The sequence below is a fragment of the Oncorhynchus mykiss genome, chromosome 29 (genome assembly GCF_057628025.1).
Source record: "Oncorhynchus mykiss isolate SJ-2025 chromosome 29, ASM5762802v1, whole genome shotgun sequence".
NCBI classification, from domain to species: Eukaryota; Metazoa; Chordata; class Actinopteri; order Salmoniformes; family Salmonidae; genus Oncorhynchus; species Oncorhynchus mykiss.
The window spans coordinates 41,008,938-41,144,624 of record NC_143050.1 but is presented as its reverse complement, the minus strand read 5'-3'; the positions used below and the strand labels follow the sequence as shown (position 1 = coordinate 41,144,624).

The following is a 135,687-nucleotide window of genomic DNA, read 5'->3' as shown; positions in this document are numbered from 1 at the left end:
AGAAGAGGAAGACTCAAAAGTCCAAAGAGATAGATGTGCTCACTTCTGAATGAGAGCACTGCTTTGAAGATCTGTACATAGCAACGACCGAGAAGAGAGACATGGACTGACTGTTGTCGCTCCGCACGCTTTGGCACAAATAAATCCAATAACAAGCACAAGATGCGCAGTATTGCAGGGCGGGTAGGTAAAGTGCGTGCCGCTGTTATGATGCTAATGGTTTTTTGAGACTGATGGTTTGTTTATACGGTTGAGGCTACCAACACTGCTCTTTGGAAAATAGGAAATACCAGCACTGCTCTACTGTAAAATATGAAATGTCCCCCTCATAGAATTAACTCAAAATAATGTTTACGATCACAAATAACAATAACTGTAGGACCCTGTTTATAAATGTGGATGTCGACGTTGGCACGTTCATGCTTTTCTGGCACAGTAAATGCCGCACAAGGCTACGGGCCAGAAGGTTAAGGGTTCGCTGACCACCACAGACAAATCTACCTGACTGTTTTATTATGCCTAAACCAAAAATCAAATCAAATCAAATGTATTTGTCACATACACATGGTTAGCAGATGTTAATGCGAGTGTAGCGAAATGCTTGTGCTTCTCAATACTTTGTTATATACCCTTTGTTGGCAATGACAGAGGTCAAACTTTTTCTGTAAGTCTTCACACACTGTTGCTGGTATTTTGGCCCATTCCTCCATGCAGATCTCCTCTAGAGCAGTGATGTTTTGGGGCTGTTGCTGGGCAAAACGGACTTTCAACTCCCTCCAAAGGTTTTCTATGGGGTTGAGATCTGGAGACTGGCTAGGCCACTCCAGGACCTTGAAATGCTTCTTACGAAGCCACTCCTTCGTTGCCCGGGCGGTGTGTTTGAGATCATTGTCATGCTGAAAGACCCAGCCACGTTTCATCTTCAATGCCCTTGCTGATGGAAGGAGGTTTTTTCACTCAAAATCTCACAATACATGGCCCCATTCATTCTTTCCTTTACACGGATCAGTCGTCCTGGTCCCTTTGCAGAAAAACAGCCCCAAAGCATGATGTTTCCACCCCCATGCTTCACAGTAGGTATGGTGTTCTTTGGATGCAACTCAGCATTCTTTGTCCTCCAAACACGAGTTGAGTTTTTACCAAAAAGTAATATTTTGCTTTCATCTGACCATATGACATTCTCCCAATCTTCTTCTGGATCATCCAAATGCTCTCTAGCAAACTTCAGACGGGCCTGGACATGTACTGGCTTAAGCAGGGGGACACGTCTGGCAGTACAGGATTTGAGTCCCTGGCGGCGTAGTGTGTTACTGATGGTAGGCTTTGTTACTTTGGTCCCAGCTCTCGGCAAGTCATTCACTAGGTCCCCCCGTGTGGTTCTGGGATTTTTGCTCACTGTTCTTGTGATCATTTTGACCCCACGGGGTGAGATCTTGCATGGAGCCCCAGATCGAGGGAGATTATCAGTGGTCTTGTATGTCTTCCATTTCCTAATAATTGCTACCACAGTTGATTTCTACAAACCAAGCTGCTTACCTATTGCAGATTCAGTCTTCCCAGCCTGGTGCAGGTCTACAATTTTGTTTCTGGTGTCCTTTGACAGCTCTTTGGTCTTGGCCATAGTGGAGTTTGGAGTGTGACTGTTTGAGGTTATGGACAGGTGTCTTTTATACGGATAACACGTTCAAACAGGTGCCATTAATACAGGTAACGAGTGGAGGACAGAGGAGCCTCTTAAAGAAGAAGTTACTAGTCTGTGAGAGCCAGAAATCTTGCTTGTTTGTAGGTGACCCAATACTTATTTTCCACCATAATTAGCAAATAAATGTGATGTGATTTTCAGGATTTTTTTTCTCATTTTGTCTGTTATAGTTGAAGTGTACCTATGATGAAAATTACAGGCCTCTATCATATTTTTAAGTGGGAGAACTTGCACAATTGGTGGCTGACTAAATACTTTTTTGCCCCACTGTATATGAATGAGTGATGGTACAGAACGGCATAGGCAAGATGCAGTAGATGGTATCGAGAACAGTATATACATATGAGATGAGTAATGTAGGGGTTGTAAACAAAGTGGCATAGTTTAAAGTGGCTAGTGATACATGTATTACATAAAGATGCAGTAGATGATATAGAGTACAGTATATACATATACATATGAGATGAGTAATGTAAGGTATGTAAACTTTATATTAAGTAGCATTGTTTAAAAGTGGCTAGTGATATATTTTACATACATTTCCATCAATTCCCATTATTAAAGTGGCTGGAGTTGAGTCAGTGTGTTGGCAGCAGCCACTCAATGTTAGTGGTGTCTGTTTAACAGTCTGATGGCCTTGAGATTGAAAAACAGCTTCTGTCTCTAGGTCCCTGCTTTGATGCACCTATACTGACCTCGCCTTCTGGATGATAGCGGGGTGAACAGGCAGTGGCTCGGGTGGTTGTTGTCCTTGATGATCTTTATGGCCTTCCTGTGACATAGGGTTGTGTAGGTGTCCGGGAGGGCAGGTAGTTTCCCCCCGGTGATGCGTTGTGCAGACCTCACTACCCTCTGGTGAGCCTTACGGTTGTGGGCGGAGCAGTTGCCGTACCAGGTGGTGATACAGCCCGACAGGATGCTCTCGATTGTGCATCTGTAGAAGTTTGTGAGTACGATCAAAGCCGGCTACAGACAATGATCAGTTAGAGGGAAATCAGATTTTCAACATTTTGATGCCATATTTATAATTATATAATATATATGCAACAAATTTTCCACCAACAGGTTTCTGTGCCAACCCTCCACACAACCAATAATCAAAGCATACCGACTTCTGGTGTTTCAATATCATGGTTTGCCTTTTTCAACACCTCAATACACAGACTTTCAAGAATGTCTAAAATGTCAGACCCCTCTATTGTTTTTATAAAATTATTGACAAATAAAAATCAATCAATCCAAACTGTTGCAAAAAATTGCTAATATATGCATATAATAATTATTATTGGATAGAAAACACTCTAAAGCTTCTAAAACCGTTGGAATTATGTCTGTAAGTATAGCAGAACTCACAGGGCAGGCATTCTTCCAAACTAGTTTTTGGGGTCATGAAAGTTGGGGCAACTTTGACGTCATCGCCCCCACCCTTCCCAACCAGTTATGGATCTGGGGAGACTTTTTATGTCTTCCACTAGATGTCCTCATTCAGTAGAGCTTTTAATCGTTCAAATCCCGCGAGAATTGGCCCTATGGGAGTGAAATTAGTGTGTGCCAGGAGAAAATACCTTGTGCGTTGGGGCGCGAATTGGTCCCGGCCATTCCTTTGTTCCAGCACTCCTGGGAAGAGCTAACGATGATCGGTTGAATAGAAATTTGTTTTGTATGTTTAAAACATCATAAAGCTTGATTCTGCACTTAGTTTGACCTGTTTAGTCGACATATAATATGTAATTTTGAAGTTTTGATGCGCAACTTTTCCGGACCAGAGGACATTTTGGGTGCATTTCAGCTGATGTTATTAGCAGTAGCTAATACAAAGACGCAAGAATTTAAACCAAACGATTATTTGGGTAAGTATGAACCCTTCCAGAACATTCTGAACGAAGACCATCGAAGGTAAGGGAATAGTTATGCTGAAATCTGTGTTTCTGTTGACTCCAACATTACGGAGAAATTTAGCTTATATCTGAGCGCCGTCTCAGAATATTGAATAGTGTGCGATTTCTGTAACGTTAAAAATTAATGTAACAAAGCGATTGCATAAAGAAGCAGTGTATCTTTCTAACTATATGTAGAACATGTATATTTAGTCAAAGTTTATGATGTCTATTTACGTTATCTTGCCGCGCTACCTAGATTTCCTGCGGACATTTTTGAGTATTTTCTGAACATGAATTCAATGTAAATGGACATTTATGGATATAAATGGCATATTATTGAAAAAAAAATGTACTGTGTAACATGTCCTATTACTGTCATCTGATGAAGATTTTCAAAAGGTTAGTGAATTATTTATTTTTTAATCCTGCGTTTGTTGATTACATGTTTTGGCTATTCAAATGAGCTATGTCTGGTGGTGGTTTGACATATATATGTGCTATGTTTTCGCCGTAAAACATTTTAGAAATCTGACTTGCTGGCTAGATGAACAAGGTGTTTATCTTTCATTTGAGCTATTGGACTTGTTAATGTGTGGAGGTTAAATATTTCTAAGAATATTTTTGCGTTCCATGCGCCACCGTTCCAGCTGAACGTGGGAGGGTAGGTTCCCAGCTGGGAACCATGATCTCTAACAGGTTTGACATTCGGAGATTTTCAAATCAGGCCTTCAACACTTGGTAAGCCTAGAAGGTAGGAAGGGATGTATTTTCTGTTTGTCGAGATTGACTTAAAGATGAGCAATAATGACTGTATAAAATAAACAATTAAAATACTGAGCTATATTGTATACACCTTTTTTGGGGGGAGGGGGGTTATATTATTTTACAATTGCTCAGAGAAAGATATGTTTTTTCCTCAAGAAGGTAGGTGTCAAAAGTATTTACACCCCTAAAGATTCTTATAAATAAGGTAGTCAAAAGTTTAGTACTGGTCCCACATTCCTAGAACGCAATGACTACATCAAGCTTGTGAATCTCCACATTTGATGGATGCATTTGCAGTTCGTTTTGGTTGTGTTTCAGATTATTTTGTGAATGGTAAATGATGTATTGTGTCATTTTGTTTCACTCACTCAGAGTCAATCGTCTCAGGGCATAAATCTCGCCTTCTCCAAGCATCCTGTATGAATCCGTAGCTAATTGTTGTTCAATCTAGTTATTTTCTGTAGACTTTGCTGATGCCGTATGGTTGTTTTTGTCTGTCTACTTGGCATTGTTTAGTAGGCCTACTACGTCTGTCCGTATAATTACTCCATTGCTGATGACGTCTGTCGTTATGTCGTGAGCCAAGCCCATGCGTCTTGCTATTATTATTTATTCTAGGCCAAGAATGTTTAACGAGCAACAGATCATTATAACATCTAATTATAAATGCAGATAGTTTATTTTGATTGTACAAATGTTGTGACATAAGAGTCGGGAGGAAAAGGCAAGCGAATTAGCCTACCTTCATCTAATGTCTGTAATAAATTCAGGCCGTAGTAGCCAGCCATGCATTAGGGTATTTATTAGCCTATTTCTTTGATAATTGAATAGGACCAAGTAAGTAAATTGTCCTAAATTGCATTTTCATCTGTCGGGGTTCGTTTAACTTTGAGCAATGTTTGTAAATGAGTGAAGGAACATAATGATTCGCACTGCGATGCACTCTGAGCGTAGTAATGCAGATTTAAGGTTTAGGCTTTCCGACATTTAAAGCACACTTCCGGGTTTGCCGTTCACCAGTAAATCCAAGTATCAAGTGTGATTAAACGGATATTATTATGAGATCGGCACACCCCTATAGCATCCGCATTAATGTAGAGGTGTTTAGAAACATATTCTATTCTTATTCACAATAAACGTGACTACAAAATTACACAATACATTATTTACCATTCAATTCGTTTGGGCCCAAAATCATCTGAAACAACCAAAACGAACAGCAAATGCATCCAATAAGTTTGTAGAGTCACAAACTCGATGTACTCATTGTGTGCTAGGAATATGGGCTGAAATACTAATCTTTTGGCAAAGCAAACGCTCAAAGTATTTCAAAGATGTTACTAATATTTGAACCCAGGTGCTGTGTTCTCTAACCAAGATGCCTGCACATGGAAGTGCAAGCCATTACATGGTCAGCTCATGAATGCAGGAGGTCTTTACTGAACATTACAGAGGAAGATGGCACCATGTGGTTCATGGAACACAAATCCATGTCAAATGCTTCATCCTCAGTCCCTAACCGAAGGGGGCAGTATTGAGTAGCTTGGATGAATAAGGTGCCCAGAGTAAACTGCCTGCTACTAAGGCTCAGTTGCAAATATATGCATATTATTAGTAGATTTGGATAGAAAACACCCTGAAGTTTCTAAAACTGTTTGATGATGTCTGTGAGTACAACAGACCTCATATGGCAGACAAAAACATGAGAAAAAATCCAACCAGGACGTGGGAAATCTGAGGTTTGTAGTTTTTCAACTCTTTGCCTATCGAATATACAGTGTCTATGGGGTCATATTGCACTTCCTATGGCTTCCACTAGATGTCAACAGTCTTTAGAACCTTGTTTGATGCTTCTACTGTGGAGGAGGGGGGAATGGGAGCAGAATGAGTCAGAGGTCTGCCAGAGAGAGTGGCATGAGCTGATCACGCGCGCTCATGTGAGAGTTAGCTTGCGTTCCATTGCATTTCTACAGACAAAGCAATTCTCGGGTTGGAACATTATTGAAGATTTACAGTGCCTTGCGAAAGTATTCGGCCCCCTTGAACTTTGCGACCTTTTGCCACATTTCAGGCTTCAAACATAAAGATATAAAACTGTATTTTTTTGTGAAGAATCAACAACAAGTGGGACACAATCATGAAGTGGAACGACATTTATTGGATATTTCAAACTTTTTTAACAAATCAAAAACTGAAAAATTGGGCGTGCAAAATTATTCAGCCCCCTTAAGTTAATACTTTGTAGCACCACCTTTTGCTGCGATTACAGCTGTAAGTCGCTTGGGGTATGTCTCTATCAGTTTTGCACATCGAGAGACTGACATTTTTTCCCATTCCTCCTTGCAAAACAGCTCGAGCTCAGTGAGGTTGGATGGAGAGTATTTGTGAACAGCAGTTTTCAGTTCTTTCCACAGATTCTCGATTGGATTCAGGTCTGGACTTTGACTTGGCCATTCTAACACCTGGATATGTTTATTTTTGAACCATTCCATTGTAGATTTTGCTTTATGTTTTGGATCATTGTCTTGTTGGAAGACAAATCTCCGTCCCAGTCTCAGGTCTTTTGCAGACTCCATCAGGTTTTGTTCCAGAATGGTCCTGTATTTGGCTCCATCCATCTTCCCATCAATTTTATCCATCTTCCCTGTCCCTGCTGAAGAAAAGCAGGCCCAAACCATGATGCTGCCACCACCATGTTTGACAGTGGGGATGGTGTGTTCAGAGTGATGAAATGTGTTGCTTTTACGCCAAACATAACGTTTTGCATTGTTGCCAAAAAGTTCAATTTTGGTTTCATCTGACCAGAGCACCTTCTTCCACATGTTTAGTGTGTCTCCCAGGTGGCTTGTGGCAAACTTTAAACAACACTTTTTATGGATATCTTTAAGAAATGGCTTTCTTCTTGCCACTCTTCCATAAAGGCCAGATTTGTGCAATATACGACTGATTGTTGTCCTATGGACAGAGTCTCCCACCTCAGCTGTAGATCTCTGCAGTTCATCCAGAGTGATCATGGGCCTCTTGGCTGCATCTCTGATCAGTCTTCTCCTTGTATGAGCTGAAAGTTTAGAGGGACTGCCAGGTCTTGGTAGATTTGCAGTGGTCTGATACTCCTTCCATTTCAATATTATCGCTTGCACAGTGCTCCTTGGGATGTTTAAACCTTGGGAAATCTTTTTGTATCCAAATCCGGCTTTAAACTTCTTCACAACAGTATCTCGGACCTGCCTGGTGTGTTCCTTGTTCTTCATGATGCTCTCTGCGCTTTTGACGGACCTCTGAGACTATCACAGTGCAGGTGCATTTATACGGAGACTTGATTACACACAGGTGGATTGTATTTATCATCATTAGTCATTTAGGTCAACATTGGATCATTTAGAGATCCTCACTGAACTTCTGGAGAGAGTTTGCTGCACTGAAAGTAAAGGGGCTGAATAACTTTGCACGCCCAATTTTTCAGTTTTTGATTTGTTAAAAAGTTTGAAATATCCAATAAATGTCGTTCCACTTCATGATGGTGTCCCACTTGTTGTTGATTCTTCACAAAAAAATACAGTTTTATATCTTTATGTTTGAAGCCTGAAATGTGGCAAAAGGTCGCAAAGTTCAAGGGGAACGAATACTTTCGCAAGGCACTGTATGATAAAAACATCATAAAGATGGATTCTATACTTTTTTGACATGTTTCTACAAACTGTAATATGACTTTTCGTTTGAACTTTCACCTGGACTTGCCCGCGTGTCGTGCGTTTGGATTCTGTACTAAACGCGCAAACAAAAAGGAGGTATTTGGACATAAATTATGGACTTTATCGAACAAACCAAACATTTATTGTGGAACTGGGATTCCTTGGAGTGCATTCTGATGAAGATCATCAAATGTAAGTGAATATTTATAATGCTATTTCTGACTTTGTTGACTCCACAACATGTCAGACATCTGTATGGCTTGTTTTGTTGTCTGAGCGCTGTACTCAGATTATTGCATGGTGTGCTTTTTTGGTAAGGTTTTTTGAAATCTGACACAGCTGACACAGCGGTTGCATTAAGGAGAACTTCTATGCATGACAGTTCCATGCATAACAGTTGTATCTTTTATCAATGTTTATTATGAGTATTTCTGTAAATTGATGTTTTGGAAGCAAAACATTACTGAACGTAACGCGCCAATGTAAACTGAGATTTTGGGATATAAATATGAACTTTATTGAACAAAACACACATGTATTGTGTAACATGAAGTCCTATGAGTGTAATCTGATGAAGATCATCAAAGGTTAGTGATTAATTTTCTCTCTATTTCTGCTTTTTGTGACTCCTCTCTTTGGCTGTAAAAATGGCTGTGTGTTTCTGTGACTAGGTGCAGACCTAACATAATCGTTTGGTGTGCTTTCGTCATAAAGCCTTTCTGAAATCGGACACTGTGGTGGTGTAAAATACTTCTATGTTTGAGGAATATTGATTATGAGATTTCTGTTGTTTTCTGCGCTTTCACTGGCTGTCATATCGATCCCGTTAGCAGGATCTAAGCCACAATAAGTTTTTAATAGACTACCATTATTAACTAGTCAATCACTGCCCTGCTGTGTGTTTGATCATAGAGAGAGGATGAAAGGCATGCTCAAACATACTGAACTTGTATGACAAGGCCGGCTCCAAGCAGAAGCAACATAAGTGGTCACTTACGGCCCCCAGCGATTAAGGGGCCTGTCATCTCAAATAATGTCCCCCGACCAAAAAGTGTCCACCTCTGCATTACAATGGGATTCAATTAACTATTAGCGTCCATTGCTATATCAATGGTATGATGACCTAACGATTAGACATTTGGAGATCATTACAGCCTAAATTATGTTATTTTCATCATCGCTATGCAAACAAGCGTGATTTCAGTGACAATTTCGCTGTTTAAACAAGTTATGTTTAGTTAATCAAATGAAAACATTACTTCAAACTACTTTTGGGTACCTTGTTAACATTACAACATGAAATCCATGTCTTAAACGTTACTATTTTTCAGAAATGGCAATGACAACGTATAATCTGCTTGACACATTAAAGTTACTAATTTCCATCCCATTCATATGTAAATCCATTTGATTCATATACTGGCTTGTCTGGCTGTCAAGGAGGAATACAAATCTGACTCAGTTACACCATCTCTGTCAGGAGGAATGGACCAAAATTATTGTGCGAAGCTTGTGCATGGTTTGACCCAAGTTAAACAATTTAAAGGCAATGCTTCCAAGTATTAATTGAGTGTATGTTAACTTCTGACCAACTGGGACTGTGATGAAAGAAATATAAACTGAAATAAATCATTCTCTCTACTATTATTCTGATATTTCACGTTCTTAAATTAAAGTGAAGACAGGGAATTTGTACTTGGATTAAATATCAGGAATTGTGAAAAACTGAGTTTAAATGTATTTGGCTAAGGTGTATGTAATCTTCCGACTTCAACTGTAGGTATGTGTAGGATGACACTTTTTCAATGGATAAGCCACCAGATGTGACAATGCTAACCTTCTCTGGCTGAGTGCATGCTCTGGTAAAAATCATGATTTTTGTACATTCAAGACCAGTTTGAGGCCATAAAGGGAGGCCTGCAGTGACTGAAAAGCAGTCTGGAGCTCTTCAACCGCCTGAACCAGAGAAGGAGCACATTAATATATGACTGTAGCATCTGCATATAGGTGCAATTTTGCTGGCTGCATCCCATTTCCCAGATCTTTAATACAAATGGAGAACAACACAGGAGCTAAAATAGAACCTTGGGGCACACCTCTATTAATCTCAAGAGAGCTAGTCCGACCGAGGGCGTTTCCCCTTCCCGGGCGGGTGGCGCTCGGCGGTCGTCGTCACCGGCCTATTAGCTGCCACTGATTGTCTTTCCTCCCCCTCCTTGTATGTTTAGTGGTAGCACCTGTTTATGTTTAATTAGTTTGTCTTGATTAGACAGCCGGCCCGCCTGGTTGTTGTGCGGGATTATTTCAATGTAACCTTCGGCTCTGTTGTAAGAGGTACGTGTTAGTGCCTGGTCGTGAGTTTTTCCATTGTACATTTTGATTCCCTGTGTTTGGGAATGTAACTTTTGTGAGCACCCTGTGGTGCGTTGGTGCTATTAAAAGACGCACAGCATTGAACTCTCTGTCTCCTGCATTTGACTCCACACCCACGACACCCGGAGCCTTACAGAATCCCGCACCTATCAAATTGAATGGAGTCAGCAGGAGCAGCAGCCAACCCTCTCCCATCGATGGAGGAACGGGTTCTCCACCACACCACCGTCCTCCATCGGATCGATCCGCGATGGATCAAGTGATGGAGAGAATGGACAGATGGGAGAGGAGTGGTCTCCTCTCTCCACCTTCAACACCCACGGTTCCGGACTCCCCATCTCCCGACTCCAGCACCCTCCGTCTGACGCTACCGAGGGCTTATGATGGAGCGGCGGCGGGTTGCCAGGGGTTTCTGCTTCAGCTGGAGCTATATCTGGCCACCATCAGACCCACTCCCTCAGGAGCAGAGAGGGTGAGTGTCCTCATCTCCTGCCTCACGGGTCGTGCTCTGGAGTGGGCGAACGCAGTCTGGAATGGCCCAGACTCAGCGCGGGAGCACTACCCAGAGTTTTCCCGCCGCTTCCGTGCCGTGTTTGATCACCCTCTAGACGGCCGAGCGGTGGGAGAACGACTATTTCATCTCAGGCAGGAGAGGAGGAGCGCCCAGGATTACGCGCTGGAGTTCCGGACCTTGGCAGCCGGATCTGGGTGGAACGACAGGGCCCTTATGGACCACTACAGGTGTAGTCTCCGAGAGGACGTCCGCAGGGAGTTAGCGTGTCGGGACACCACTCTGTCACTGGATCAGCTGATTGACATGTCCATTCGACTGAATAATCTGCTGGCTGCCCGCGGGCGTTCAGAGAGGGTCCTGTGCGTTCCACCAACCAGCCCCTCCGCTCCCATTCCGATGGAGTTGGGAGGGGCTGCGCCGAGGGGTACCGGAGGAGGAGGCCTTCCCTGCACCAACTGTGGTCGGAGAGGACACACGTCTGATCGGTGCTGGGGGGGTCCGTCTGGGAGTAGAGATGGCAGGCGGAACGCTTCTCGGTCACCCCAGGTGTGTCAGCATCAAACTCACCCTGTTGGCCACATGTTTGTCTTAACCTTTTTCCTTCACTTTTTTCCCTCTTCCCAGCATAGGGCGCTAGTCGATTCAGGCGCAGCTGGGAACTTTATGGATCGCGGACACGCCCTTAAGTTGGGGGTTCCGCTGGTGCCGATAGATTCTCCTTTCCCCGTGCACTCCCTAGATAGCCGGCCATTAGGGTCAGGGATGGTCAGGGAGACCACGGTCCCACTGGACATGGTGACGCAGGGGAATCATAGGGAGCATCAGTTTCTTTATTATTGATTCGCCTGCGTTTCCAGTGGTGCTGGGGACTCCCTGGCTGGCCCGGCACAATCCTAAAATTTCGTGGAGACAGGGGGTTCTTCAGGGGTGGTCAGAGGAGTGTTCTGGAAGGTGTTTGGGAGTTTCCATCCGTGCCACGTCGGTGGAGAGTCCAGACCAGGGTTCCACGGTGTGCATTCCCCCCGAGTATGCCGATTTGGCAATCGCTTTCAGTAAAGTGAAAGCGACTAAATTACCACCTTATCGACCGGGAAGGGATTGTACGATAGTTCTCCAGGTAGACGCTGCGCTTCCCAAGAGTCACGTGTACCCGCTGTCCCAGGAGGAGACGTTGGCAATGGAGACATATGTCACGGAGTCGCTGGGACAGGGGTACATTCGGCCCTCCATTTCACCCGTCTCCTCGAGTTTCTTTTTTGTGAGGAAAAAGGAGGGAGGTTTGCGTCCGTGTATCGATTATAGAGGTCTAAAAGCCATCACAGTGGGGTATAGTTACCCTCCACCTCTCATTGCTACGGTGGTGGAATCGTTCCACGGAGCGCAGTTCTTCACAAAACTGGATCTCAGGAGCGCGTATAGTCTGGTGCGTATTCGGAAGGGAGACGAGTGGAAAACCGCATTTAGTACTACATCTGGCCACTATGAGTACCTCGTCATGCCGTATGGGTTAAAGAATGCTCCAGCTGTTTTTCAATCCTTTGTAGACGAGATTCTCAGGGACCTGTGCGGGCAGGGAGTGGTTGTTTATATCGATGACATTCTGATCTACTCGGCCACTCACACCGCGCATGTGTCTCTGGTGCGCAAGGTGCTTGGTAGACTGCTGGAGCATGACCTATACGTCAAGGCTGAGAAATTCGTGTTCTCTAAACGAGCCGTCTCTTTCCTCGGGGGTAGTGATGGAGGGGGACCGCATTAGGGCCGTGCGTAATTGGCCGACTCCGATCACGGTAAAGGAGGTGCAGCGGTTTTGGGGTTTTGCCAACTACTACCGGAGGTTTATCCGGGATTTTGGCCAGATAGCGGCTCCCATCACCTCACTGCTGAAGGGGGGCCCGGTGCGGTTGCAGTGGTCAGCAGAGGCGGACGGAGCATTCAACAAGTTGAAGGCACTGTTCACTGATGCGCCCGTGTTGGCGCATCCGGACCCCTCTCTAGCATTCATAGTGGAGGTGGACGCGTCCGAGGCTGGGGTGGGTGCCGTGCTATCACAGCACTCGGGTACGCCACCAAAACTCCGCCCCTGCGCTATCTTCTCAAGGAAGCTCAGCCCAGCGGAGCGTAACTATGATGTGGGGGACCGGGAGTTGCTAGCGGTGGTTAGAGCTCTGAAGGTGTGGAGACACTGGCTTGAGGGGGCTAAACACCCCTTTCTCATCTGGACCGACCACCAGAATCTGGAGTATATTCGGGCAGCTAGGAGACTTAACCCACGTCAGGCAAGGTGGGCCATATTCTTCACCCGGTTCCGGTTTACTTTGTCTTATAGACCGGGCTCCCAGAACGTAAAGGCTGACGCACTGTCCCACCTTTACGACCCGGAGGATGGGTCCACCGAACCTACTCCCATCCTTCCCGCCTCAAAGCTGGTAGCCCCAGTGGTATGGGAGGTGGACTCGGACATCGAGCGGGCGTTACGGGCTGAACCCGCGCCTCCTCAGTGTCCAGCGGGGCGAAGGTACGTGCCGCTTGGTGTTCGGGACAAACTGATTCGGTGGGCTCACGTCCTACCCTCCTCGGGTCACCCTGGGGTGACGAGGACAGTGGGGAGCCTTCAGGGGAGATATTGGTGGCCTACGTTGGCTAAGGACATTAAGGGTTATGTCTCCTCCTGTTCAGTGTGCGCTCAGAGTAAGGCTCCTAGGCACCTTCCTAGAGGGAAGCTACAACCCCTCCCCGTTCCACAGCGGCCATGGTCACATCTGTCCATAGATTTCCTGACCGATCTTCCGCCGTCTCAGGGGTTCTAGTGATTGTGGATCGGTTCTCTAAGTCCTGCCGTCTCCTCCCGTTGCCCGGTATCCCTACAGCCCTACAGACTGTGGAGGCGTTATTCACCCATGTCTTTCGGCACTTCAGGGTGCCAGAGGACATCGTTTCTGATCGGGGCCCCCAATTCACGTCTCGGGTATGGAGAGTGTTCATGGAACGCTTGGGGGTCTCTGTCAGCCTGACCTCCGGTTATCACCCCGAGAGTAATGGGCAGGTGGAGAGAGTGAACCAGGAGGTGGGTAGGTTTCTGCGGTCGTATTGCCAGGATCGGCCAGGGGAGTGGGCACGATACATTCCATGGGCTGAAATGGCTCAGAACTCCCTATGCCACTCCTCTACTAACGTGTCCCCTTTTCAGTGTGTGTTGGGGTACCAGCCGGTCCTGGCACCATGGCATCCGAGCCAGACCAAGGCTCCTGCGGTGGAGGAATGGGTACAGCGCTCCAAGGAGACCTGGAGGGCCATCCAGGAATCTCTACAACAAGCGAGTGGACGGCAGAAGAGGAGTGCTGACCGCCACCGCAGTGAGGCCCCCGTGTTTGTACCGGGGGACAGGGTCTGGCTCTCGACCCGAAACCTACCTCTCCGCTTGCCCTGCCGGAAGCTGGGTCCGCAGTGTGTAGGGCCCTTTAAAGTCCTGAGGAGAATAAACGAGGTGTGTTATTGATTACAACTCCCTTCCTATTATCGTATTAACCCCTCGTTTCATGTGTCTCTCCTCAGGCCGGTGGTAGCTGGTCCCCTGCAGGACAGTGAGGTGCCGGAGGTCCCTCCCCCCCCTCTGGACATCGAGGGGTCCCCGGCGTACACGATCCGGGCCATTCTGGACTCAAGACGCTGGGTGAGGGGCCTGCAGTACCTCGTGGACTGGGAGGGGTACGGTCCGGAGGAGAGGTGCTGGGTACCGGTGGGGGACATCTTGGATCCATCCATGTTGAGGGATTTCCATCGCCTCCATCCGGATCGCCCTGCACCTCGTCCTCCGGGGCGACCTCTATATTCTTTCAGGAAGATAGTCCCTAAACCAATTTACTGCCCCTTCACTGAGACCAATGCTACTGAGTCTAGCTAGCAACAATTCATGGTCAACTGAATCAAAAGCCTTTGATAAATCAACGAACAGAGCAGCAAAATGTTGCTTTTTATCAAGTGCATTTATGATGTAATTTGCCACTGCCATAGTTGCAGTTGTGGTGCTGTGCTCCGATCTAAAGCCAGACTGAACCCAGCTGAGTATGTTCTTTTCAATTAAGACGTTTTTTACCTGTGAGTTCACTAGGGATTCATAGACTTTGGCCAGGATAGTGAGTTTGGAGATAGGACGATAGTTATTAGCATCTGAGGGATCTCCACCCTTTAGCATTGGAGAACATAAGGAAGTGGATGGCTGCAAAATTTCTACTTTTAAACTCGGAAAAAACAGAGATGCTTGTTCTAGGCCCCAAGACACAAAGAGATCTCCTGTTGAATCTGACAATTAATCTTGATGGTTGTACAGTTGTCTCAAATAAAACTGTGAAGGACCTCGGCGTTACTCTGGACCCTGAACTCTCCTTTGACGAACATATCAACACTGTTTCAAGGACAGCTTTTTTCCATTTACGTAACATTGCAAAAACAGAACATTTTCTGTTAAAAATGATGCAGAAAAATGTATCCATGCTTTTGTTACTTCTAGGTTAGACTACTGCAATGCTCTACTTTCCGGCTATAAAGCATTAAATAAACTACAGTTAGTGCTAAATACGGCTGCTAGAAACCTGACTAGAACCAAAATAAATTATCATTTTACTCCAGTGCTAGCCTCCCTACACTGGCTTCCTGTTAAGGCAAGGGCTGATTTCAAGGTTTTACTGCTAACCTACAAAGCATTACATGGGATTGCTCCTACCTATCTTTCCGATTTGGTCTTGCCGTACATGTACGGTCACAAGACGCAGGCCTCCTAATTGTCCCTAGAATTTCTACGCAAACAGCTGGAGGCAGGGCTTTCTCCTATAGAGCTCAATTTTTATGGAATGGTCTGCCTACCCATGTGAGAGACGCAGACATTGTCTCAACCTTTAAGTCTTTACTGAAGACTCCAGTAGGACCATAGGACCTACTTCAGTAGGTCCTATGATTGAGTGTAGTCTGGCCCGGGAGTGTGAAGGTGAACGGAAAGGCGCTGGAGCAACGAACCGCCCTTGCTGTCTCTGCCTGGCCGGTTCCCCTCTCTCTACTGGGATTCTCTGCCTCTAACCCTACAGGGCTGAGTCACTGGCTTACTGGTGCTCTTCCATGCCGTCCCTATGAGGGGTGCATCACTTGAGTGGTCTTCCTGTCTGGTTTGGCGCCCCCCCTCCTTGGGTTGTGCCGTGGCGGAGATCTTTGTGGTCTATACTCGGCCTTGTCTCAGGATGGTAAGTTGGTGGTTGAAGGTATCCCTCTAGTCGTGTGGGGGCTGTGCTTTGGCAAAGTGGGTGGGGGTATAGCCTGCCTGTTTGGCCCTTTCCGGGGGTATCATCGGATGGGGCCAAAGTGTCTCCTGACCCTTCCTGTCTCAGCCTCCAGTATTTATGCTGCAGTAGTTTGTGTCGGGGGCTAGGGTCAGTCTGTTATATCTGGAGTATTTCTCCTGTCTTATCCGGTGTCCTGTGTGAATTTAAGTATGCTCTCTCTAATTCTCTCATTCTCTCTTTGTTCCTTTCTCTCTCTCGGAGGACCTGAGCCCTAGGACCATGTATTAGGACTACCTGACATGATGACTTCTTGCTGTCCCCAGTCCACCTGGCCGTGCTGCTGCTCCAGTTTCAACTCTTCTGCCTGCGGCTATGGAACACTGACCTGTTCACCGGACGTGCTACCTGTCCCAGACCTGCTGTTTTCAACTCTCTAGAGACATCAGGAGCGGTAGAGATACTCTCAATGATCGGCCATGAAAAGCCAACTGACATTTACTTCTGAGGTGCACCCTCGACAACTACTGTCATTATTATTATTTGACCCTGCTGGTCATTTATGAACATTTGAAGATCTTGGCCATGTTCTGTTATAATCTCCACTCGTCACAGCCAGAAGAGGACTGGCCACCCCTCATAGCCTGGTTCCTCTCTAGGTTTCTTCCTAGGTTTTAGCCTTTCTAGGGAGTTTTTCCTAGCCACCGTGCTTCTACACCTGCATTGCTTGCTGTTTGGGGTTTTAGGCTGGGTTTCTGTACAGCACTTTGAGATATCAGCTGATCTAAGAAGGGCTATATAAATACATCTAATTTGATTTGAACATCAGCTGATTTGCTGCTGATTTGCTGCTGATTTGCTGCTGATTTGCTGCTGATTTACTGCTGTTGTGTGCAAAGAGAATTACCTTTCAATTTGTTCTCCCACCATTCCTGGTACCAGTCAAGGGATTTGCCCATGGCAGTCTTGTTGGTCCATCCACCAAACCTGGAGGAGGGGGTAGGAAAGCAATATCTATTTACAATGTAATATATTTTAAAATATGTCTGATGTGTACCATGGAAAAACAAAAACAAATTGTAAAAATAAATTAAACAAACCATTGGTGACAGAATATAACCTATAACATCAGTACATTGTTCCAGCGTTCATGACTTCGGTCATTTAATATGACCTCAGGAGAACCGTGGGTGTTGAAGATGTCCGCTATCGCCTTGGAAGTGGCCTCGCCAGTCTTGTCCTTGATGGGCATCATACAAAACAAAAATCATTTTTTGGTTCCAAGCACGCATTTTAATGGGTTACAGAAGGTAATTTAGAGTTTAACACTTCCTTTACTGACCTTAATGGGTATTGCCTCCACCCAGTGATTGGTCTCTGTCAGACACCAGCTGTTGCCATTCCTGGATTTCGTGAAGGGTCCGATGAGGTCCATCCCTAACATTTAAAGTGTTAGAGAGAAGATGACTTTATTCTTACCTATATCTGTGTCATACAGTATGCATATTTTCATATTTGTAAGGATACTGAAACACACACTCACATACCTCCTTGAACTCTGCTGTGGTCAAATAAAGTAACCATTACAAAACAACTTATCAGTGCAAAATTTGAATTGGGACACTTACTGATCATGTGCCATGGTGAAACAACTTTGATAGGCTTCAACTCCTGCGCCAGTCTTCACCGTCTCAAACTTCTGGCAGGCTTGACAGGTTACTGACCTTAAAGCAAAAAGTGACAAATGGAAACATTGTGTGCTCTCTGATATGACATTCACTGAAACCATAATCATTTCAGATATAAAAGAACATGATTGATAAACAAAAGGTTATTTAATTTGCCCAGTTGTCCACCTCCTAGACAATTCCCTGTCAGAAGAAGTGTAGGTTGATTTTGGCAATCATGCCAAAACTTGTCTGTATCATAGCCTAAGAGTGTATTGACACACCTGTGTGTCAGTCTAAGTAATATAATAGCATAATCTGCCAGTTTAAGATAGAGATATCAGGTTTTTTGCTCTACGACCCCCACAAGTGTCACGAGACTAATCAGAAGGTAACCCATACAAACTATTAGAAGTATGGAGGTAGTTTTGTGCCAGCAAGAATAAGGGGGTAAATATGTGTCCAAAGAAGGAAAAATATTTAAGTGTTCTCATATCACCTAGATATAGGACAGACACTTTAAAACCTTATTCCTTATGATTTATTTTTTGACTGTCTTTTTTGCCACTTATGAATGTGTTAGTATAGGCCAAATTCAATATTCTGTCAGTTTCTAAATGTAAAATGTAAAATCAAGTAGCTAAATGATCCATGGTATGACCATCTTAAAACAATTCCATATGTTAGCTTAGTACCCCCACAACGGCTTTGACTTTTAGAGGCTAAAGCACATCACACCTTGCACACAGTGTTGGAGTGGGGCCTGGAGAAGTGGGTATACTCTAATACTGCTCAAAATTTCCCAAACGGCCCGCCCAGCGAAAGAAAGGCGCCCTGTCTGAAAAATGATATGTAAAAAAGTTGCTAACAAATACAACTTTTATATTACTGTGTAGTTTACCAATAAAATGATCTGACGGTGAAGTGGACATGCTAGATATTCATATCCTGGCAGAAAGAAATTCTCATTACAATACATTTGAATAGAAAGTTAGCAAAACAGGTAAGCTCTTATTTTTGGTCACAGGTTGAAGAATTACAACATTTACCTGGAGCTAACTCTGTAACATGGAAAGGAAAATACCCGTCTATTTGTGAAAAATCACACTGATTAACTCTTTAGGCATTTTCCAGTTTACCTATTTGCTTATGGCCCTGCCCACACCTAATGACTTATGGCCCTGCCTACACCTAATTACTTTTTAAAATTATATGAAGAAAATATATGCCATTTTATTTAGAACGTTAAGCCAGACAAAAGGAAACGGGCCTATTTATATAAGGAATATGAATTCGGAGGGCAGAAATGATTAAAAAAATTAAAAAATATACTTAAATTCAAACGGGTTCTCTACCAGATTAGTAAGAATGGCTCACCCCGTGTTCAAGAACGGCCTTTTCCCCTTTATTCTTATTATAACCTCTCACTTTAGGTTATTTGAAAATGAAATCATTTCCAAAATATTGTTATTTTTAAAAGAAGCCATAGAAAGTTGGTTGCTATTTCAGTTTAATCGACCAGAAAAAAAGAACAAATATTACAACAAATATTTTGGTTAAACTCAAATACACTGCTCAAAAAAATAAAGGGAACACTTAAACAACACAATGTAACTCCAAGTCAATCACACTTCTGTGAAATCAAACTGTCCACTAAGAAAGCAACACTGATTGACAATAAATTTCACATGCTGTTGTGCAAATGGAATAGATAACAGGTGGAAATTATAGCCAATTAGTAAGACACCCCCAATAAAGGAGTGGTTCTGCAGGTGGTGACCACAGACCACTTCTCAGTTCCTATGCTTGCTGGCTGATGTTTTGGTCACTTTTGAATGCTGGCGGTGCTTTCACTCTAGTGGTAGCATGAGACGGAGTCTACAACCCACACAAGTGGCTCAGGTAGTGCAGCTCATCCAGGAGGGCACATCAATGCGAGCTGTGGCAAGAAGGTTTGCTGTGTCTGTCAGCGTAGTGTCCAGAGCATGGAGGCGCTACCAGGAGACAGGCCAGTACATCAGGAGACGTGGAGGAGGCCGTAGGAGGGCAACAACCCAGCAGCAGGACCGCTACCTCCGCCTTTGTGCAAGGAGGAGCAGGAGGAGCACTGCCAGAGCCCTGCAAAATGACCTCCAACAGGCCACAAATGTGCATGTGTCTGCTCAAACGGTCAGAAACAGACTCCATGAGGGTGTTATGAGGGAACGACGTCCACAGGTGGGGGTTGTGCTTACAGCCCAACACCGTGCAGGACGTTTGGCATTTGCCAGAGAACACCAAGATTGGCAAATTCGCCACTGGCGCCCTGTGCTCTTCACAGATGAAAGCAGGTTCACACTGAGCACATGTGACAGAGTCTGGAGACGCCATGGAGAACGTTCTGCTGCCTGCAACATCCTCCAGCATGACCGGTTTGGCGGTGGGTCAGTCATGGTGTGGGGTGGCATTTCTTTGGGTGGCCGCACAGCTCTCCATGTGCTCGCCAGAGGTAACCTGACTGCCATTAGGTACCGAGATGAGATCCTCAGACCCCTTGTGAGACCATACGCATAATGCTAGACCTCATGTGGCTGGAGTGTGTCAGCAGTTCCTGCAAGAGGAAGGCATTGACGCTATGGACTGGCCCGCCCGTTCCCCAGACCTGAATCCAATTGAGCACATCTGGGACATCCTGTCTCGCTCCATCCACCAAGTCTGTTGCACCACAGACTGTCCAGGAGTTGGCGGATGCTTTAGTCCAGGTCTGTGAGGAGATCCCTCAGGAGACCATCCGCCACCTCATCAGGAGCATGCCCAGGCATTGTGGGGAGGTCATACAGGCACGTGGAGGCCACACACACTACTGAGCCTAATTTTGACTTGTTTTAAGGACATTACATCAAAGTTGGATCAGCTTGTAGTTTGGTTTTCCACTTTAATTTTGAGTGTGACTCCAAATCCAGACCTCCATGGGTTGATAAATTTGATTTCCATTGATAATTTTTGTGTGATTTTGTTGTCAGCACATTCAACTATATAAAGAAAAAAGTATTTAATAAGAATATTTCATTCATTCAGATCTAGGATGTGTTATTTTAGTGTTCCCTTTATTTTTTTGAGCAGTGTATATTATATATTATTTTACGGTATAACCTTTGTAAATTATATTTTTATGGCTGCAGGGGCAGTATTGAGTAGTTTGGATGAAAGGTGCCCATATCAAAGGCCTGCTCCTCAGTCATAGTTGTTAATATTTGCATATTATTATTAGTATTGGATGGAAAACACTCTAAAGTTTCTAAAACTGTTTGAATTATGTCTGTGAGTATAACAGAACTAGCAGGCAAAAAGCTGAGAAATTCCACTTCCTGTTTTTTTTTCTGGAGGTGGCAGATTTTCAACCAAGGTCTCATTGAGATTACAGTGAGAAATTTATGAGTTTTCACTTCCTACGTCTTCCACTAGATGTCAGCAGTCAATAGAACTTTGTCTGTGAAGGGAGGTCAATTGACACAGGAAATAGTCTCCACAGCCATGAGTGGACCATGCTTTCACCAGGCACGTTCACAGATGAAGGACCTGCGTTCCATCGCTCATCTGAAGTCATTCCAATTCTCCGGTTGGAACGTTATTCAAGATATATGTAAACAACATTCTAAAGATTGATTCAGGACATCGTTTGACATGTTTCTACTGACTGTTACGGAACTTTTGGACATTTCGTCACGTTATAGTGGACATTTGGAATTGTTTACCAAACGCGCTAACCAAAGCCAACTCAGATTATTGCATGGGTTGCTTTTTCGGGAAACTTTAAAAAAAATCTGACACGGCAGTTGCATTAAGGAGAGGTATATCTATAATTCCATGTGTATAACTTGTATTATCATCTACATTTATGATGAGTATTTCTGTTGAAACAATGTGGAAAATCACTTGATGTTTTTGGAACTAGTGAATCTAACGCGCCAATGTAAACTCAGATTTTCTGAAATAAATATGAACTTGATCAAACAAAACATGCTATGAGTGTCACCTGATGAAGATAAGTCTAGGTTAGTGATTAATTTTATCTTTATTTCTGGTTTTTGTGAATGCTATATTTTGCTGGAAAATGGCTGTGCTTATTGTGGTTTGGTGGAGACCTAACATAATCGTTTGTAGTGCTTTCGCTGAAAAGCCTATTTGAAATCGGACACTTTGGTGGGATTAACAATGAGAATAGCTTTAAAATGATATAAGACACATGTATGTTTTAGGAATTGTAATTATGAGATTTCTGTGGTTTGAATTTGGCACCCTCTATTTTCGCTGGTAGTTGTCATATCGATCCCGATATCGGGATTGCAGCCATAATAGGTTATATCATAAATAGGACTGGTGGAGTTGTCACACATGCAGCTAACAAAAATATTTAGAAATGTCTGCTCTATTCAAAACTAACTAATGTTAGGGAAGATTCAGAATTTGTTGGTAACATATGTAAGATGTTTTTATATTCATCAAATGTGTGTAAGTTACTTCTCATCAAGAATGTTATTTTTGTATAATACTGTGGCAGGGTTGCAGTATCTGTTCTATGTCAAGACTAAGTTGCATGGGCCGCTGAGAGGGGAGAGGTCAAAGTATCATCATGTGTAAACATATCTTTTGCTCCACTGTGTGTGTGCCAGTTCACTCCCTAGTTTTCCCATCGGAGATGGCAGAGTCTGGAATCATTCTCATGCTCCCTTTTATCTTAACCTATAGCCTCACTCTCCTCTCCGTGAGTTTGTATTTAGAGTTGGTTGTATCTAAATGACAATTTGATATATGCCTGTTGATATGGAGGATTGGTTTATGGTTCTGGGGTTTGGGAAAGGAGACAAAGCTGAACGATGAATTATGTCTATGCTGTCTGACTATGTGTGATCTATGCTATAAAGGATCCCATTTTGCCATTGTGTGGGAACTCTCAACTTTTCATTAGAGATACTGAACTGTTGAAAGTCAAAATGCTATAGAGCTTATATAATTGAAGATGAACTCTGACTTGTGTGTGTGGTTTGCTCCCATGATTTGGTAAATAGAGGAAATTTCCACGACATTAATTAAAGCATTACCGCAAAAAATGGAAGAGGCAAGTTGAAGGTGGAGAAGGTAAGGAACTTGTCTGTCAGCCCTGCATTAAAGACCAAAATTGGTTAAAAACAAATGTGATAAATACACAATTATAAACTGGGTGGTTCGAGCCCTGAATGCTAATTGGCTGACAGTCGTGGTATATCAGAGCTGGGTATACCACGGTACGGCAAAACATTCATTTTTACTGCTCTAATTACGTTGGTAACCAGTTTATAATAGCAATTAGGCACCTCAGGAATTTGTGGTAAATGGCCAATATACCATGGCTAAGGGCTGTGTCCAGGCACTCTGTGATGCGTCGTGCCTAAGAACAGCCCTTAGCTGTGGTATATTGGCCATATACCACACCCTCTCGTGCCTTATTGCTTAAGTATACCAGTTTCATTTAAGGACCAAAAAAATGACAGCTGTGCCATACAGATTGTAAAATAGTTGGGAAGATATTTTTGATGTACCGATTCCATGGCACATTTTTTATGAACTGATGCACAAAACAACGCCGGAATCAAAACTTAGAGTTTTTCAATTTAAATGATTATACAAAATTCTTGCAACCAATAGAATGTTATATATATATAGGGGAGACAACCATCCCAGCTCTGCGTATTTTGCTGCGGCGAGAAAGAATCATTAGATTACTTGTTTTGGTACTGCACATACGTAGATTGTTTTTGGTCACAGGTTGAAGAATTACAACATTTACCTGGAGCTAACTCTGTAAATAGCACTGCTGGGTGATTTGAAAAGTCATAATCAATCAATCAATAATATAATAATACTCTTAGAAAAACATTTATCTTTAAATTCTTAGGGCTAGGCCCCCTTTTTCTCCACTTCCTGTCTGAATGACGTGCCCAAAGTAAACTGCCAGTAGCTCATTTATATATGCATATAATTGGTAAGAAAACACTTTGAAGTTGGTAGAAAAAAATGTAATGTAGGAGAATATAACACAATAGATATGATAGCAGAACATCCAAAGAAAACCAACCAGAATAAATTATTTTGAGGGACCATCCTCTTAGAATTGCAAGAGAAAGAAAACATTTGCTCCCTGGATGCAATTCCTGTGGCTTCCACAGGGTGTCAACAGACTATGTTCAAGGTTTCAGGCTTGTAACTTCAAAAACAAATAAGAAATATCCGTTTTAGTAGAGGGACACAGTCTTGGAAATTCGTGTTTGCCCGCACCATGAAGACATTTACGCACCTGCTAAAATCGCTTTCCTATTGAACATACATCTTTCCGAACAAAATATTATAGTTTGATTGAGTAAATAGTAACATATTTTGACTTGTTGAAACAAAGTTTAGGGGTAGATTTTTGGATTCCTTTCTCTGCATGTTGAACGAGTGGATTACTCAAATCGATGGTGCCAACTATTTGGGATATAAAGACTGATTTTATCTAACAAAACGACACTACATGTTATAGCTGGGACCCTTTGGATGACAAACCAGAGGAAGATTTTCAAAAAGTAAGTGAATATTTAATCGTAATTTGTGAATGTATGAAACCTGTGCCGGTGGAAAAATATTTTGATGTGGTGCACCATCCTCAAACGATCGCATGGCATGTTTTCGCTGTAATAGCTACTGCAAATTGGACGAAATATCTAATGTAAAATATACTGTGTCCATAAAATGTAAATAGTAGGTATAAACTGGAAATGGAAGCCTTAGTATTGTTGTCCATTAGTTTACTCCAATTAGGGGAGGGATGATAGGCTTAGGGGAAATTAATAAAGAAGGAAAATATATATAAAAAATATATATACTGAACAAAAATATAAACTCAACATGTAAAGTGTTGGTCCCATTTTTTATGAGCTGAAATATAAGATCCCAGAAATGTTCCATACGCACAAAAAGTGTATTTCTCTCAAATTTTGTCCACAAATTTGTTTACATCCCTGTTAGTGAACATTTATCCTTTGCCAAGATAATCTATCCACCTGAAATGTGTGGCATATCAAGACGCTGATTAAACAGCATGAACATTAAACAGGTGCACCTTGTGCTGGGGACAATAAAAGGCCACTCTAAAATGTGTAGATTTGACACACAACACGATGCCTCAGATGTCTGAAGTTTTGAGGGAGCGTGCAATTGGCATGCTGACTGCAAGAATGTCCAACAGAGCTTTTACCATAGAATTGAATGTTAATTTATCTACCATAAGCCGGATCCAACGTAGTTTAGAGTATTTGGCAGTACATCCAACCGGCCTCACAACCACAGACCATCCATAGCTGCGCCCCTGATTTCATGCGATGTCCATAGATTAAGGCCTGATTAATTTATTTCAATTGACTGATTTCCTTCTAAAAACTGTAACTAAGTAAAATTGTTGCATGTTGCATTTCTATTTTTGTTCAGTATATTTACCAAATAATATATATTGAAAATGACACAGACAATTACATTGATAGAAGCCACAATCTGCAATATTAAAGCTGATCTACCCCTTAAATTAATAAAATAAAATAATAATAATACAATAATAATACAAAAAAAAATACTTGGTACTATACACTGCGTGCACAATTATTAGGCAAATTGTATTCTTTAGGATTCCTTTTATTATTAAACAATGCTCTCTGTCAATCCAAAATGTTATTGAACCTCAAACCTGAATGTTTAACAAAGGACAAGTGAGTTTTGTGTTTCTCAGGGAAATATATAAGTGTGCACAATTATTAGGCAACTATTAGTGTGCAGAATTATTAGGCAACTAAATTACAAAAATAATTAAAATTTTTAGAGTAAGTGTAACAAATAAGTAATACAAAATGACAATTATTTAGCATTTTTGGCCTTTCAAAAATATTCAGTGACCAATATAGCAGTGACCCTTATTTTCAATAACTGCCATGAGCCTTCCATCCAGGGAGTCTGTCAGTTTCTTGATCTGTTCACGATCAACTTTCGCTGAAGCAGCAACCACAGCCTCCCAAATGCTGTTCAAAGAGGTGTATTGTCTTCCCTCACTGTAAATCTCACGTTTGAGAAGGGCCCACAAGTTCTCAATAGGATTTAAGTCAGGTGAGGAAGGGGGCCAGGGCAGTATTCAAGCATCTTTGAGGCCCTTGCTGGCTAGTCAAGCAGTGGAGTACTTGGATGCATGTGATGGAGCATTGTCCTGCATAAAGATCATTGCCTTCTAGAATGCTGAGGACTTCTTCCTGTAACACTGCTTGACGAAAGAATCTTCCAGAAACTGGCAGTAGGTTTGAGAGTTGAGTCTCAGTCCATCTTCAACCCGAAAAGGTCCAACTACCTCATCCTCAATGATAGCGGCCCATACCAGTAACCCTCCTTCGTCTTGCTGGCGCCTGACTCAAAGTGGTGCCCTGTGTCCATTACTGATCCAGCCACGGGCCCTTCCATTTGGTCCATCAAGAGTCACTTTCATTTCATCTGTCCATAAAACCTTTGAAAAAATCTGTCTTCAGGTATTTCTTTGCCCAATCTTGACGCTTCAACTTGTGAATCTTATTCAGTGTTCGTCTTGTTTCAGTCTTCTTGACCATGGCCATGTCTCTGAGCACTTGACACCTTGTACTTCTGAACACTCCAGGTAGGTTGCAGTTCTGGAATATGGTGGCACTGGAGGATAATGGGATCCTGGTAGTTTGACGTTTAATTCTTCTAAAGTCTTTTGCAGTTAATTTGCGCCTTCCCCATGTGTTTTTTGCGCCCCAATTGACTATTGGCAACAAAACGTTTGACTGTCCGGTGGTCACGCCTCAATAATTTAGCTATTTAAAGAGTGTCGCATCCTTCTGAAAGGCATTTTACATTTTGGGCTTTTCAGTGTCAGTTAAAACTCTTTTGTGGCCCATTTTACCTGAGGTAATGAGGCTGCTTAATAATTATGGACACCTTGATATAGGGTGTATTAACTTTTGCCACACCCTTCCTCATTACACAAATACATATCACCTGAAAATGATTAAATCCAATAAGCATTCAAGTTTATATGGTTTGGAGTTTGAAAATGTGAATAGAAATAATGATAAGAACAGAATACTCACTTGCCTAATAATTGTGCACGCAGTGTATTAATTTAACAACAAATCTCCTCAAAATATGATGTCCAATACATTTATTATTGGGGCGGCAGGTAGCCTAGTGGTTCGAGCGTTGGGTCAGTAACCGGAAGGTTGCAAGATCGAATCCCTGAGCTGACTAGGTAAAAATCTGTCGTTCTGCTCCTGAACAAGGCAATTAACCCACTGTTCCTAGGCTGTCATTGTAAACAAGAATTTGCTCATAACTGACTTGCCTAGTTAAAAAATACACTATCCACAAGTCAGTAGGCACATCAAATTAATTGATTACTGTAGCCCCAACTACTGTCCTTAGTTCATCCTCTTTCATAGCATCTTAAATATGTTATTTTCCTGTTATCATTGATATGCCCTGAATTGCCCCCCCCCCCCCGGAGTGCACATCGATGGAATTGATCAAAAGGGGATTTTTGAAGTATTTATAAGAATCTGAAAGATTCATAAGGATATGATGTTACGGTGCGTGAATGAGGACCCAAAAGCGAATCAACTTAAACAGAGCTTCTTTAATTACCAAACATAGGTAGGCTCAGATGGACCGGCAGATTCCGACAGGACAGGACAAGGTTACAGCAAACATGACGACAGTCTGGTTCAGGCATGAATGACACAAACAAACAAGAATCCGACAAGGACAGGAGCAGAAACAGAGAGAGATATTGGGACCTAATCAGAGGGAAAAAAGGGAACAGGTGGGGAACGGGGTGAATGGGTAGTTAGAGGAGACAAGGGACAGCTGGGGGAAAGCGGGGGAGAAAAGGTAACCTAACACGACCAGCAGAGGGAGACAGGGTGAAGGGAAAGGACAGAGACAAGACAACATGACAGTACATGACAGTACCCCCCCACTCACCGAGCGCCTCCTGGCGCACTCGAGGAGGAAACCTGGCGGCAACGGAGGAAATCATCAATCAGCGCACGGTCCAGCACGTCCCGAGAGGGAACCCAACTCCTCTCCTCAGGACCGTACCCCTCCCAGTCAACTAGGTACTGATGACCACGGCCCCGAGGACGCATGTCCAAGATTTTACGGACCCTGTAGATAGGTGCGCCCTCGACAAGGTTGGGGGGGGGGGGGGGAAGACGAGCGGGGGCGCGAAGAACGGGCTTAACACAGGAGACATGGAAGACCGGGTGGACGCGACGAAGATATCGCGGAAGAAGAAGTCGCACTGCGACAGGATTAATGACCTGAGAGATACGGAATGGACCAATGAACCGCGGGGTCAACTTGCGAGAAGCCGTCTTAAGGGGAAGGTTCTGAGTGGAGAGCCAAACTCTCTGACCGCGACAATATCTAGGGCTCTTAGTTCTACGCTTATTAGCAGCTCTCACAGTCTGCGCCCTATAACGGCAAAGTGCAGACCTGACCCTCTTCCAGGTGCGCTCGCAACGTTGGACAAAAGCCTGAGCGGAGGGGACGCTGGACTCGGCGAACTGAGATGAGAACAACGGAGGCTGGTACCCGAGGCTACTCTGAAAAGGAGATAGCCCGGTCGCAGACGAAGGAAGCGAGTTGTGGGCGTATTCTGCCCAGGGGAGCTGTTCTGACCAAGACGCAGGGTTGCGAAAAGAAAGACTGCGTAAGATGCGACCAATAGTCTGATTGGCCCGTTCTGCTTGACCGTTAGACTGGGGGTGAAAGCCGGAAGAGAGACTGACGGAAGCCCCAATCAAACGGCAAAACTCCCTCCAAAATTGAGACGTGAATTGCGGACCTCTGTCCGAAACGACGTCTGACGGAAGGCCATGAATTCTGAAAACATTCTCGATGATGATTTGTGCCGTCTCTTTAGCAGAAGGAAGCTTAGCAAGGGGAATGAAATGAGCCGCCTTAGAGAACCTATCGACAACCGTAAGAATAACAGTCTTCCCCGCTGACGAAGGCAGTCCGGTGACAAAATCTAAGGCGATGTGAGACCACGGTCGAGAGGGAATAGGAAGCGGCCTGAGACGGCCGGCAGGAGGAGAGTTACCGGACTTAGTCTGCGCGCAGACCGAACAAGCAGCCACGAAACGACGCGTGTCATGCTCCCGGGTGGGCCACCAGAAACGCTGGCGAATGGAAGCAAGCGTACCCCGAACGCCAGGGTGGCCGGCTAACTTGGCAGAGTGAGCCCACTGAAGAACGGCCAGACGAGTAGGAACGGGAACGAAAAGAAGGTTCCTAGGACAAGCGCGCGGCGACGGAGTTTGAGTGCGTGCTTGCTTTACCTGCCTCTCAATTCCCCAGACAGTCAACCCGACAACACGCCCCTCAGGGAGAATCCCCTCGGGGTCAGTGGAGGCTACTGAAGAACTGAAGAGACGAGACAAAGCATCAGGCTTGGTGTTCTTAGAGCCCGGACGATAAGAAATCACGAACTCGAAACGAGCGAAAAACAGCGCCCAACGCGCCTGACGCGCATTAAGTCGTTTGGCAGAACGGATGTACTCAAGGTTCCTATGGTCAGTCCAAACGACAAAAGGAACGGTCGCCCCCTCCAACCACTGTCGCCATTCGCCTAGGGCTAACCGGATGGCGAGCAGTTCGCGGTTACCCACATCATAGTTACGTTCCGACGGCGACAGGCGATGAGAAAAATACGCGCATGGGTGGACCTTGTCGTCAGAGAGGGAGCGCTGAGAAAGGATGGCTCCCACTCCCACCTCTGACGCGTCAACCTCGACAACGAACTGTCTAGAGACGTCAGGTGTAACAAGGATAGGAGCGGATGTAAAACGATTCTTGAGGAGATCAAAAGCTCCCTGGGCGGAAACGGACCACTTAAAGCACGTCTTGACAGAAGTAAGGGCTGTGAGAGGAGCTGCCACCTGACCGAAATTACGGATGAAACGACGATAGAAGTTCGCGAAGCCGAGAAAGCGCTGCAGCTCGACGCGTGACTTAGGGACGGGCCAATCAATGACAGCTTGGACCTTAGCGGGATCCATCTTAAAGCCTTCAGCGGAAATAACAGGACCGAGAAATGTGACGGAGGAGGCATGAAAAGTGCACTTCTCAGCCTTCACAAAAAGACAATTCTCTAAAAGGCGCTGGAGGACACGTCGAACGTGCTGAACATGAATCTGGAGTGACGGTGAAAAAATCAGGATATCGTCAAGGTAAACGAAAACAAAGATGTTCAGCATGTCTCTCAGGACATCATTGACTAATGCCTGAAAGACAGCTGGAGCGTTAGCGAGGCCGAAAGGAAGAACCCGGTATTCAAAGTGCCCTAACGGAGTGTTAAACGCCGTCTTCCACTCGTCCCCCTCCCTGATGCGCACGAGATGGTAAGCGTTACGAAGGTCCAACTTAGTGAAAAACCTGGCTCCCTGCAGGATCTCGAAGGCTGAAGACATAAGAGGAAGCGGATAACGATTCTTCACTGTTATGTCATTCAGCCCTCGATAATCTATGCAGGGGCGCAGAGACCCGTCCTTCTTCTTGACAAAAAAACCCCCCGCTCCGGCGGGAGAGGAGGAGGGGACTATGGTACCGGCGTCAAGAGCTACAGACAAATAATCTTCGAGAGCCTTACGTTCGGGAGCCGACAGAGAGTATAGTCTACCCCGGGGGGGGGTGGTTCCCGGAAGGAGATCAATACTACAATCATACGACCGGTGTGGAGGAAGAGAGGTGGCCCTGGACCGACTGAACACCGTGCGCAGATCGTGATATTCCTCCGGCACCCCTGTCAAATCACCAGGCTCCTCCTGTGAAGAAGAGACAGAGGAAACAGGAGGGATAGCAGACATTAAACATTTCACATGACAAGAGACGTTCCAGGAGAGGATAGAATTACTAGACCAATTAATGGAAGGATTATGACAAACTAGCCAGGGATGGCCCAAAACAACAGGTGTAAAAGGTGAACGAAAAATTAAAAAAGAAATGGTTTCACTATGATTACCAGAAACAGTGAGGGTTAAAGGTAGCGTCTCACGCTGAATCCTGGGGAGAGGACTACCATCCAGGGCGAACAAGGCCGTGGGCTCCTTTAACTGTCTGAGAGGAATGTCATGTTCCCGAGCCCAGGTCTCGTCCATAAAACAGCCCTCCGCCCCAGAGTCTATTAAGGCACTGCAGGAAGCTGACGAACCGGTCCAGCGTAGATGGACCGACAAGGTAGTGCAGGATCTTGAAGGAGAGACAGGAGTAGTAGCGCTCACCAGTAGCCCTCCGCTTACTGACGAGCTCTGGCCTTTTACTGGACATGAAGTGACAAAATGACCAGCGGAACCGCAATAGAGACAGAGGCGGTTGGTGATTCTCCGTTCCCTCTCCTCAGTCGAGATGCGGATACCTCCCAGCTGCATGGGCTCAGCACCCGAGCCGGCAGAGGAAGATGGTAGTGATGCGGAGAGGGAGGCGACGGAGAGCGCAAGCTCCTTTCCACGAGCTCGGTGACGAAGATCAACCCGTCGCTCAATGCGAATAGCGAGTTCAATCAAGGAATCCACGCTGGAAGGAACCTCCCGGGAGAGAATCTCATCCTTTACCTCTGCGCGGAAACCCTCCAGAAGACGAGCGAGCAAGGCCGGCTCGTTCCAGCCACTGGAGACAGCAAGAGTGCGAAACTCAATAGAGTAGTCTGTTATGGATCGATTGCCTTGACATAGGGAAGACAGGGCCCTGGAAGCCTCCTCCCCAAAAACAGATCGATCAAAAACCCGTATCATCTCCTCCTTAAAGTCTTGATACTGGTTAGTACACTCAGCCCTTGCCTCCCAGATTGCCGTGCCCCACTCACGAGCCCGTCCAATAAGGAGAGATATGACGTAGGCGACACGAGCAGTGCTCCTGGAGTAAGTGTTGGGCTGGAGAGAAAACACAATATCACACTGGGTGAGGAACGAGCGGCATTCAGTGGGCTCCCCAGAGTAACACGGCGGGTTATTGATTCTGGGCTCCGGAGATTCGAAAGCCCTGGAAGTGGCCGGTGGATCGAGGCGGAGATGGTGAACCTGTTCTGTGAGGTTGGAGACTTGGGTGGCCAGGGTCTCAACGGCATGTCGAGCAGCAGACAATTCCTGCTTGTGTCTGCCGAGCATCGCTCCCTGGATCTCGACGGCTGAGTGGAGAGGATCCGAAGTCGCTGGGTCCATTCTTGGTCGGATTCTTCTGTTACGGTGCGTGAATGAGGACCCAAAAGCGAATCAACTTAAACAGAGCTTCTTTAATTACCAAACATAGGTAGGCTCAGATGGACCGGCAGATTCCGACAGGACAGGACAAGGTTACAGCAAACATGACGACAGTCTGGTTCAGGCATGAATGACACAAACAAACAAGAATCCGACAAGGACAGGAGCAGAAACAGAGAGAGATATTGGGACCTAATCAGAGGGAAAAAAGGGAACAGGTGGGGAACGGGGTGAATGGGTAGTTAGAGGAGACAAGGGACAGCTGGGGGAAAGCGGGGGAGAAAAGGTAACCTAACACGACCAGCAGAGGGAGACAGGGTGAAGGGAAAGGACAGAGACAAGACAACATGACAGTACATGACATATGATGATAAGGATGTATAAGGGCATGATGATAAAGAACAGTGGGGGTGAGAGTGTGTGAATACTGTGCCCCAGTTTCACAGACACACTCATACACTATGCATTATGTAATGCATAATTATAGTGGAACTGTACTGTAGCAATCAACTGTATTGTGGAATAGCTCATGTTCAGCCATTAAAACTGCTTTGAAGGCCCAGTGCAGTCAGAAATGTGATTTTCCTGTGTTTTACAGTTGAAGTCGGAAGTTTACATACACCTTAGCCAAATACATTTAAACTCAGTTTTTCACAATTCCTGACATTTAATCCAAGTAAAAATTCCCTGTTTTAGGTCAGTAAGGATCACCACTTTATTTTAAGAATGTGAAATGCCAGAATAATAGTAGAGAGAATGATTTATTGCAGCTTTTATTTCTTTCATCACATTCCCAGTGGGTCAGAAGTTTATATATACTAATTGAGTGTTTGGTAGCCTGACCTGCAATTGTTTAACTTGGGTCAAATGTTTTGGGTAGCCTTCCACAAGCTTTCCACAATAAGTTGGGTGAATTTTGGCCCATTCCTCCCAACAGAGCTGGTGTAACTGAGTCATGTTTGTAGGCCTCCTTGCTCGCACATGCTTTTTCAGTTCTGCCCACAAATGTTCTATAGGAATGAGGTCAGGGCTTTGTGATGGCCACTCCAATACCTTGACTTTGTTGTCCTTGAGCCATTTTGCCACAACTTTGGAAGTATGCTTGGGGTCATTGTCCATTTGGAAGACCCATTTGCGACCAAGCTTTAACTTCCTGACTGATGTCCTGAGATGTTGCTTCAATATATCCACGTAATTTTCAATTCCTCATGATGCCATCTATTTTGTGAAGTGCACCAGTCCCTCCTGCAGCAAAGCACTGCCACAACATGATGCTGCCACCCCGTGCTTCACGTTTGGGATGGTGTTCTTCGGCTTGCAAGCCTCCCTTTTTCCTCCAAACATAACGATGGTCATTATGGCCAAACAGTTGTTTGTTTTGTTTCATCAGACCAAAGGACATTTCTCCAAATACTACAATCTTTGTGCTCATGTGCAGTTGCAATCCGTAGTCTGGATTTTTTAGGGCGGTTTTGGAGCAGTGGCTTCTTCCTTGCTGAGTGGCCTTTCAGGTTATGTCGATATAGTGGATTTTACTGTGGATAAAGATACTTTTGTACTTGTTTCTTCCAGCATCTTCACACGGTCCTTTGCTGTTGTTCTGGGATTGATTTGCACTTTTTGTACCAAAGTACATTCATCTCTAGGAGACAGAATGCGTCTCCTTCCTGAGCGGGATGACGGCTGCGGGGTCCCATGGTGTTTATTCTTGTGTACTATTGTTTGTACAGATGAACGTGGTACCTTCATGAATTTGGAAATTTGTCCCAAGGTTGAACCATCAAAATCTTTGGATTTTCCCATGATGTCAAGTAAAGAGGCACTGAGTTTGAAGGTAGGCCTTGAAATACATCCACAGGTACACCTTCAATTTACACAATGATGTCAATTAGCCTCAGAAGCTTCTCAAGCCATGACATCATTTTCTGAAATTTTCCAAGCTGTTTAAAGGCAGTCTTCTTAGTGTATGTAAAATTCTGACCACTGGAATTGTGATACAGTGAATTATAAGTGAAATAATCTGTAAACAATTGTTGGAAATATGACTTGTGTCATCTAACTGACATGCCAAAACTATAGTTTGTTAACATGAAATATGTGGAGTGGTTGAAAAATGAGTTTTAATGACTCCAGTCTAAGTGTATGTAAACTTTAGACTTCAACTGTGTATCATATTGTACAACAGCTGATGAAACTAACATTGTAAATATGTGAGAAAATTTTATCAGTGATTTCCTGATATTTCCTGGTTGAAAATACTATCTACATACATCTTCTAATCAGCAGGTTTGCATGTGCGGGAGTTTCTTTTTTCCATGGTGACATCACCATGCGGTAAATTGGTTAATAGACCAACAACAAAGAGTTCCAAACTTCTCTGCCAATAACAGCTAGTTTTCAGTTTTCCCAGGCATAGAGCCCAAAGTGAATTATCCTTTTTATACCATGGCTATAATTTAACACATTTGCTGGTAGAAATGTGTTTATTTTCCATTAGAATTGTGTTCAACATCCACTGAAGTAGCTAGCAAGTTTACTAGATAGCTATAATAGTTGCCTTATTAACAAACATACTTGCTAGTTTATCTAACCAAACCAACAGTCCTAGTTTGCCATTATGAAAATTGAATTTGACAATGCCAATAACGTTTTCAATTTGACTTTTGCTTTCAATACCAGATCAAACATAGAACAAGTAAGAATGAACTATAGACATTGAATTTTACTGTGCGGATATACTGTGTGTTATAGAGAAATAATGCACGCTCTAGAATGCCCTTCAAGCCAGTATGAGTATTCAACACTGCAATGGTATAAAGTAAAGTATTTAATTGTACCCAGAAAGGATTTGATATTGATATCAAAATGACCTTTAACATATGGAGGAGGTCCATGAAAACACAACCATGTACACGACAAAAGTACAAGACAGTTTCTGTGTGGTAGCTCTGTGAAGTGTGTGACCCCAAAAGCCCACAAGATGTGTTCAAGTCTGTTGCATGATTTGTTTTCCTCAGCAGACTGCATGAGTTTAGAGGTCAAGTAAAAACTCCACCTTAAATAAATACATTGGATTCATGTGCAGATAGAAGCTTGAATCAGACATGGGTTACTTTCAAAGACATTTTAAAGTAAGTAGTTGAATATTGGATTCTATTTGGAAATACATCTGTAAAGTTTGCGGTTTTCTTCCGTCGAAGAAATGCAGCGTTTTTATTTCGATACATGTTTAATAAAATATAAACATGTACAATACAAAACGTGAAAACCTAAACAGCCTTATCTGGTGCAAACAAACACTGAGACAGGAACAATCCCCCACAAAACACTCAGAGAATATGGCTGCCTAAATATGGTTCCCAAGCAGAGACAACGATAAACACCTGCCTCTGATTGAGAGCCACTCCTGGAAACCATAGACTTTTCTAGACAACCCCACTAACCACAATCCCATACCTACAAAAAACCCTAGACAAAACACACCACATAAAATAACCCATGTCACACCCTGGCCTGATCAAAAATAATAAAGAAAACACAAAATACTAAGACCAGGGCGTGACAAATACACAAACAAGTGTATTTTCAAAGACAAATATTTAAATAATACATGCATTTGAACCCAGGTCTGTTTAGTCCTAGGGGTATTTGAAATAATGTATTTGAAAATCGTTTTGGCTATTTATAGGAAGTTATTTGAAAATAATTGTAAATAGTTCAAATAGAAGTAGCTGATTTGACCACATTATTTTAAAATACTCAAATACACAGAAAGCAAGTATTTAAATAACATAATGAAATACCCATGTATTTGAACCCAGTTCTGGCTTGAATACTGTCCAACTGCATGCATGCACAGGCCTATTGGGCACAGCAACATAGAGAAACAGACCAGATAGAATCTCAACTACTCACTGGTATGTGAAGATTATAGACCCGAGGCAGAGCTCTCAGTTTAAACAAAGAACAATAATTATGGGGCTCCTCTTACCCTAAAGAGAAAATAGATGCAGAACAGAACAATGTGAGATTGCTCGGCTGCATTTGTGATTCATTATTAAATAGTCTCAAGCGTCCTGCTTTTCCAACTCATTTCCATAATGCTTTACATATTGTTAGGAATGGGTTGGCTTTTGGCTGTCTATTATAGTATTTGGCCAAATGTCATCCTCAAATTCATATATCTTTCACATTCCCCAGCAATCATATGTTTTCTGTAACAGATGTATATTTCATTATTTACAGTGCCTTGCGAAAGTATTCGGCCCCCTTGAACTTTGTGACCTTTTGCCACATTTCAGGCTTCAAACATAAAGATATAAAACTGTATTTTTTTGTGAAGAATCAACAACAAGTGGGACACAATCATGAAGTGGAACGACATTTATTGGATATTTCAAACTTTTTTAACATTTCAAAAACTGAAAAATTGGGTGTGCAAAATTATTCAGCCCCCTTAAGTTAATACTTTGTAGCGCCACCTTTTGCTGCGATTACAGCTGTAAGTCGCTTGGGGTATGTCTCTATCAGTTTTGCACATCGAGAGACTGACATTTTTTCCCATTCCTCCTTGCAAAACAGCTTGAACTCAGTGAGTTTGGATGGAGAGCATTTGTGAACAGCAGTTTTCAGTTCTTTCCACAGATTCTCGATTGGATTCAGGTCTGGACTTTGACTTGGCCATTCTAACACCTGGATATGTTTATTTTTGAACCATTCCATTGTAGATTTTGCTTTATGTTTTGGATCATTGTCTTGTTGGAAGACAAATCTCCGTCCCAGTCTCAGGTCTTTTGCAGACTCCATCAGGTTTTCTTCCAGAATGGTCCTGTATTTGGCTCCACCCATCTTCCCATCAATTTTAACCATCTTCCCTGTCCCTGCTGAAGAAAAGCAGGCCCAAACCATGATGCTGCCACCACCATGTTTGACAGTGGGGATGGTGTGTTCAGCTGTGTTGCTTTTACGCCAAACGTAACGTTTTGCATTGTTGCCAAAAAGTTCAATTTTGGTTTCATCTGACCAGAGCACCTTCTTCCACATGTTTGGTGTGTCTCCCAGGTGGCTTGTGGCAAACTTTAAACGACACTTTTTATGGATATCTTTAAGAAATGGCTTTCTTCTTGCCACTCTTCCATAAAGGCCAGATTTGTGCAATATACGACTGATTGTTGTCCTATGGACAGAGTCTCCCACCTCAGCTGTAGATCTCTGCAGTTCATCCAGAGTGATCATGGGCCTCTTGGCTGCATCTCTGATCAGTCTTCTCCTTGTAGGAGCTGAAAGTCTAGAGGGACGGCCAGGTCTTGGTAGATTTGCAGTGGTCTGATACTCCTTCTATTTCAATATTATCGCTTCCACAGTGCTCCTTGGGATGTTTAAAGCTTGGGAAATCTTTTTGTATCCAAATCCGGCTTTAAACTTCTTCACAACAGTATCTCGGACCTGCCTGGTGCCTTGTTCTTCATGATGCTCTCTGCGCTTTTAACAGACCTCTGAGACTATCACAGTGCAGGTGCATTTATACGGAGACTTGATTACACACAGGTGGATTGTATTTATCATCATTAGTCATTTAGGTCAACATTGGATCATTCAGAGATCCTCACTGAACTTCTGGAGAGAGTTTGCTGCACTGAAAGTAAAGGGGCTGAATAATTTTGCACGCCCAATTTTTCAGTTTTTGATTTGTTAAAAAAGATTCAAATATCCAATAAATGTCGTTCCACTTCATGATTGTGTCCCACTTGTTGTTGATTCTTCACAAAAAAATACAGTTTTATATCTTTATGTTTGAAGCCTGAAATGTGGCAAAAGGTCGCAAAGTTCAAGGGGGCCGAATACTTTCGCAAGGCACTGTATATGAAATATACAGGTGTGCCAAGCTTATAGCGTCATACCCAAAAAGGCTCGAGGCTATAAGGCTGCCAAAGGTGATTCAACAAAGTACTGAATCAAGGGTCTGGATAAATATGTAAATGTGATATTTGACTTGCTTCCATTCAGCCACAAGAGCAAGTGAAGTCGGGCAGTGATTTGGTAAGATTAGGCCTGGCTCCCAGTTGGCGTTCCAATTCATCCCAAAGGTGTCCGATGGGGTTGAGGTCAGGGCTCTGTGTAAGCCAATCAAGTTCTTCTATGCCGAGCTCAACAAACCATTTCTGTATGGACCTCGCTTTGTGCACTGGGGAATTGTCATGCTGAAACAGAAAAAGGACCTTACCCAAACTGTTGCCACAAAGTTGGAAGCACAGAATCGTCTAGAATGTCTTGGTTTGTTGTAGCATTAAGATTTCCCTTCACTGGAACTAAGGGGCCTAGTCTGAACCATGAAAAACAGCCCCAGACTATTACTCCTCCTCCACCAAACTTTACAGTTGGCAGGCACGTTCTCCTGGCATCCGCCAAACCCAGATTAGTCCGTCAGACTTCCAGATGGTGAAGCATGATTCATCACTCCAGAGAATGCGTTTCCATTGCTCCAGATTCCAATGGGGGCGAGCTTTACACCACTCCAGTCGATGCTAGGCATTGCACATGGTGATCTTAGGCTTGTGTGCAGCTGCTCAGCCATGGAAACCCATTTCATGAAGCTCCCGACGAACAGTTATTGTGCTGACGTTGCTTCTAGAGGCAGTTTGAAACTCGGTAGTGAGTGTTGCAACCGAGGACAGACAATTTTTACACACTATGCGCTATGCACAAGCTCACAGAACGGTCCCGTTCTGTGAGCTTGTGTGGCCTACAACTTCGCGGCTGAGCTGTTGTTTCTCCTAGATGTTTCCACTTCACTATAACAACACTTACAGTTGACCGGGGCAGCTCTAGCAGGGCAGAAATATGCCGAACTGACTTATTGGAAAGGTGGCATCCTATGACGGTGCCACGTTGAAAGTCACTGAGCTCTTCAGTAAGGCCATTCTACTGCCAATGTTTGTCTATGGTGATTGCATGGCTGTCTGGTCAATTGTATGCACCTGTCAGCAACCCGTGTGGCTGAAATAGCCAAATCCACAAATTCTAGGCTGTCTCTACCTGGCCGGTTCCCCTCTTTCCACTGGGATTCTCTGCCTCTAACCCTATTACAGGGGCTGAGTCAATTGGCTAACTAGGGCTCTTTCATACCGTCCCTAGGGAGGGGTGCGTCACTTGAGTTTGTTGAGTCACTGATGTGATCTTCCTGTCTGGGTTGGCGCCCCCGCTTGGGTTGTGCCGTGGCGGAGATCTTTGTGGGCTATACTCGGCCTTGTCTCAGGATGGTAAGTTGGTGGTTGAAGATATCCCTCTAGTGGTGTGGGGGCTGTGCTTTGGCAAAGTGGGTGGGGTTATATCCTTCCTGTTTGGCCCTGTCCGGGGGTGTCATCGGATGGGGCCACAGTGTCTCCTGACCCCTCCTGTCTCAGCCTCCAGGATTTATGCTGCAGTAATTTTTGTTGTGGGGGGCTAGGGTCAGTTTGTTATATTTGGAGTACTTCTCCTGTCCTATCCGGTGTCCTGTGTGAATTTAAGTATGCTCTCTCTAATTCTCTCTTTCTCTCTTTCTTTCTTTCTCTCTCTTGGAGGACCTGAGCCCTAGGACCATGCCTCAGGACTACCTGACATGATGACTCCTTGCTGTCCCCAGTCCACCTGGCCATGCTGCTGCTCCAGTTTCAACTGTTCTGCCTGTGATTATTATTATTTGACCATGCTGGTTATTTATGAACATTTCAACATCTTGACCATGTTCTGTTATAATCTCCACCCGGCACAGCCAGAAGAGGACTGGCCACCCCACATAGCCTGGTTCCTCTCTAGGTTTCTTCCTAGGTTTTGGCCTTTCTAGGGAGTTTTTCCTAGCCACCGTGCTTCTACACCTGCATTGCTTGCTGTTTGGGGTTTTAGTCTGGGTTTCTGTACAGCACTTTGAGATGTCAGCTGATGTACGAAGAGAAAACATTTTATTAGTGTATGTAAAGTGACTTTGGGTCATGAAAAAAGTCATTTCATGAAAAGAACTTAAAATTTAATGTATTTTTATTATTATTATTATATGCAGAGCACAATAAAATGGGATATGGGATAGAACAACAACTCAACACTCCAGTGATGCAGTCAGACATTGTTTTGGCTTTGTCTTCTCTCTCTCTCTTCATCGGAACAGTACAGCCACACTGTTTTGGAATAGAGTGCCTTACAACTCACTCCCTTACTGGATGACCTCACCACTTCATCAGTGTGGATTAAGTCAATTGTCTCCACCGTAGCTCTGTTCCAAGTTCCAGGAGGAGGGAGTTCAGGAAGGCTCTCTCCCTAAGAAAATACTGGCTGTCCCCTATGGGCCCTGGTAAAAAATAGTGCACTATAAAGGGACTTGGGTGCCATTTGTGACATAGACACTGTCTACCTTCCTACATCCTCACCACTCTAGTCTGCCAGTCTAACAAGAGAACGCACTGGGCTTGGGGGGAAAGACCGTGTGTAAGTAGAATTTGGAAGTTTCCACAGAGCAAATACTGATAAGCATCTGACAGATGACCAGGCTCAATTCAAGTGGGATTGGCTAACAAGGACTCTGTGTGAAGAGAGTGAGAGTGAGAGTTTGTGTTTGCGTGTGTGTATGCCTTGTTTGCCTGCCTGCCTGCCTGTCTACAAACAGCAGTATACTTTTTTATTTATTTTATTTATTTATCTATCGTCTGCTTCAGCCCTTATTGAGGACCCATCTCACAGCCTTACAGTCTCACCCTGACCTTTCAGCCTCAGTCTCAGCCTTCCTCCCTGCCCGTTTCAGACAAGCTCCAAGGACAATAAACTTGGACAAAGGCGAGAGGGGGGAGGTGTACAAAAGGCAAGAATCACACAGCGATGGCATATTTATCCAGTAAAAAGAAGAGGAAAGAGAGAATTAGAAGTAAAAACAGAACCAGATGAAGGAGAGAGAATATCTGAGGGCGACATCTGACCTGATTATAATCTGGTTCCTCTCCATACAGTTCAACGTAAAAGAGAGAAAGAAAAGAGAATAGAAAAAAAGACAGGTCTGGAAATAGACCCTGATTTACATGCAGATAAATACTCAGTCTCTCGTTCTGAATTTCTCTCATTTCTGTTGGCAGACATGCCAGAGTGTCTATCTGTGTGTCTATCTTGCCTGAAAAAGGTGGGTGGACGAAACTATAACCATACAGTAATGCAGCAGGACAACAAAATACATTTTTCTACAGATGTAGGATCTTAATTTGAGTTTGCTAAAGCAGGAAAATAGTCCTGCCGCAACAGGAAATGTGAATTATTATGTGGATTATAATTATGGCAAATCAAGTGGAAATTAGAAACTTTAGAAGCCTTTTTAAAATTCAAATACTCTACAAGTTTGCATTTTCTACCTTGCAGGAAAATTCTCAGCAACAAAAAGAGCAGCACAACACACTGTACCGCACACACTAACCCACACACAAAAAACATAAAACACAACACTCATATATTGTGCTTACACACACACACACACACACACACACACACACACACACACACACACACACACACACACACACACACACACACACACACACACACACACACACACACACACACACACACACACACACACACACACACACACACACACACACACACACACACAATATAACACCCTGGCTTGATTAGGCCTTACAGAGCACACTGAACAGCATTCTCCTCACGACACTCTGTTATTACCACCATTCATCACAGGAAAAAAATCATTACAAATCGACCGCATGCCAAGTGTGTAAAACTTACATAAATAACTAATGGATAGTCAACTGACAATAGATAAAGAGGGAATGCGTTGTGTGTGTGTGTGTGTGTGTGTGTGTGTGTGTGTGTGTGTGTGTGTGTGTGTGTGTGTGTGTGTGTGTGTGTGTGTGTGTGTGTGTGTGTGTGTGTGTGTGTGTGTAATCAAGGCATGACTATGTATTCTGCATGTTCTACTGGACATGGCCCCCATGCCATGCCTCTTTTATGGCATGATCTTTCTTCTCTGGGCTCAGGGTGCCACCATGGTCCGCCGTAGGAGAATGACAGCATGACAGCTCAGTTCATTGATTATAGGGTAGATTGTACATTAGTTTGGGGCGGCAGGAAGCCTAGTGTTTAGAGCGTTGGGCCATTAACCGAAAGATGGCTGGATTGAATCCCCGAGCTGACAAGGTAAAAATCTGTCATTCTGCCCATGAACAAGGCAGTTAACCCACTGTTTCCCGGTAGGCCGTCATTGTAAATAAGAATTTGTTCTTAACTGACTTGCCTAGTTAAATAAGGGTTAAATAAATACATTTTTTTTATCAATTCTCCATCTAGGCTCACTCTATATCTATCTCTATCTCTTTCTCCCCATTCCCAATTTTTGGGGTTGCCATGACACCCGATAACGGGCTATATTTTAACAAACCTAATGCAATGGGAGATCTTAGTGCTGGCGGTAGCGCTATGCTGTCAAAATATTTTAGCTATTTTCATAATCGGAATTATGGGTGTAGTGGCTGGCGGTGGTGCAACAAAAATATGAAATTAACTATTGATGAGGCTTAAAAGAGAGTGAAACAATAGCTTGTTTTAAATAGGCTATACAGTTACATGCACCATCATTTCTCCCCGTGGGCATATAATATTGCAGTCTTTTGGAGCTGGAGTTGGACCCTGAAAGTGACGAATTCCACAGGTGTGAAGACTTCTTTGTTTTGCCATCAAAACAAAAGGCATACAGTACATTATGCATCTTAATTTGTTATATCATTGTTGTACTGTTTTCAATAGGTCACCAGAAGATGCAGGACCAGAACAGCCTGTTTGCATAGTGGACCAATAATGTTTGTGCTGCTACCATGTTGTGCTGCTGCCATGTTCTGTTGCTACTACCATGTTGTTGTCATGTTGTGTTGCTACCATGCTGTGTTGTCATGTGTTGCTGCCATGCTGTGTTGTTGTCTTACGTCTCTTTATATAGTGTTGTGTTGTCTCGCTTGTCATGATGTGTGTTTTGTCCTATATTTTTTTTTTTTTTTTATTAATCCCAGCCCCCGTCCCCGCAGGAGGCCTTTTACCTTTGGTAGGCCGTCATTGTAAATAAGAATTTGTTCTTAACTGACTTGCCTAGTTAAATAAAGATTAAAGATTAAATCAAATGTACAAAATAAAACCATCTTGGCCTATACCCTGTCTGCCGTCTAGTCATTGCAGAATGCCAAGATTATATACAGGGCTTCTGTGTCTCAGAGGCAAAACACATACTTAGTATTACTTTCTGTGTTATGCCTCTGAGACGCAATGGCCCATGGTATAATCTTCAGCACTATCACAAAGTCTATATTTCATAATTTTGTGAAATAGATTTTGAGATGATACTGGAGATTATAACTTATTTCAATCTATTGAGTAAACACTGTTGAAAGTAAATAAAGAAACCAGACTGCAATGAAATATTGTTGTCATTCTTCATACATTTTTGTCAGTTATTCACATAGCATAACAAACAGACGCACTGCAATTCGGTTTTCTTTATCGTTAACTGCCAAAGTGCTCCAATGTGGCACTTGCATTTGTGTAAATCGTATCAAAACGTATCAATCTCAGATCGTAAGGTTATAATCAAAGTCAAAATTATGGCATGTATTGTTACAAGTTATGGTTTTACAATGTATAACTAATTCACACTAAATGGTATATCTATTCTGATCCTTACAAAATAAGAAACACCTGTTTTAGTGACTGGTGGCACTTTATTGATAAAAAAAAATGTTATTCATCCCAACAATACAGAGAGAGAGGAAATAGAGAAATAATAGAAAAGTAATAATACGTAATAATAAAAGTTATAATAAATACACAATGAGTAACGATAACTTGGCTATATTTTCAGGGTACCAGTACTGAAATGATGTGCAGGGGTATGAGGTAATTTAGGTAGATACATATAACTAGGAATAAAGTGACTAGGCAACAGGATAGATAATCAACAGTAGCAGAAGCGTATGTGATGAGTCATAAAAGTTAGGGCAAATAGGGTCAATGCAGATAGTCCGGGTAGCTATTTAACAAACGTTTTAGCAGACTTATGGCTTGGGAGTAGAAGCTGTTCAGGGTCCTGTTGGTTCCGGACTTTCTGCATCGAAATCGCTTGCCGTGCGGTAGCAGAGGTAACAGCTTATAACTTGGGTGTCTGGAGTCTTTAAACATTTTTAGGGCCTTCCTCTGGTGTAGAGGTCCTGGATGGCAGGGAGCTCGGCCCCAGTGATGTACTGGGCCATATGCACTACCCTCTGTAGCGCCTTGCGGTTGGATGCCAAGCAGTTGCCATACCAAGCAGGGATGCAGCCAGTCAAGATGCTCTCAATGGTGCAGCTGTAGAACTTTTTGGGGATCTGAGGGCCTGTGCCAAATCTTTTCAGCCTCCTGAGAGGGAAGAGTCATTGTCGTGCCCTCTTCACAACTTTCTTTGTGAAACATGAAAGATCCTTAGTGATGTGGACACCGAGGAACTTGAAGCTCTCGTAGCGTGCGAGACGGAACGGCTCATAGGGTAGGAGCCTATCTCTTGTTTCTGTAGCATCAGGCAGCTTGATGTACAAGTACAACCCCCTGGACAGGACACTAGTCTATCGCAGGGCTTTACCCCCGATCTATCTCCTTAATGATGAGTGCCAAGCAAAGACCCATCAGGTCCCATTTTTCCAGTCTTTGGTATGACTCGGCCAGGAATGGAACTCACAACCTTCCAATCTCAGGGTGGACCCTAAACGCCACTGTAAGTAATGTGCTAAAAATATACATTTTTATAAGCGCGCAGGCATAGAAGTTGGTCGAATTTACCAGAAAGTCTACTAAACTTTGTCTTTGTCCTGTGTTTCTTGGCTATTTACATTGTTTTGTTCAACGTTAGTTTGAGCTCATTGCAACTGCTAGCGAAGAGAGACTTCTGCTACTAGACGAATATGCAAACCAACGTTCGCGTTTGACACTTGTGCCTCCTTATCGTCAGACCAGCGTCCATGGCCATCTTCCGAAAATGTCTGAAACCCCATCTCTTCAAAAAGTATCTTTGAAGAAAAAATGTAAATACATCTAACACCCTTGCCTTGTATGAACTAACACTCGCACTTGTCTTTTCTGATAGTTACTTTTATTGAGGAAAAATGTACTATGACTGTGAAATGAAGTTGTCTCACCTAACTATCTTAAGATGGATGCACTAACTGTAAGTCACTTTGGATAAATTACAAAAATGTAAATGTAAAATGTGTGAGTGGCACTAATGCCACAAAAGCCATGAGATGGACCCTTTTTCCACTACTCTCCTGCGCGAGCATGAATTTTAAGCCCGAGCCCTACTGCAACGTTTAGGTCCTACCTTACCCAAGCCCGATTGCTTCTGCCAAATTTAAGGCCCGACCCTGCCCGAAACCTGAAATCAGAAACAACTTCCTGTTAGTAAATCCATTAGCGGCTCCTCTATGTCTGTCACTTGATTGCTCTCTGAGCAGGCAGCTCGCTATGCATGCACTCTGCTCATGGCAGCTATGATTCTATGTATCCATACAAGCAAGTTATTTGCTTGGGGAGCTCTGCCAGAGATATTAGAGAAAGGAGATAGGAATCCCATTGGGCAATGAATGGAGGAACGTATAACACCCCACCCAGCAGACTATGGACCAATTGCATTCACGTTGTCATGCTGCGTCACGTGGTTTCTAAGCTAATCGTCACGCAATCCCTTCTCAAAGTCAGGGTATGAGTCGGGTCGGGTAGCAGAGCTCTAACTCTCCTTAGCCCACCTCAATGACCAGGCTCCAAACAATAGTCAATAATGTTTCTTTTCATTGTAGTACATGTTAATAGTTACGCCTCACGGAACAACATGGAGTGGCCCAGCCCTCTAACATTTAAGCACTTCGGGAATTTTATTGAAGACCACTCTTGGAGAAGACGCTTTAAAGGAGAAGACACTCCTCATCTAAACCCATCCCAGGTCAGGGATAGATTCTATAAGATCTCTGGTAGCTGATACCTACATAAATCAAATCAAATCAAATGTATTTATATAGCCCTTCGTACATCAGCTGATATCTCAAAGTGCTGTACAGAAACCCAGCCTAAAACCCCAAACAGCAAGCAATGCAGGTGTAGAAGCATGGTGGCTAGGAAAAACTCCCTAGAAAGGCCAAAACCTAGGAAGAAACCTAGAGAGGAACCAGGCTATGTGGGGTGGCCAGTCCTCTTCTGGCTGTGCCGGGTGGAGATTAAAACAGAACATGGTCAAGATGTTGAAATGTTCATAAATAACCAGCATGGTCAAATAATAATAATCACAGGCAGAACAGTTGAAACTGGAGCAGCAGCACGGCCAGGTAGACTGGGGACAGCAAGGAGTCATAATGTCAGGTAGTCCTGAGGCATGGTCCTAGGGCTCAGGTCCTCCAAGAGAGAGAAAGAAAGAAAGAGAGAAAAAGAGAATTAGAGAGAGCATACTTAAATTCACACAGGACACCGGATAGGACAGGAGAAGTACTCCAAATATAACAAACTGACCCTAGCCCCCCGACACATAAACTACTGCAGCATAAATACTGGAGGCTGAGACAGGAGGGGTCAGGAGACACTGTGGCCCCATCTGAGGACACCCCCGGACAGGGCCAAACAGGAAGGATATCTATATAACATAGAGGTTGATTTGGCGGTGTCAGAAGTGGACCTGCATTAGAGCTGTCAAATCCACAAGCGGCTCCCAGCATTATACATAAGGCGGACATTGCCATTGGCTGCACAGAGTTGCATTAAGATAAATTCCATACAGCCTTGTTTACAAGTTCAAACATTGCGGTGCGTTCATAAATTCACTCTGGCCATCTACTCCAATTTCAGAGCACTCTCGTCTGAGTGTGCCATAGCGCAGAATAACTGATGAATTTACGAACGCTCAACACCCTTTGAATATGGCCGGTGTCGGTAGACATCAGCAAAAAAAAAGTAATTAAATTGTTGCCAGCAGCACAGTTACAGTCACCAACGCTTTAGATAACATGAAAACAGCCTAACCAGCTCTGCAAGGGCGAGTAAAATGGTCAGAGTGAGATGTTCTCTCATTTGTGTCTGGAAGTAGCTAGCAAGCTAGCCAGTTAGCCAGTTAGCTTGGGTGCTTGACTGCCATTGTGAAGTCAGAATGCTTGGATCAACAGTACTCCTCAGCCAGAGGTGTGTGAGCTCTGTACGCTCCATGACAATGCTCTGAATTTAAAACACCCAGAGCGCACTCCAGATTGAATTTACGAACACCTAAATTAGGTTTAAAGAAATCCTCATTATTTTGTTTAATGATTTTCAATTTGAGTGTCATTGTTCCTATATAGCAGTGACATGCAGTCGGTGCTTACCCTGTGATCTTTTTGTTTTGTTTAAAGCTGTTATGAAAAGCACTGTAAAAAAAAATTAATCACATAAAATAAAATAAAATGTTATCTATTTTTCTGAATGTTTCTGGTGGTCTTTATGCTCCAAATCTCAAAATGTGATAAAACTGCATCCTAATGTAAGGTACCAGGGTATGCATGCCTTCCTCACCATCCATTCAAATTTTTGATGCGCACGGCCGTTCCTGACTACAGTCACTGTAAATGGACAGGATCAATAGGCTTCGCTGCTTCCTAGCTAAAATTCATTGCATTGAGCCAATTTCACATTTTGTACATGGATATTGCTTACACATGTTGTGTGGGTAAATAATTTGGCTTGTTCATCCCTTAATACATATCATGATAACCAAATGCATCCTACTAACGGCTGAATATAGAGAGAAAGCATGCAAACTCATAGGCCCTGTGTCACGTTCTGATCTTAGTTCTGTTGTTATGTCTTTGTTTTAGTATGGTCAGGGCGTGAGTTGGGTTGGTTGTCTATGTTCCCTTTTCTATGTTTTGGGATTTCTGTGTTTGGCCTGGTATGTCTCAATCAGAGGCAGCTGTCAATCGTTGTCCCTGATTGAGAACCATACTTAGGTAGCCTGGTTTTACTTTTGAGTTGTGTGTGATTGTTTCCTGTTGGATGTTTGTTTCACATTTCAGGACTGTTTTCGTTTGTATCAGTCACTTTGTTATTTTGTGTTCAGTTTTAATAAACTAAAATGGACACTTACCACGCTGCACATTGGTCCGACATCTCTTACTCCTCGTCAGAAGAAGAGGAGAACCGTTACACCCTGCGTGACCCCAATGCATTTAATAACCACACCATGTCAGGGCTAGTAGAAATTCTGTTCGGGCCAGTAGATTTTTGCCTTTGAGAATAAAAGTTAACCTTGGACCCTGGCATGTTTCACTTGCAGCCACGGGTGGTGGCGCATTGGCTATTTACTGTGCTTTGATTGACAAACAGCAAGCTTGACTAGTTTTATGAAAGGTGTCAAACTGAATGAATAAAGTCAATCTCATATAACTTGCCATTCATAAATCATACAACATATGTCCATGTTATCACATTCGAACAAGTAAACTAAGATCTCGTTTGTATTTTTGATATGAAGTCCATCAGGACTTGCCAAACAGTAATGTTATAACGTGGGTGAGTCTACCGAGTAGCCTACTGAATTGCATCGTTAAGAAAGCTGTTCATTTGGCTGCCTACTTTGCATAATTGTAGGCTTTTTGGCTATTATCTGCAGATAAATTATGAAAAATGTCACGACTTCCGCAGTCGGTTCCTCTCCTTGTTCGGGCGGCGTTCGGCGGTCGGCATCGCCGGTCTTCTAGCCATCATCGATCCACTTTTCATTTTCAAATTTTTTTGTCTTCTCACACACCTGGTTTCAATTCCCTCATTACCTGTTGTGTATTTAACCCTCTGTTCACCCCATGTCCTTGTCTGGAATTGTTTATTGTAAGTGCTTGTGCACGGTTAGCTGGTGTGCGACGGGTTTTGTATCCATTGATTGTTTGTTCTGGATGCCGGTGGTTTTATGTATTAAACTGCTCCGTTGTAAACCCAGTTTTTGCTTTCCTGCGCCTGACTTCCCTGCCGCCAGTCCGCACCCCTGACAAAAACATTTTATGAAAATTGTGAATCCTCCTCACTGCAGGAACAATAGGTAGGCTAATGGAGAGCGAGTGTCACTCTGGTCCAAAATATTACAAAAGAAAACAGATTGAATTGTTTTTAAAGCTAATCATATTCATATGGCATTATTAAAGATATTGATTTAGGTCTACTGATTTAATCAAAGTGTTGACAATGGAGTAATAAACTGCTGCTTTCTGTGTCATAAAGCCCATGTTTAACACCTGCTTCATTATACAATCATACCTGTTTTGCAGATAGCTGAGAAAATGGCTCTTAAAAAGAAGCTTAAAGCCTGTGGAAGTCAGCAGACTTACAGGACTCGTTAAAGGCCCAGTGCACTCAACATTACGTTTTCCTGTGTGCTTTATCATATTGTCACAGCTGATGAAACTAACACTGTAAAAGTGGGGGGAAAAAATGTGTCAGTGTTATTTCCTAGTAGTTGCTGGTTGAAAATACAATCTAGCATTAGAATGTACCAGAGGCCACCAAAATAGAGCTTTTGGAATAAATAAATATGATTTCCCTCCCTTCTTCCTGGGGGAGCCTGGCTGGCTACTATTTCTATTTGGCTGGCTATTCCATGTGCTTGTGGAAAACACTGAGACTTCCACCATGTTTTCAGGTACATCAAAACGAATACAGAATGATTTGATTGAAACAGTCAGTGATGTGATTCGAAAGGACAATGAGATGAATGCAGCCCCATTTGTTGCAGTAGAAGTAGATGAGACCACAGATGTTACAAATGAAGACCAGATCTCTATGAATTTGGCATTGTGTGGTTAAAAGCAAAGTCAATGTGGCAGTTTGGGGATTTAATGATTTGATGGATGACAATGAGCTGTGGCTTTGGCGGATTATGTATTGGGAGTGTTGGGGAACTACAACTGAGTTGAAAAGCTGGAGCTCTAACCTATAATGGGGCCTCAGTGGGGTTTATTGTCGGACACAAAAGACTGTAACAAAACCAGTAAATCAGCTCCAGGTGATTTAAATGTTGGAAATCTGTTCCCATGTATTCCCACTTGATTATATACAAATGTAAGCAAGGTTTGAAATTATTATGTTTTAGGAAAATATTATATCTGTTTGGGCTTCTTATAGAGAGAAAGCATGCAAACTCATAGGCCCTGTGTCACGTTCTGATCTTAGTTCTGTTGTTATGTCTTTGTTTTAGTATGGTCAGGGCGTGAGTTGGGTTGGTTGTCTATGTTCCCTTTTCTATGTTTTGGGATTTCTGTGTTTGGCCTGGTATGTCTCAATCAGAGGCAGCTGTCAATCGTTGTCCCTGATTGAGAACCATACTTAGGTAGCCTGGTTTTACTTTTGAGTTGTGTGTGATTGTTTCCTGTTGGATGTTTGTTTCACATTTCAGGACTGTTTTCGTTTGTATCAGTCACTTTGTTATTTTGTGTTCAGTTTTAATAAACTAAAATGGACACTTACCACGCTGCACATTGGTCCGACATCTCTTACTCCTCGTCAGAAGAAGAGGAGAACCGTTACACCCTGCGTGACCCCAATGCATTTAATAACCACACCATGTCAGGGCTAGTAGAAATTCTGTTCGGGCCAGTAGATTTTTGCCTTTGAGAATAAAAGTTAACCTTGGACCCTGGCATGTTTCACTTGCAGCCACGGGTGGTGGCGCATTGGCTATTTACTGTGCTTTGATTGACAAACAGCAAGCTTGACTAGTTTTATGAAAGGTGTCAAACTGAATGAATAAAGTCAATCTCATATAACTTGCCATTCATAAATCATACAACATATGTCCATGTTATCACATTCGAACAAGTAAACTAAGATCTCGTTTGTATTTTTGATATGAAGTCCATCAGGACTTGCCAAACAGTAATGTTATAACGTGGGTGAGTCTACCGAGTAGCCTACTGAATTGCATCGTTAAGAAAGCTGTTCATTTGGCTGCCTACTTTGCATAATTGTAGGCTTTTTGGCTATTATCTGCAGATAAATTATGAAAAATGTCACGACTTCCGCAGTCGGTTCCTCTCCTTGTTCGGGCGGCGTTCGGCGGTCGGCATCGCCGGTCTTCTAGCCATCATCGATCCACTTTTCATTTTCAATTTTTTTTGTCTTCTCACACACCTGGTTTCAATTCCCTCATTACCTGTTGTGTATTTAACCCTCTGTTCACCCCATGTCCTTGTCTGGAATTGTTTATTGTAAGTGCTTGTGCACGGTTAGCTGGTGTGCGACGGGTTTTGTATCCATTGATTGTTTGTTCTGGATGCCGGTGGTTTTATGTATTAAACTGCTCCGTTGTAAACCCAGTTTTTGCTTTCCTGCGCCTGACTTCCCTGCCGCCAGTCCGCACCCCTGACAAAAACATTTTATGAAAATTGTGAATCCTCCTCACTGCAGGAACAATAGGTAGGCTAATGGAGAGCGAGTGTCACTCTGGTCCAAAATATTACAAAAGAAAACAGATTGAATTGTTTTTAAAGCTAATCATATTCATATGGCATTATTAAAGATATTGATTTAGGTCTACTGATTTAATCAAAGTGTTGACAATGGAGTAATAAACTGCTGCTTTCTGTGTCATAAAGCCCATGTTTAACACCTGCTTCATTATACAATCATACCTGTTTTGCAGATAGCTGAGAAAATGGCTCTTAAAAAGAAGCTTAAAGCCTGTGGAAGTCAGCAGACTTACAGGACTCGTTAAAGGCCCAGTGCACTCAACATTACGTTTTCCTGTGTGCTTTATCATATTGTCACAGCTGATGAAACTAACACTGTAAAAGTGGGGGGAAAAAATGTGTCAGTGTTATTTCCTAGTAGTTGCTGGTTGAAAATACAATCTAGCATTAGAATGTACCAGAGGCCACCAAAATAGAGCTTTTGGAATAAATAAATATGATTTCCCTCCCTTCTTCCTGGGGGAGCCTGGCTGGCTACTATTTCTATTTGGCTGGCTATTCCATGTGCTTGTGGAAAACACTGAGACTTCCACCATGTTTTCAGGTACATCAAAACGAATACAGAATGATTTGATTGAAACAGTCAGTGATGTGATTCGAAAGGACAATGAGATGAATGCAGCCCCATTTGTTGCAGTAGAAGTAGATGAGACCACAGATGTTACAAATGAAGACCAGATCTCTATGAATTTGGCATTGTGTGGTTAAAAGCAAAGTCAATGTGGCAGTTTGGGGATTTAATGATTTGATGGATGACAATGAGCTGTGGCTTTGGCGGATTATGTATTGGGAGTGTTGGGGAACTACAACTGAGTTGAAAAGCTGGAGCTCTAACCTATAATGGGGCCTCAGTGGGGTTTATTGTCGGACACAAAAGACTGTAACAAAACCAGTAAATCAGCTCCAGGTGATTTAAATGTTGGAAATCTGTTCCCATGTATTCCCACTTGATTATATACAAATGTAAGCAAGGTTTGAAATTATTATGTTTTAGGAAAATATTATATCTGTTTGGGCTTCTTATAGAGAGAAAGCATGCAAACTCATAGGCCCTGTGTCACGTTCTGATCTTAGTTCTGTTGTTATGTCTTTGTTTTAGTATGGTCAGGGCGTGAGTTGGGTTGGTTGTCTATGTTCCCTTTTCTATGTTTTGGGATTTCTGTGTTTGGCCTGGTATGTCTCAATCAGAGGCAGCTGTCAATCGTTGTCCCTGATTGAGAACCATACTTAGGTAGCCTGGTTTTACTTTTGAGTTGTGTGTGATTGTTTCCTGTTGGATGTTTGTTTCACATTTCAGGACTGTTTTCGTTTGTATCAGTCACTTTGTTATTTTGTGTTCAGTTTTAATAAACTAAAATGGACACTTACCACGCTGCACATTGGTCCGACATCTCTTACTCCTCGTCAGAAGAAGAGGAGAACCGTTACACCCTGCGTGACCCCAATGCATTTAATAACCACACCATGTCAGGGCTAGTAGAAATTCTGTTCGGGCCAGTAGATTTTTGCCTTTGAGAATAAAAGTTAACCTTGGACCCTGGCATGTTTCACTTGCAGCCACGGGTGGTGGCGCATTGGCTATTTACTGTGCTTTGATTGACAAACAGCAAGCTTGACTAGTTTTATGAAAGGTGTCAAACTGAATGAATAAAGTCAATCTCATATAACTTGCCATTCATAAATCATACAACATATGTCCATGTTATCACATTCGAACAAGTAAACTAAGATCTCGTTTGTATTTTTGATATGAAGTCCATCAGGACTTGCCAAACAGTAATGTTATAACGTGGGTGAGTCTACCGAGTAGCCTACTGAATTGCATCGTTAAGAAAGCTGTTCATTTGGCTGCCTACTTTGCATAATTGTAGGCTTTTTGGCTATTATCTGCAGATAAATTATGAAAAATGTCACGACTTCCGCAGTCGGTTCCTCTCCTTGTTCGGGCGGCGTTCGGCGGTCGGCATCGCCGGTCTTCTAGCCATCATCGATCCACTTTTCATTTTCAAATTTTTTTGTCTTCTCACACACCTGGTTTCAATTCCCTCATTACCTGTTGTGTATTTAACCCTCTGTTCACCCCATGTCCTTGTCTGGAATTGTTTATTGTAAGTGCTTGTGCACGGTTAGCTGGTGTGCGACGGGTTTTGTATCCATTGATTGTTTGTTCTGGATGCCGGTGGTTTTATGTATTAAACTGCTCCGTTGTAAACCCAGTTTTTGCTTTCCTGCGCCTGACTTCCCTGCCGCCAGTCCGCACCCCTGACAAAAACATTTTATGAAAATTGTGAATCCTCCTCACTGCAGGAACAATAGGTAGGCTAATGGAGAGCGAGTGTCACTCTGGTCCAAAATATTACAAAAGAAAACAGATTGAATTGTTTTTAAAGCTAATCATATTCATATGGCATTATTAAAGATATTGATTTAGGTCTACTGATTTAATCAAAGTGTTGACAATGGAGTAATAAACTGCTGCTTTCTGTGTCATAAAGCCCATGTTTAACACCTGCTTCATTATACAATCATACCTGTTTTGCAGATAGCTGAGAAAATGGCTCTTAAAAAGAAGCTTAAAGCCTGTGGAAGTCAGCAGACTTACAGGACTCGTTAAAGGCCCAGTGCACTCAACATTACGTTTTCCTGTGTGCTTTATCATATTGTCACAGCTGATGAAACTAACACTGTAAAAGTGGGGGGAAAAAATGTGTCAGTGTTATTTCCTAGTAGTTGCTGGTTGAAAATACAATCTAGCATTAGAATGTACCAGAGGCCACCAAAATAGAGCTTTTGGAATAAATAAATATGATTTCCCTCCCTTCTTCCTGGGGGAGCCTGGCTGGCTACTATTTCTATTTGGCTGGCTATTCCATGTGCTTGTGGAAAACACTGAGACTTCCACCATGTTTTCAGGTACATCAAAACGAATACAGAATGATTTGATTGAAACAGTCAGTGATGTGATTCGAAAGGACAATGAGATGAATGCAGCCCCATTTGTTGCAGTAGAAGTAGATGAGACCACAGATGTTACAAATGAAGACCAGATCTCTATGAATTTGGCATTGTGTGGTTAAAAGCAAAGTCAATGTGGCAGTTTGGGGATTTAATGATTTGATGGATGACAATGAGCTGTGGCTTTGGCGGATTATGTATTGGGAGTGTTGGGGAACTACAACTGAGTTGAAAAGCTGGAGCTCTAACCTATAATGGGGCCTCAGTGGGGTTTATTGTCGGACACAAAAGACTGTAACAAAACCAGTAAATCAGCTCCAGGTGATTTAAATGTTGGAAATCTGTTCCCATGTATTCCCACTTGATTATATACAAATGTAAGCAAGGTTTGAAATTATTATGTTTTAGGAAAATATTATATCTGTTTGGGCTTCTTGCGGTCAGTTTGCAGTCTACAAATGATTTGTAATTACAGTATGTTCCGGCCCCCCGACCATCCGCTCAAGAAGAAATTGTCCCACGGCTGAATGTAGTTGATGATCCCCGCTGTAGGATATCATAGGATTTTCCTTTGTTGCTTATTTCCTCATTTTCATCATTGTCTGTACTTTAGTGGCTTTAATGTGTATTCCATTTCCTAAAGCAGTCTAGCTGTTTATGGTTTGGATTTATGAACAAGCATCACTTTGATCAGTGGTGTAAAGTACTTAAGTAAAAATACTTTAAAGTACTACTTAAGTAGTTTTTCAGGTATCTTTACCTTATTTACTATTTATAATTTTGACAACTTACTTCACTACATTCCTAAAGAAAATAATATACTTTTTACTCCATACATTTTACATGAAACCCAAAAGCACTTTAAATGCTCAGCAGGATAGGGAAATGATCCAATTCACACAATTATCAAGAGAACATCCCATGTCATCCCAACAACCTCTGATCTGGCCGATTATGTGTTGGAGTGTGCCCCTGGCAATGGTGTAAATGAAAAAATGGTGCCATCTGATTTGATTTAGACTTCTACTTTCGAGACTTAAGTATAATTTAGCAATTACATATACTTTTGATGCTTAAGTATATTTAAAAACAAATACTTTTAGTAGTAATTTTCTTTTTACTGGTTGACTTTCACTTTTACTTGAGTCATTTGTTTTGTTGATGGTGGTGGAAAACACTGTCTCAGGTGCTGCTCCAGAATCTCCCATAAGTGCTCAATTGGGTTGAGATCTGGTGACTGAGAATGCCATGGCATGTGGTTTACATCATTGTCATGCTCATCAAACCATTCAGTGACCACTTGCGCCCTATGGATGGGGGAATTGTTTGCTTATTGGGGCATAGCTGGGCGGCAGGGTAGCCTAGTGGTTAGAGCGTTGGGCTAGTTACCGAAAGGTTGCAAGTTTGAATCCCCGAGCTGACAAGGTACAAATCTGTCGTTCTGCCCCTGAACAAGGCAGTTAACCCACAGTTCCTAGGCCGTCATTAAAAATAAGAATTTGTTCTTAACTGACTTGCCTAGTTAAATGAAGGTAAAATGTTTAAAAAATGCCATGGTAGCCAAAATAATGACCTGCCCAGCATTTTATACATGATGGTATGTTAAATGCTTCATTAACAAAGAAACCACACCTGTGTGGAAGGACCTGCTTTCAATATACTTTGTATACCTCATTTACAGAATTGTTTCCATTATTTTGGCAGTTACCTGTATATGTGTATAATAATAGTATTATGCACGTGCGTGTGTACATACTAGCATGCTAGCAGATACCCATAGACTTTCAGTCATTGCGCTAATGCTAATCAGCATTAGCTCGCAAAACTAACTCTTCCTTCATACTGGACACAGAGACATAAAAATGGCATCCAAGAATTAATCTGACTCTGGGGAAGTGCCAAAATCCCAAATTATCCCTTTAATCTGTGTCCTGACAGCAAGGTTACAGTGCCCCAGGAGTGGAGAACTCAAGATTGAACAAATTACACACACAGCAGGGTGCAGGCTTTCGGGTAATGCACAGCAGTGATTCCGCTGCAATCATTTAGCTGTGGCACTGGAAATATTCTGCTGAAGCGCACTTTGAAGATTCTTGTTTGTATTGTTGGGAATTGGGCAGGGGAAAAAATACATGTCATCTATCCACTTAAATAGCGAATGGAGGGTGCTTTTCCCATGGTTCATTTTTATGCCAACCAGGTAGGCTAAACTCCTGTTGTAAAGATAAGCAATGTGCTTAATATTAGGAAAGTTGAGAAATAAATATAGTAGGCCTAGCCTATAGAAAGCTGATGGGATCCTCCTCTTTTTAATAGAGGCCATCACTGTTTTAAACGCGCAATTGCGTAGCCAGTAGAAATGTTGCGCAACATGAGCTCATGGGCCCTCGTGAAGTGTTTCATTAGATTTTCTATCACATTTGCATTGATGTCAGAGTGATTAGAGGGACAAACGCGTGCTGAGTACCAGACAGTTAGCAAGTTTGGTAGGCTACTATTGACCATCAGCAGCGTCAGAACTTTGAGGAGCCTAATTACTGTGACTAAACGGTCACGTGGAATTTGACTGCCTTCATGACTCATGACCGCCGGTGTGGTGGTTATACGGTCACGTAACAGCCCCACTCTTAATGAACAACTTTCCTATACTGATTATATCGCTTACCCGCTCCATAACAATCTACTCTATCCACACTGATTGGTGAAGTAATTTGATTGTTGAGCTAAATGTATATATTTTTTTAATGATTTCAGACTATTAAAAAGGAACAGAAAGGACCATTATAAACCATTTCGAATGGTTCAGAACTTTATTTTGATGGTCAGAATAGTAGAACGGAATGAAAAGAATAAGGGTTATGTTCAAACTGTAAGAATGATTGGAAAATAATTTAGGTTCCAACCCTGGTTTAAACTAATGTATAGAATGTATTATACAAGAGACACAATTCACAAATCCTACAACACAATGACAGAGTCATGTCGTTAAGAATAAAACTAACAATTACTAAATAATCCATACCTTCTGGGAAGTCTATTAAGTCCAAAAATGATGCACAGAGTAAGAAAGCTGGCTGTCATAAGTATTACATTTAAAATGTACTTTAAATCGGTCTGTCTGCATATTTCAAGATGTCATGTGAGGGGGCAGTGAGTTACCCCGATGGGTTGGATGATTCTCTTCTCGTCAGTTGTCTTGACGAAATGTATACCTAACTGGAAATCAACCAATCATCCAACGTTAAGACAATAGAAAAATCATATGCTTCATTTTCTGAATATTGAAAGAGTGTGGGCGATGGAGAGGAACAAAATGGCACAATTTGAGTAGTGCAGGCACTGGAGATAGGGGTGAGAACGGGTGGGTCTCTATGTTGTTTGTGTGCGTCTGTCTTTTGTATATGTACAGTATGTTTCATATAATTTATTTTAGTCATTAATATATATATTTTTAATCAAACAACCCCATGGTAGAATAGTTTATCTATTTAACTAGTCTGCTTGTTGTGTGTTCTGTGCCAGATGAATATTATTCTCGAGGTACATTCATGTTACTAGTGCCATAGGGAGGAAAACATTCTGTCAAGCAGTCAATGTTAAAAAATTATTGCCATCGTGGGGAAAACAGCAGTTTTAATGGCCTTTGTTAAAAAAAACACCCTCTGTGACCTTTTCCCTAGACATTTTTCAACAGGAAACACTGATGCAGTTTGAGTACCGGTTTGGTGGGTTTGTTCTCTACATCAAGGGTCTTCAAACATCTCTTTCCAAGGGACCCCCACCCAGGCAAACTGGCGTCCCTTCTAAAATCAGCATAAGCTAATTTCCTGCAATTCTACACATTTTGCCATGATATCTTAGTGAGAGTGACTAACAGAATCAAGGGGGCCTCACTGGAGGTCAGGGCCCTTGTGCACGTGCCCTGCATTCCTGGTCGGTAAGCTATGATTACTACCACGTTTAGATTGCTAGGTAAGTTAGTCTAGCCAGCTGTCTAAAAATGTTAGCTGACATGAGCTAATTGAGTGACTGTCAGTGGCTGACATAATAATAGGAACAAGTCATTTTTTTGTTGGTCTGTAGCCCCCTAGCAGCCGTAGGGCCCTAAGCATTATATTGCATTTTGTCTGGGCCAGTCTTGCTCTCTCTCGGGTGCTTTTTCAAAAGCCCATGTCAGATACTCCAGTGAGTGTAATTTGCATTTGGAAATAAGAAATAAAGTTGGCATCATAAGAAAGACATTCTCCTCTTTTCTATGTATTTTTGTATGTGTATTTTTGCGGACCACTTGCATTACCTCAGTGATCCCCAGATTGAATATCCATGCTCTAGCGTCTAACCACTCTGTGGGAGTTTGATTGAAGAACACTCTTGGAGAAGACGCTTAAGACATCCACATCTAAACCCATCCCAGTTTAATCTCTGTCCTCACAGTGAGGTAACAGGGCCCCAGGAGTGGAGAACTCCAGATCGAACAAATGACACACACAGCAGGGTGCAGGCCTTCGGGTAATGCACAGTTTGAGCACAGAACCAGAGAGAGACCAGAGAGACCAAAGAGCAGCCTCATTGAGGTTTGGTCGGGTTGATCTCTACAGGGCCCAATTCAGTTATGCCAATTATGCTTTTCCTATGGGTTTATATTATTTAGGATTAGGTACGCATTTAGGAATCTCCCTACATAAAACAAGTTTGGAGAGCCTTTACACACTACATATATTGTAGTGGGTGTCCCCCCTTCCTGCCATGCTACTGATAGGAAGCTAACGTAGATAGCTTTCTATCATACAAGCTTAATTGTTAATATACGGTTATTTTAACCTATTCGTTTACCAACGGTTCAGTTAATGTATAGTGCTTCTACGCCTGCATTGCTTGCTGTTTGGAGTTTTAGGCTGGGTTTCTGTACAGCACTTTGTGACATCCGCTGATGTAAGAAGGGCTTTATAAATACATTTGATTGAATGATTGATTGATTGATATTGGTGAATCAAAAATACAGTGGTTTGATTAATCCTGAAGGCCATTCAGTTGTTCAATCCGTTAAATATTGGAAGGGGAGAAAACTTTAACAATACGGGTTGACCAATAGTCCTATACATCTACCCCAATCCTCACTGATCATGAAACTGATATGTCAACGGTCCAGTTGTCATAAACCATGTGCCAGGCTCCAGGTTTAAACTTCCAGGCCTGGTCTGCGTTCCATGATGATTCCATGAAATGGGCTATGTGTTGAACAACTTAATAAGTGAAATGTTATCCACTATTGCTAAAGGATCAACTGAGGATCAACCACACGGACGTGACAGTGGAAAGAAAGGGAATGATGCCAAATATAGGCTACAAATTCAAGAGAGTTAACACTAAAGTGACAGGTAAAAATATTTGTTTGTTACTGAAGGTGGCTATCAATAGTTGCTAATATTTAACATGATACAAATTGTGAAATAAAAAACATAGTAAAGTCTAGAGCACACAAAGGTTACATTTGGCCGACTGTTACTGGGCACGGATTTAGCTTACCATCACATTGGCTTGCGTCTCCAAGATTCATCCCTGCAAAGTCATAAAGTCCATACAATTTAAATTCTGCATTTCATATCCTTCACTGTGGGAAAAGGGCCCACATACTGTACCTGTCAAGTTGATATGCTTCTGTTTGTTGCCATATGAGTGGTTTCACATTTGTCTCCAGGTAAAATAGATCTAAAACAATTGTCATTTATATTTACAATCCCCTTATCCAAACAGCTTACTCATTTACCTAGCTCTTATCAATAGCTCTTTTCAATCTTTGAATACAGTGCATGGAGAATGGTGTTATTTATATTGGGGAAAATTAATTATATGTTCACAACAAGTTGCTCAACCTTATTCGCTGTTTCCTCACATGTAAAGCTGGTTGAATTAATTCTGCATTCATAAACAAGTGGGAAGGTGGTAATTAGCAGATGTGAAGTCATAAATACCAGTTGGATGCATTCACATGCTTTGAACTCGTTGAGAAACGGCTATTGGCTAACAGCGAACAAGCTGCGTCAACCATAAACTAAAAGTACAGCTATCATGCTTGTAAACAAATTCAAAAACCATATTAATTGACTGCTTTATATATAAAATACTGTTTTGTTGTTGCATTTAACTGCCGAAAATGCTGTTATCTAGGTAATTTCCTTTGTACGGTAGGTGACGTCATAGGTCTGCATGTGGGAGAAGTCGGAGTTCAGGGATGATAAATGAGTTTCCCTCTAGTAATTACCAGTCATATGTGGTAAATGCCAACTTCCCACTTGATTATGAACACAGCATAAGCCAAGGTCAGAATACGGTGTAGACACAGCTCCGCCACACATCTCTTTGACCACCACCCCAAAAGCGTGGCTTTTCCCCATGCGTAAGTTCAAGGACAGAATAGGCATAGAGAGAAAGTTGCATAAATGTACATGTACGTAACTCAGGTCAGAATTCCCCCCTACATGAATTCCCCCCCTACATGAATTCCCCCCCTTCAAGAGTTCAATGTTATTTCAAGGAATAATGACATTGTTTTCTCTCCAAGAGCACAAGAGATCTAGAATATGCTGGACAAACATAAATACCTGTATTAGGTCTCTGAACATCAGGGCAGAGGATACAAGAAGTTAAAACCCCCACTGCTGTCTTTGGTCAATAAAACTTTAGTTTTGCCTAGTGTCCATCCTTGTCTATACTGCCACTCAGTGGTCATACCAGGGACTGGAGGCTCAAAGCCCTCTAGGTGTGTTTACACAGGCAGCTCAATTCAGATTTTCACATCAGATCTTTTCACATCAGATATTTTTAGAGCTTAACTGATTGGTCAACAAATATCAGAATTTGGCTGCCTGTGTAAACACAGCCTAGGTGGCTCTCACAGGCCAGAATCGACTTCCCACTTCTCCTCTTATCGTATCTGATCTACCTTTGATGTTTTCAGTCAATATGAAATGTTGAAACAAGTCTTCAGGGTGCAGATTAACTCTAGCCTACTTCTAGTACTGGCCACTATTTAGGTCTCTTATCTCAGTTCTTTCAAGGCAATGAGGCATTGCAAATATGGATCTGACGTGAAAATGTTCTTTGTGCTCACGTCAATAATGTATCTTCAAAACATTGTATTGTCTCTATCAATTAAAACCAACATTCAGGTAGACCTATATGTCACACCCAATGGGAAGGCGTATGGACGACATAAGTAGTAACCTAGGGAGTAATATATTGTAATCCCCGTTTTGGCATAGCATCATCCTTCACCCTCCGTGAAAGAGACACCTGTAATCTCAAATCAGGTTTACGGATGCCTGAAATCCGTGGGAACATGCTATGGAAACCCCTATGTGAACCACCATGCTTTGGGCAGCACGTAGCCTCATGGTTACAGTGTTGGGCCAGTAACTGAAAAGTTGGTATGAACACCTGAGCCAACAAGTTGAAAAATCGGTTGATGTGCCCTTGAGCACGGCGCTTAACCCTATTTTTATCCAGGGGCGCCGTACTACTATGGCTGACCCTGTAAAAACTACACTTTTTAACTGCAACTGTATGTAACAATAAAAATATTTTTTATGTCACGTGGCCCTCAAGATCAAAGTAACGGGTAACCTCAAGTGATCGTCTTTTCCCCTGGAAACCATGACAATAGTGTCCGGCACACCATACAAGATAGTTACAGATTTGAGCTCATTAGGCGTTTGTTCCGTTCCCGTGATTCAGTTCGCTACGGCAATGGAAACTATGCAGCAGCCATCACTTGTGGTTATCTTTGCTGTTAGACTCAATGCTGTGACAGGAGGTCATTTTGATAATGCTTGAGCGGACGTCTTTATATTGGCCTGTTAGGTGGACACAAAACACAGCTTATCCACCTACAACATGTGTGGACGGAGACCTTGTGTGCCCTGCTCTAGGTCTTTCTATCGGACAGGAGATTGAGCTAGGCCTAATGGTCTTTAAGTAGCTCACTTTGATCGCATCAGCTCACTTTTCTCCAGGGTTATGTTTCTCATCCCAGTTAAATTGTTGACCCTATGGTTGACCCCTATAGATTGCTCTGGCTCATTCAACTTCAACATATTATGACGTCTATGGTAACGCAGTCTATCTGATAAGGTGGTCAATCTAACATCAGTTATTTTGCAAAGAGACCAGGAAAATGGCAGTTCAGAAGACATTTCTTAAGAAGGATTTGTAAATCCGGCCCCTGAATGTTTGGCAAGGTTATATTAGATCACATATAATTTCTTACATGGAGAGACTAACACAATCATTTTCAAAGTGAGTTTATTGCTGTCAATATACGTCATTTGAAAAATGTATATGCCAAATCAATCATTTTATAAGTAACATATTCATTCATGTTAGTCTATACAGATGAAGGACATACTGATGAAGTCTTACAAGTACTGTAGGTTTAATTGATCGTAATTATAGTTTTATTGCTTGAATATTTTGTTCTACCACGTTTTACAATAAACTGCTCGACACCTGTATCTAAGTGCTTATTTAATATGAACCATGTTTGTAGATAGAAATATTGCATCAAATGTGTCAACAATATTAAAAACATACGTTTTCATTCAATTAGCCCGCTGAATCAACACATTTTACAGCAAAACATGGACTCATCCTAAAATTAGAATCCCAGAAAATGAGCATACTGTACAGACGATTAACATTTGTCCCAAGACTGATTAAGATGGGATGCTGGCATTATTTGGGATAGAAAATATGACATCAAAAGTGACCCTGATTAAGAGTGTACCATCATTTCAACATCCGCTGCAGTCCTCTCACACTTCCGATACACCTACAAAACAATCTTGTTTGATTATACCTCTCAAGATTACAACAAATACAATGTTGGTATTTTATCACTACAGTATCTTTTATCATTTATAAACCCAGTAATCACTAAGACCACAAAATCAATTTTGCTCAAGTGAATAATTTAAGCCTTAATTTGTACACTGTATCTAAAAAATAATACATTCTATAAAGGGCTGCAATGTATCCGTTTATCAGTAAAATGGCAGCTCTGAAATTTTGAACAGCCTCATCCCCAGGTTCAACTGCTACTGAGCGAATCGGCTCGTGGAAGAGATTAAATAAATGTTTTTTGAATTCATATTTTCTCTTGGTATGGAACTTCGTGAAAAGCTGCAAACTATACACAGCATTAGTTTTTGCAGAAATGCAACTGCAAGACACGTCAACATTGCATTGTCTCACAGTGATTATTCAATGATTGATCAGTTCATAATCAGTTTAATATAATAAAAAAACAACACTAAATCATCACTTTGTTAAAAAAAGGTAATAATACAAATGTCACTCCACAGACAACTGTAAAAATGCTGTCATCTCATTAACGGCTTAATAGTAAATACACTTAATTATTTTACTTATTCTCTCAGCAATATAATATACGTCACTGTTATTGCATTTTCATTTCATTTCAATATGATACAAATAAAAATCTTTGAATGAATTAGTTACAGAACAAAAGGAACTCAGAAAGTGATTAGATAGGATCTCTATGCTGTGCCCTTTCATAAAAATAATTCAGTATGATGACAGATAATTTCATATTAACAATGTGTTCATCATACTGTACTTACAAATACCTGGCGCCTACATTAATTAAGTCAGAGGTAGAGCCAAAAATACAAGTATATACATGTATTTCAATCCCTACTACAGATAAGTGTGGTTGAAGTCCTCCTGTCCCTTATAAAGCTGATAGAAACAACAGACATTCTTAGGAAAACAGTTCAATCAGAAAAGTTTCACACACAATGGGAAGGAAAATACTCAAATCAACATTTTGAATCATGAGCATTTATGTTTTTTTTTTTGCATAGATAGAGATTAAATAAATAATACAAGTGTGAAGGAATAAGATAAAAGACGGAAGAATATTAATATACATGAACAATAAAACTATAATAGGCCTATGCTGGACAGTAGGACATGAAAAAATAATGGGATTTGAAAGTTTGATCTGTTCTGGCCGGCAAAAATAGGACAGTCCAGTTTAATGTCACATCTCCATAAGATCTGTATAAGAAAGTATATTGAACTTAATGATCTAACAGGCATGTACTATGAATACATAAAGCATTGCATTAGTTTGTGAATGCTTTATAAATCATGAATACCTTACTCATGAATTAGCCATAAATGGCTAACAATGAACTTCAAAGTTTTCCTTGGTACAGAGCATTAGGGCGATTCCAAGCCAGCGGGAGCAGAAAATATTTTCAGGCTACGCTGCCGCGGAATCGGCCATTACTGTTTTCATACAGCAAATGAAGAATCACATCTCCCCTATCACAAGGTTCCCTCCTATACGTCTCACTCTCAAAACAAAGAATTCTGTCCGTTTTTTAAAATTACAAATATGTACTTATGCAGGACATTAAAAGTAGGAGTATACAACAGTGCTACAGTATAAAAGAGGCTGCTGTAGGAGTCTGTGGTTACATCCACAATGGCACCCTATTCCCTACCAGACCTGGGTTCAAATACATGTGTACTTGAGTATTTTCAAATACACAGCCCCAAACAAGTACTTTTATTTTTGTATTCAAATGGTTATGCAAAAAAAAGGAAATAGTTGACCATATTGTATTTGAAAGTATATTTTCATATAGCTGGGTTAAATGCATGGGAGTGTTTTTCAGTCCATGTATTTTAGTATTTTCAAATACTTACCAAGTGTGTTTCCAAATACATTCCAATATTTAACTGCTTGTTTTTTCAAATAAAGGTTTTCTGAATACATGTTTTGAATATTTGAACCCAGGTCTGTTCCCTATATAGTGCACTGCTTTTGACCAGGGCCCTATGGGATTTCAACACCCTGTGTTGTGCTGAGTAGTGGTGTGCAGGTAATGCTGCTGGTTCAGTTGGGTTGTTTGGACATTAGGACAGGTTGTTGTTAGACTAAAGGGACGTTTCAGAACCCGGAGCCTGTTTTTTCCAGAAGAAGCTTTTGTCCTCCTGCTCCAGTTCTATCCTAATCTGAGGCGCTGCTTTTTTTAATGGATTCAGACTGAAAGAGAAAGAGAGTGGAGGTGGAGACAGAGAGAAGTATGAGAGAGTGAACAACCAGGGACAGCAAACGTTCAACATTAATATGACAAGCTGTACTCTAGAATAGATTGTCACCACATGTGATATTGGTGTGAGTGTCTGTGGGTATAAAATAAGGCATGCAAGCAGGCACACTCACATAGTTACCTTGCAATAGTAGTGGGCTTAAAGTAGCCCTCAGCATGCTGAGTGTGGGTCAAGGAAAGACGGCGGGGGTCCTACGGGAGAAGACCAAATATGCACAACATTAACAAAATGTTTTAGCCACTTAAATATTCCCCCAAAATATTCTCCCAATTCAAGACGGGTATAGCAAAAGAGGAAAGTTAGCGCAAGCTTTGCAAAGCCAGGATGTTTCACAGTCGAAGTAGCTGTTAAAGACCGAGTGCAGTCAAAAAGTGATTTTCCTGTGTACATACACTACCGGTCAAAAGTTTTAGAACACCTACTCATTCAAGGGTTGTTCTTAATTTGTAAAATGTTCTACATTGTAAAATAATAGTGAAGACATCAAAACTATGAAATAACACATACAGAATCATGTTGTAACCAAAAAAAGTGTTAAACAAATCAAAATACCCTTTGCCTTTGACAGCTTTGCACACTCTTGGCATTCTCTCAACCAGCTTCATGAGGTAGTCACCTGGAATGCATTTCAATTAACAGGTGTGCCTTCTTAAAAGTTAATTTGTGGAATTTCCTTCCGTCTTAATGCTTTTGAGCCAATCAGCTGTATTGTGACAAGGTAGGGGTGGTATACAGAAGATAGCCCTATTTGGTAAAAGACCAAGTCCATATTATGGCAAGAACAGCTCAAATAAGCAAAGAGAAACAACAGTCCATCATTATTTTAAGACATGAAGGTCAGTCAATACGGAACATTTCTTCAAGAGCAATCGCAAAAACCATCAAGCGATGAAACTGGCTCTCATGAGGACCGCCACAGGAAAGGAAGTTCTCAGGAAAGAGTTCTCTCTGCTGCAGAGAATAAGTTCATTAGAGTTACCAGTCTCAGAAATTGCCGCCCAAATAAATGCTTCAGAGTTCAAGAAACAGACATCTCAACAGCAACTGTTCAGAGGAGACTGTGTGAATCAGGCCTTTGCGGTCAAATCGCTGCAAAGAAACCACTACTAAAGGACACCAATAAGAAGGAACAGACTTGCTTGGGCCAAGAAACACGAGCAATGGACATTAGACCGATGGAAATTTGTCCTTTGGCGTGGAGTCCAAATTGAAGATTTTTGGTTCCAACTGCCGTTTCTTTGTGAGACATGGTGTGGGTGAACGGATGATATCCACATGTGTATTTCCCACTGTTAAGCATGGAGGAAGTGTTATGGTGTGGGGGTGCTTTGCTGGTGACACTGTGATTTATTTAGAATTCAAAGGCACACTTAAACAGCATGGCTACCACAGCATTCTGCACCAATATGCGATCCCATCTGGTTTGTGCGTAGTGGGACTATCATTTGTTTTTCAACAGGACAATGACCCAACACACCTCCAGGCTGTGTTGGTTTGGGATGAGTCGAACTGCGGACTTAAGGAAAAGCAGCCAACAAGTGCTCAGCATTTGTGGGAACTCCTTCACAACAGTTGGAAAAGCATTCCAGGTGAAGCTGGTTGAGAGAATGCCAAGACTGTGCAAGTCTGATATCAAGGCAAAGGGTGGCTATTTGAAGATTACTACATGATTCCATGTGTGTTATTTCATAGTTTTGATGTCTTCACTATTATTCTACAATGTAGAAAATAGTAAAAATAAAGAAAAACCCTTTTGACCGGTAGTGTATATCACACTATGAGATTGAAATAATACTGTGAAATTGTGAACATTAAGAGCTGTTTGAAAAGATGGCCTGATTTGGTGGGATGGAGTTTTGGCCTTCCATGGTGACATCACCATGTGGTAAATTATTTAGTAGACCAATAAGAAAGAGAGTTCCAAACCTCTCTGCCAATAACAGCACATTTTCAGTTTCCCACTCAGACAGTCCTAGCAAAAATACTGCGAAATTCTTGTTTTTTTTATTTTCCTTGTTGACTTTTTTAATTGAAAACAATCACATTAAGGTGCTTAATCGTTACCCCAAAAATAATTTGATTCTGAGATTTTAAAAAATGGCTGCATTGGCCCTTTAATTAAGCATTCGAAAGCAGCTGAAAATAAAACAGTAAGAAAGAATTAGAAAAGTAAGGTCATCTGCATTAGTTTCTCAAAATGTGGATGTCTGCTAAATCAGAGAAAAGCATGGGATTTGATGAAGCCCCAAAGATGAGGTTACTGCTTTGTGGCGAGAGAGGGAGGGAGGGAAAGAGATTGATTTTCAAATGGGCATAATTCGTTAGTGTGCTGACCGGAGGAGTACGCTCCGTTACGCGATTACCTAGGTCGTTAGAGGATGCACAAGAGTATTCTCCTGGCAGCAAGTGCGGAAGTGTTTTTAAAATCCACCACATCCCCTTTGAAATCAGCTGTTCTTTTCTCAAAGAAGAAAAGCCTGCCAACATTTAAAAACCATACGCCACTTATCCTTTTTTCTATAAAATGTCTTGCACAACCAGCTAAATTTGTTTTTAGCACTTTACACATTGATGGTGGGATTTGTTGTGTTTCCATGTTTCCTCTCCTTGCCTCCACTCCCTCGATGGAAAACAGGACGCGAGGAGTCGAGCAAAACCAAATTAGATTCTCCCAGAGGAAAAGAAGGGAAGCGGGCAAGAAGGTAAGAGAGAAACAATTCCAAGGCATTCATTAGCAGCACTAAGTAGTAAGCCCAGTGCGGTTGTGGGTAAGAGACCCCACGCAATCCTGTTGTACTCACTGTCTGAGGTCTTATCCTTATTCCCCAACATGGGCTCCGTCTCCATTATATCCATGGAGATTTTAATACTGGGGATATTGTCATTGTAGGGGTACTCAGAGGGCTGGAGGGAGAGACAATAACAACGGCTATATTTTTTTGCATATTGGCAACTAATTAACTGGGTCGTATTAATTTGGGCACACAGTAGCAAAAAATCATTTTGCAATGGAAAACCAAAACGTGTGTTTCTCATTGAACAAGTTCAAGTAGTCCTTACCTGTTTCATTGCGTTTTACTTTGTTTGGTAAATAATGACTACGACACATGCGTTTACTGTAATGGTGTCTAGTGGCGCTCGTCTTAAAACAAAGTAATTCATACTGTCATTCTTGCTGTGTTATTAATGATTTTAACAATGTAGTTTCTATACAAATACCTGGTCATTTCTGTGCTCAGACAGACAGACAGTATTCATTTCAGAGAGATAGTATTGGACAGCGGGTGAACACAGGTGACAAAATTGAGGATTGGAGAAGTGAGGGACGACAGGTCATGAGTTAAGGGTGTCAGTGTTCTACAAAAAGTAACATAATTGTGCTACATGAGTACTATTACTACTTTTATCATCATCACGAGGTAGAACCTTTGGGAAAAACACATTAAATTAAACAAACTGTTCCGTTTCCAATAAAGCCTCAAAATAACGTACAAAATCGATTTCACTGTCGATGCTTCCTTTCTTCTGCTTCTTCTTCCTCTTCTCGTCCTCCTTCTTCTTCTTGTCTTTCTCCGGGATGACGTCGTCTAGGTAGCTGAGGTCGTGCTGGGAGAAGATGTAGTCCATGGCCCTTCTGACTGCCACCAGGGCCAAGATCTGGAGAGACGGACACAGACACACATCAATGGAGATAGATAATGGTTCTACTATATACTGTGTTGGTGGGTATGTGGCTGGATTCATTGTACGGTATATGTGTGTTTGTGTCAGCTAGTAATGGATTCCACACTGAGTGGATGTGTCACAACCATATTTTACCCATCTGTATGTGTAGGAATGGTTTATTATTGGTTAATTGGTACATTTCATCTTGTAGGTGTACTTACTTGTCTGACTGCTGCACACATACCTGGGAGTGCGTGTGTCTGTGCGTGCATTTGTATGTGCGTGTGTGTTGCATGCGTATGGCTCACCATGACAGGGAAGATGATGGCAGCGACAGTGGACTTAAGGACCCAGAGGAGGGCGAGACAGAGAGCCTGTATGAAGGTAAACAGGTGGATGCGACGCTGGGGAACGTGGCGCAGGTAGATCAGGTCAGGCTGGTGCTTGGCAGGCATCAGGAGAAGCTGCAGGCGATCCATGAACTGATGGACAGACAGTCGCACAGAAGTAAGGCTAGGATACATGGGCTGGGGGTGCGACTGGCATCACAGACACTATTGTTGATGGACTAATATAACTAACAGGCACAGAGTTTCAGATTCCATTTTGACTCGGTGTTCTCTGACTGACATTTGTACAGCGCTAAGGCCCAGATACATGGAAGCGACTGGTGTACCAGGTTTGGGTCAGAGCCACTCACCTGGACACCGTTGAGAGATGCCACGCCCATGTAGAGGAACACGCCATAGAGCACGGGCATAGGGATGAACTGGGGAGACAGAACAGGACTGGGTGAATGAGACAACGGTAGAGGCTGTTTTCCACAGAAATACAATCAAAAAACATATTCCTTCCTTTAAATTTTTTTTGTTTAGGGCTGATATGAAGATAACAACAGTGATAACTTTTGATTATATGTTGTTTTGTTCACTCTCAAATAAATAAATGTACTTTTTACCCCTTTTTCTCCCTAATTGGTAGTTCCAGTCTTGTCCCATCGCTGTAACTCCCATACAATCGGGAGAGGCGAAGGTCGAGAGCCATGCATCCTCCGAAACATGACTCTGCCAAGCTGCACTGCTCCTTGACACACTGCTCGCTTAACCCGGAAGCCAGCCGCACCAAAAAAACACAGTACAGCTGGTGACCGAAGTCAGCGTGCATGCCCGCCACAAGGAGTTGCTAGAGCACAATGGGACAAGCACATCTTGGCCGGCAAAACCCTCCCCTAACCCGGACGACGCTGGGCCAATTGTGTCCCGCCACATGGGCACCACACGGTCACGAACGACTGCGACACAGCCTGGGATCGAACCCGGGTCTGTAGTGACGCCTTAGACTGCTGCACCCCTCAGGAGGCCTCCACGTTAACCTTTTTTGCTGTCTTCAGCTCCTTCTTATTTAGAAGTTGTAGAACAAAACAAAACACTAATTTATTCTGAATAGAAGGAGATCAATGTGTTTAGAGTAAGACCACCCCTCCACACAAACACACTAAATGGCTCGGGGTGCTGAGGGATGTGAAGAGGCTACAGTAGACTACACTAGAAAAGACACCATCTCAGAGATGGAGATGTAACTACTCTAAACGGCCCACAAGGGGGAGGACCATTCCCACTCACAGCACTGTAAAGTCATTTATGATGGTCAGATTAACGAGAGAACAGGTAACCGGAGAAGTCATAGTCACTGAGCTGCAACCTGACCCTAAGCCCCGATGATGAACATGCTTATTTCACATCACATCACCTCAACTAGGCCCCTCACTAATTGGATGACCACAATAATTCACATTATTTACAATTGGAATGAGTGATGGGATTTCCCACTAAAAGGGGAGGACAGTAATCCAGTAATAGATTTAAATGAATGAACAGGTAGAACAGGCTCAGCTAGTGGCAGGATTGTGGGTTTGATTCCAGCTAAGGCCACTCATATGAAAAGTGTTTGCTAAATGGCATATATTATTGTAGATTTAAAGGGAATAAATTAGATGGATTTAGAGAATGGACAGGTACAGAGCCGGTAGATTTAAAGGGAATTGGGGAATGAACACGTGTATGAAGCGCTACCTTGAGGATGGGAGCCATGAAGACAGACAGTCCAGTCAGAATGAAGACAATGACACCGGTCACTCTCTGCTCCCTGCGGTAAGAAGGGACAGTTCATCCCACATCAAATCATACAAACACACACTGCACAGACACCACATCAACCACAGTCAATTTTCAAACTATTCTGTCCAAACTATTGACCACTGTTCTGATGTGACAATCAAATAACTTCATCATGTTCATGTACTGCTACGAGATTGTAAAATGTATTCTATTCAAACAAAAACAAAAATGTGACTGTGTGGGAATGGCGACAAAGTGAAACTCAAGTCCATTGTACTGTAGGCTACATGTAAAGGAGCCAGGAGTCTTTCTGCTCTGATAGCTCTCTTCGCTTCACTGACTCTTTCTCCATTCCTCCCTTCTCACCTCCCTCCCTTCCCTCCCTGCTCACCCACCTGACACCCAGGAACTTGGGCTGCTCCCCAGGAGCCGAGCACTGGGTCTCCATCTTCAGAGAGTCGATGTGGGCGATGGAGATGACAGTGGCAGCCACGTACCAGGGCAGGCCCATGAAGGAACACACAATGAGTAGTACTGCTACCCAGAACAAGTCCAAGTGGTAGCCTGCCCCTTTCTGTGTGGAGGAGGAAAGAGAGAAGAGAAGGAAATGGAGATGTGCGTGTCAGTAACCACTAACCAACCACAAGGAATCAAATGAGTTGCCATGGACTTAACATCCAATGCAAAGTGGAGCCGCCCCTCTGTTTTTTCCAGTTCATTATCCTTATCTTTAGATACACTACATCACCAAAAGTATGTGGATACACCTTCAAGTTAGTGGTTTCGGTTATTTCAGTCACACCCGTTGCTGACAGGTGTATAAAATTGAGCACACACAAATTGAGCCATGCAATCTACATAGACAAACATTGCCAGTAGAATGGCCCATAGTGAAGAGCTCAGTGAATTTTAATGTGGCACCGTCATAGGATGCCACCTTTCATACAAGTCAGTTCATCAAATTTCTGCCCTGCTCGAGCTGCCCCGGTCAACTGTAAGTGCTGTTATTGTGAAGTGGAAACATCTAGGAACATTAAGTGCCGAAGCAAATCGTCTGTCCTCGGTTGCAACACTTACTACCGAGTTCCAAACTGCCTCTGGAAGCAACGACAGCACAATAACTGTTTGTCGGGAGCTTCATGAAATGGGTTTCCATGGCCGAGCAGAAGCACACAAGCCTAAGATCACCATGCGCAATGCCAAGTGTCGGCTGGAGTGGTGTAAAGCTCGCTGCCATTGGACTCTGGAGCAGTGGAAACACGTTCTCTGGAGTGATGAATCCCGCTTCACCATCTGGCAGTCCAATGGAGGAATCTGGGTTTGGCAGATGCCAGGAGAACACTACCTGCAATGCATAGTGCCAACTGTAAAGTTTGGTACAAGAGGAATAATTGTCTGGGACTGTTTTTCACAGTTCGGACTAGGCCTCTTAGTTCCAGTGAAGGGAAATCTTAACGCTACAGCATACAATATCATTCAAGATGATTCTGTGCTTCCAACTTTGTGGCAACAGTTTGGGGAAGGCCCTTTGCTGTTTCAGCATGACAATTCCCCCGTCACAAAGCAAGGTCCATACAGAAATGTTTTGTCAAGATCGGTGTGGAAGAACTTTACTTTCCTGCACAGACCCTGACCTCAAACCCATCGAACACCTTTGGGAGGAATTGGAACGCCGACTGCGAGCCAGGCCTAATCGTTCAACATCAGTGCCCGACCTCACTAATTATCTTGTGGTTGAATGGTAGCAAGTCCCCAACGTCTAGTGGAAAGCCTTCCCAGAGGAGTGGAGGCTGTTTATAGCAGCAAAGAGGGGACCAACTCCATATTAATGATAATGATTTTGGAATGAGATGTTCGACGAGCAGGTGTCCACATACATGTGGTGTATTTGTGATAAGTCATTATCTTATCTATTCTCTTTACCCCTCTGACCGAGTGCCCCTTCATCCCTCCACATCTATTCCTCCGCCCCTCTCTCCCTTCCACCCTCCATCCCCTCCGCTCCTCACCTTGAGTTTGTGCTCCTTTCTGTTGACGATGACAGCGGTGATCTGCTGGTCCATGAACACCAGGATGGTGACCAGGAGAGCAGGGAGGGCTGCAGCCAGATACACCCACCACGGGTTCCCTCCAAACGGGGGCACGAACCAGCCACGGTTGGGGCTGGTGGGCTGGGGACCAGGAGCAGAGAGACACAGCCAGTCAGATAAATATTGTAGGCCAGGGTTGATTTAAAAAGACACAGGACAACAGACTCTCTCACACTTTATCCTTACCAAGCTAACATGGTCATGGTTTCAGGGTGTTCTTAGAAATGTAATTTTGTTGTTAGGAGTGTGTCATAACTCAATGTAAAATGTGATATGGTTGCCCTGACATTATATGAAACATTTCCTCTCATGGAAACAAAATGTCCTTATTCTGCTGTACTTTGAGTTAGAGTCTAAAAGTCCTGGAGAGGTACATCATTACACGACAAAGAAAACACTCTGAAATTAGTCTGCAGCCGCACAAAGCTGTGTCTGTACCTGCAACTATAAGGACCTCAGTGTTCTCCCCATGTCCTATAATCACCTTGCATTTCATGCACGCACCCTCCCCACACCCCCTCATACCCTTCCTCACCCAACCTCACATTTCCCCTCTTCCTTCACATCACCCTTGCCCCATTCAAACTCACCCCTCCCCAACCCCCACGCTCGATACTTCACCCTTCCTCACCCCCACCATTCGGGCCCCAGTGAGGTAAGGTAAACTGAGGTAAGCTAATAATCTTAGTGACTGGCTCTGTATCAGAGTTTCAGGTTCTATCTGCTCTCCCTCCTTGGCAGTAGTACACAACCAGGTAATGATTATACAAGACTTTAAGACAAGGATTACAAAGACCATGTCTGCCTAAGAAAATGCAGCATTGTTCAGGCGGAGATCTGATTGATACACCTGTCCCTGATAGAGTAACTCTAGAAAATGATATTGTTTCAATATATAAATCTAAATCTAGACCAGAGTGTACTATATACACCTTTGCTTATACTTGAATATAAAGCATCATCACTAAAATGAATGCAGGTGTAAACCTGCACACTATACAAAACAAGAACAGGGGATATAGTGGACAATATACAAAGCCAACGTTTCTGCACAAGGCCTTTCTCAACACCACAGACATCCGCCCTGGTACTCACCTTGAATTCAGTTGGCACGATGAGCTTGGGTGTGTCCACTCCGACCAAGGCATCCACACCACAGAAAATGACAATAGCCAGGATGATGGCGAAATCACTGATCAGTTTCCTCACCTGCGGGTACAATAGGGAGGCACAACCGTGTTGAGTTTTGCAAGGCTTTTGGCTGAGACAATACAGTAAGACCTACCATTTTTCGTCACACAATAATACGTTCACGAAGGTGGAGCAGAATTTTTCCAACTAAGCCATTATGACCAATGTAGTTTCACTGAGTGCAGTTATTTAGCCAAAGCTTTATTGGGGGGGGGGATGGTTACAATAAGGCTAACCAAAATATTCCAATTATCTCAGATTTCACATTCATCTTACTGTAGATATTGTATATTTAGATTACTGTTACTGTATTGCTCAATATACTTGAGCCATGTTTCCAAGCATTGAAACCCCTTACTGTAAATAGGCTACTGGACTCATGTTGTGAACAGTATGTAATGGAGGTGCCCCACCCTCCCTTCTCTCCCTCCGATCCCTCCCTCCTTCCCAGAGTGCGATAAATTAGTGGAAATGTTAACGTCTACAGCAGTGCTTGACTTGGTCTATAATAAGTGCCATAATAAGTGCCATTACTCATTTTGCCGGTTCTGTTTATATTTAGGTGCAGGAACTGCACAAAACTTTGGAGCTAATATTTTATGAGGTGCAGGAACTCAAGCAGTAGGAAATGAGTGGTGCAGTGGGGCGGCAGGGTAGCCTAGTGGTTAGAGCATTGGACTAGTAACCGGAAGGTACAAATCTGTCGTTCTGCCACTGAACAGGCAGTTAACCCACTGTTCCTAGGCCGTCATTGAAAATAAGAATTTGTTCTTAACTGACTTGCATAGTAAAATAAAAAATAAATAAAAACTTAGTACTGCTGAGCTCCTGCTCAAGTCAAGCACTAATCTACGGTCCTGCCTAGGGTCCGAGCCAGCAATGCAGGACAATGAGACAGATAAAACAGTTGCCAGAGAGAGTAGTGAGGAGCAGGGTAAAGTGAGCCTAGCTCTGGGCCTAATTTTAAAAAAAAAGTGCTGATCTAGGATCAGCCCCCTCCCCCCGCTCTTAATCATTATGAGCTGCCTATATAAACACTCCAACTAAGGCCCCAGAGTTTAGAGAGGACTCTTGGCTGGCTTAACACACACTACTAATGTAATGACTGTGTGTGAATGAGGACAAGAGGATGGGGCCCTCCTCCACTGGGAAATACAGAGATGAGTACTGCCCATACTGTATACCAGGCAGCTCATCCACTGGTGTTTTGTTTATATTTAAGGATACAGATACACTGAAGAGTAAGCGTAGTGTTAGTGTATGCCCACACTAACACATAGACTTACACTTTAGTACATCCCATTCCTTACAGCACAGCACCTTTCACAGTGTCAGTGGTCGACATCTGACCTTCCTGCTAAGACTCTCATTGACATCTGAGCCTATAGACTAACCTGAGAATGTCACAGAAAGGAGGGGGAGCAAGGGGGTTTATAGTGATTTGTTGTACATCATGACAAGAGTGTGTGAAGGGAGCTGGAGCGGAGCGGGCCCAATTTGACTGGAGCGAGGAGCGAGATTCCCAAAGGCTGGAGCGTCTGCCTTCTTGCCCACCCCAATTTTGCTCCAGTAGAGCTCAGGGCATGCCTGGCCCAGCATCCATTTGTAGTCTACTTGTGTGCTGCTATAGCCCCTTGCTTTAGTCTTTGAGTCTTTGAGTTTGATAAATATTTTCATAAAGAAACTGATCAAACACAGGTGCAAAATCAAGGTGACTTACAAAGATGAGGATCAAGAGCAAGAAAGGGAGTACAGTGATGTAGTGTCCACAACTTAAGAACTATTGTGGAATCTGAAAAAAAAACACATATCCCAAAAGCATGGTGGTGTACTTACTACGTGCACATGCTAAAAGAAAGGAACTAGGTGGGTAGCTATCTAAGTGTGTCATTGTAGCAAAGTATTTATAAACAAAAAATCAGATCTCTTAAAAAGTTATCTATACAATAATAGTTAGCTCAATATGCCTGGCATATTCCCACTTTAAAGAAGCTTTCCTTTTTGATTGGGTTATTTTGCCTAAAAACATTTGGGCCTACCTATAGAAAAATGTTTTAAAAAACAACTCTGCATCTCTGCAAGCACCGATAGGATATTCTCTGCTGCTGGCCTGCTCTCCAGGCACCATCGCATGAGCCTGAAGCCACAGACTCTGGCCAAACTCGTGTTTCTAAAAATGAATTCAAAGGCACTGTAGACTGAGCCTAAAAAGGAATGTTTCATTGAATTTGTATTTAAAATCTCAGTAAGTCACAGCCATTATGCACAATTGATAGATTTATAGACAACAAAATGTTGTTTAAATGCCGAGGCTTTATGTCCCTACCAGCCTAGTGTCGCACTCGCAAATGCTTCACAATGTATTTCTTTGTAGGTTATAGCCTTGAAATATTTGAAATAATATAGCCTAAATAATGCAATTCCATTCCTTATTGGGCTCCATGTCTGGCTCCTGACCTATTTCGAGTGTTTATTTATATGTTGTTTAATAATGTAACCTATTTGAAATGATGAGCACTTCTTACATTCACCTTTTCATGTTTCCCAAAAAATATTTGATTAAAATCATATGGTTTGGTTTCAATATTTCAAAACCAAATGGTAGATTCAGGTAGCTTACAAAAATTGATGGGTGTTGATTAACTTGTGATTTTAAAGAATGGAGCGAATTCGGCGCAGCCTTTATTTCTTGTGAGCGCGGAGCGGTTTATAGGCAGAGATTTTGGAACGGATGTGGAACACTGGAGTGGTGCGCCTGCACGGCTCCATGAGTGATGAGCAGGATTTCCGACTGCTCACATACTCTGATCATGACACATCGTTATGTACTCAAACCTGGAAGAACAGAAGCTCAGTGGATGCTAACTGGGTCAAAAGGGTCAGGGCTGTCGGGGGTTTGATTTGTTCAAATCAAATCAAAATCAAATTTTATTTGTCACATACACATGGTTAGCAGATGTTAATGCGAGTGTAGCGAAATGCTTGTGCTTCTAGTTCCGACAATGCAGTAATAACAAGTAATCTAACTAACAATTCCAAAACTACTGTCTTGTACACAGTGTAAGGGGATAAAGAATATGTACATAAGGATATATGAATGAGTGATGGTACAGAGCAGCATAGGCAAGATACAGTAGATGGTATCGGGTACAGTATGTACAAATGAGATGAGTATGTAAACAAAGTGGCATAGTATAGTATAAAGTGGCTAGTGATACATGTATTACATAAGGATACCGTCGATGATATAGAGTACAGTATATACGTATGCATATGAGATGAATAATGTAGGGTAAGTAACATTTATATAAGGTAGCATTGTTTAAAGTGGCTAGTGATATATTTACATCATTTCCCATCAATTCCCATTATTAAAGTGGCTGGAGTTGAGTCAGTGTCAGTGTGTTGGCAGCAGCCACTCAGTGTTAGTGGTGGCTGTTTAACAGTCTGATGGCCTTGAGATAGAAGCTGTTTTTCAGTCTCTCGGTCCCAGCTTTGATGCACCTGTACTGACCTCGCCTTCTGGATGATAGCGGGGTGAACAGGCAGTGGCTCGGGTGGTTGATGTCCTTGATGATCTTTATGGCCTTCCTGTGACATCGGGTGGTGTAGGTGTCCTGGAGGGCAGGTAGTTTGCCCCCGGTGATGCGTTGTGCAGACCTCACTACCCTCTGGAGAGCCTTACGGTTGAGGGCGGTGCAGTTGCCATACCAGGCGGTGATACAGCCCGCCAGGATGCTCTCGATTGTGCATCTGTAGAAGTTTGTGAGTGCTTTTGGTGACAAGCCGAATTTCTTCAGCCTCCTGAGGTTGAAGAGGCGCTGCTGCGCCTTCTTCACGATACTGTCTGTGTGAGTGGACCAATTCAGTTTGTCTGTGATGTGTATGCCGAGGAACTTAAAACTTGCTACCCTCGCCACTACTGTTCCATCGATGTGGATAGGGGGGTGTTCCCTCTGCTGTTTCCTGAAGTCCACAATCATCTCCTTAGTTTTGTTGACGTTGAGTGTGAGGTTGTTTTCCTGACACCACACTCCGAGGGCCCTCATCTCCTCCCTGTAGGCCGTCTCATCGTCGTTGGTAATCAAGCCTACCACTGTTGTGTCGTCCGCAAACTTGATGATTGAGTTGGAGGCGTGCGTGGCCACGCAGTCGTGGGTGAACAGGGAGTACAGGAGAGGGCTCAGAACGCACCCTTGTGGGGCCCCAGTGTTGAGGATCAGCGGGGAGGAGATGTTGTTGCCTACCCTCACCACCTGGGGGCGGCCCGTCAGGAAGTCCAGTACCCAGTTGCACAGGGCGGGGTCGAGACCCAGGGTCTCGAGCTTGATGACGAGCTTGGAGGGTACTATGGTGTTGAATGCCGAGCTGTAGTCGATGAACAGCATTCTCACATAGGTATTCCTCTTGTCCAGATGGGTTAGGGCAGTGTGCAGTGTGGTTGAGATTGCATCGTCTGTGGACCTATTTGGGCGGTAAGCAAATTGGAGTGGGTCTAGGGTGTCAGGTAGGGTGGAGGTGATATGGTCCTTGACTAGTCTCTCAAAGCACTTCATGATGACGGATGTGAGTGCTACGGGGCGGTAGTCATTTAGCTCAGTTACCTTAGCTTTCTTGGGAACAGGAACAATGGTGGCCCTCTTGAAGCATGTGGGAACAGCAGACTGGTATAGGGATTGATTGAATATGTCCGTAAACACACCGGCCAGCTGGTCTGCGCATGCTCTGAGGGCACGGCTGGGGATGCCATCTGGGCCTGCAGCCTTGCGAGGGTTAACACGTTTAAATGTCTTACTCACCTCGGCTGCAGTGAAGGAGAGACCGCATGTTTTCGTTGCAGGCCGTGTCAGTGGCACTGTATTGTCCTCAAAGCGGGCAAAAAAGTTATTTAGTCTGCCTGGGAGCAAGACATCCTGGTCCGTGACTGGGCTGGATTTCTTCCTGTAGTCCGTGATTGACTGTAGACCCTGCCACATGCCTCTTGTGTCTGAGCCGTTGAATTGAGATTCTACTTTGTCTCTGTACTGGCGCTTAGGTTGTTTGATAGCCTTGCGGAGGGAATAGCTGCACTGTTTGTATTCGGTCATGTTACCAGACACCTTGCCCTGATTAAAAGCAGTGGTTCGCGCTTTCAGTTTCACACGAATGCTGCCATCAATCCACGGTTTCTGGTTAGGGAATGTTTTAATCGTTGCTATGGGAACGACATCTTCAACGCACGTTCTAATGAACTCGCACACCGAATCAGCGTATTCGTCAATGTTGTTATCTGACGCAATACGAAACATCTCCCAGTCCACGTGATGGAAGCAGTCTTGGAGTGTGGAGTCAGCTTGGTCGGACCAGCGTTGGACAGACCTCAGCGTGGGAGCCTCTTGTTTTAGTTTCTGTCTGTAGGCAGGGATCAACAAAATGGAGTCGTGGTCAGATTTTCCGAAAGGGGGGCGGGGCAGGGCCTTATATGCGTCGCGGAAGTTAGAGTAACAATGGTCCAAGGTCTTTCCTCCCCTGGTTGCGCAATCGATATGCTGATAAAATTTGGGGAGTCTTGTTTTCAGATTAGCCTTGTTAAAATCCCCAGCTACAATGAATGCAGCCTCCGGATAAATTGTTTCCAGTTTGCAGAGAGTTAAATAAAGTTCGTTCAGAGCCATCGATGTGTCTGCTTGGGGGGGGATATATACGGCTGTGATTATAATCAAAGATAATTCTCTTGGTAGATAATGCGGTCTACATTTGATTGTGAGGAATTCTAAATCAGGTGAACAGAAGGATTTGAGTTCCTGTATGTTTCTTTCATCGCACCATGTCACGTTGGCCATGAGGCATACGCCCCCGCCCCTCTTCTTACCAGAAAGATGTTTGTTTCTGTCTGCGCGATGTGTGGAGAAACCCGTTGGCTGCACCGCTTCGGATAGCGTCTCTCCAGTGAGCCATGTTTCGGTGAAGCAAAGGACGTTACAGTCTCTGATGTCCCTCTGGAATGCTACCCTTGCTCGGATTTCATCAACCTTGTTGTCAAGAGACTGGACATTGGCAAGAAGAATGCTAGGGAGTGGTGCGCGCTGTGCCCGTCTCCGGAGTCTGACCAGAAGACCGCCTCGTTTCCCTCTCTTTCGGAGTCGTTTTTTTGGGTCGCTGCATAGGATCCACTCCGTTGTCCTGTTTGTAAGGCAGAACACAGGATCCGCGTCGCGAAAAACATATTCTTGGTCGTACTGATGGTGAGTTGATGCTGATCTTATATTCAGTAGTTCTTCTCGACTGTATGTAATGAAACCTAAGATGACCTGGGGTACTAATGTAAGAAATAACACGTAAAAAAACAAAAAACTGCATAGTTTCCTAGGAACGCGAAGCGAGGCGGCCATCTCTGTCGGCACCGAAGATTTCACCACTAAACCCAGACATGGATCATGGAAATTTGCCAAGAATACATAGAAGGTAATGAAATCCTAGGAGTCATACAGTAGGTATATAGGCCTAACTATCATATGACTGCTGTAGAATCAATTCTATCTGTAAATATATAGAAAGTAACCTGATTGTATTGCCACTACCTGTTCACACCCCGTCCATGTAATATACAATGTTTTGACGTTTCAATTACATTCGCCCCTTTCCTTTCTTAAAAATTAACCAAACTGATCCTAAAACATGATTGGCCGGCGGGGCAGTGAAACGAAGACCCTGAAACATGATTGGCCGACTGGGCTGTCACAACTTTGATCCTGAAATGTGATTGGCGGTCAGGGATGTCAGTCACTCACAGTGGTGGGGAAGAAGCGGCTGAACTTGAACTTCTTGAGACACATGGAGCAAGTGTAGGTCCCCAGGAAAAGGATGAATGACATCAGAGTGACGTCGGGGACGAAGCCGCAGGCTGGACCAATCAGCTCACCACCATACTTCACACACTGTTCCTTATCGAGAGACGCCCACGTGGCATTTACCGGCTACGGGAGAAAGACAGACACACACACATACAAAACCATTACATCATGAGTCATGACTAAAGGATTAACGTACATGCAGAATCTCCTAAATCCTAGGAAAAACATTTCACGACATAAGTGAAAGAAAGACTATTTAAATGTTGATTTAATTGAAATCAGTTAATGACAGCATTGTCCATCAACAATTCACTGCATTGTTGATGGATAACACTGTCATAAGCTAATTAACCCACACCAGCTCAGACACATTCCTGTCTGAGACACACTCAGGAATATAGACTTCCTTCAGACCTCCGTGACTGAAGATGATATGGCTGTCAGAGAAGAAACACTCAAGTGGCTGCTTACCAGATCAGTATCATTTATCCAGGAAGAGACATCGCTATAGAGACCTGTCATATTTCCTGGATGGAAACAAACCACAACAAAAACAACGACAGTGAGGTCTCCACAAAACCACTTTACTTGTCAAACTATAACATGCATTTTCCTTTGAGTTTTAAGCACTAGCCTTTTGTCTGAATTGTCAAAGGAGAGAGATGATGGTTGACAGGCTCAGGCATATGCTGTGCTACTTAACTCCGAGCCCCTGAGGAACATATCTCCCACCAACCATATACAGTAGTGCAGAGCGATTAGTGCTTTTGAGGTCGGTTCGAATATAAAAAAAGAATCACGTTTAAAAAAAAAAATGTTTTATTTAAATGTGTTATTAAATGCGTTATTAAATGCATTAGGTGTGTTGAATCCTGTAACAATACAGAACAAAAGTCCCATGCCTGTAGTGACTGACCATTACTGCTTATCACTTATTAACCATAATTTATTGACATTACTTTAATAGAACATATTATATTTTTGTGTATATTACATTTGTTTTATTTTCTGACTTTATTATTTCATTCCAAGTCTTCATCTCATCTCTATAGAGCTGCTGCCTATGCACTATTTTAGTAGTTCTTCAAAGTAAATAAGGCATACTTTTCAGTTGGAGATACTTTGCGAAGCAATTACTCTCTATCCCTCTCGATCGTGTGTCTTCTGTCTCTTTTCTCCCTCTCTGTATCTGCTCCACACAGACCGAACAAGTAGGCTCGCAATTGATTATGGTCATTGTAGTTAATTAACATGTTTTCTGCACTAAACTATGTGGAATATTGGCCTGTGGGAAACTATAATTCCCTACTACATCGTAGAGTTCGGGCTTGATCTGATTTATCTCTAGAGAAACTGCGCATTGAGCTCACAGAAAAAAAGAACTAAATTGAATTCAAATAATTGAACCAATTAATTGTTTAAAAAAAGGAAAAATAACAGACATTTTGGTTAATCGCTCAGCACTACAACCATAGAAATCTGCCAAGTCACTCACTAAAAAGGACCTGGTAAAACTGTTGAGCAAGTACACAGTGATATCTCTTGAGTAAATACATACTTGTACCATATAATTATAACCAGTTTAAATATTGTGAAAAATTGTTTTCTGAGCTATAGGGATGTCAATGGGACGTGAGATCACCGGCTCAAAGCTAGAGCAACACTGGCCAAACCACAGAACCAGAAAGGGATTATATATAAAATGGGTCAAACCCTCTTTGGTACACCCTTGTTGTCACCTGGATCATCATCATTAGCACATTCTGATCTGATTGGTTTAAACCACACAACAGCCAATGAGCTGTGAGCACAGTGCTGATCAGCATACCGTCGTCCGGTAGGGGCATGCAGCGGCAGTCGTACGTTGTGACGTAGTTAGGGTCGTAGTCAGCATTGATGGGGTTGTAGTGGGCCAGCTTCAGCATCTTCTTGAAGGCATCATAGATGAAGATGAAGGAGATGAGGGATGAAAAGCCCTCCTCCGTGAAGCGCGTGAAGTACTGGACCAGGAAGCTGGCGTCTGTGGCAACCAGCACCAGGCAAAAGAAAGCTGACCACAGGCCGATCCACAGCCGGAATTCCAGGTAGTCAAAGTCATTGTCTCTGGAGGGAGAGAGAGAGTGATGGTACAACCATGGTTAGTTAATGTAAGAGTAGGCCAATCCACAACCAGAACTCCAGGAAGTCAATGTCTCTGTAGAGGGAGGGACAGGTGGGAGAGATGGTAGCATATTAATATATTAACCTTTATCTAAAAAGGAAGTCCCTTCTAAGTCACTTGGCCATTCCTATCCCAAATCGATGCTTGCACAGCATGTACAGTATGTGTATTTTGTGTGTATCAGAGACAGACAAAGATGGACAGAGGCTGTAAGGCCTGCAAACAACACCACTCAGGAGTCAGTGAACCCAGTCGTGAAAACAGTGGAAGGGCATGGCGGCTTCAACTCAGACCCGAGCCGTGGAAACATGGTGCCGTCAGCTCAGCTTTGATAGTCTCCATTCACGTTATGACATTGAATGAATGTGAATTATTCATAATGGAACATAACCACTCCAGTGTTCTCTGTAATGTAATGCTAGAAGATGGCCTTCTCTCTGGCATGGCAAGGAGGAGGGAAAAAAGAGAGAACGAGGAGAAGAGAATTCTGGTCTGGTCTGGACCGTGTGGGAGCAGGTCTAGACCGGGATCACATGACCCCATTTAGTGGAGGAAATAGGAAGTAGCGAGCAGGACGCAGCGGGAAATGAAAGGACAATCGGCCTGGCAACGGGACCGCAGGCAGTTTGTTTGTTATTGTGAATAAATCGAAGGACTGTTTGTTCCAGAGAATCAGATAGATACAAAAACTTGAGCCCAAAACAATGTGGCCAACCTCTGACTGGAGATGAATTTCATATTGTTTATGTCTATCGTGAGTATTATTTGTATTTTAGTTTTACTTGTTTTATATTGAAGGATACACAGAACCTGTATAAATAGAAAAGCAATATGCAGCTTTTGCCAGAAGGAGAACTAAACACATTCCCATGGTGAATTAGATTGGGGTTTGGGTTTTTAGTGGGCACCACAGTACCCTTGAGCCAGGACCACATACCACTGGTAATCCTCACAACAACAGTCCAGCTCTGAAAACAAATACTGGCGCAAAGTAAGACATCCCTAGGGCCATTATTGTTGCTAATTTGTTTTACTTCTATTGAATTCTCTCAGACATATTTCCACAGTCATAGGAGGTCATTTAAATATGAGAGAGCGAAACAAACGACTGGTGGTGGGTAAAGTTGCCAACTTACTTACTGAGGTAAAATATGAGTTGAATTCATTAGTTCCCAGTCTAGTGGATTTGTTTGTGGCCGAGTTACTACATCTTAATTCCTTTAATGATTTTGACAGCTTTTTGGGGTTATTTTTGTTTTCTGCAATGTAGTCAGTATAGTACCCCCTCTTGGCTCCCACAATCTTCTGAGCCTCATTCCTGAGCCCTTTAAATAATAGGAAGGCCTTGTTCCTTCATTCAATGGCTTCAAGGATTTCATGATTAAACGAAGGGTTGGCTCTCTGCTTTACTCTACCTTGCATAATGGGAGCCACAGCGTTAACAACCTGGAGGAACCTACTCTTGAAAGCCTCCCCGACGGAGTATCAATATCTGTGGTACTCATAATGCAAGAAAAATAGAGAGGGTGACACTTACTTGCTGAAGTTGAAGAGGAGCCTTTCAAACACCAGTACAGGACCGGTGCTGCTGAGGATGGTGAGAGGCTGGCCAGCCAGCAGACAGAATATGGCCCCTGTCACTGCCGTGCCCAGGAAACTTTCCAACACACCCTGGAGGACAGGAGAGGGACACAGAGGGGCTGGTGAGTCAAAGAAACACACAAACAGACAGAGATAGAAAAAAAGAGGCAGATGGAGACGTTTGTCCCAAATCCAGAGAAAGATTAGTCTTCGGGTGGAGTTAGTTAAAGGTCCTAGGTCAAGAACACAGAGTAAACAGCGAGAGTGGCAAAATCCAAACCACTGTTAGATATGTTTAAACCGAGTGGGACTGGACAGGAGAGTGATTGGTGGAGGGCCGAAGGCAGGATTTGGTTCCAAACTACTGTTCTCGTACCCTACTCTCACAAAAAAACAAGAGAGCAAAGCTCTGGTCACACTTGGCTTGCCCGGTTACCCATCCGCATCGCTCCGGCCTAAAGCCACACTCACTGTTTCTTCTCTACAATGCGTCTGGATTTGCTTCCTCCCTGACGACTTCTCAAATGTGAACACATTCAAAACGTTCTGATTGGCTCAACCCATTTGGTTTCTGGGACCAGAGACGGCCTACACAGATCCTGGATCATGTAATTGGGACATCAGCCCAAACGACTTCTAGGATAGGAGGTTCAGACTGACGCATGGAGAGATCGATAGCAAAATTTAATTCAGGATGAGATGTACAGGGCCATAAGCAAACAAGATAATGCACATCCAGAGGTGGCGCTCCTAGTGCCTGGTGATTTTAATGCAGGGAAAAGTCTAACCTAATTTTTACCAGCATGTCACCTGTGTAACAATAAGGGAAAACAACTCTAGATCACCTTAACTCCACACAAAGAAACACATACAAAGCTCTCCCTCGTCCTCCATTTGGCAAATCTGACCATAACTCATCCTCCTGATTCCTGCTGACAAGCAAAAACTCAAAACGGGAAGTACCAGTTACATGCTCAATAGGGTAGTGGTCCAATGAAGCTACAGGACTGTTTTGCTAGCATATTCCAGTCCATATGTTCGGGATTCATCCGATAACATTTACCACATCAGTCACCAGCTTCATTAATTAGTGCATCGACAATGTCGTCCCCACAGTGACAGTACATACAGTACATTTCCAAACCAGAAGCCATGGATTACAGGCAAACATCGACACTGAGTTAAAGGCTAGAGCTGCAGCTTTCATGGAGAGGGACACTAATCTAGATGCTTATAAGAAATCCCGGTATCTCCGGCTTCGCGTTCCTAGGAAACTATGCAGTTTTTTGTTTTTTTACGTGTTATTTCTTACATTAGTACCCCAGGTCATCTTAGGTTTCATTACATACAGTCGAGAAGAACTACTGAATATAAGATCAGCGTCAACTCACCATCAGTACGACCAAGAATATGTTTTTCGCGACGCGGATCCTGTGTTCTGCCTAACAAACAGGACAACGGAGTGGATCCTATGCAGCGACCCAAAAAAACGACTCCGAAAGAAAGGGAAACGAGGCGGTCTTCTGGTCAGACTCCGGAGACGGGCACACCGTGCACCACTCCCTAGCATTCTTCTTGCCAATGTCCAGTCTCTTGACAACAAGGTTGATGAAATCCGAGCAAGGGTAGCATTCCAGAGGGACATCAGAGACTGTAACGTCCTTTGCTTCACTGAAACATGGCTCACTGGAGAGACTCTATCCGAAGCGGTGCAGCCAACGGGTTTCTCCACGCATCGCGCTGACAGAAACAAACATCTTTCTGGTAAGAAGAGGGGCGGGGGCGTATGCCTCATGGCCAACGTGACATGGTGTGATGAAAGAAACATACAGGAACTCAAATCCTTCTGTTCACCTGATTTAGAATTCCTCACAATCAAATGTAGACCGCATTATCTACCAAGAGAATTCTCTTCGATTATAATCACAGCCGTATATATCCCCCCCCAAGCAGACACATCGATGGCTCTGAACGAACTTTATTTAACTCTCTGCAAACTGGAAACGATTTATCCGGAGGCTGCATTCATTGTAGCTGGGGATTTTAACAAGGCTAATCTGAAAACAAGACTCCCTAAATTTTATCAGCATATCGATTGCGCAACCAGGGGTGGAAAGACCTTGGATCATTGTTACTCTAACTTCCGCGACGCATTTAAGGCCCTGCCCCGCCCCCCTTTCGGAAAAGCTGACCACGACTCCATTTTGTTGATCCCTGCCTACAGACAGAAACTAAAACAAGAGGCTCCCACGCTGATGTCTGTCCAACGCTGGTCCGACCAAGCTGACTCCACACTCCAAGACTGCTTCCATCACGTGGACTGGGAGATGTTTCGTATTGCGTCAGATAACAACATTGACGAATACGCTGATTCGGTGTGCGAGTTCATTAGAACGTGCGTTGAAGATGTCGTTCCCATAGCAACGATTAAAACATTCCCTAACCAGAAACCGTGGATTGATGGCAGCATTCGTGTGAAACTGAAAGCGCGAACCACTGCTTTTAATCAGGGCAAGGTGTCTGGTAACATGACCGAATACAAATAGTGCAGCTATTCCCTCCGCAAGGCTATCAAACAAGCTAAGCGCCAGTACAGAGACAAAGTAGAATCTCAATTCAACGGCTCAGACACAAGAGGCATGTGGCAGGGTCTACAGTCAATCACGGACTACAGGAAGAAATCCAGCCCAGTCACGGACCAGGATGTCTTGCTCCCAGGCAGACTAAATAACTTTTTTGCCCGCTTTGAGGACAATACAGTGCCACTGACACGGCCTGCAACGAAAACATGCGGTCTCTCCTTCACTGTAGCCGAGGTGAGTAAGACATTTAAACGTGTTAACCCTCGCAAGGCTGCAGGCCCAGACGGCATCCCCAGCCGCGCCCTCAGAGCATGCGCAGACCAGCTGGCCGGTGTGTTTACGGACATATTCAATCAATCCCTATACCAGTCTGCTGTTCCCACATGCTTCAAGAGGGCCACCATTGTTCCTGTTCCCAAGAAAGCTAAGGTAACTGAGCTAAACGACTACCGCCCCGTAGCACTCACATCCGTCATCATGAAGTGCTTTGAGAGACTAGTCAAGGACCATATCACCTCCACCCTACCTGACACCCTAGACCCACTCCAATTTGCTTACCGCCCAAATAGGTCCACAGACGATGAAATCTCAACCACACTGCACACTGCCCTAACCCATCTGGACAAGAGGAATACCTATGTGAGAATGCTGTTCATCGACTACAGCTCGGCATTCAACACCATAGTACCCTCCAAGCTCGTCATCAAGCTCGAGACCCTGGGTCTCGACCCCGCCCTGTGCAACTGGGTACTGGACTTCCTGACGGGCCGCCCCCAGGTGGTGAGGGTAGGCAACAACATCTCCTCCCCGCTGATCCTCAACACTGGGGCCCCACAAGGGTGCGTTCTGAGCCCTCTCCTGTACTCCCTGTTCACCCACGACTGCGTGGCCACGCACGCCTCCAACTCAATCATCAAGTTTGCGGACGACACAACAGTGGTAGGCTTGATTACCAACAACGACGACGAGACGGCCTACAGGGAGGAGGTGAGGGCCCTCGGAGTGTGGTGTCAGGAAAATAACCTCACACTCAACGTCAACAAAACTAAGGAGATGATTGTGGACTTCAGGAAACAGCAGAGGGAACACCCCCCCTATCCACATCGATGGAACAGTAGTGGAGAGGGTAGCAAGTTTTAAGTTCCTCGGCATACACATCACAGACAAACTGAATTGGTCCACTCACACAGACAGCATCGTGAAGAAGGCGCAGCAGCGCCTCTTCAACATCAGGAGGCTGAAGAAATTCGGCTTGTCACCAAAAGCACTCACAAACTTCTACAGATGCACAATCGAGAGCATCCTGGCGGGCTGTATCACCGCCTGGTATGGCAACTGCACCGCCCTCAACCGTAAGGCTCTCCAGAGGGTAGTGAGGTCTGCACAACGCATCACCGGGGGCAAACTACTTGCCCTCCAGGACACCTACACCACCCGATGTCACAGGAAGGCCATAAAGATCATCAAGGACATCAACCACCCGAGCCACTGCCTGTTCACCCCGCTATCATCCAGAAGGCGAGGTCAGTACAGGTGCATCAAAGCTGGGACCGAGAGACTGAAAAACAGCTTCTATCTCAAGGCCATCAGACTGTTAAACAGCCACCACTAACACTGAGTGGCTGCTGCCAACACACTGACACTGACTCAACTCCAGCCACTTTAATAATGGGAATTGATGTAAATATATCACTAGCCACTTTAAACAATGCTACCTTATATAATGTTACTTACCCTACATTATTCATCTCATATGCATACGTATATACTGTACTCTATATCATCGACTGTATCCTTATGTAATACATGTATCACTAGCCACTTTAAACTATGCCAATTTGTTTACATACTCATCTCATTTGTTCATACTGTACTCGATACCATCTACTGTATCTTGCCTATGCTGCTCTGTACCATCACTCATTCATATATCCTTATGTACATATTCTTTATCCCCTTACACTGTGTACAAGACAGTAGTTTTGGAATTGTTAGTTAGATTACTTGTTATTACTGCATTGTCGGAACTAGAAGCACAAGCATTTCGCTACACTCGCATTAACATCTGCTAACCATGTGTATGTGACAAATAAAATTCGATTTGATTTGATTTGATTTGACCTCCACTCAGGAACTTTCACTGTCTTCTTGGTAAGCAACTCCAGTGTAGATGTGGTCTTGTGTTTTAGGTTATTGTTCAGCTGAAAGGTGAATTCAACTCCCAGTCTCCCAGGGGAACGCTGTTTGAACCAGGTTTTTCTGAAGGATTTTTCCTGTGCTTAGTTCCATTCCTTTTCTTTTTTTATTGTGAAAAACTCCCCAGTCCTTAACGATTACAAGTATACCCATAACATGATGCAGCCACCACTACGCTTGAAAATATGACGAGTGGGACTCAGTAATGTATTGTATTGTATTGTATTGTATTTAGGAGAAAAAGTGAATTGCTTTGCCACATTTTTTTGCAGTATTACTTTAGTGACGTGTTGCAAACAAGATGCATGTTTGGAATATTGTTATTCTTTACTGGCTTCCAAATGTTCACTCTGCCAATTAGGTTAGTTTTGCAGAATAACCACACTTTTGATGATCTATCCATCCATATTATGTGACTTGTTAAGCACATTTTTACTCCTGAACTCATTTAGGTTTGCAATAACAAATACTTTTTGACACAAAACATTTCAGCTTTTCCTTTTTAATTAATTTGTAAACATTGCTTAAAACATAAATTCCACTTTAACATTATGGGGTACTGTGTGTAGGCCAGTGACCAAAAAAATCTCAATTTAATAAATGTTTAATTCAGCTGTAACACAACAAAATGTGGAAGAAGATCAGGGGTGTGAATAGTTTCTGAAGGCACTGTAGTCCCCTCCAAGCTCATCACTAAGCTCAGGACCCTGAGACTGAACACCTCCCTCTACATCTGAATCCTGGACTTCCTGACGGGCTGCCCACAGATGTTGAGGGTAGGCAATAACACATCCGCCACGCTAACCCCCAGGACGGGGGCCCCTCAGGGGTGCATACTTAGTTCCCTCCTGTACTCTCTGTTCACCTATGACTGCATGGCCGCATGACTTCAACACCATCATTAAGTTTGCTGACGGCACGACGGTGGTTGGCCTGATCACCAACGACAATGAAACAGCTTATAATCGCCGAAAGCGATGACAATTGAGCTGATTGTGGACTACAGGAAAAGGAGAGCTGAGCACGTCTCACTCTTTATCAAAGGGGCTGTAGTGGAACGGGTTGAGAGTTTCAAGTTCCTCCGTGACCACATCACTAAGGATTCATCATTGTCCACACACACCCACACTGTTGTGAAGAAGGCACAACAATGCCTCTTCCCCTCAGGATGCTGAAAAGATTTGGCATGGCCCTCAGACCCTCAAAAAGTTAAACAGCTACACCAATGAGAGCATCTTGACTAGCTGCATCAACTCTTGGCATGGCAACTGCTTGGCATGCGACCGCAAGACACTACAGAGGGTAGTGTGTACAGCCCAGTACATCACTAGTGCCGAGTTCCCTGCAATCTAGGACCTCTATACCAGGCAGTGTCAGAGGAAGGCCCTACAAATTGTCAAATACTCCAGCCATCCATATCATAGACTGTTACCACTCTCTGCTACCACACGGAAAGCGGTACCAATGCACCAAGTTTGGAACCAACAGGACCCTGAACATCTATCTCCAAACCATAAGACTGCTAAATAGTTAGTTAAATAGTTAACCAACAGTTACCTGGATTATCTGCATTGACCCTTTTTGCACTAACTCTTTTGACTCATCATATACAATGAGAGCCAAGATGGCCGCCATCGATAAGAGACAATACTGTGCAGCTGTATGCATCGACCTGGCCAAGGCTTTCGACTCTGCCTATAAGAATGTGGTGATTGACAGACTCAACAGCCTTGGTTTCTCAAACTGACTGCCTCGCCTGGTTCACCAACTACTTCTCAGATAGAGTTCAGTGTGTCAAATCAGAAGGCCTGTTGTCCGGACCTCTGGCAGTCTCTATATGAGGGTGCCACAGGGTTCAATTCTCAGGCCGACTCTCTTCTCTGTATACATCAATGATTTCGCTCTTGCTGCTGGTGATTCTCTGATCCACCTCTATGCAGACGGCACCATTCTGTATACTTCTGGCCCTTCTTTGGACACTGTGTTAACTAACCTCAATGCCATACAACTCTCCTTCCATGGCCTCCAACTGCTCTTAAATGCTAGTAAAACTAAATGCATGCTTTTCAAACGATCGCTGCTCACACCTGCCCGCCCGTCCAGCATCACTACTCTGGACGGTTCTGACTTAGAATATGTGGGCAACTACCTAGGTGTCTGGTTAGACTATAAATTCTACTTCCAGACTCACATTAAGCATCTGCAATGCAAAATTAAATCTAGGATCGTCTTCCTATTTCGCAACAAAGCGTCCTTCACTCATGCTACCAAACATACCCTCGTAAAACTGACCATCCTACTGATCCTCGACTTCGGCGATGTCATTTATAAAATAGCCTCCAACACTCTACCCAACTAATTGGATGCAGTCTATCACAGTGCCATCCGTTTTGTCACCAAAGCCCCATATACTACTCACCTCTGTATGCTCTCGTTGGCTGGCCCTCGCATCATATTCGGCGCCAAACCCACTGGCTCCGGGTCATCTATAAGTCTTTGCTAGGTAAAGCCTCGCCTTATCTCAGCTCACTGGTCACCATAGCAGCACCCACCCCTAGAACGCTCTTCAGCAGGTATATTTCACTGGACACCCCCAAAGCCAATTCCTCCTTTGGCCGCCGTTCCTTCCAGTTCTCTGCTGCCAATGACTGGAACGAACTGCAAAAATCACTGAAGCTGGGGACTCATATCTCACTCACTAACTTTAAGCACCAGCTGTCAGAGCAGCTCACAGATCACTGCACCTGTACATAGCCCATCCGTAAATAGCCCATCCAACTACCTCATCCCCATATTGTTATTTACTTTATTTATTTTGCTCCTTTGCAGCCCAGTATCTCTACTTGCACATTCATCTTCTGCACATCTATCACTCCAGTATTTAATTGCTATATTATAATTATTTCACCACTAGGGCCTATTTATTGCCTTACCTCTCTTATCCTACCTCATTTGCACACAGTATATAGACTTTTTCTATTGTATTATTGACTGTATGTTGTTTATTCCATGTGTAACTCTGTGTTGTTGTATGTGTCGAACTGCTTTGCTTTATCTTGGCCAGGTCGCAGTTGTAAATGAGAACTTGTTCTCAACTAGTCTACCTGGTTAAATAAAAGGTGAAATAAAAATAAAACAATGCTGCTACTACCATTTATTATCTATCCTGTTGCCTAGTCACTTTATCCCTATATCTACCGCAATGACCGTGTACCCCTGCACATCGACTCTGTACTGGTACCCTGTGTATTCAGTGCATTAGGAAAGTATTCAGACGACTTGACTTTTTCCACATTTTACAATAAGGCTATAATGTATCAAATAGTTTTTAACTCAGGAGAGGCTTCTGTCTGGCCACTATCATTAAGGCCTGATTGGTGGAATGCTGCAGAAATGGTTGTCCTTCTAGAAGGTTCTCCCATCTCCACAGAAGAACTCTAGAGCTCTGTCAGAGTGACCATCGATTTCTTGGTCATATCTCGGACCAAGGCCCTTCTCCCCCGATTGCTCAGTTTTAAAGTCACCATTGATGATGAATGGAAACAGGATGCACATGAGCTCAATTTCAAGTCTCATAGCAAAGGGTCTGAATACTTATGTAAATAAGGTATTTGTTTTTTAGGTTTAATAAATTAGCAAAAAAATCTAAAAACCTGTTTTCGCTTTGTCATTATGGGGTATTGTGTGTAGATTGCAAAATATATATATATTTTTAATCCATTTTAGAATAAGGCTGTAAAGTAACTAAATGTGGAAAGAGTCAAGGGGCCTGAAAACTTTCCAAAGGCAATGTATAGCCAAGTTATCGTTACTCATTGTGTATTTATTCCTTGTGTTATTATTTTTCATATTAATCATCTTTTTTTCTCTCTACATTTTTGGTAAGCGTTTTAGTCTTCACCTGTTGTTTATGAAGCATGTGACAAATGTAATTTCTTTTGATTTTAAGCTTTCGACATCATGATATCAATCTGCCGATTCAGCGTTTGCTTTATTTCCCCCATCACACAGCTCCAGACATACAAAGAGCTGTTATACAGGTCAATCAGGACAGACAGCCCTGTTCAAGTTCACATTGTGCCATTGTGTGTTTATACTAGCTGTATTTTACACACCCTCACCAGGCCTGGGTAGGAGCCAACGGACAGATGGGATGCAGGATCAGAGCTACGCTGCCTGGAACGCTGTGCACCAATGCTTGGATAGCTATGGCTTCTTGGAAAGGTCAGAGGTCAGGAGAGGGATTCCCTTCCCCTCCTCCCACACAGTGGAGTGAGGTTGGGGGAGGACGGAGGAGATGGGGCAGTGACGAGGCTAGCTGAGTAATCTGGATCTTTAGTTATTTCTAGTGGAGCCAAATCCCCTGAGACCAGCTCTCCTCGGCTCACACATGCCTGCCTCGACTGACGTAGCTGAGTAAACTCAACCCCATATACATCTCAATACAGTTGAGTTGTCACTTAGACTACATCAAGTCAGCATCAGTGGATACTTGCAAAAATGTGCATTCTTGAATGCATACATATGTTTGTACTATATAACTATGTTATTTTTTGGGGTTCTGCAATCCATTGTTTTTGTTAATAACTTAATTATATTGGGCCGTGTAATCCACTGTTTCCCAATGGAGTATACGATACGATAGAAGTTGGGATCCGTAGTTTATTTAAAAAAAATTGTATTCTATAAAAAAATCTGCCGTGCAATAAAGGGGCTGCTTACAAACAGCTTCCTTGGCAGAGGTTGTATAAAATGCTATTTTTATCCAAAACTACAGCACCCAAAGCAAACAACATAGCTATTACAGTCCAAACATAGGTACAAGGTACACATACATTTTTTTTTACATTTGAACAAGTTTCGACAGATACCGACTTGATATAGTCGGCGATGCACTCCGCCAAAACTCATCGCAGCTGAACTCCATTGAGATGTTGCAACTCAACTCCATTGAGATGTTCAGTATACGGAGTTACGTTTACTCAGCTACGACTGATGCAGCTTGCTGTGTGTGGTGGTAGTGGTGGGGGGGGGGGGGGGGTGTAGTTGTACTCTCCCCAACTCTCCCACTTCATACTCTAACAGTCAACAAGCCGTCTGCATATCTACAGTAAACCAGATCATCCTAGCCAGCAATATACACACACCTGTCTTGGCATATGCCCTTAACACACAGTTAGTGGCAACTGCACAAGTAGGGTGGGGCGCTGTGTCCCAGGTCAGGTTAATTATATTATAGCCTATATTACAAGATGAGCTATAAGGAGATGTAAAGCAATTTAGATTTAGAAGTTGTCATAGTACAGTCATGGCAAATGCTCAAGGAGTCCCAGTTATATGCTACAACTAGGGCCCTGTTGAGGTCACAGGTCAATATCCTGTCCCTCATTACAAATTATTAATATAGTATTTGCCAATGCTTAAATCCAGTTATGCCTATGCAAAAAATATATATAATAAATATTTCAACTGATTCTGTTTCACAAAGACATAAACAGGTGGGGCTCACCTGCATGTTTTCCGTAGCGTCTCCTAGCAACCCTCCGAAGGTGATTGCATTGGTTACGGTGCCCAGGTAGATGAATAAGATGGCGGACAGCGACTGGATGTGAATGGCGTCGTAGAAATCACTGGCGAAAAAAGGCAGCTTCCGCTTGATGTCCAGAATGAGGCCGCCGCAAAACCTTAACAATGAAAATGTGACAGTAAAATGTTCCATTTATGCCACAAACTCTTTGTTATTGGCAAATGATTTAAAGACGTAGCCTCGTAAAAGGAGACGGATCGCTACGATCCCCATTCTGTTTTGGTCAGCGTAGCTACTGAATCGGTCTGGTTTACGAGATAACTAAAGATGCTGTCTCATCACAAATCAGTGTCTGGCACAAAGCGTAACTAAAAGGCAATGGTAAATAGTGTCTTGCTTTGGCCACACACATGAGGTGTAATTTCCTGGAATTCCGTAGTAAACATGCGTGGAGTTACAGTGTAAAAGTAAATAGTTTTGCATTCTGATTTCAGTGAGAGTTGAGGCCCTTGCTGAGTGACATTATATCAATGTACTGGTATTGGTATTGGCAGTTGAAGACAGCTCTGTATTGACAGTTAAAGACTGCTCTGTTATTCAAGACTACACCATATCATATGGTTTAGGCTAGTAGTAATGAGCAGTGTCATCCTTACTTCCCAGTGTTCATGAGCTCTTCTCCGACATGTCCATGTCCCCCTCCTCCCTGACCCCCGTCATGTCCCGGTGTGTCCCCATTCATCTGGGGCCCATCCCCTCCACCCCCAGCATTATACTGGTTCTTCCTATACAGACAGACACAGTAGGTTAACCCACAGACATCACTCTCCGACACACATCTGATTGTTTGTGGTCCACCATGAGTACCAAGTTTGGAGGAAAGAGAGGGAATAGTCCGGGTCACTTTTAAAAAGAAACATGCGCAATTTAAGTAATTTCCTGGAACTAGGAACATTTACAGAATTGTTTAACCCTTCTAGGACCAGAGGTGTGTGGGACAGGGCTGTACCTCTTGTCAGACGAGGGCAGGGATTTGGGGGGTTCTATCCTGATGTCGGGGTCCCACTCCCCTGGGGGTAGGACAATGACCTCATCCAGGAACTCCTCGATGCCCGCCAGCAGGTCCTGTCTGTCCTTGGCCTTGTAGGCAATGTCATGGAACACCTGACCACAACACAACCGATGAGGAATCATATTAACATCAACAGCGGCACACAACCAAACATTTCTTGTTTCACACTTGCCTCTTCCTCATATTGTGACCTGAGTAATTGGATCCTAATCATTATCATCTATTTCTATGTAAAGACTTACCGTATCCAATCTATTTAAGCCATAATCTCTTAATAATAGTATACATATATGCCAATTAGCAGACACTTTTATCCAAAGCAACTTACAGTCATGCATGCATACATTTTACGTACAGGGTTGCGAACTTACTATTCTGCCGTTGCAAGCACCATGCTCTACCAACTGAGCTACAGAGGACCACCAGGACCTCTTATTGCACTGAGAGTATCTCTGTAAATCTCAGGCACAGAGTATTGAGCCCCTCAGGCCAGGCCAGGGCAGATCCCTACATACAGGATTTAACCAGGTGTTTAACCCAAAAGGCTCAGCCCTTATCGTTTCCATCTACATGGGCCGGCACCCGTGTCTCACTGGGCCACGGCTCCGGCGGACCAGCTCTCACTTGGGGCCAAAGCCAGGCCACTGGTACTTTCAGCTTTAACAGCTTCTCAGAAAGCAACTGTTTTGATTGTGCGGGGGTTGTCGATTCTGCTCTTCACAAGTCCTCACTGTCAGCCCTAGCTAGGTAAACACAACTCCCCTAGTATAACTTGCCTGGTACAGTATACACTAAGTGAAACACTGGTGTTACAGTCAAAAAGCAGCATCAGAGCCACAGTCAGATAAAGATCTCTATGGGAGTGAGGTTTTAGTTAAACTGTAACTTGAGGAAATCTTGGGAAAAAAGGGGGTGTGGGGAATATGAGAGTCAGGTGCAATATGGGTAATCGGAGGGAGAGGAGTGTTTGTAAACATTTCGTGGGTCAGTGTGGGCAGTGCAGGAGAGGTTAGGAGGAGTGTAAAATAAGAACTCTGATATCCACCAACACAGGATAAGAATATGGTGACAATCATGAGAGATTACAATCACAGAAACTCTAAAGCAGGAGCAGTGCTGGTCTTTATAACACCTTATATCCTACTATGAGGCTGGGAGACAATAGTCAGAGAATATGGCATTTCCCTGCAATAACACTAAACGATACAGCTGTCGTACAGTACGCGGCTGCTCCTTTTTACGATTGTCTTGTCATAATGTCTTGTCAATAGGCATGAGGGTCAACCTAGCCTTGCACTACCACACTGATCTCACAAGCTTACATACAGTGCCTTGCGAAAGTATTCGGCCCCCTTGAACTTTGCAACCTTTTGCCACATTTCAGGCTTCAAACATAAAGATATAAAACTGTATTTTTTTGTGAAGAATCAACAACAAGTGGGACACAATCATGAAGTGGAACGATATTTATTGGATATTTCAAACTTTTTTAACAAATCAAAAACTGAAAAATTGAGCGTGCAAAATGATTCAGCCCCTTTACTTTCAGTGCAGCAAACTCTCTCCAGAAGTTCAGTGAGGATCTCTGAATGATCCAATGTTGACCTAAATGACTAATGATGATAAATACAATCCACCTGTGTGTAATCAAGTCTCCGTATAAATGCACCTGCACTGTGATAGTCTCAGAGGTCCGTTAAAAGCGCAGAGAGCATCATGAAGAACAAGGAACACACCAGGCAGGTCCGAGATACTGTTGTGAAGAAGTTTAAAGCCGGATTTGGATACAAAAAGATTTCCCAAGCTTTAAACATCCCAAGGAGCACTGTGCAAGCGATAATATTGAAATGGAAGGAGTATCAGACCACTGCAAATCTACCAAGACCTGGCCGTCCCTCTAAACTTTCAGCTCATTCAAGGAGAAGACTGATGAGAGATGCAGCCAAGAGGCCCATGATCACTCTGGATGAACTGCAGAGATCTACAGCTGAGGTGGGAGACTCTGTCCATAGGACAACAATCAGTTGTATATTGCACAAATCTGGCCTTTATGGAAGAGTGGCAAGAAGAAAGCCATTTCTTAAAGATATCCATAAAAAGTGTCATTTAAAGTTTGCCACAAGCCACCTGGGAGACACACCAACCATGTGGAAGAAGGTGCTCTGGTCAGATGAAACCAAAATTGAACTTTTTGGCAACAATGCAAAACGTTACGTTTGGCGTAAAAGCAACACAGCTCGTCACACTGAACACACCATCCCCACTGTCAAACATGGTGGTGGCAGCATCATGGTTTGGGCCTGCTTTTCTTCAGCAGGGACAGGGAAGATGGTTAAAATTGATGGGAAAATGGATGGAGCCAAATACAGGACCATTCTGAAAGAAAACCTGATGGAGTCTGCAAAAGACCTGAGACTTGGACGGAGATTTGTCTTCCAACAAGACAATGATCCAAAACATAAAGCAAAATCTACAATGGAATGGTTCAAAAATAAACATATCCAGGTGTTAGAATGGCCAAGTCAAAGTCCAGACCTGAATCCAATCGAGAATCTGTGGAAAGAACTGAAAACTGCTGTTCACAAATGCTCTCCATCCAACCTCACTGAGCTCGAGCTGTTTTGCAAGGAGGAATGGGAAAAAATGTCAGTCTCTCGATGTGCAAAACTGATAGAGACATACCCCAAGCGACTTACAGCTGTAATCGCAGCAAAAGGTGGCGCTACAAAGTATTAACTTAAGGGGGCTGAATAATTTTGCACGCCCAATTTTTCAGTTTTTGATTTGTTAAAAAAGTTTGAAATATCCAATAAATGTCGTTCCACTTCATGATTGTGTCCCACTTGTTGTTGATTCTTCACAAAAAAATACAGTTTTATATCTTTATGTTTGAAGCCTGAAATGTGGCAAAAGGTCGCAAAGTTCAAGGGGGCCGAATACTTTCGCAAGGCACTGTATATGATTTGCTACACGGATAATAAATTATAAATATTGTATTTATTTATTTAACCTTTATTTAACTATAAACAGTCAGGTCCATAATTATTGGCATCCTTGATAAAGATGAGCAAAACATTTGCAAAAAAATAATCATACAATACAGCACAGTATTGTATTCTTTATTTTATACCATATTTTTTGCTCACCTTTATCAAGGGTGCCAATAATTATGGACCTGACCGTCTGTAATCTCGCAAGATCAATTCCATATACCACCCACCACTGCGACATGTATGCTCACGTCGGCTGGCCCTCGCTACATATTCGTTCCACGACTCGTCTTTGCTAGGTAAAGCTCCGCCTTATCTCAGCTCACTGGTCACCATAACACCGACCCGTAGCACGCACTCCAGCAGGTATATCTCACTGGTCATCCCTAAAGCCAACACACCTTTCCTTCCAGTTCTCTGCTGCCAATGACTGGAACGAATTGTAAAAATCGCTGAAGTTGGAGACTTAAATCTCCCTCACTAACTTTAAGCATCAGCTATCTGAGCAGCTTACCGATCGCTGCAGCTGTACACAGCCCATCTGTAAATAGCCCATCCAATTACCTACCTCATCCTCATATTGTTTTTATTTACTTTTTTTGCTCTTTTGTACACCAGTATTTCTTCTGTCACATCATCATCTGCACATCTATCACTCCAGTGTTTATTTGCTAAATTGTAATTACTTCGCTACTATTGGCCTATTTATTGCCTTACCTCCTTACTCCATTTGCACACAGTGTATATAGATTTTTCAATTGTGTTATTGACTGTACTTTGTTTATCCCATGTGTAACTCTGTTTTTGTCACAATGCTTTGCTTTATCTTGGCCAGGTTGCAGTTGTAAATGAGAACTTGTTCTCAACTGGCCTACCTGGTTAAATAAAGGTGAAATAAAAAACTTTAAAAAATAAAATGTGGAAGTATAAGGCTAAAATCAACTCTAACCGTACCATGACTTCAATCCCAGATCAACCTTGTAAGCCTTGCCAATTTCATAATTACAACTGTAGGATCCAGAAAGCCTTGTGTAAGACATGACATCTTAGTTTCCTAGACTACACCGTGTTGAGCCACATGCCACCTGGGTGCTATATATGGCCTGGAGTCCTCTTTCTGCCTATGTTAATCTCTTAATACTACAGCTGGCCAGACATTCACTAAACATAGGGCAAACATAGCAGCGCAGCAATAGACTCACACTCAGATTAACAAACAAAATATACATTCACACGGACCAAGTCCCTTGAACTCCAGGAAGACTGGACAGTATCAACTCCTTGGTAAATATACAATATAAGCGGGCTGGACACAGTGGTCACGTACCTCATCAGACATGAGGGTGGCGATAGCGCGTCCGATCTCATGGTAAGAATTGGCTTTTCCTTTGGGCCCCAGCAGCACGAATAAAAACCTGAAAGGAAACGGAGAAAAAAGTAGAAGGATATTCAGAAATAGACAGTTAACAAAAAGCCAAAATTGGGTGAAACAGTGGTCACTAGTGGTTGAACTCTATAAATACAGTACCAATCATCCTCTACAGCAGGCCTGGGCAATTCCAGTCTTCGTGGGGGCCTGATTGGTGTCACACCTTTGCCCCATCCCTAGCAAACACCCCTGATTTAAACAAATTACATTTTTAACTGAAGATCATGATTATTCGATTATTGGAGTCAGGTGTGTTAGCTGGGGCTGGGGCAAAAGTATGACACCAATCAGGCCCCCCGAGGACTGGAATTGCCCAGGCCTGCTCTAGAGGCTATGAGATATGTGGTATATTTGGTGGGTTTGTTTAGTTCTGGTGTGATTGTGATTGTAGTTGGTGTCAGAGGTCATTAGGTTACCTGGTAGGGACGGGGACCTCTGTCAGAGCTCCCAACATGACAGCCTGCTGCAGACGGACGAACGCCACGAAGGGCGTGTCCAGGAAGTCCACCTCTCCGACCAGGACGTTAGATGCCTCGGCATCACGAGGAAGCTTCTTCATAAACTTATTCCTCAGCTACAGATGGTGAGGGGGGGAAGATAAAGGGAGATTAAGAGAGAGGGGGGGACAAGAGATAAAGAGAAAGGGGAGAGAGAGAGAGTTGAACAAAGAGCAAGAGGAGAGAGCATGAGAAACAAAGATAGAGATGGAAAAAGAGAAAGAAAGCAATGAAATCCTAGCCTTGACCCACATTGACCTCCATTCAAAAGACACGGTGCTTGAAACGACTGTCCTTATCAGAGAAGAATGAGAAGAGCAGCAAAGGTACTGTAACAATGGACATTTCACATGCTCCAAAATTGTACATAGTTCCATGAATTAAATGGGGCCGCACAGTACAACTCGTCCCTGGCACATTGGCATTGCATGCTGATTTATGTGGCAACATTGCAGCTCGTCGCGTCTGTAGAAACAGATTAAAGCGTTTTTATCACTCTGTGACTCACTAACTCACAAGCCGTCTGAAAAAGGACACATAATGAAGTCCTTTCTGTTCATTGGTTATACACTTGAACAAGTCTCTAATAATGATATGTAATGAGAATGTAACACAGTAGCAACAGAAGAAAATATTCACCTCTGTGCAACTGTATACAGAATAACAGGCCAGGTGAATACCAGCCCTTCCCTTTAGGTCAATATGCCGCTAAATTCAAATTAAGGCCTAAGTGGGACACTGACGTACTACTTAGTCCCAGTGAAATGTTAAAAAAAACTAAACATCCAGAGACCTCGGGTGAGGAGATGATCAACTAAGCAAGGCCTTGGTTTTTTATCAAAAGCCAGAGCTATTTGACAAATGAGCTACTGTTGTCAGTGTAATTCCCGGAGTTAGTTACTGTGTCTGTGTACTGGTTTCAGCAGGCTTCAGGAGGAGTAGCAACATTGGCACTAAACACTTAAGAGAGAGTGTCAGGGCTCATCGGCTTTATCAGTCGAGCAAGGCCACACACCCCTAGGAACACACTCCATCACATACAACCACACACGCTGTGCCCAATCTTTGACCTTGCATAGTGTTAGAGCAGGATTTGAAATTTAGAGTGCCCAAATAGATGCGCGCACACACACAATAATATCCTCACCTGGTCTCGATCTGGTTGGTCAGAGAAGTCGTTGAGGCTGTTAGAGGTCAGGTTCCGATGGGTCGTGGCTGGGCTACCTGTGGGGTCAGAGGTCAGAGTTCAAAGACCAGGACTGAGAGGGGTCACCGTGTTCATTAGGGCCCAAAACAGTCAAATGGTTTTTATAGCTTTCTGAAGTGGAGGTGAGTGTTTATTGGACCAGGTAGTCCCTCCCTGTTTCAGGCAGTTTTCTTCCGTTTGGTGCCTAATGAACACAACCCTGGGGTCCAACAAAGTCACTGAGATGAAAGATAAAGCACAAGTCACAGAAAAGACAAAAGGCCCAGTTAGATTAGACTGATCTCAGAGAAGGAGATGAAGAGAAACAGAAGAAAATAGGAACAGAAACTTCAGAAGGCCTAATATAAAAATCGGGAAGGCTGCCAGGGCTTAGTTAAGCTTTAGGGCCGATGCCAGCTGCAGTGGATCAGATCTTCTGACTGAAATCTCCCACTGCCGTGCCCTGTTCGTCTCTGATCTGATGCCAACTGGTCACTCACTGACACGGCAAAGCAGAGAGAGGGCACGGACACTCAGTCTTGTTTGTAGTCTATGGTGGGTTTGGTGGGCGAGTGGGAGAGATAGCCAGACTCAGTGAGAAGGCTGGCTTTGCATTGCAGTTCTGTTAACCTGACAAAGTTGTTCAAAAGTCAAGTAGGGCCTACATTAGCTAGTTGGTTGTTTACTAGTTCCCTGGGCATGACAGACTGACTTGGATGCTGTTTGATGCAGTCGTATAAAAAAATCCTCCAAAAATGGTGGACTGATTGTGATTTCCCATGAGAGTATTGTTTTCAGTCATCAATGCTATTATCAGCAATATGATTTTGGATCGCAAATTAGCACATATACTATTGTCAAGGTAGGTGTTATGACCTGTTATAGACTAATGTTATATGACTATTATAACCTGACTTACACAGGTATCCCACACTAGGGTGTTGTAATGCATTATAACCTGACTTACTGAAAAATGTCCATGTTTTAGAGTGTTTTATTGTTTTGTAACCCGACTTACAAAAGTATCCCACACAAGGGTATGTTATAATGCATTATAATGTTATAATCAGGGGTTGAAACCGGTTCAGGGAACAGAACTGAAAACTGGAAAATAATGACATTTTGTAAGGAACAGAAACGGAACCTGGAACGAAAGTTATCCATACTGTTTCTGAACAGATCCGTTATTTTAAAAACATGGGAACCAGTTAATAATATTACTTTTACGTTACAGGCATTTTTTCCTAGTCCCACAACAAAAGCGCCTATGCAAAGCCCTCACACTGTAAATCGAAACTTATTCCAGTGGCTGGCAGCAAGCTGATCATCTTTGCCTGTGTGTGTTTAAGCTACCTGCCCATCCCCACAACTGAAGAATGGCTACTGTACTGACGTTACAAACTTGATTTAGATGATAGAGATTTGTTATTAATTCACGTTTTTTTAAGGACACTATAGGCATAGTTATTACATTTCACATTGGATTTAATAACTACAAAAATATGTTTTTTTTTAAACTCTGGTACCGCTCTGCACACACAAGCTTGTTATCCACCTAACAAGCTGCCCAGCGCTTCAAGTTCAGAACTTTATTTTGCTAGTCGGAACAGTGGAACAAAAATAAGTGGTTCTGTTTAGAATGAAACAATAGGAAAATAACTTTGGTTCCAACCCCTGGTTATAATGTATTATAGCCTGACTTACACAGGCAAGTCTTGTGCCATATGTGTTATAACCTGACGTAATAAGGTATCAAATGTGTAATAAATGCATTATAACCTGACTTACTGATGTATTGCATGCTGGAGCTCCTTTGGACCTCCTCTATCGGTTCCTCAGAGCCGAGCGGGGTTGCATAAGGCACAAATTGGGACTGGGACTGGGGGTGGGAGTGGGGGAAGGGCTGGGGGTGTTCATGGGGACTGCGTGCTTTAGTGCAGACAGAGCATCCAGAGAGAGAGCGTAAATGAGTGAAGGGAGACAGGGAAAGGAAAGAAGTGAAAAGAAGAGAAAAGACAAGAACTTAGACTTTTCCTACAAAGCCAGTGTAGAGAATGTTAGTCTGCTAAGGAGAATAAAGAGCGCAGTTAGAGGTTAAAGAGAACAAGAACAATCTCACACACTTCAAAGTGCAGTACCATATTACTGTGAGTGGCTATCCAAGCAGTTACGGTTTTGATAAATAATTAAATCAGATGCTGTAAAGTCTGAATCCATTTCGGAGATAGTATTTAGAAGAAAAAAAAACAAGCATCAACACTCAGGGTTACAATAATCTTGCCAGGCACATTCACATGGTTAATAGTTCAGTCTATAGCCACCTAGATATACAGATGAAGTCGGAAGTTAACATACACGTAGGTTGGAGTCCTTAAAACTTGGTTAGGACATCTACTTTGTGCATGACACTAGTAATTCTTCCAACAATTGTTCACAGACAGATTATTTCACTTATAATTCACTGTATCACAATTCCAGTGGGTCAGAAGTTAACATATGCTAAGTTGACTGTGCCTATAAACAGCTTGGAAAACTGCAGAAAATGATGTCGCGGCTTTAGAAGCTTCTGATAGGCTAATTGACATAATTTGAGTCAATTGGGGGTAGTGCCTCTTTGCTTGACATCATGGGAAAATCAAAAGAAATCAGACAAGACCTCAGAAAAAAAATAGTAGACCTCCACAAGTCTGGTTCATCCTTGGGAGCAATTTCCATATGCCTGAAGGTACCACGTTCATCTGTACAAACAATAGTACGCAAGTATAAACACCATGGGACCACGCAGCCGTCATACCACTCAGGAAGGAGACGCTTTCTGTCTCCTAGAAATGAATGTACTTTGGTGTGAAAAGTGCAAATCAATCCCAGAACAACAGCAAAGGACCTTGTGAAGATGCTGGATGAAACGGGTACAGAAGTATCTATATCCACAGTAAAACGAGTCCTATATCGACAAAACTTGAAAGGCCGCTCAGCAAGGAAGAAGCCACTGCTCCAAAACCGTCATAAAAAAGCCAGACTACTGTTTGCAACTGCACATGGGGACAAAGATCATACTATTTGGAGAAATGTCCTCTGGACTGATGAAACAAAAATAGAACTGTTTGGCCATTATGACCATCATTATGTTTGGAGGAAAAAGGGGAGGCTTGCAAGCCAAAGAACACCATCCCAACCATGTAGCACGGGGGTGGTAGCATCATGTTGTGGGGGTGCATTGCTGCAGGAGGGACTGATGCACTTCACAAAATAGATGCCATCATGAGGGAGGAAAACTATGTGGATATATTGAAGCAATATCTCAAGACATCAGTCAGGAAGTTAAAGCTTGGACGCAAATGGGTCTTATAAATGGATATGACCCCAAGCATACTTCCAAAGTTGTGGCAAAATGGTTTAAGGACAACAAAGTCAAGGTATTGGAGTGGACATCACAAAGCCCTGACCTCAATCCTATGGAAATTTTGTGGGAGAAACGGAAAGTGTTTGCGAGCAAGGAGGCCTACAAACCTGACTCAGTTACACCAGTTCTGTCAAGTGGAATGGGCCAAAATTAACCCTACTTTTTGTGGGAAGCTTGTGAAAGGCTATCCGAAGGCAATGCTACCAAATACTAATTGAGTGTATGTAAACTTCTGACCAACTGGGAATGTGATGAAAGAAATAATAGCTTAAATACATAATTCTCTCTACTATTATTCTGACATTTCACATTCTTAAAATAAAGTGGTGATCCTAATTTTTTTACTAGGATTTAATGTCAGGAATTGTGAAAAGCTGCGTTTAAATGGATTTGGCTAAGGTGTATGTAAACTTGTGAATTCAACTGTATGTAGCTATAACATCTTTAATGCAATCAAATGATGGCCCATAATGTTGAACATACACTACACCATATCCTATAGAATTGATGTTAAAGTCCACCAGAGGTAAAACATTTATCATTGTAGATGTGATTGGAATAAGGTAGGTAGGAGGAGGTAAGGACAAAAAATAAAGACTGCAACAAACTGGCCTCTGCATTACCATTCTGGTCTTGGTTGGAAAACAGCCTGCTTGCACTGGACACTGTCTTGCCGATGTCGGCAAGAGAGCGCAGGTTGGACTTCTTGGTCTGGTGACGATGTTTTCGTAGCAACGTGTACATGACTTGATCCTTCAGCTCGGCCTTCAGCTGACCAATCTCGATCTGGCTGTCAGTGATCAACTCTGAGAGAGGGGGGGCAGAGAGGGGCAAAGGGAAATGAAGAGCATGTCAATATTGAGGACACTAGGTTTCAAAAGAACACTGTTTTGCAATGTCCCAATTGTAAAAGCACTGTACAGTCAGACACACTGACTGATGATTTTGCGTGTCTGGTGCAGTGAGATGCCGGGGCTTATGTGAAGTGTAGTTGTCTTACCAACCACCTGTGGTAGAGTGGAGGCCTCCAGGTCCAGCAGGATGGTGCCTTTCTCGATACAGGTCTTCAGCTCAAACAGACTGTGAAGGGACAGGGTGGCCACGTGGGGCTTACTCCAACGCTCGCCTCCCTTTTCCACCTTCTCCTCAAACTTTATCCACCTAGAGAGAAATAGATTAAGACACAAAGAAAGAGAGGGTATGGGGTGAGTGAGTGAGTGAGTGAGTGAGTGAGTGAGTGAGTGAGTGAGTGAGTGAGTGAGTGAGTGAGTGAGTGAGTGAGTGAGAGAGAGAAAATAAATAGATAGAGACAAACAGAAGGGAATAACCTTGGTTAAGTCATTACGGGGGTGCAGGTTCTGCAAGGTAAGTTATAATCCCAACAAAGCCTTTCATATCATTTCACAGCCAAAAACGTGCCGAAGACAAAAGGAGACAAGGACAGTTCTTTTTTTAAAGTTTACAAAACAATGTTTAAGTTACTGACCTCTATGTCATGCTTTCATCACTGTTCACGGAAAATAGCAGGGGATGCGGGACGACCCAATACAAAAACTATACATTTACATGCTGAACGTGGTTCTTTCCATTGCCAAGTCGTGGTTCTTCCTTGAAAAGTTGCGGCGTACTGCAGCACAGTTTGCGGGGTGCCGCAGAATTCTATGGCACGTCATTTAAGTGGCAGCCATTGTTGCCAGAATGGCGCAATTTACCACAATCTGTCACCATCTACCAAACGGTTGCGGCGTAAGCTCCAAAACTTTTAAAGGTAGAACCACTGTAACCGTACACATCAAAGCATCTTAAAATAACAGCCTCTGAACTAAGACAAGGACCACACACACCCTCTGTGGCAGTCAGAACCTTGAGGGGGAGAGGTTCATCCCTTTAGAATTCTTCACATTTCTCCATAACAAAGAGCTATTCACCTGGTCCAGGAGAGGGTGAGGGGATGGGGTTTCCTAGGAGGATAGAGTGTCCCTATGGTCATAACTCATGCTCCACCGGGCCTCATCTAACCTCGGTCCCCCTGACTCACCTCCATTCAGGCCCCCGGAGGGGAAGGGGAGAGGAGGGAGGGAGGGAGGGGTAGGGGACCCCTGGGACACTTACAGCCTTAGGGATTTACTTTCCCTCTAATGGGGAGGCAGGGATGAGGGAAGGGGGGGGGGGGACAGGGAGCTGGAACCCACAGGGAGTTTGGGGGTGGACTGAAATCTTCTAACGCACAATTCAGACACCGAACATATGGCGAGGCGAACTGAATAGAAATTAAGAATGGGCTGGCATGGTTGAGAGCTTTGCTTGACATACTGATTGGTTTCATACAACCGTTGCAGACTTCCTCGTTGGTTTTGTGTCAAATTCAGGCATAACACCGACCTCTTGTTTTAAAGAAACCAAGTTTATTGCACTAAAAATACAAATAAAGATGATTCACACACCTGTGCGTGCATTGCTGAAGTTAATGTTTGAAACTGTGAATATGATTGGTTTAATGTTCCAGTTAATGTAACGTGTCTTCAGATTTCATAACTCCCTTTTACTAAGGAATCAGGAAGAGTCTCCTCATCCCTATAATAGGCCATGAGATCTGTTAGAGATAGCGATATTATGCCTACTGTGCAACGTAAACATTCAATTTGTACGCTGATGTATTGCCCATCGGTTATGACTGTTTCAACCGCTGTGTTGAAAAGTCATGTTTTAACCGTCTTTTCTGGTTTCAAAGAACACCAAAAACGACGCTAACCATGAGCCTTAGCCTCAACTGAAAATCTGAGATCATGACTGTGCTTCCGTTGTGGGTGTGGTAGAAAGCAACCTTTATTTGCATTATCATATATTAATATGCATGACCATTTCTCCCGACAGTGGAAGAACTGCTCTGGCTCGCTGCATGAAACAGAGGCGTGCTTCACCTGCACCGCACCAAAAGAGAGTCAGAGGCTGCCGAACTATCGTCAAATGTCCGACGAGGCGCACTGTTTCAGACGGCACTCTACCCACGCTCTTCCAAAGAGTGGCATTTTTTTTCTGTTCAGAGTGGCGATGTTTGAACTAGGGCTAAGACACTCAATTCAAGTATTACAGCAGGGGTTTATTGGAGGTTGTAAGTGAATGGGTAAAGGAGCACATATCTTTCAGTATGTGTGTACATGTCTCTGTCAGTGAGTGGTAAGGTGAGAAAGAAAGGGAGGAAACAGAGAGACAGAGAGAGAGAGAGGGTGGGGGCAAGAGAGAGAGAGAGAGGGTGGGGGCGAGAGAGGTGGAGAGGGGGGAGCGAGAAAATTATAGGGTGTGAGTATCAGTGTGTGGCTGTATGATAATAGATAAGCCTACTACTGAAACTCAGAGGTGTATAAAGCAGACATTTGTTTCCCTAAAGATAATGTCCATTGTCTTCCACCTGCAATGCTATTACTGTCTCCGTCTGTCCGTCTGTTCGTCTGCCCGTCTGTCACTTTGAGCCAACCAGGAACTGGTTCATTTCTATTTCATTACTGTGCTTGTTTTCCTAAGTGGCACTCTATTCCCTATTTAGTGCACTACTTTTGACCAGGGCCCTTAGGGTCGAAACTTTATATGTATTAAGCGCATCAGAGTATTAATACTGATGTTGGATCAGATCCCCCCCCCATCCGTCCGCTTAATCTTAAATCATCTACATATGTAGGATCTTAATTTGAGCCAGTTTGCACAGTTCAGGAAAAGAATCCTGCAGCAACAGGAAATGTGAATTATTATAATTAAATGGACAATTTTGTAGGGTTTGACATTTTCCATTAGGGCAAATCAAGTCTGAAATGTCAAAGTGGAAATGATAAACTTTAGAAGCCTTTTTAAAACTCAAATACACTACAAGTTTGCATTTCCTGCTTTGCAGAAAAATGACAGCAACAAAAGAGTGATCCAATTGAAATCCTACATCTGCAAAAGGCATAATGTATCCGAAATCAACACTGAGGCGCTGTCAGAAAGCCACCTGTCCAGAAAGAAGATCACATGGTAGGTAACTGAGGTTGTTGTGTTCTGGGTTCGCTGAGGGGACAGTGCAGTGTTGTTCATCCAGATAAGAGTGGGCAAGGAGTTCACTGGAGGACACACTATTCTCCTGTGCAGGAATTCATGTTAGTGATGGGGGGGGATGTATTACATATCGCAAAATTATCGCAAAATTATTTTGAACGATAATATATTGATGCTTTGACTCCAAGTGTCACTAAAAAAATACAAAATAATACAAAAATATATAATTTGTTGGGGAGCGTTAGCGCTAGTCAGCTGTACCTGCAAGAAAACAATTTGTCTTCCTATAGCTTGTTCTCCATCTTCAAATGTGAGCCAAAATATTTTCAGCTTTTTTATTTTCATGACTGATGAAAACTAATTCTTGTGCTCTCTCTGCAGCAGACATACACTGAGTGTACAAAACATTAAGAACACCTTCCTAACATCAAATTGCAATACAAGCGCAGTATGGAATTGCACCTAAATATCGTGTTAATATAGTATCGTGAGGTCCCTGGCAATTCCCAGCCCTAATTGATGTACACACACACAAACACTCCCCTACATCTATACACACACCCGATACTGCAATATACCATAGCTGGGTGTGTGTTGTTGACAAGGGGTTAACATTACTAAGCCTTGATGGCCCAAGTTAAATGTGTAAAGCCATGACATTTGAACTGACGCACATGAGTGACTGAGTGATTTACTGACCAACTCTCCAACTAAAGGAAAGAGTCAGTGTGTGTGTGTACGGTACACCATATTCATGTGTATAGATGACCGCTCACCTGGCTGTCTCCTTCCACTCCATCTCCTGTCCATCGACGGCCAGCAGTTCGTCCAACTCAGTAAAGAGCTGAGGGGGCGGGGGTCCGTCATCCTCCTCACCCAGGATGAACCTGATCCTCTCTGCTGCTGCGGAGACTGGATGGGGAGGAAAAGAGCGAGAGAGCGAGAGAGAGAGCAGGTGGAGAGAGAAAGAGAGGGAGCAAAGACGAGCGAAAGATCACATGAGGGTCTGAGGCTCAGTGGTTAAAGCAACAACAACAAAATCTCATGACTGAAATTTAAGTCATATTGAAGGGCCATACTGAAATTTTGAAATCGAGGGTTGCACAGATTGTTTTATGACCGATTGATTTTTCACAATCAATTTCGGGCAAGAAAAAGGACAGTTATTCGAAAATACTGTACAAAAGGTCTATTTTCATTTCTACATTCTTTATCTACAGTAGTTTTAGACATTCAAGTGTGTCCTGGAGTGGGGGGGGGGTTTACCCAAAATAATCAATCATTCTTACTCAAAACCTCTCATGTCACCCATATGACGGAAATCTGTCGCCGTGACGGATAACTTTAAACCCCTTGTCTGAGGTAGGCCTGTGTCAGTAATATTACTGATCACTACTATTGGCGGGCATGTTGTAGTGTGCTCACTGGCAGCTCCCATCTGTACGTCATCACATCATAACTCATTATATAAAGACGGGAATTCAGACAGAAATAAAATACCAGTCACAACATGTGCATGACCCGTAAATAAATGTTACGGTAAATACGTGTATGCTTAGCTCACTCTCCTCTGACCTCCCTACAGATCTCCCTACTTCCTAGGAGCAGGGCTTCCAGAATGAGACACTCACTAAGCCAGAGCTGATGGAATGCTTAGCGTAAGGGAAGGCAATCACACACCTGATGGACTGACAGAAATGTTCTGTGTGCATGTGTGTTTCAGGAAATGACTTCCTTCTAAGAAAAGGGGTTATGTCTACTTGTCACCAGGTGTGTGTGACTAATGAGTCATATTTTTAAATCTCTCATGGAGATTCACTCGTCTGTTACGCATAGTTTTGGGTTAGCCGGGATTGCGTTGAGAAAGGCCGTAAAATGCAACACAAATAACTTGGTGTATATAGAGATAGATAGACATAGAGAGACGTCGCTTCAGAGAACGTCCTTTTTCTTCTTTTTTTTTTTTTTAAGTTGGAGAAGCCGATAAGCTGACACCCGAGAGGCATTTCGTCACAAGTAGATTTGTGAGAATAGATAAGAGTTGTATTGACATCTGCTGTCACTTCTATGAATAGGAGAGGGAAAGGTTGTGCAACTCCTGTAGAGTCGATGTCACAAAGAGGATGTGAAGATGTCAATCACCAGGCTATTTCTGAAGGACGAGAGTTTCCTACGGAAGCCATTAATAAGCTCCAAAGACTAACTGACTTACTGACACCTAAGAAACACTCCCACACACCAAAGAGGGCTTAAAGGGGTCAATCTGCAGTTGCAACATCCATTTTTTGACTGATTAATTAATGATATGTTCCCATTGATAAATGCCCCATGAGCTTAGTTCAACTGTCGTACACCATTAGAACCCAAAATAGAATCTTGTTTACGCCCATGTTTAGAATTAAAGTTAATGTCACAAACCACCACGCCTCAAAACACAGTTAAAACTATCATTTTGATATCATAGATGATCAGTCCTTGCATCCCTAGCTCTGTTCATGAATTTGCTTACATTTCTCCAATCACACCCCTCAGCTTTTGACCAAAACAGGGGTGGGGATGCCCCGGTGTTATTGTTTCAGCTTCGGATTGCCCCTTTAAGAGTTGCTTTACATAGTTCACAAAATAATTGTGAAATAATTTGCAGTGGTAAAGTTTTTTTTTTTTAAGTAAGCTTTTAATCCATGGCTAATCACTTTGTGCCCTATAAATACAGTTTTCCATTGTTGCAGTTTATTATATGGATTTCATTTCTATGACAACTTTGTCCTGTTCCATTCGGAGATGCTCATATACAAAGTCATACTGCATAACTGCTCAAAATAAACAAAGAGGGAATAAATCACAGAGTGTAAACAAATATCACATGTTCCTGACAAGACAAGGGGAATACAGAGTTATATTTTCAGTCCTGTATATGGTACACCAGACTGTTAGGACTCCCTGACATAGACCATACAGACATAAGGGAAATGTTCACTAGACTAGAGCATATCAGCTCCCCAAAACAAAACAAAATAAAAACAAACAAACAAACACACACGCACGCACGCAACCTTTTGTCCCTCTGATGTCTGCAGCGTGTGTGTGTGTACATGCGTGCTAGCGCGAATAGGTGCGTGTGCCCTTCTGTCTGACTTTTAGAGCCTGACTTTTACAACGGAGTGTTTGTTAACGCCGTACAGAACATTATGCCATTCAACTCCTAAATCTACCAACTGGTATTATCAATAAAAAAAAACGGGGCTTTGTTGCTGTTGCACACAACTCTCAGGTGGGCGGCTTCACACTGTTTGCCAAAATCAACAGGATTAAGGGGAATTAGCCAGAGGGCAAAACAGAGTTCGGAAAATCCTCAAAGTTAACATTTTTTGTGCTGTAGACTTGTAGGATAGGCGTCTGCGTGTGTTGTGATGCGACGGCACGTTGCCCATACTAAGGTTGTGTGGCGGGAACCTGGTTACTGGGATTTATCGCTCAAAACCTCTCCCTTTTCCTGGGATAAATACATGTGTGAAACCGGTCAAATCTAATAAATGATGTAGATGAACAGGATGGCGTGAAATGGAACTGTTCAATTATATGTGATGTCTAAATCTGGCTTCTCTACGGCCACTGAATGACGAATCAACGCTCAGGGTGGGGACAGACCGCCCATCTCAGTACGGAGCACACTTCACAATGCATGTCAACCCCTCATCTCATCATGGTAACTTTTTTTCTTGTGACAGGTAGGCTTACATTTGCTGGGACATAGTCTATGCACGTCTAATTTACCCATCTCCATCTGGCTTTCGGGGTTCACCTTGTTTTTTAAACCGTATCGTTCCTGTATCGTATCGGAGCCCATGTATCAAGATACGTATTGAATCGTCTTGAAAGGGAAAGATGCACATCCCTAGTAGCTAACCAGGGTTGGTGACATGACCACACCCTTCTCAATATCCCGCTATAGACCAAGAACAGGACCAGGTAAAGGCAATGTGTGTCAATGATATAATCCTCTTCAGTGTACTGACACTTGGCGTAATTGGCCATAGCTAAGTTCATCGTCAATACAGTGTGTCAGGGTATTTATGGTTTGGGGGGTTCAAGACCGTGTGATAGTATTCCCTCTAGTTACCCTCTCAGTCAACCACAAAGAGCTGTTTACAGCAACATCATTTCGCAGACAGACAGAGAGGGTGGTTTATGGAAAAGTGTATACTACAGGTAGTGTCAGAGACAGGCAGACAGAGAGGGGATTATGGTTAAGTACACACTACAGGTACTGGCTGTCTGGCTGGCTGGGTGCCTTGTCACAGCCAAAAGAGTCCCCCATCCCTGAGTCCGCCTGGTTCTGTTCCAATGCATCCGAGCAGAGATAAGAACTTCATAAACAGCCGCTAACGCTTGGTTTTTATTTGTGTGCATGGCTCTGTGTGGATCATACAACATATAAATGTTACAGGGCAAATTAAGGACAGACACTGACAGAGATAAGATACCATGGAGCGCACATTTCAATCAAGAGTATCTCTATGGATCAGTGGAGGATGGTGGGAGTAGCTATATGTTGTTTTCAATACCGTTCCATATATACCTAACCCTAACCTTAGCAAGCAGTTGCTTTTCTACAGACAGTTTGTTGACCATCTACAGATGGAGAATCCGAACTATCCACATTAAGTGTGACCGTTCATTCTGTCCGTCAAAGTTACACAAGACCATAACTCTGATCTCTGTCTACCTCCGCTTTGCTTCCCTTTCAAGTGTGTGTACTGATGGTCACGTCCATGGGGTCAGCAGGATCTTTCAACCAGATCTAAACTCCATCAGTGACCCAAACAGAGGAGAATTAATCTCCTTCTGTCCCCTCTTTTCAATCATCAACTAGACATACTGCTGCTTGCCGCTGTATTTCTGCAGGGGGATATACTCTTTACTGCTGTTAGGCCATCAACTTTGAGCCCCGAAGTAATAAAACCAACATTAAGGGCTATCAACACGCTGGATTAAAGCAGTTGACTGCAAGGAGGGGTAACTGCACAGTCAAGAGAAACCCTGAATGTGTGAAAGTTGCTTGTTGTGGTTTGGATTATTATGGTTTTGACGTGACACCAACGGAGTCACAGACAGAAGGTATGGCACGAGTCTATCATGAGCTTCGGTGTTAGTTTACATTTAGGACAAGCGTCCTGCCCATTTATTCTCTGGTTTAAGCCTGCAGTATGGAAATAGCATTCTTAGCATAAAAACAACTCCACCTGGATTTATTTGTTGAGTGGTCTAGTGTGAACCAACAGCTAAAAGTAACACATCCGTGAATACTGATGTAGTGAGGTTTGGTTAACAACGATGTGTTACTAGGCAATACTAGGCCAGGGGAATTAGGTAATAGTTTCTCAGTCAGCGATGCTGTCGATGAACAGTTTTCTAATGTCAACATACTGTAAGGTATCCCAAGGCTGACAGAGATCTACCAAATCTATCTAATTAAATGGTTATCAGGATATTCATGAATGAAACGTAAACTGGTTGGTTGATTATTCCCTATATTGGTTGTGATGGGTTCTGATTTTTTAACCTCTGAAATAATGAGAAATACTTATTTTTTACCTTTATTTAACTAGGAAAGTCAGTTAATAACAAATTCTTATTTTCAATGACGGCCCAGTGGGTTAACTGCCTTGTTCAGGGGAAGAACGACAGATTTTTACCTTGTCAGCTCGGGGATTCGATATTGCAAACTTTCGGTTACTAGTCCAATGCTCTAACCACTAGGCTACCCTGCCACCCTACTTATTAATTTCACTGAGGAAGAGACGGTAATGTATAACATTTACATTATATCAGGATATGTTATTGTTAGCCATTAGGGATCCTATGGGAGGAGAAGAGAAACAGTCTGGTACAAGTCACCATGACAGCCGTGAGTTGGAGAGGAGTGAGGAATTTGGGCAGAGGTCAAGTTAGATGAAGTGGGGAAGAATATATATCACTAATCTTCTGGATAGCAACAGAGGTGTATTGGCTGTTCAGATCTGTAAGGAGGGGCTCAGCATATGAGAAAGGGTTAATTATCAGTGATTGTGTGAATATATCCATTGTCTTATGCAGCTGTATGACCCAGTGGGTGAATAAACTTGGTTTGAGCTCGATTAAGCGTCTGAGTTTTTTACTCTGTTTATTTAGAACCTAACAGTTGAAAGATCCATAGATCTATTCACTCCTTGTTTTTACTAGTGGAGATGCACGCTGGGTAGTGTAGTCTCTCCTGTCATAACTCACTGAGAGGTTTGAGGATGTTGGGTGCTGCCTCATCAGCATTCTCTCCGTCCGTTTTGTCCCCCTCTACGTTCTCCACCGGCCTCTCCTTCCTCTCCTTGTGGCTGGACTTGCGTCGGTGGCGCCGCCTCCGCTGGTAGCTCTTGGGCACGTGTACGCCGATGTACACAGTGTGGTGACCTGAGGGAGGGAGAGGGGACAAAATGCAAAGGACGCAGGTTAGATTAGGAGGACTACGATTACTATGCCAAGGAAGTAACATTAATCCTGCCATGCTGATAATCCGCATCAAACGGAAGAAATGCACAAAATCAATGAGGATCAGTTCGGTAAGTAAAACTGTGGGATAGACAGGGATTGATTAGATTTGACAGGGGGAGGGTTGGATGTCAAATAATACATATAGATGTATGCTTACTGATCGATTTGGCTACCTGCCTTTAGGTATGAATTAGGCTGTTACCAAACAAAAGTTATCTGACAAAACAACCTTTGTTCGTCAAGCTGTTTCCCCTGGGCCAATCCGACTGGGATCTGTCCTCATCCTGACACATGCTGGGGATGTAAATAAATTTCAACCACTTCCCGTGCAGCAGCTCTGACAGGAAACTGCTAAACATCTCCAGGAAGTCATTTCAGAGAGAGAAAGAAACAGTCCCACAGAGCCAGATGCTCCAGCACACAGATTTCTGTATCCCAGCCTGGTCAAAGTTCTTTAGGATTGTATACACGATCCCAATGTACACTAATGTAGGTATTGGTTACTCTCTGTTATTATCTATACATAGTCAGTTTAACAACTCTAGCGACATGTACATATTACCTCAATTACCTCGACTAACCAGTGCCCCAGCACATTGACTCTGTACCGGTACTTAAAAAAATGTAAAAAATTAAAACAAGTTTTGGTTGTTAGGTTTGTTGTTTAGGTTAGGGCTTGTAAGCAAGCATTTCACTGTAAGGTCTACCTCCACCTCTTTATTTGGCGTATGTGACAAATAACATTTGATTTGGTTGGCATGGGTAATCTATACAAAACAGAACTCACACCTCACTCCCTAGTGCAGGGGTCTCCAACCCTGTTCCTGGAGAGCTACCCTCGTCTTATCAACCAGCTAATTATTCAAATCAGATTAGGGTTGATTAGGTTTGGAGTGAAAACTGAATGGTAGCTCTCCAAGAACAGGGTTGGAAAGAACTGCCCTAGTGTGATCTCACACACATGCTAACATTCTAACATGCTACATTCTAATATGCTACGTGCTACATTCTAACATGCTACATTCTAACATGCTACATTCTAACATGCCTATATGTAGCATTCACAGTGGATTTAGGGAGTCAAGTGAAGACATTTTACAGGCTGCTTTTTAAATGTTGCTTATATATTTTCATCTTATCTGAAAGTAGTATTATGAATATTATATTATAAACTAGGCTTTACAAAGGTCACTTAAAATCAGAGCACTGACTACATGGCAGGACAGGCTGTCTTGGGATGTATAAAAAAAAGAGTTGAGATCAACCAGGGGTCATCCACCAAAAGGCGAAATCCATTCAAACATAAGGTTGGTCGTGACTGAGTAATGTGGCTTGGAGTGATTTCACATTCAGTTTGACTGTGGCTTTCTGGCTGTTGATTATTTTCACTGTGTGACTCCATGTGAGGTGAACTCTGGATTTGGAGGTTCTTTGAACTGGGGGAAATTCTAAGACACAATCTCACAGAAAGGTGAGATAGCTGGCAGATATGGCTGTGTACACACTGCCTATCAAATCTTAAACTGTGGCATGATTGTCTCTCTCTGTGTGTGTGTGTGTGTGTGTGTGTGTGTGTGGTGTCAAAATTTGTAAGAATGTATGCGTTTGTGAAAATGCGTGTGTGTGTGTGCTGGCCATTGGGGAGATTAAAGGAGTAAACATCTTCATGTGGGGAGTAGGGCAGGCATTACATGGCTTGATAAACCTGTGTTATGCGCTCCACATCTTTATCTTCAATATTAATCCCTCCTATACGTCATCCTGATATTAGTGGGAAAACCACAACAATAGAGAACCAATAGAAAACACAAACCTGGAGAGAGAGTACTACGAAATAGGGTAGTGGAGAGTGACAGCTGGCAAAAAAGGATGGCGCAGGAGAGAAAGGGGTGGGAGAAGTGATGGAGAGAGGAAGTGCGAGGAAGGGAGAGGAGGGAGAAATAAAAGGGGTAGACTTGTGGAGTTGGTGGTTGAGAGGCATGAGAGAAGGAGACATTATATATTAACATTGTTAGCCAGCCATCATAGACGTCAGAGGCTCAGTGCTCTTTACCTTCCACTTCCTCCTCATCACAGACATGCTTGACGAAGGACGCACCTCTGTCCAACACCGCCTCATCCTCCACCCTGCAGGAACAACAGGAACACTGAGAACAGGGGAATAGATCTAGAACACTTGTAGAGCAGGTGAATCGACCTCCAACACTCATAGAGCAGGGGAATAATAATGGGAATTGATGGGAAATGTAAAATATATCACTAGCCACTTTAAACAATGCTACCTAATATAATGTTTACATACCCTACATTATTCATCTCATATGTATATACTGTACTCTATATCATCTACTGCATCTTTATGTAATACATGTATCACTAGCCACTTTAACTATGCCACTTTGTTTACATACTCATCTCATATGTATATACTGCACTCAATACCATCTACTGTATCTTGCCTATGCCACTCTGTACCATCACTCATTCATATATCTTTATGTACATATTCTTTATCCCCTTACACTTGTGTCTATAAGGTAGTAGTTTTGGAATTGTTAGCTAGATTACTTGTTGGTTATTACTGCATTGTCAGAACTAGAAGCACAAGCATTTCGCTACACTCGCATTAACATCTGCTAACCATGTGTATGTGACAAATAAAATTTGATTTGATTTGAATAAACCTAGAACACTCGTAGAGCAGGGGAATAAACCTAGAACACTCGTAGAGCAGGGGAATAAATTTAGAACACTTGTAGAGCAGGGGAATCGACCTAGAACACTAGTAGAACAGGGGAATCGACCTAGAACACTCGTAGAACAGGGGAATCAACCTAGAACACTCGTAGAGCAGGGGAATAGACCTAGAACACTCGTAGAACAGGGGAATATAACTAGAACACTCGTAGAACAGGGGAATCAACCTAGAACACTCGTAGAACAGGGGAATATAACTAGAACACTCGTAGAGCAGGGGAATATAACTAGAACACTCGTAGAGCAGGGGAATAGACCTAGAACACTCGTAGAGCAGGGGAATAGACCTAGAACACTCGTAGAACAGGGGAATATAACTAGAACACTCGTAGAACAGGAGAATAGACCTACAACACTAGTGAACAGGGGAATATAACTAGAACACTAGTGAACAGAGGAATCAACCTAGAACACTCGTAGAGCAGGGGAATAGACCTAGAACACTCGTAGAGCAGGGGAATATAACTAGAACACTCGTAGAACAGGGGAATATAACTAGAACACTCGTAGAGCAGGGGAATATAACTAGAACACTCGTAGAGCAGGGGAATATAACTAGAGCACTTGTAGAACAGGGGAATATAACTAGAACACTTGTAGAACAAGAGGAATAGACCACTAGCAACATCAGTTTTTCCCAAACCCATCCTCATGACCACCAGCAGCCACTCCACATTTGTTAATTTCCAACACGAGTCCGCCTGATTCAACTTATCAAGGGCTTGCTGATAAGTTGACTAGTTGACCTGAATCAGTTGTGCTAGTACTGGAATAGGTAAGATAAGTGAAAAGTCAGTGTCAGGGTGTCTTGAGGACAGGGTTGGGAAACACCACCCATACGTATATATATGCATGCATGACTAAGTCACTTTGGATAAAAGCATCCGCTAAATAGCATATACATTATTATCATTATGATTATTTATTATTCTATTATTAGATCAATAGAGAGTCTGTAGCAGTGAGAGCAGGATGTGTGTCATTAACCTAACATCAGAGGCTCCTCTGAGCAGAGACTCCTGTGGTTATGAGGGTGACACAGACACACATGCCTTACTCCTCCAGCTGGCTTCTTACAATGATCTGCCCTGGCTGTCGGGATTAGCCAAGCTTTACTTAGAACACTAGTTGAACAGGGGAATGGACCTACAACACGTGTTACACAAATACACACACAAAGCTTCTTTACTGCAGCTACCTGCACTAAGAGACAAGTTACTAGATCAAAGGCTCAGTGTTTATTTACATCAAGACTGTTATGAGCTCCGTTGTGAAATGTATAGTATGATCACACCACCTACCGTCTATTGTGTATCCAAATGCGTGCAGAGAAAAAAAAAAAAAAAAAAGAACACGAGCAGATTGATAAACAAGCAAATGGTAGAAAGACTCATTAGATGCTGTGTAGTAAAGGGTCTCAAAACTTGTTTTATGCTTATTTGTTCATTCTAGGGGCAACAAGTAGGAATAGAAAGAGTAAAATCTGCTGCTGTTCATTCAATGACGAAGTACTCTTGCTATAGCTAACCTCCCCCACTTCTACTGTATCAAACACACACACACACACACAGTTGTGCATTGTCAGACTAACTAATTATTTCCTTTATTATTCAGACCTGTCAAACAGTGTGCCAGAGGGCAGAGGATCCTGCTACTACAATGGAGAGATAGAACATCATTACTCCTCCCATTCAGTCTCTATTGCTCATCTTTTTCATGGGACGTCACTGAACCTGGCATGGACTATGGAACATCACGTAATAGAGCAAAGTTCTATGTTCTCGTTGTTGGATAGTAACTCTTCAGGTCTCGAGACACAATGCGACTCCATTGCATTGGTCAGATGCTCTTTCACGTTCCCATGACTGACCAGCACAACACGGTGTCTATGAGAGAGTGTGTGGCACTGCTCATACCAGCATGTGTGCTCCGATCTACCAGGCTGGAAAAGTAATGATTTGCATTTCCTGAGCAGGATTTCCAAACACTTGTTACACAGTGTTAAACGATTTGAGCATGTGCATGCATGTCCTGTCCTTTATCAGTGTCCATGCTAATATGTTTCCTGTGTGTGTATACTGGTATGTAGGACTAATTGTGTATTTTGCCTTTAGTCTTACGCCTGACAATGACCATACACCTGCTTCAAACGTGCCAGTCGTAGTAGAGAGAACAAAATAGTCTGTGCTAAAAGCCTGCTGCAGTATGAGGAAGTAAGGGCTCATGTTCAGTTCCCTGTCCCAGAGTCAGATCACTTTCTGGGGCTACATGGCTTACAAAATCTCCCCTGATCCCCCAGCCAGCTGGCTCTTCCAGGAGCAGGGAGGGCTAGGAATGTGGCTCCTCCAGTCCAGCAGAGACCAGCCAGCTTAGGAGACTTTAGAGACCAGATGTTCAGACCACATGGAGAGCCAGTCTCAGTCAGAACAAGACGGCACAACACAGGGAGAGGAGCAGGAAGGAGATAGTCAAATATTTCCACATTGTGAAGAACTCCCTGCTCCCTCAGACACGAGCTGGGGTGTGAGGTCACCCCGGTGAGAGAGTCTGCACACAATTCTCTCCATCAGTTTCCAGCTCAATCACCAAAGGCAGTGGTCACTTACAGCTACAGCTGTCCCTCACAAACATTTAGCTGTGTTCTTTTCTAGTTCTGTGTGCCTGTGTAAGTAATCCTCCTAATGTTATAAAGTGTAAGGTATTATGTTTGTATTATATTGCCATAGCTACACAAGTTGTAACTTATAACTTCCACCATTTAAAAGTAGTCAACTGGGTGGGGATTGATCAGGGTTGGGAGTGATCAGCCAATGATCAGAGAGCAATGTCTTCATCAAATTGGGTTGCCTCGGGTTTGTAAACCAAAGACTACAGTGATATCCAGGAGCCAAGACCAAGATTTATACGAGGATGTTGATCCCAAGATCCAGACCCAAAGAGTTGAGACTGTGATAAGTGAAAGACAAAATGTATGTGGTCTTGAGCAGTCTCAAGACCAAAACAACTAGATCAAGAGTCCATGGGTCCTTTCTTCAAAATGTAAGAAACTCAAGTCGAGTAAACTCGAGTACAGTAGAGTAGAGCACAGTATAGTACAGTAGGGTACAGTACATTATTGCACATTATAGACATTTGTTTTGGCCAAAAATATGTCAATTTTGGGGCTCTTGAAGGGTTGGAGCCCCCCTGCTGGCTATACATATCAATATTCTACACTGTTTCCTGAAGTGTCCCCTACCCACATAGTGATCCTCTTTAGCTCATTTGGTATAGCATGGCGCATGCAACGTTAAAATAGAAATAGCCTCAATGGCACTGCCAGTGCTGCCACAGATACAGAGGAGACCTCTATATACAGTGCCTTCGGAAAGTATTCAGACCACTTGACTTTTACAAATATTGTTACGTTACAGCCTTATTCTAAAATTGATTACATTTTTAAAAATCTGCAGCAATCTAAACACAGTACCCCCTAATGACCAAGCGAAAACAGTTTTTTTTAAAAACAGAAATACCTTATTTACATACAGTAAGTATTCAAACCCCTTGTTATGAGACTCGAAATTGAGCTCAGGTGCATCCTGTTCCCATTGATCATCTTTGAGATGTTTCTACAACTTCATTGGAGTCCACCTGTGGGAAATTATATGATTTGAAAGGCACACATCTGTCTACATGAGCTCCAACAGTTGACAGTCCATGTCAGAGAAAAAACCAAGCCATGAGGTCGAAGGAATTGTCCGTAGAGCTCCGAGACAGAATTGTGACGAGGAACAGATCTGGGGAAGGGAACCAAAACATTTCTGCAGCATTGGCCAGTCAGAAGCCACTCCTCAGTAAAAGGCACATGAAGCCCGCTTGCAGTTTGCCAAAAGGCACCTAAAGACTCTCAGACCATGAGAAACTAAATTCTCTGGTCTGATGAAACCAAGATTGAAGTCTGGAGGAAGCCTGGCACCATACCAACGGTGAAGCATGGTGGTGGCAGCATCATGCTGTGGGGATGTTTTTCAGCAGCAGGGACTGGGAGACTAGTCAGGATCGAGGGAAAGATGAACGGAGCAAAGTACAGAGAGATCCTTGATGAAAACTTGCTCCAGAGTGCTCAGGACCTCAGACTGGGGGGTGAAGGTTCACCTTCCAACAGGACAACGACCCTAAGTACACAGCGCAAGAGTGGCTTCGGGACAAGTCTCTGAATGTCCTTGAGTGGTCCAGCGGAAACCCGGACTTGTACCCTATCGAACATCTCTGGAGAGACCTGAAAATAGCTTTGCAGCAATGCTCCCCATCCAACCTGACAGAGCTTGAGATGATCTGCAGAGAAGAATGGGAGAAACTACCCAAATACAGGTGTGCCAAGCTTGTAGCATCATACGCAAGAAGACTCGAGGCTGTAATTGCTGCCAATTGCCACTTCAACAAAGTGCTGAGTAAAAGTGTCTGAGTGAATACGAATACTTTCCGAAGGCACTATAAAGGTCCTGTATAATTCTATGATTAGACCCATGCAAAAATGTTGCGTGCAGACATATTAGGTCCTGTCCCGGTAAGAATGTCAATCTACTTTTGTCTTCTACTTTCCATCTTCTTTTTCTATGGTATTATGGCGGTCGGTAAACAATCGGTAGAGGTGGATGCCGCCACCTACTGTACAGGTGGTATACTATAGAAAAAATATCCATTGTAGGAAAGGGCAAAAAAAACGACATCCAACAACATACAAAAATAGATACATAAACAACATCCCACTCCTTCCGTCACATTCCAATTCAAGTCACATCCCTACACAGGCTTAGGGGCCTGTGAGGGCAGAACATCCTTTTACAGGATTTCTTGCAGTGCCTCGGCTGTAAACTCAGAGTCCAAAAAAGCGTTCTGCTGCCCTCACAATGATTTCTTCTTCTTTTGTGCTGTGCAGTTTATGACCACAGTAATAAATGATACAAAGTCCACCTTTTTCACATGTAATATATCAGGATCCATTGATTGCCGAGATAAATTCACTGGTGCAGGCATAAAAACATTGCGTCTTCAAAGCCACCAGCTCCTTCCACTGCCATGCAGATAGGAGACACGCTGGACAGCCCTTATTCTCTCCATCTCGGGAGCATGTTTGCCACCACAAATGCAGCATCTAACCTCCACTGGCATTCGATACTCTTCCCAATTGCACACACTTGACACATGTCCAAAACTTCTGCATTTACGGCACTGAAGGGGTTTGTACCCGAATGGTCTTACAGGGTATCGCATATAGCCTAACATCACATGAAATAACAAAAGTGTGGATGAAGTGAATTTCTTCACTCCATCAACCATACGGGTCAGTCGACGGGCGCGAACCAATCCACCTACTTCCTCGGGTATTTCGTCTGCACACACTTAATCCCCCACTCCAGAGATAACCCTCTCGATGGGCACTCTGTTTTGAAGATCCATACACAAAACATTCCACTCATATATATCCTTGAGGCACAATGCACGCCTCTAATGCTCTGCGGATGCCCCTTCACCCAACGCATCTATGACATTTACGGATCTCCCAGGTTACATTGGACTAAAACTTTCACTCTGACAAAAAACATTTATTTCTCAACTTTCCTAATATTAAGCACATTGCTTCTCTTTACAACAGGAGTATAGCCTACCTGGCTGGCATAAAAAAACATCCTCCATTCGCCATTTAAGTGCATAGTGCATAGATGTATTTTTCTTCCCTGCCTCTGTTTAGATACAGGTGCATGATAAAGGTAAATTCTAAATCAAAACAAATTTCACACATTTAGTATATGTAAAGACAAGATTAAATGAAAGAATACTTTAATCTGCTATACAACGGGTGTAGAGTCTAACTGGCATACATACGCAGGGCAAGAGTTTCTCGCACAGAATAGATCTACTTTTTTTTACTGTGGAAGATAGTAGATTGACATAGGCTAGTGCTTTTGCTGTACGTTAGGCCTACTCATCTGGTAGAAAAGTAAATGTGGACAGTTCTTCCAACATCTTCAATACGCACCTCAGAATATAGGAGGACCTGTAACTTTGTTAACTGCTTAACACAGAATAGCCGCATGTGTGCACACTCCCTCAAATCATTTGGAGAAAATATCCATTCTATATTATTCAGCTATGTTCAATTGTATTCTTAATACTATAAAATAGTATAAAATAACTAAGCAAATCTTGTCTGCTAAATTAAATGCACTAGTGTAGCCCACAGCCATTTGGCATAGACAGATCAGGACCTAACATAAGCAAAAATCAGTATGCTATTCTGTTCTTCTGAAAAAGACTACATTTCCTTCATATCATGTTTCTTTAGACCTGTCTAAAGTAAATAATGGATTTATTGTGAAGGTGTAGGCTATATTACATAGATTTTTGGGACTTCTTAAAATGTAGATGTTCTAAAGTTCTGCATCAGTGGCTTGTAGGCTATGCGTGGAAACCAGGAGATGCTAAACGTGTTTATGTTAATTAACGTTCAATTAATGTGAGACCAGCAGGCATTTGCTTGACAATCACCGGCTGACAAAATGTCATACCCGCCACAGTCCTATTACCACCATCAATTTACTTCATGTTTCCTTTCTTTTTCACCACTGTCACCCACTCATTCTCACTCTCTGTGCTATCATCTTCAACCGACTCGCCAACAGTTTTAAACCAAACGTACATTTCCGCCATCTTCCTTCGAAGTATCAATCACACGACTTCTCAATCTACTTTCACCCCTGGTTACAACAGGTTGTTGTTCACTAGCTCTACCCCTTCCGGCGTCTTCATGGTAGTCAGCCATTTAAAGCATTACATTGTTCTCCCACGCAGTTTATATTACAGCTAATATCCCAGGAAACAGGGGACATCCTGAGGACATTCAGCAACGTTCCTATTAGTTCCCTTAAGGGTTTCAGCACGACGTTATACCACTGATGTTCTGAGAGCGTTCTAAGAATGTTGCATGATGGTCCCAAGGGTATGTTCTCTGAGAGACCTTTGTGTAGTTCCCATCAATGGTCCCAAGGTAACGTTCTCTGGGGGATATTTTTATAGTTACAGGTTTGTCATGGCCCCCTGAAGGTCACCTGAACGTTCTTGGGACGTTGTGTCCTGGTCCCCTGGAGATTTTGTCTAGTTCCCGGTTTGTCCCGGGGACGTCCTAAAAACATCCTCAGGGATGTCCCTGAGACTAACCGGGAACTAAACAAAGCCTCCAGGGGACCATGACACAACGTCCTGACCACTTTAGGCAGCCACTTCATGACTTCCCGGAGAGGTCCTAATAACTCGTTATTGTTTGCATTACTTATGTGTATTCCTGCAACGTATTATGTATGCATATTCCCTATAATGTTTACCATTATGTTTGTGTACATTTCGTCATATTATTATGCGTATTTTTACCACTATGTTCATGAATATCCCAGCTTATTACCATTGTACTACTATGTTACACTACTGTGTCGATGAATCCTATCATTCCTATCTTTCCTGTAGAAACCACATTATACTTCTGTTTTCCTCATTACTCTTGGATTAAAATGTTCACAGTGGATCAACCGCTTAGAGCAGGGGTGTCAAACTCATTCCATGGAGAGCCTGGTGTCTGCTGGTTTTTGTTTTTTTCCTTTCAATTAAGACCTACACAACCAGATGAGGGGAGTTCCTTACTAATTAGTGACCTTAATTCATCAATCAAGTACAAGGGTGGAGCGAAAACCCGCAGACCCTTGGCCCTCCGTGGAACGAGTTTGACACGTGGCTTAGAGTGTCTATACTGAAGATACAGGGGCTAGGGTCGCACTCCCAGCACACAAGCGCACTTGGTATTCTACATACCTGCACAATGTTCTTAACCTGTAGACTTGGGTCACATCAGTAGAGAGCGTTTTCCATCTCTCTACCCCCGTTCTTCTTCTCACATCTCTGTTCCCCTTCTTATTCTCTCTCCATCTCTATCCCCCCTTTTTATGCTAACATAAAGAGACAGATTAAGGCACGGACAGAACGGTAGGATTGTCAAGCGTCTGCCGGCCGAGAGCAGTTAGCATCTCTGAACAGAGTGCCATCGTAATTTGTAAACCAAATGCAAATCGGCTCTACATGTAGAAACGGGGGAAAATGCCGGCTGTCAGTCGCCAATGGCAGGTGGTCCCCATAGCACACTGCGCTGACAGCAAGCGAATGAACGGCGAATAAACGGCCCCGTATTGTGCAGACTGACAATCGGTCTGGTAAGTTCTCCTTTAGTCAGTCAGTACTTTAAATGGAGAAAAAAAAGAGTCAGTGGTTCCGGCCTTGTGGAAGGGTGATGAGTGAAGGCGTTGGTAAGGGAATTAGCAGTTTGCTTCCACATGGTTTCCGTGTTCACCAGTGGGGTTGTAACATTAGAGGGTAGTGGAGAGGGGCTGTTGTTCATCGGTGGTTTGATGGCAGCAGCTATACATACTGAACATACCTACAGTACCTATTGTAAGCTATACTTCTTAAATCTACCCAACATATGGGTAATTGGGCACGCCAGTTTTCAATACAGATCATTAACAGGATAAGGGCAGAACTGTGACCATCCCCCTTTCTCACTGTCCTTAGATTTAAAAAATAACATATACGTTAACTCATCAATAATATGGTCCTGTAGACACATCGTCAACAGGTGATTTTTACTGAAGATAAAATGTGGTATTTCACATTCAACTTCCTTAATTCGAGCACCTTGGACAGCAAGGTAGGCTAGCAAATGTTTATTTTCTCCCTTTTCACTGCCCCAGGCTGGAATAACACTGCTACACAGTTTGAAAAAGAAATAATAAACAAAGACAGGAAGGATACAACTTGTTCCTGAGATAGATAGCACCAGCTAGCAAGCAGCTCATCTGCATTTCCCCAGTGGAGGGACAGCCTTATCACTCCATTATCTGGCCTTCAGATATGATTGGGGTCAGGCCATAACCATAAAGTTGAAGCAAAGCTCCCAACATCAAACACACAGGGGAGAGGCGTGGCCTGGGGGCCTGACATTAGGCCATCCTGCCATGCGATGACAAAGCTTGGACTCAGACTCATGTACCCTCCTTTGGTTTTTCATTCTTAAAGGAAAGAATGGAGGAAAGAATGGGAAAAGGTTTAGTTACCACAGAGTTGTGTTTTGAGTGGGATCAAAGCAGCCTTGAGTTTCATTGTGTTTCTTTGTGAGGTAAAGGAGGGATTGAAATGTTGGGGGTGTTGTACTATACTCCATCTCTCACCATTATCTCCTTGGTTCTTCTTCTTCGGTCTTTCCAGGACAGCCTACGTGCCTTCCTGGTGCGAACAGTTATAGAGTCATATGTGTCACACAGAGGGCAGGCCATGGCCTCAGTCAATCCCTCCAAGATACTACGTGCCTTCGAGGCAAACAGCTACAGAGAATCATCTCCTATTTGTCAGAGCCAGCCATAGCTTCAGTCAGCCAGCCAGTCAGTAAGTCAGCCAGTCAATCTCTCAAGTCCCTGAGGTGTCATTGGTGATATGACAAGGCCAGCCCTTCCTCTGAGGAACTGAAGCTCTGTTTAAGGACAGAGAGAAATGTCTGTGCGGACAGCTGCAGGCACATAGGGAGAGTGAGCTTTGAGGTGTACAGGGTCAGAGGTCATTCCTATTCATATTAACTAAAAGGAGTAGGGAGTTCTGGTTGGTGGTTTAAGAGGGTTTATGAGACAGACAGCCAAACAGGCAGAGGTAATTGTAAGGCTGGCATAATTAATTCAGGTTTTCAATATTTAGCTAGTTAAATTAGACAGCTTTACAATTACCTCTGCCTGAATGGTGTCAGCAATTTTTTTTATCTACTATTCCTTTGAACTTAAGAACATGAATTTAGGTATTTAGAGTACTACAGTGCCTTGCGAAAGTATTCGGCCCCCTTGAACTTTGCGACCTTTTGCCACATTTCATGCTTCAAACATAAAGATATAAAACTGTATTTTTTTTCACATATCTCTTCATTGATACATTGTTCTTGGACACATGGTTTCTCCCCTATATCAAATGGAAAAGTACGAGCAGCTGGCAATTGCGCACCGAATTCCACGCAGGACACCAGGCGGACACTTGGAAAATGTAGTCTCTTATGGTCAATCTTCCAATGATATGCCTACAAATACGTCACAATGCTGCTAAGACCTTGGGCGAACGACAGAAAGTGTAGGCTCATTCCTTGCGCAATCACAGCCATATAAGGAGACAATGGAAAACAGCGCTTCAGAAATTCTGCTAATTCCTGGTTGATGCATCATCTTGGTTTCGCCTGTAGAATGAGTTCTGGGGCACTTACAGACAAAATCTTTGCAGATTCTGAAACTTCAGAGTGTTTTCTTTCCAAAACTGTCAAGTCGAGCATCTTTTCGTGACAAAATATCGCGCTTAAAACGGGAACGTTTTTTATCCAAAAATGAAATAGCGCCCCTAGAGATCTAACAGGTTAAGGGGGCTGAATAATTTTGCACGCCCAAATTTTCAGTTCTTGATTTGTTAAAAAAGTTTGAAATATCCAATAAATGTCGTTCCACTTCATGATTGTGTCCCACTTGTTGTTGATTCTTCACAAAAAAATACAGTTTTATATCTTTATGTTTGAAGCCTGAAATGTGGCAAAAGGTCGCAAAGTTCAAGGGGGCCGAATACTTTCGCAAGGCACTGTATATAAAGTAGAGAACATTGAACAGAACAAGGCTTTGTCAAATGTGTATTTGTAAGTTGCAACTGCTAATTATTTTGCCAATTTCCCTGGAAAAAGTGAAGAGTGAATGAAGTTTACAGTGGCTTACCTTCATTATTTTATAAAGCCTTAGTATTACATTGTTGTGATATAGCATATTGGAAGGACATCAGAAACGTGATATGGAAGTACTGGCTGATAGTGCCCTTTCAGTCTATGATCTTCCAAGCAGACGGGGACAAACCCTTTAGCCGATCCACTCACGTAGAATTTAGCTTAGCCTTTACCATAGCCCTCTCAAGTAGCATTTAGCGTCGCATTCACCAGGTTAGCCTTCAGAGGGGGTGAAGGGGTGAGGCCGGGGGGGGGGGGGGGGGTGCAGCCAGGTCGAGTAACAGAGTGATAGGGCCTTCATTCTAGGCTTGCCCAAAAGGGGAAGAGGGGGAGAGAGAGAGTGAAAGAAAGAAAGCAGGGTCATGTTGCAGGCTCAATGATGGGGATGGATGAGGGTGGATAACGCTCCTACCACACTAGGGGCCCCATACGCCGCCCAGGACAGAAGCCAGTTAATCAGCCCATGATGCGGTTTCTGAAAGTGAGGGCCTTATGAGTAATGCACAGCACAGGACCGGAGGTAAACCCACAACAGGGACGCAGGACTAGATGTACACACACCAGGGGGGTGAAAAATATCTTCAGGATATATTTTTTTCCCCACTATTAGTGACACAATATTCTATACTCTATTTCTCTATACCAGCCTCATGATATGTAGTGTTCGTGGTCTCCATGTACATAAGGCCACAGCAGTGTACAAGAGGTTACCACTGGGGCATTTGGCCTAACACGATTTTTCACGCCTTGGTGTTGAGCTGATTTTTGTGTCAGGTGTAAGGTCAGCAAAGCTGTGGTTTGGCTTGTCTCTACAGGACTGGCTTCATTCCATACAACGGTTTTGCTAGTCACTCAACTCATTATTTGGAGATAGTGTGTCTTCCTAAGATCCAATGTTTGAGGGGATCAGTTTGAGCAAGGCAAGAGGAGCAGAATAGCTCATCGGAATCATATTTTATTTAATCTCAAAAAGCATGGGATCAACACTTTACATGTTGCGTTTATTTTTGTTCAATGTATTTCAGAGAATTTGTCTTTAATATATGGCAGACAAACAAGTTCCCTAACTTCTTTCCCTTCCACTTGCCTCCTCCATTTTTGCGTTAATGTTGCAATCAGTTGTTTATCAGTTTGAATAGCTGCATGTATGACATAACTCCACCATTCCTATTCATAATATAATTCATGACTATATTACCTTTTTGTCATTAAGATTTTTTTTTATCAATCAGTATACGAGTTTAAACATAATATTTGTTGTAATATGTGTTCTGTCTTTTCTGGAATATAAATGATTTATTGTAACTAGATTTGTATGGCTTGTTTAAGAAAGGGTGATACTTTGACAGGTATTTACTTTTCCATGGTTGCAGGATCTTATCTGTTTTTGCTAACTTTCTATGGAAATGTGTTGTGGTAAATGAACTTATATCTTTAGGGATATGAATACCAAATATGTCTACTTCACAATCAGCCCATTTTATTGGTAAACTACATGGTAATGTAAAGGTTGTGTATTTTAACGATCCAATACGTAATATGGTACACTAATCATAACTTTTAGTCCAGAGGGGCAAGAGAAGTAATCTAGATCTTCAATGAGACCGTGCAGGTATCCAGATTGCAGACTTAAGGGGAAACTTGAGTCATCGGCATACATTGACACTTTTATTTTTCAGCCCAGGATTTATTATCCCTTGATGTTCCGTTCCCTTCTTTGTCAATTACACACGGCACTGTTCATCAGTCTCTTCATTCAGAAGACAATTGATATATAGTCACCCATCAGACTAATGTCAATTTAATAATTTATTATTACATGTGTGAAATTTGTTTCAATATAAATTAGGTGTAGTTTCGATGGGACATCGTCAGATCGGTAGCTATCTGTCGGGTGAAGGGCAGGGGGGAAAATGACATGTCCTCACAAAACTGCTTATAACAAAAACTCTGTTTGTGATATCGAAATTCTAAAGTCAGTTTGTTAAATTGATTTATTTAGGAAAAGTCAAGGACGGAAGGGAATTTTAGCGGCGGGGAAAGAATGTTTAGTCGCCAAGCCTCCGAATCCTCTCGGCACATGCCTTTCCATTGTTTATGTAAAAATAAAAGTTTATGTACATATTATGCAAATTAAAATATCATTCGGAAACCTTTGCTTCAACTCTCTTCAATCTGAATAGGCTGTTGATGCACCAGAGGGCAAAACCTCTCCACCAAGGACTTATTTCACCACAGAGTGTTAAAGTACAATCTTATCTTATCTACTACCAACATACCTCTTGCTAACTATACCTCTCAGCATATAGGTGACCTCTCTCTTGGGCTAGCCCAGATTAGTGTGTCAGTGCGTGAGGATGTGGGATCAGCAGGCCAGGGCCATAGGATCAGAAATCATCCCTGGACCCAGGCTCCTTACAGCATGACTCATTAAATCCCAATCCCACCACACTGTTCCTGGTCAGGTCCTCCACCCTGAAGAGGGTCCTTAAGCCTAGCCTCTGGCTGGGGTTTTAACCTTAATACAGTGTTGGCACAGAGCTAGTTACAAGGCTAATAACAGAAAGATAGTGACAGAGAGCTAGCTTCTCAGGGCTAGCAAAAAACTGTTGTGTCCTTTGGAGGGTAAGCTTGGTCTGGGCATGTGTGGTTCTTTGTAGTCTTGTTTGATTGGTATTCAACTTTGCATTCACTCTTACCTGCTTAGTTAAGGCATAGGCCTTCATCCCTGGTTCAGGGTGAAGTACTTTCCCCACCTGCGCTTCCCTAACTCTCTCACATGTTAAGGTGGCTGTTTTTGCAGTGTGCTTGGAAAACGATCTTTGGGAAACTTGCTATCGGCTCTAAAGGATTGTGTAAACAGTGGCTGTATCTTTCCTAGTGACTGTGCACTTTTAAGTCTTAAGTCACTTTGGAATTTCCTCTAACAATACCTGTACAGGTGTGACGCCACTTGAAAGAAAAGAACAAGGAAGTAAGAGACGTTTTAAAAATCTAACCAGCATGTGCCATGCAGTCTGTGAAGTGTCTATCACTGGTTTGCTCTGTATCCTCTAAAGCGGAAACAAGAGGAAACAATACACTGATAGACAGTAAATAGATGATGAACATAGACAAAGAATGAGGAATCAATTATTTTTTATAAAGGTTCTTAGTAGGCAACTTCAGATTAACGGTGTGGCCAGAACTTTTAAAATGTGTTTCCTTGTTAAACTATGAAGCAATGAATGCACATTGAATGTGTGTGGAAATTATTCAGAAGGAGATCACAAATATATCCAAAGGTTCTCTTTGCTCTCTTTTTCAATGCATTTGACCAGCTGATTCCCCACCCCCCACTCCCTTCCCCTCCGTTACTGCTTCAGACATATACCAGAATAAAATTTACAGAATGAATGGATTACATACTCTGTACAAATAACTGCGCAAAATAGTACAATGCCATCTGGAGGATTAGATATGAGGAGAATGAGTGGAGCGTAACAACCTATACAACCCAAACATTCAAACTTTCCACGTGGTTGCATGTTCCTGAGAAGCAAGCACAATTGGTTGGGTTTACTTTACAACAGAGGCCACACAGGCTCAAGGAGAAGTTCCACATGCTTTGTGGTGTTGTTTTATATACAGACATGTTTGTAACCATGGATTATTTTACCCCGACGAGCGATAACACTTGGCTCTAGTGTTTTTTTTAGACGCGTCCAATCTAATTGACTGTGACAGGATCTCGGGAAAAAGATTACCGTGCCCTCTCAAGCCGTCTCGAAGAAGCAACCGTAACATGCGGCTTATCCAGACCTCATTTACTTAGCCTATAAGATCCGTTAGCTACTGAGAATTGAGCAAATGTAGGCTGCTAAATAGTTAACACGTAGTTAATTCTCTTTACCACAAAGCTGAACATCCTTCCTCGAAAGGTGTTGTAATTTACACTTTAAGTAGTTCCCCCCTGCTTTTAAAATGGAATTCTCAAGAAAGGTACACAATGCCATGTCAGATTCAATGCAATGACAGAAAGATGTTCCATGATGGAACACTTTTGGCGACAAAAGGTCTATGCGTAATTACGCTTAGATTCTAGAAAAATGTATATAGCGTATGTTGAAATAGGAACTCTATCAAACTCGTAGTATTAGGGACATCTGCTATTCAGTAGTAACGTGAAAATAAATTACCCCACTTCTGACTGGGGCAATATTTGAAGCGCAACATGCCCAGCCACAACAGACAACAGCCCCACTATATAGTGGACAATTCAAGTCCCAATTTTGGATAGGCTATGGTCATCGTAAAATAATTATTTTCAGATGTAAAACTGGTTCATACTCACTTGTTTTTATCCGTGCTCATTCTACCGGAGTTTTATGTCCAGCTTTTAGTCAGGGATGACTCCAGAGGCGCGCTGAAGCCGACGTCCCAGTTCTCTCGTTCAATAAAATCAAGAAAGTTGTTATTGAGTTTCAAACAACGAAATAACTTTGCAACACGGGTCTCACTCCATAGAGCAACTCTCCCGGATTTGAGAAGTAGCCTATTAATCTCCAAGAGGAGTAGCCTAATATCGTCTAGAAATGCTTATAGTGAAACTATCTGGCAGTAATCAATGTTATTTCGTCGGTCCTACAAACTATATAAAAACTGAGTTTCAGATTATTCATACCGCGACATATTCTATCACAGCATTCTAAGTAAATATTCGAGTTTTTGCGATCGTTGTGTATTTCGCTGCGCGCGTCTGAAGAAGCTCTTCGAGCGCGGAGTGTCTTTTTCAATTTTTAAAGTTCCATCCCTCTTTCAACGTCACGCCACGAGTGGGAGGGAGAGGTAAGAAAAAGTCAGAGAAATAATTAATGTCAGCAGCACGGTGTAGAAAAAAATCAAGGTGAAACTGACTTGTGCCTGTTTACTTTCTACATTAACAGGGAGTCTCACAATGCCTCGAAGAACCTGACTAGTAGGTAACATAGCGCATAACATAGTGGTCAGAATTATGACCAGCTGGCCTTATGGTTGTCAGAAAAATGTCATAGTCCTGTCAGTAAAAATAAGTTTTAAAAAAATGTCTTTAGTCAACCAGTTTGTGACTAGATCCAAAATTTCCCCAAAAAACGTTATTCCAAGAACCCCATAGGAGATGGGGTTCATGGAGGAACCCCTTTAGTTCCTCGATGCCCAACAGAAAAATGTGGATTTGAATTTGAGAAAACAGCAGGTGCAGGCACTTAACTGGAAAAATTGAAAGCTCTCCTC

General features: G+C 42.9%; 1 protein-coding gene across 4 annotated transcripts; it reads right to left on the bottom strand.

The window, feature by feature from the left end:
- Positions 1-62,925: 62,925 nt before the first annotated feature.
- Positions 62,926-135,397, bottom strand: LOC110509568 (electrogenic sodium bicarbonate cotransporter 1). Of its 4 annotated transcripts, none has more exons than XM_036967514.2 (26): positions 134,768-135,397; positions 118,912-118,985; positions 116,601-116,777; positions 111,110-111,245; positions 107,305-107,465; positions 106,928-107,110; positions 102,863-102,939; positions 101,635-101,792; positions 101,117-101,204; positions 96,737-96,891; positions 96,384-96,512; positions 95,710-95,884; positions 85,379-85,512; positions 83,509-83,783; positions 82,152-82,207; positions 81,618-81,803; positions 74,752-74,865; positions 73,576-73,737; positions 71,962-72,140; positions 71,522-71,594; positions 70,150-70,218; positions 69,758-69,931; positions 69,276-69,440; positions 68,585-68,687; positions 65,896-65,974; positions 62,926-65,715 (listed from the first exon to the last, which is right to left on the bottom strand). In XM_036967514.2, exons 1-25 carry the CDS (start codon positions 134,785-134,787, stop codon positions 65,934-65,936), a joined length of 3,264 nt encoding a protein of 1,087 aa, XP_036823409.1. In that variant the 5' UTR covers positions 134,788-135,397; the 3' UTR covers positions 62,926-65,715; positions 65,896-65,933. The 4 variants fall into 4 exon arrangements, with proteins under 4 accessions (XP_036823409.1, XP_036823408.1, XP_090083332.1 ...); XM_036967513.2 differs by having other exon boundaries at positions 65,904-65,974; XM_090227206.1 differs by lacking the exon at positions 68,585-68,687.
- Positions 135,398-135,687: the final 290 nt, after the last annotated feature.

What these genes read in the sequence shown, in the direction of transcription:
- LOC110509568 (XM_090227205.1), bottom strand. Translation starts at nt 134,787, where the DNA reads ATGAGCACGGATAAAAACAA. An exon ending in CTGCCCTCGTCTGACAAGAG is followed by an intron (nt 96,513 to 96,736) that starts GTACAGCCCTGT and finishes CTGTCTGTATAG; the next exon opens with GAAGAACCAGTATAATGCTG. An exon ending in CATCTCTCAACGGTGTCCAG is followed by an intron (nt 69,932 to 70,149) that starts GTGAGTGGCTCT and finishes TCTGTCCATCAG; the next exon opens with TTCATGGATCGCCTGCAGCT.